Below are 125,924 nucleotides of genomic sequence, written 5' to 3'. Positions count from 1 at the left end.
TCTCATGGAGTATGAACTAGAATATAAATAGTACTTGTTATGTGCATAGTATAGTAATTGTTAAAAAATATAGCAATGCTTTTTTTTAGCATTTCTTGTACATAGTAATATGTATATATATGAAATAATATAATATATATATTTTTTTTTAATGGCAGTATGTTGTTGTATTCATATTGGGAATCTCTCTGTCAATATAGAATATAGAATATCCTTCTTAATTTGTCTTACAATTAAAGAATTGAAGTGTCTGGAGATAAAGAGAATGTAATTGTAAAGCAACAAAATGATTCTCTAAGGTATGGCAATTACAAACGCCAGTTTTTTATTGTACATATATACATATATTGACTTTTGAAAATTAATTTAATGAGGTTATAACGCACCATTATACACAGGTAGCTATGGTGATAACGAATTATGAAAAGCCAAATCATTGCAGTTTCTCTTGGAATATTCACTTCTCATGGAATATGAACTAGAATATAAATGGTACTTGTTATGTCAATAGTATAATACTTGTTAAAAAATATAGCAATAATTTCTTTTAACATTTCTTGTATATAATAATATGTACATATATGAAATAATATAATATATATATATTTTATTTTTAATGGCATGCTGTTTAAATGGCAGTATGTGGTTGCATTCATATTGGGAATCTCTCTATCAATATAGAATATAAAATATCCTTCTTAATCTGTCTTACAATTCAAGAATTGAAGTGTCTGGAAATAAAGAAAATGTAATTGTAAAGCAACAAAATGATTCTCTAAGGTATGACAATTAGAAACTCCAATTTTATTATTGTACATATGTACATATATTGACTTTTGAAAATTAATTTAATCGGGTTATAACGTACCATTGTACACAGGTAGCTACAGTGATAACGAATTATAAAAAATCAAATCATTGTAGCTTGATTTCACTGTAGTTTTTGTAATTAAAGTTAATTTTGGATCAAGTTAATGTTTCTGCACGTAAGAATAGTTTGACAAATGTTTTCTAGAACATCTATAAAATTTCAATTATTTGGAAATCATTCTTTCAGAGAAATATTCTTTTTTCTTCCGATTAATAATTTTGTGGTTTCTTTTTCGTAACCATCCGTTAAAAGTCGTACAGTGCGCATTTTACGGCGTGCGATTTAAAGCAGAAAATACCTTAAAGATGGTGATCCCTTTGAAATAGAACGAGTTTCGTTCGAAGCAACTCAAATGCGAAATTTGAATGTAACGCAATCTTTTTTCGCGTTTAAATAAAAGAAACGATTAAGAGGAATAGAAAATTTGGAATTGGAATATGCAATTAATACGATGAATTAGTTGTTATATTTTTTTTAATAATATACGATAAGAAAATAATTTCTCATCAATAGATAAATAAATCGCCACGTATTTATAGTATATACAAGAATAGAATCTTCAAAAATAAGATTTCTATTTTTTACGGTTTAACCATTTGCACCCAGGATGACAGTTGCGCTGTTATAAATATAATTTTCATAAACGTATCCGATTTACAAAATTATTGGAGAAAGATGCTTTTTCCCTTCTTAAAAACATTCTAAACTGATCAAAAATATTCACGCACATTTTTTAGCATCTACATATATATATTTAGAAAAGAACCCAACATTGAACGTATGTACATATTACGTGTACTATACTTGGCTCACTTTTGCCCCAATGAAAATGAAAACAATCGAATAGGCGGTTTTAGAGAATTTTAGAGCACCTTTAGAGCATCGTCAAAGCATTCGGATGTTCGGTTTCCAATTCGCCGGGCATTCGTTATTTGTGCTGCTTGGCTCGTTTACACTCTTGTTTCTAAGTTTTTTAAAGCTGATAAAGGACAAGCGTTCGCTCATTTGGTCTAAACGCGCTACATGTTTTGTCAATACCACCTATTGACAAAATCCGCAACCACTTAGTTGCCAACCCAATAGTAGATATTATTGACACTTTTCGTTCGTATCTTCCATAGCCTGCGAAGGTTCTTGTGTGTGTGGCATTTTTATACTGCAATATTTTTATCTATACGGTAGCAAGTCGAAATTTAAACATCGACTTACCACGAACCGATTACATACAAATTTTTCCAGGCGAATGTCTCGTCAACAATTTCCTGGCTAATATCTCGCCAGCGTAGATATCTGTTTCATGTTTTTCCCCCTCACGCCGGTTTTTACTCTCTGTCTGAGTTTTCGTTTTCCCTCGAACGTATGCATCGATCGCCTGTACACTCTTGCTGATCCTCGTTCACCATATCCGCATAATTGCCGCGATGTAATCGATGGTTATAAACAATAGAAAAATGAGAAGAAGAAAAGAGAGCAGAAAGAGAAATGAAGAGACGAGTTTCAATGAAATACAGTAGCTCACGAAAGTATTCGATCACTTAGCACAGAACATTTTTATGGATATACTAAGATGTGCATTATACGAAACTGTTTGACATTTCGTTAACGCTATAGCGATGTTCGTGACTGTAACATTGTAAACACTGTAAAATTTGAAATCAGTCTGAAAATGTTGTTATTTCTGTATTCAGAGGTAGGATCACAATAGCTATTATTTTATTCTTTGGATAAATCTATCACACCGTTCTGAGCCGAAAAACCTTTATCGCACTTTCTTACATGGACTAGGGATAAAAACAAAAGAACATCTTAAACCTATCGATTAAATCTATCGATTGTATCTAGAATTATCTTCTAGTTACTATTTATTGTAACTAGCGCATCTGCATTAGGATGGCGAACGCGAACTCACGTTGTCATTTTTAACAGAAAATGTATATAGAGGTTATGTGACATTTATTGAAAACATACGCTTACTATTAGTGAAAAATTAGTACACAGCATGAATTGCAGCCTTGAACATACGATTAATCCCAAAGATGATTTCACTGCATGTAGTAGCTTATTAACATAATAAATAATTAACTGTTCAAATAGTTGTGTGATCTTCAAAGTCTCAAAGTTTACCAATATAATCACGACAATCGTACCTCTTCACAGTGCTAACGCGATTTTAAAATGTTTCTTTCCTGTTTCTTCTTCTCCAATTTTTTTCTTTTTTTTTTTTTTTTTTGTTAAGTCAATTATAGTTCCTTCGTCAGATATCGCTGTCACGAATCCCAATATAACTATTAAACATTTCAGATGCTCGGTTCAATTTCTACGGACGTTCCATTCGTTCGCGTTCATCGTGAAGGCGCAGAGCACTTTTACTGTTAAAGCATTCGGATTTTCGATCTCCGATTCGGCGAGCAATCGCTGAATGGCGAACGAATACTCGTTTATGCTTTTTAGTTACGAAATTTTGTCAGAATGGAGAAACGTGCGTTCACACGTTTGGTGTAGTCTAAACGCATCAAGGACACATGACGCGAGAGGAATGATCAAAAAGAAAATTAATTAGTAGTGGAAAGGGGTTATACGACAATAATACAATTCATGAGGTTAAGTAAAAGGTAAAATGCCAAAGAATTGTTAACGCCTTTTATATATTTGTAAGATAATAATAATAAATTACGATATATAGTGGATTCCATTTATTTGAGCCACAGCAATTAATCGAGGTAACAGTTTATTTGGAACACGATTTAAAAAATAAAAAGTCCTAATCGAATAAATAGTCCTAGTTTTCTTCACTTTAATTGGGACAGTGTGCTGCTTATTTGAGACAGATGACTGCAGTTTGCAGTACTCTATACGAGAATGAGAAGATAGCAAACGGGACAACACAAGGACAAGAGTGGACTACTCCTCTCCTTCACTCTCCATCACGCTTCGCTATATGGTCTTGTTTGTAACGTAACGCTTTTGGACAAAACGAGTGTTTATCTGCATGATCGTATTGAGTCTATTAGAGCCCCCGCGCACTAATGTCAGTCTATTTTGTCGCTGTCGCTCACATAATGCAGCAAAACAGTTCTGTTGCTGTTTTCGCCATGTACTTTGAAAAAACTGCAATAATTTGTACTTTTCTCCAGCGAACGATTGTTGAAACGAAAGTATTACACGCTATACTGTGCGATGATCCAAGAGCTTGTCCTATCAAATTTTTCGCTTATTTTCGAATCTATATAGACAGTTTTGATGAACTGTTATTATCAATAAAGCCACTACTTACACACATATGTGTGTATAAAAATACAACGTTTCGATTGGTTATACCCCCGGAAAAAAGTTCTTCTTCCGGCGTCATACGTATACATATAGAAATGCTATTTGAGAGACAGTCTTATCGCTAGTACGCGTAGTTGATCAATTTTATGAGACCAACGATAACAGGAAAACAGATCAGTCCAGTTGGTAAGTCTCGAGAATAAAATAGTCATCATACAGTTGCGTCCTCAAATACGCACACATCTGTACGCGGTCCATATAAAAAGATATAAAGTAATATAAACGAATGCCCTTTTCGTAAACGATCAAAGTGGTTCTCACCATTGTATTAACAATATATGTATGTATGTATAGAGTCTAAAGGTCTGTTACGTAGGATAATGTTGAGGACCCTGAGTATTGATGATAACATTCATAATAATGTTAATCGTCTGAACGCTCCTTTAGAAATAACCAATCAGACCCGCGTTTCTTTGCCTTGCCATTTTTTTTCGTAAACACAACATAGAGCGTTGCTTATGTGTTGTATTTCACGTTTGTTTCCACTTGCTCTAACTTTGTCCTTGTTTCAGAACTGTCTTCAACTAGTTTGTTTATTTTATAACATTTTACGTATACACCTACATACACACACGTAGTAGGTATATATGTATATATGTATGTATTTATATATATGATACGCTAGTCCCGATGTATTCCAAATAACCGGAATTCACTGGACATATTTAAACTTTAAAGTCAAAATTTATATCTTATAATTTATAAGACATTGGATAAATAATCTATATTGTATAGATTTATTAGGATTTTACATGAGAAACAGATCTGTGTCAATACTTCCGTTTATTATTGCAACTTATTACTGATAAATCGAAGTTACGATGCTGATAACATTGAGTCAATCACGTACTTACGGTACAATTTCAAATAGCTGAATATGCGGCTAACGCTAGGATCTAAAGCAATTTATGCAAGTAATTAATGCAAAATAATTAACCTTCTGCTGCCGTTTAACAACGTAATCATTTACATCGCTGCTATGTGATTACTTTCGACAATTTATATTAGCGATACATGTATATGTTGCTAATGTACAATGACATGCGTATGTTGCTAAACTATATGAATTAATAGTTAACTAATAATCAAAAACAATATTTCTTATCCCCTTGTGAAACCAACAGATATACAAGGGGCTACAAAAAGTATTTATACGTACCCTTATTCTCCAATGAAGCGCCTTTTTATTAGGTTCTGCATATCATTTCCATCAAAGTATTAAATTCTTGCGGTCATATGAAAGTACATACTATTAAATGATGTAAAATTTATTGTAGTCAAATCAAATTAGATGCAATAAGAAATACAATGGTGTACAAATACCTTTTGTAGCACCTACACATATACCACATGAAATTTAAATTGTTTATTTTAAACCTTGTTAATGGTATGTGAAATTAAATATACGATTCGTCCAAGTGTTAATCGATTTTAAATGCCATTGATAGAATTAATCACAATAGTTTCTCTATCAACTTTTAAAAACCCGTCTGTACCTCACCTATTCCAAGAACTGTGTATAACGAACTTCTTAACCCTTTTGAAACAAAAAGTTTCTTTCAATAATAAATACAACGACAATAATGTAATAATATAATCTATGATACAAACGACTCTATGAAAAATATATTAAATATAATTTTTTAAATAAGATATGCAGTTCCATGTACAATGGTATCCTATGTGTACGTCGCAGTTTTTCGAGGGGATAAAACGCCATGTACAATTTGTAATTTGACATTTTATTCATTCCAAGAAACAAAACATACTGTATACATATTACAACGTTAGGCAAATTATCAAAAACCGTCGATCGAAATATATTCTTCCCCCGGAGGAGAAATTTCTTTTTCGTGTATGTTATTTATCGTGGCAAGCAGACGTTTCGTCTTGTAGCGCAGGAATTCGGTGATTATAAAGCAATTGCGCAGCAAGATACCAAGAAATAGGTTAGGTTACTAATATAATATAGATATGGGATTTATTGAAATATCAATCGATACGTTGATACTATACGTCATACGTTATCGCCATATCGTATAAGTACTTAGGTACAATGTGGTTGTGCATTGCAGTTTCATAGAAAATATGCTGTTAGCTTAAATTACGATACTCATGGTATTTTCGTTATTGCCCCGTACCACGTCAGTCCAAGTAGCGATGTCGTGTGTCGCCAATTCGCCAATTCACCAATTCATTGAATCGGCTCCGGTTTAGAGCAGAGTTTGAGAAAATCAGTCACTGCCAGCTCTATTTTCTTCGGCACCCTCCTAAGAACATGACATACGAACGATGCGAAGATGTTCCAGGAAAATGTCGCGTACAGTGTTGTACGTGAGTTTTAGCGATGGCAGTGAATAAAGTGAGCCCTTTTCACGTGACTAACGATAAGAATTTTTACTCTTTGCTCTTGCATCATTCTCCTCATTCCTCATTCCTCAATTCTCTCTCTCTCTCTCTCTCTCTCTCTCTCTCTCTCTCTCCACACACACACACTCAAAGTAGTTCCGTTCCTTTGTCTCCTTCTGGTTCTCGTTTGATTCAACCGAAAATCAACATGTTGCAGATTCTCATAGCTTTTTATACCAGAACAGATAGTGATCTCCCTCGCTGATCTGTAGGTCATCCACACCTAAAAGATTGTTCTAGTTAGAGCATAGTAACGGTGTTGGGATGATTATATGCATGTACATACATATGTCGATATGTCGATATTAGGACGAGGAAGTGACGCATGAAGTACTCTTGGTATTAAGGATATATGTAATATGTTTATAGGGTGTTCCATGTAACTGGGACAAATTATAGCTATAGTAAAAGGTAAAAGATAGAAAAAAATTTCATTAGACAAAATTAAAATCTTTTGAATGATACATGTTCTAGAGTAGGTGACTACTCCGAAGTTGATGACCTTTCGAATATTTTAAGGTCACCTCCATTTTTTCAAATAGATCTATATATCCATTTGTTTATACACCAATCGTTGAATCGTTGTATTCTCTATAAAAAATATATACATATACAATAAAATATATAGATGGAAAATTGCTTAGTTTAAAAAAAATTTTAACATTAATTTTGTAACATTTTATTGTTATCGTATAAAAGACGAAGAAGACGATGCAGCACTTGTATGTTTATGTTTTCCATATCTTCCATAAACTCGATTTAATGAACTTTATATAAAATTGAAATATCCTTTAATTCTATTACTTCTGTATAGTGTATAGAGAATCAAAAGACACAGCGATTGATATGTAGAACCATTTATAAATCTATTTAAAAAGTAGAGATGATCTTAAAATCTTTAAAATCCTATCACTTCCAGAATGGATACGGATATACATACACACCGAACAATGTATTATTCGAAACTATTTAATTTCGTTTAACGAAATTCTTTTCTACCTTTCATCGTTTCAGAACTATGTATAACTTGCCCTAGTTACGTGCGACACCCTGTATATTCGAATCTAAGGAAATTTTAACAAGAGACGCCAATCACCCAAGTCTGACACCTCGAGTTTGATAAAGCTTTGTAAATTCATATGTAATGTGAAAAATATTGTACAAAATATTTTTTCATATTTAGAAAGTCTCAACAGCCATTACAATTGATGTCGAATATTTTTTTGAGATACCTTGGAAATCTCAATTAAAGATAGAGGAATTGTATAAATGGTTGAATTTGATGTTATTCAAGTTAATATTATGACGAGCAATATTTTTCAAATGTTTGAGAGGATGAAAGGTACATTTAGCCTCAAAATAAAATACAAAGACAATTTTCGTAATACCAGCTTGATTGACGATACCTTCTGGTGCATCATAACTGCTTTCCAATGAAAAATAGAAAACGTGACTTATCATGTACTTTCTCTATAGTCTTCGTACAGTGACTAACGAAAGGAAGAAATTTTTTACATATTTTCAAATTACTAATAAATAATAAATAGTTCGTATGTTAATGGAATAAGCAACACGACATTTGAATCCTCCCCTTTTGTACAAACCAAAACATACAAATGTAGTGCCATATTGAAATATTGAAAAATTAATAAGTAATCATATAAATATACATTATAGTACAATACAAACATTAGAAATAGTATTATGAATATTATTTTACTTTTATCTTGATTATCTATGACAGTAAATAAAAAATAACAAGTTGATAATATAGTGGTCCCTTGATTGTACTGAGCAGTGTATTTTTCCGCTTTTACATACCCCCAGGTGCAACCAGTTGATTACCCGGTGGCGAGGCTGGATCTGGCGGAGAAGTGAGTCGATATAACAACCAATAATGATAGGACATTGGTTCCTCTTTGTAACCTGCTATCGTGTGAACATAATGCCCATTCGGCCATTCGGATGCAACAAATTGGAAATGCGGTGACATATCTGCGGCTAGAAGCATCACTTCGTAAAATGTTTCATTTTTAGATGCGGTCACTATCAAACTGTATGTCTCGTTTACGTTGCTGCCAACCCATAGAGTGTAAGAGACGTTCACCATAATCGGTGTTGCAGCGGTAACGATCATACCATCGGTATTGCTCGTGTTGAGCGTGTTTACTGCATTATTGCCATTATTCCCGTTATTCCCATTGTTTCCATTAGTTTCGATATTCCCAACGGTAACATTACCCGCGATACTGCCTCCAGAAATTACAGATATCGATACACTGTCGTTGCGATTGCCTGGAATCGCCGCTGGCTCTGCGGCATTGCATTGAAATATTTGTAAAATTGTAACTGTAGCATACAGGTAGCAACTATACCGTAGATCGGGCTTGAAAAATAGCAATTTCACTTTGGAATATAATGCTATAAAAAAACTATCGACGCTACAAGAAATAGACTGTTTGTATCCCAATGCCTTATACAGGGTGCTTCAGAAAGTTGCTATCAAACTTCAGATGCATGTAATGTAGTACTCATCAAAACGAGCAAAAGGCGGCCCACGAAAATATTGTTAATTATCGGTACCGTTCGCTTCGCCGATATCGATGACTTTTCAATATGTTATAGAAATCAATATTTTGAGCACCTTTTTCCTATACGTGTAACCACCGCTCGATCTTAGTATTCGAGATATTTGCAAAAACTGTCAATATTACTACTGTGAATTCTGCTTATAATTGCGCGTCCCTTACAGTGTCAGCGTTATTATTGATGGGATTATTGATGGGCCTAACCAAAACCTGTATAAATTACAAACAAAAGATATGAATTAGGTTAGGCGTTACAATATATGCGACCACCGCATCGAGGCGAGACTTAAGGTTAGTTAATGCAGACATATGTATACGCTGTCACGCATGCGCAATTGAAAATTCGCTGTGAAGGAATTCACTGTTGTGATACCGATAATTTTTTGCCAATGTCTCGGAAACTAAGGCCGAGCGACGGTTTATATGTACATATAGGAAAAGTTGTTTAGAATCATATCCCGATAATACATTCAAAAATCATTCAAATCGATCAGATGGATAAGGTATCGATAATTACCGGAACTTTTTATGCGTATACATATATAGGATGATAAAAAAGGGAGGTTCGTTACTCGTAGGGTTAGGTTTTGAAAAGTTATTCAAAATGTAATATGCTGCCCCGTCATATACATACATACGTATAGAAGGGAGGTAACGACGCGTATATATGCGCGTCTCAATGTCTATGTGTCAATACAAAATGCCAGTGAGACAATTAGAATTCCACGTCTAAGAATTTTAGGAAGAATATGGAATTCTCTGATATGAAGGTGTCAAGCGCATGTAGAAATGGAAGGAGGACATGGAGAGAATCTTTTGTAACCAGGAAAAAAGTGACGTCAGTCGGTTTAATCGAAACAAAGTTGTTCGCAATTTTAATAACATTGATTTTTCGACCCACGTTTATTAGAACTTTTTTCATCGTTTGGCGAGTACTATCTGCTTTAAAAATTACGAACCTCTTTTTTCTACCACTCTGTATTATACAAAACACTTTGAAGTCTCATTAACTATGTAAAGAGACACAATAATCGCGATCATATTGATAACATTTAAAACAGATCTGAAAATATACGTACAAATTACGGAATGTCTATTAAAAGCATACACTTCGCGAAGATAACCAAAGCATTTGAACAGTCAATTAGTCGTTATATTAATAAGCCATAATACATATACAGGGTGGTTGGTAACTGGTGGTACAAGCGGAAAGGAGGTGATTCTACGCGAAAAAAGAAGTCGAAAATATAGAATACAAATTTTTTTTTAATTTTTTTTTTAATTTTCCCACCGAAACAACGATCTACAGTGAGATCCGTTATAACAAGACGTGATAAAGTGCACGCGTACCGAGCGAAAATTCAAAGTCGATTTTCTCGAAAACAAAGCCTCAAACGAAAAATTTTTATTCTATATTTTCGACTTCTCTTTTCGCGTAGAATCACTCCCTTTCTACTTGTACCACCAGTTACCAACCACCCTGTATATGTAGTGAGTCTTTAGTTATTAGTACAAGTATTAGTCTTTACCACTAATTGTACTATTATTCATGTTGTATACTAATTTTTCAATAAATTTTGCAATAAATGTCTTGTAGGTTGTAGACATATACATTTTCACATTGCTTTCAAATTCAACTATTATGATCGCGAACATCGATATAACGCTAGCAAAATTTCAAAGAGTTTCGCATAATGCACATAATATACCCATAAAAAAGGTTCCGTAGTAAGTGTTCGTGGGCCAAATAATTGAATGTATTGTATTTGACTAAATTATTCTATGCTCATACGCGATAAGTTACTACATTACTCGACGAACGATTACTGGACGTGCCTGTATGAGCCTTTATGTGTATGAAGAGGAAGAAAAGAGGAATGACGAGTGGGAAAAGTACTTACCATTACCACTTGTAGTGAATTTCGGTAATGAAGTTTCGCTAGGTCCTTGTCCGCAATCAAGCGTTCTGATACTCGCTAAACCACGTGGTGTCACTCCTAGAAGTGCTTCAGCGGTCGCGCGAACATCACCAGCGAAAGAACCATCGGCTCGTTGCTGATTGGTTAACCATGCTAAAGCAGCTGATCTATTCCAATTATCAGCAGGCTCATTTTCTGCTTCCTCGAGGGCTTGCATTACTAAGGCCGTTGTACGAACGTCTCCGAAACTACCATCGAGTCTTTGCTGTTGTGCTAAACCAATCGATGGTTTGCGCACAAAATGATGGAGATTTCGATGTCTGTGGTCCTGAACGATGCACCTTAAGGCTAAGATTACCATTGCGACGGTATCTAAGATCAGAAAGAGAAATTATGAGATGAAGGAAAGTGATTGTTTTGAGAAACCAATTCGGAAATAGTCTAACAATAAGAGCTCTTTCATATGGGGCTATAAAAAGTAATCGCACGTTATCGTATTTATTATAGCACTTACATACTTGTTAGAGGCAATGCATTTTCTTCACGACGTTGTAGCAGATAGCTCGCCGCTATCTAGCCTTACCGTAATTTGTGACTGGGCCGAGGGCTCGGGTAAGGACCTTGGCAAGACGCTTGAGTGCATGTTTGAAAAGTCGATAGCCGGCGCGATCCCATGGCGTTGAACTATGAAACGAAGCGTCGATGATACGACTGTTTAGAGTTTATAGAGCTTATAAAGAGGATGCGTAAGGTAGTTGACTGACGCGACGCAAGGTTGCATTGCCAAATAATAAAGACTTTGTCTAAATCTAAAGTCTAAAGAATTTGGCCAGATGAGTAGGGAAGGCAATGATACCTTTTTTGTAAGCGGACTGTGACTGTCAAGGACCGCGCGATACTTATCTCTCCAGAATCTTGAAGGAATAAACCTATCCTGACAAATTTCTAGCTTACTAATTAATTAGATACAGGTATATACTTTCATATGTCTGCAAAAATTTGATACTGAGAGAACGAAATGTGTGTAGAGCCTGATAGAAGAAACGCTTCATTGGAAAATAAGGATGTTTGCCAATACTTTAGCCAATGTATATACGTATATCATAATACGTGTGTGAGATATACTTTCGAGACTAAAATATGGGAAATACTCGTGTGATACAATATCCATTTAATTCTGTAACAGGATGTCGACCATTTGCTCTTGAGTGATACTTCATTTCAAGCAGTCAATTATCCATTATATTAATAAAGCGGTAATAATATTCAGTGAGATCATAGTTAACACTTATTATGTGCTTAGATATACGTTTGCAATAAATATTTCGTAATTTCTCTGTACAATAGTGTTCGCTTTGGTGTTCGGATTTGCCAGTTCTTGGAAATAGAATCTCGATGTGCAGATCCCTCTCTGTACACGTTATAACATGTTGCGACGTACGTGTCGACGCCTAGGTTTCATGAAATTTACATCAGCATCAGTTCACCTCGATATTACCAGTTCTTCTCCATTTGTGATTATGCGTGATACCGACGTTGAACAAGTGTTTCGAAATGTCTACTTATTTTCCATATATTCCAGTGTTATTATGTTGATTACAAAAATTAAAAAATTAAAAGTCTGAAAGAAATGGGCATAACGATGGTTAATGGAGACAAAGAGATTTTTTAATTCAAAGGATTGATAAACAAAATTCAACGATAAGAATCTACTGTAAATTATCTTCGGCTACCTTCAATGGTATGCTTGGTATGCTACCCTCTAGCTCTACGCGTTGAAACTTGCATCCAAATCGGGCTTTGCTCTCCACTTAAGATCGGATTCTGATTTTTGCATCCATACAAGTTGCTTTTGATACCGATTCGCTGATATCGAACTACATGAATCGTAACATGTATCGTGAAATCTAAGTATCGATGCATCGCAACATGTCTCAACGTGTACAGGAGCCTTTACGTTGCTGTCTCATTGTCTCACTGGAGGCCGCGTGCTCCCGTGCCCGATATCAATATCTCACTCACATTCGTTCTTTCGTCTTCCCTCGCGATCAGGTAAATTTTCAGAAGTCACCAAGCCAGATATGCACGCAGATTTACCTCAGACTGTGAAAGCTAAAGCGAACAATACTGTGAATTTTCCGATTGGTTTCATATTGCGATACATATAATTATGATACTCGTGTCTTATTGCGTTACTAACGAAATTTTAAGAAGCTTTGTATAACACGCGTCATCTGTATATTCATAGAAACCAATGTTCGAACACAAATGTTTGTAAATACTTTCATGAGCCTGCGTATCCCCATATAAAAAAACTCTTAACAACTCCGACGCAATCAGAAGAATATCGGGAAACTCTGAAGGCACTCACCCACATTGTGATCCTGAGCAGCGTTCGCAATGTCAAGCAATCGACGTATCTGTCTTTTCCTTACATGAGCTTGTGCGTTGCACGCAGCTAGCGTTGTAAGGGCGAATTCATAATCGGTCGGTGGTTCGTGATGTTGAAGCGTTCCAATCAAGTCGTGACCGTGAAACTGTCTTGGATCCGTGCACATGGCGTTTAAGGCAAGAGTGTAGCGTGCTAGTCGAACCGGTGAAAAACCAACTTCTCTGTGTCTATAGAAAAATACTGTCATTATTTTTTCAATGAATAATAACAAATCTGCGGATTTTTACGCATTCATGCGAAACTTAAGGATACAAAGATATACGGAACGCATACAAAATACAAAACTGTTTAAAATATATTCAAAATGGAGTATTCGCTATAATTTTCAATAGGTAAAACGCATGTTTGCTTAAATTCTACTTCATTAATTGGCTGTATGAAAACATAAATTTGCAAAAAAGAATTATCTAAGTAATTATCGATATCTCATCCACCTCATTTCGATAACTTTTAAATATGATGAAGAAATCAACATACTTGATTATACTTACAATACCTGCAAAATACTGTCGTTACCACTATACTGAATTCTGTCTACAATTGTGCGTTCGTGACAGCGTATATTGTCAGTATTAGTTGCCAACCGTTTCACAACGGCGCGGTATATGGATAAAACAAAACAATTTTTGTCCTTTGTTTAACGTTCATATAGGTTTGGATTCGACCCCATTTTAGGGGACCGATGTGAGGTGACCAATACTGATACATAGGCGCACGATTATAAGCAGAAGTCACAGTAACGACACACCGACAGTTTTTTACGAATATTTTGGAAACTAAATCCTAACGACGATTGCATGTATAGAAAACAGTTGTTCAGAATCATGCCCCCGACGACATATTCAAAAGTGATCGAAATCGGTGAGCTGAGCGAGATATCGATAATTACCAAGATCTATGGCCGAATAGTGATTAAAGAATTTTAGATTTTAAACTTTCACGGTGTTTACTAGATGACAAATATTTTTTGACAGACGTATTTGTGATTCTTCGGGTTTCGATCCTGCATCTAACAATACATTGCGCTTTATTTTATTCAGACGTTCCTCTTCGGAGTTCCTTTTCACTTTTCTGTCTATTAAAAGATACGTTCGAAACTCGATGAACTGCAAACATGTCATGATGTTTTGACTTCCTAGAGAAAGACGAACATGAATAAGGATTGTTTTTGCTATAATTATAAGTCACTCAATTGTGAATGTCATCCAACTACGTATAGAACCTTGTTCTTATCTGTACTACCGATTGTGAAACTATTAAAAAACGAGTATTTTTTACCTCCATAATAGCAAGACTATTTCTAGCTCCATTTGTTTGCTACTAAGTTGCAGTTCGAGGGGAGCGGCAGGTGCAACATTATCCTCTCGCGAGAGATTGCTTAGTCGGAGGACCAGCAACACTCGATGAGTGTCGTTTCCCCAACCAGCATTTTTATTTCGTTGACTCCATAACCATGTAGTTGCTCGTTCCAAAATGTTTTCCGCATCAGTATCGCTTGAACTGGACTCTGTGATGCTTCCCACTATAAATTTAATTAATTGTCTGTTAACTTTCTTTTATTCTTATTATGTATCATGTACAATGACTCATAAACGTATTTGGACACTTATACAGGGTGGTTGGTAACTGGTGGTACAAGCGGAAAGGGGGTGATTCTACGCGAAAAAAGAAGTCGAAAATACAGAATAAAAATTTTTCGTTTGAAGCTTCGTTTTCGAGAAAATCGACTTTGAATTTTCGCACGGTACGCGTGCACTTTGTTGTATCGATGGAAAAATTAAAAAAAAAAATTGTTATTCTATATTTTCGACTTCTTTTTTCGCGTAGAATCACCCCCTTTCCGCTTATACCACCAGTTACCAACCACCCTGTATATAATAATTTCTTGTAGAAGTATTATCTGCGTGTGGTGTACGAAACATTTTGAAATTTCATTGGCACTGCAATGATCCGATAATCGTGAATGTATTGGTGAAGTTTGAAACAAATACTCTTTTATAAAATACTCTTTTCATTGTTTTAACGTTTAAAATCAGGCTTACAAGTAACCTCCCACATTTTCGAGTAGTTTCTATCGTAGATTGTAATATATAAGTCGGATGAAGAAGATTCTTCTTTTATTAACAGAAATGCCATCGACATTACTCCAAGCAGTGAATAAACATAATTTAATTGTAAATGAAATGTAAAGAAAATATACATTATATATCATCGTTCATTTTTTTAATAGAATTCAACAAATATATAATTTATTGAGTTTACAAGAAGATAGTAAGTATTGTTCCTAATGATTAATTTGATAGTTTAAAAATTATGTAGAGACTACAATGTGTTTAGAAAAAGAAGATCTTTCTTCGTAAAGAAACTTCTTTCCGTAATTACCTTTCTCATTTCTTCGAATAATTTATTATTGATTATTAATTATTTATACTAATAAATTAAAAAGTTGAAAGTACATATTTTTCTAATAATATACCAAAAATGTAAAAAATATGCAAAAGATCGAAACAACAAAAAAATTGTAGTCATTTTATAAATCATTCTGAATTCTTCGTCTCGTCACTGTATTACACTATCAAAAGGTTTATATCCAAATCGATGTGAACAGATGAGTCACGAGTATAAAGGGTTAGAACTGCAAAGAAAAACTATACCTTTGGCATAGGCCACATTCAACGTGCACAAACACGTTAGAAACAGGACCATTACAGCTGCCATACTTGCTCTTCCCCACATTTTCACCGACGATCGCACGATATTACCTGAAAGACAACAAATATTAACAATAATTAAAACGTTCCATTACTTTTCTTCGCCTGATTTCATCTAACGGCTGTACACTGCGTTTCATAACTATGAAACCACCCTAAAATTTTCAATTTGAGGCTGAAATATTCTGTAGAGAATATCTTCAGATTTGTTTCAAATTTTACCAATATAATACCTACACAATCAATACAAATATCATATATATATATATATATAATCCAGTCTCATTACTATATTATACTGTGGATTTTGAAACGTTTAAAAAAAATCTCAAACTAATTTAAGAATTCGCATGATATCCAAAAATACAGAAAATTTCCAGAAAACAGAGTGTTCGTTACAGTGTTTGACATTTTGAATTTGTAAAACAATGTTCTATAAAGCTTTCATTTTTTTCATTCTATCGATAAAAATACGAACGAATATCGCAAGTCAACCCGTTACAGTGCCAATGAAATTGCAAAATATTCCGTATACTTAGCCACAATATACCCACAAAAAGCATCTACAAGTTCATTCAATATTTATACACATTCAAACATTTTCACAAGCCATCTGAGTTCTCTAGCATTTTTGTTCTTTCCAGACAATACGTGTAACCTGTCCTTTTCTAAGGAAAAGTATCGTGCAGCTTGTTTTTGGGGAAAAAGAGAGAAATGACGAATCGATTGAAGATTCTTGAATGATTTTACAGTCATGAAACGCAGTCTATGGCGTTATTAAATATTACTTCGTATTCACACTATTACTTTCAGCCAACTATTCTTATATTTTTCGGGATCTTGAAAATCGCTCGATCATTCGTTTCCTTAATCGGGACCCGATTGCCGATACGAGTGTTCAATGGTCAAGGCCAATGATTGTATTCGCCTATATCAGCAATGATATGTATAAATGTGCAGAAAGTTGACAAGTAACGGTCACACCGGCAAAAAAGACACTATCACCACCGCGGCCACGTTCGACGTCGCTACGCCCGCGGAAATGCTACTGGGAACAACGCGTGGGAATATTGCGTGGGATCGATATCGCGGCATTCGCCATCCTTCCAGCCGATGTACATATATACACGCTACTCTCTGACTGTATAGGTAAATACATGTGCCTGTGTTCTCCTTTTCTCTGCTGGGGCCTAGTTGTTCGCCTCTTCCTTTTCATGTCACTGTCTCTTACCCGCACCTACTTGCCAACACCACTGTATTCTCTTCGCACCCTCTGTCCCACCTTTGCCACAATTATTATCATTTCACTCCCTTCTGCTATTCTTATCGGCTTATCAACTCGATGTATGGGCATAGTGTATAAAATTCGATTGCTTATGTAATAACTTAAAGAATAAACAAATTTTTGTACAAGTATCTATTCTTGAGTTTGTTTCAACGTCTAGAATCCAAACGTGTCCCACTGCAAAAATGGTTTTCGACGCTGTGTGTATGGATCCGACTTTTTTGAAATTTCATTGGTTTTTTTCATTTTTCAGGCAATCACGGCGAAGGCTACGAAATCTGTTATCGATGAAGGAACCATGTGTTTATACGTTCGTGATTTTAGATTTGCAGTAACTGAACTACAACGACAAGGAAATTTGTAACAGGCTTGATAATTATAACTCACATTTCCTTCCTTTTCTTTCGATTTGTCGAATTTGTACGGTTTTGTACGATTTTGTACTCGAAATAGAAAAAAAGTTACATAAAGTTTGGACAAGCACGAAAAGAAAAGAATAATTCCCTCTGCTTTCTACGCAGATCGCTTTCGCGTTCGATTCTTTTCCTTCTTTCAAACCCATTTTTTTATTTATTCGTTCGTTTGATTCGACGTAAAAACTGACAACATTTAGATACGACACAAAAGCTGTCATTGATTTTATTCAAGAACTACCTTAGTATTAATACTAGATAAAGAAAGGATAACAAATATAGTAACATTCATACTGAATTTTGTCCTTTACCATTTGATCTCGTCTCATCGTGTCAACTACTAAAATATTAAAAAACGAAATCGAAACAATTCTATCCTCTAACAGATTCAGCTCAACGGTCAAGTATTATACAATCAACGTATTTCAAACAAACATAAAATACCAAAATTTTGCAAATACACATGCACATTGTGCATAATATACAATTTACTTACCTTATCGAAAACGTGCTAGTTAAAACACACGTCTTTGAACGCACGTTCACTTAAATGTTTAGGATATTTTTCGGTATTAATATTGCCTAAGAATACGAGGGTTGGAGTGAGGCACGTTGAATCGAACAACTACTGTTAAGAGCGATGCAATGAGAGCGCATAAGGGGTGCAAAGGGTTTCAAGATCGCCCTCTTTCTCGCCCGTTATTGCAGCACACAGATTGGCGCGCCATGTTTAAGATCGCGCTAAAGATACGAAATAAAAATAACATTTATTTCGTGATCCATGAAAGTATTTAGACACTCACCATGAAAGAAACTTTTATATATTATATTATATATTTTACATAAATTACGTTAAATCTGTAATGAGATATGATTATCATGATTAGATATATGATAAAATTTGAAATCAATACAAGAATGTATATACATGCAAGTAGAGAAGTTACAAAACTTTATATCCAACATATGTTTGTAGTAATGTATTTAGTTAACTATTAATATACAGCGCATGAATAGACATCTTAAACATAACAGATCCAATGTTGATCCTTATTAATATGTATAATTGATAGTTGATTGTTTCAATTTGTGATTTCCGACAAATATAGTGACTATAAAAAATATTTGTACTTACATAACCTTATCTTCCGATGTAGCGTTCTTCTAGCTAGTCTTGCATTTCATTTCCACAGTTTCTTTGTAGTTATATGAAAGTACTACTAATGATAAATGACATGAACTTTAATATGTAATTAACATGAAATTAAATACTATTAATTTACTATTGTACTTAAACCTAACTAATTATTATATAAGTAAATGTCATAACAAATACAATAGTATACAAATACTTCTTTTAGTCATTAATCAAGCTTAACGTAATCAATATCACAATATCAGATGCCTCACCCTGTACGTGTCAGACAAAGACAATCATGAAATGTACGAGTATAACAAATGAAAGATAGATAAAGTAAACATTCGTAGATACGAACAAATAGTCAATGCACACTTTTTCTGTATAGACAGAAAAAATTTGCTAGTTAATCAAAGATATAAAATTTGCTCTGGAAGAAACGATAAAAAGGATAGAGAAATATGGCGACGAGATCAACTGCGCAAGAAGAAATGTTATCAACACAAGAAAAGTTAATCCTCACTGGACAATTTATCAAGCTATACTGGAAAATATTGTTTGCTATAACCTGGGGTTTGATACTGATCCCACCTCTGCTCGTTCATAATTATCCGGTATCAGACTTGATAATATCTAAATTAGTAATATAGTTTACACACACACACACGCGCGCGCGCGCACGCCGACACTCGTTTCAAATATGACACAATTAATTATTAATTATATATTACATGTACAATTAAAAATGAAAAAAAGAAAAAAACACTTGAGCATACAACTATTTTATGATCATTAGTTTACTTATTCTATAAATTTGTTTAACAAAATATTGTCATTATGTTTAAAACGCTTCAAAACAAAATAGTTAAAATATTGCTTAAAAATGTTTCTGTTGAAAAATTAAGATCTTCGAGTTGCGTGATACATATGAAGCAAGCGTGCGATTTTTATGTATCTACAACAGAATATGATGATAGAATATTCGTTTCATCATATTTGTAGGAAACTAGATGCGCCTACGCTGTATTAGTGATGGCTGGATATTGGATCACTGAATGTTTCCCCATGGCAGTTACCTCGTTGATTCCACTGGTGTTATTCCCAATATTTGGAATATTAAGCACAGCAGATACTTGTGCTTGTTACATGAACGACACTATAATGGTGTTCATAGGAGGTTTGGTTCTTGCTGTCGCAATTGAACACAGTAAACTACATCTACGAATCGCCCTTGGGGTGATGAGAACAGTTGGCTGTACTCATGGAAAATTACTTGGCGGTCTTTGTGTTGTAACTACTTTCATATCCATGTGGGTTTCAAATACTGCAGCAACTGCCATGATGGTGCCGATCATATTTGCGGTTTTGAATGAATTAGAACAGGTGCGATATCTAATTTTGTTCTCTTCTCTTTTTAATTCTCTTCTTGTGTTACTTATCATGTTCTTTTCAGGCTGGACTCTGCCACGTCTTCGAGGAGATACCGGTTCCTCCAGGATCAACGGACCCACCGTAAGATATGGAACGAAATAATATGAAAGATAAACAAAACATGAGTAAGGAGGGAATTAGAGAATGAATAAGCATTAGAGACGGGAGCAAGGGAGGGAAGAAGGAAAGAACAAAAAAGGAAAAAGGAAAGAAAGAAAGAAAGAAAGAAAGAAAGAAAGAAAGCAAAGAAGGAGATAACAATTTTCTGATTCTAACATTACACATCGTAGGGAACGGAAACCGACCAAGGTAACGAAAGCTTACTTAATGGCCGCAGCGTACTGTGCAACTTTCGGAGGTACAGGAACGCTCGTAGGCACCGGAACTAATCTCACTTTCAAGGGTATTTTTGAAAGCACATTTCCTGAATCCGAGGGCATTAGTTTCACGCAGTGGATGATAGCACAAATGCCACAAATGATTATTAATGTCTTTTTAACGTGGATTTACCTTCAGCTAATGTTCATGGGTTTATTTAGACCCCATAGCAAAGATGCACAGATAGCGAATATTGGAACCGAAGGAGAAACGGTTACTAATCAAGTAATACGAATAGTTGTAAATTCCTTACACGATTTACTTTCATTCATTTATTGAATCTGTTTAAAACCTGTTTAAAGGTGATACAGGAAAGATACAAAGAACTAGGTGGCATTACGTTTCACGAGGCAGCAGTTGCCGTCCTTTTTATTACCTGTATATTTTTATGGTTATTCCGAAAACCAGGCTTCGTACGAGGATGGTCTGAAGCAATAACAGAAATGTTAAATATTTGTTTACATACGGTTCATTCATCTCTCATAATGAAAAAAGAATTCGCGCACGTATAAATACATATTCACTATGCACCTTTACTCATCTATGAATTTCATTGACAGAGATGTTCGAGATTCAACGCCTGTCATATTCATATCTATCATGATGTTTTTCATTCCGAAAGATTTGGATTTTCTTCGTAGCTACAACAAAGACCGTGAGTATAAAAGAGGCAATTATGTATAGGCAATAGTTCTTCTGTATAATACAACTTATCTGTTTATCTATACATTATTTTTGCTTTCGTAGCCGGTGAGAGACCCGTCAAATCTTCAGAAGGTTTGGTCACATGGGACGTGATCCAAAGAAAGATGCCTTGGAGTTTAATGTTCCTTTTGGGCGGTGGATTCGCGATATCCAGAGGCAGCATTGCTTCCGGTTTGGCAAGGAAGGTCGGTGAGACATTGGTGCCGCTACGATACTTTCCCCCTGTATTGATCATGCTGTTTGTTTGTTTGTTTATTGGCACTATTACGGAGTTCACTTCCAATGTCGGTATCGCAAACATTACTTTACCAGTCGTTGCACAAATGGTAAAAAATTACATGGACATTATAATGCTATTCAATAATCTATCCTCAGCTTGTTAATAATCACTTTATTGTACAGTGTGTTGCAATGGAGATACATCCCATATATTTAATGATACCAGCAGCTATATCGTGTTCTTACTCTTTTCGATTACCAGTTGGTACACCCCCAAATGCAATCATAGCAGCCGTCGGGCACATTCCAACCAACTGGCTAATGATAGGAGGTTGCGGTCCTTCTATATTCTCTCTCATAGTAAATGTTGCTTGCTTTGCTATATGGGGTACTATAATTTATGATGTCAAAGAATTTCCCGACTGGGCTAAAAGCAATCACCCAGCCAAAGGAAACCCATGAAATCGTATATTTCATTCTTTCCTTTTTTTGTTCTGTCTTTTCTTTCAGTTCTCCTATGCTTGTAACATATATCGTGTTTCGTTCATTTCTCTGTTAAATAAATGTACACTGATTAACTGTGTCTAATTGCCAAATTAAAATATTATTCATAATTGAACGTAATAGACTCTGTGTGAAATATGACACAGTATATACGTGAATGTTTATATAATTAAATAATAATCGCCCAAAATACAATCACAGATCTATATAATTTCGATTAGTAAACCAATTAGATTTTGACTACTATTCATGTATCAAAATTTAATATAAACTTTATTATAAATATAATTTATAAATATATATATATATAACATTTATACCGCAATGCATCAATGTAACGATTATGTTGGCTGCGTCTTTAACACGGATGATTATTACGTTGGCTGCATCTTTGATACGGATGATTCAATCTTTTTTGGACTCGAATTAATTTCTTGCTGTTCTAATCTACGATGTCGTAACATAGTTGATAGTACACCGTTAAAACTTGCAGTCTTCTTCTTAGCACTTCCTTTTGGAGTGCTTTCTCCAGTTCTACGAACCGGTAATCTCGGCGACGACATCTCATCCATGAAATCAAAGTCTGACTTTTCTTCGGTCCTAAACAAAAATACAAATGGAATTGATACAATAGAACGAAAATAAGCTATGATATGACAAGCTGTGTACTAGAATTATATGACAAACAGTGACTCGTGAAAGTATTCGAGTACAGAAACTTTTTACAAATATATTACGCACAGTATATGAAACATTTTGACATTTCATTAGCACTGTAACAAGAAACAAGTACCATAATTATATTGATAAAATTTGTAATCAATCTGAAAATGTAATAGAAATTATAAATTATGAATGTATACTGTGAAAAGATCTAAAATAGTCAATTATTTTTAGTATAATCAAGAGACAATCTCGTATCTCATATTATGGCTAAACTTCATTATCTCCTTAAGTGTTGAAATACTTTTGTGAGACACGGTGCATCAATCTCAACATTTAAAGTTAAAATGTGGGATAGTAGATACTTGTACTCCTGCGAGCCATTATCTTGCTGCCGATTGCTTGAAGGAACAGGTGATGGACCTCTTCTACCTGGACACTTCCAGTCGAGTTCCAAAGCTCTGTTATTGGCTTCGAGGGCCTCGATCAATGTTAATATATCGTCAGGTTTCAAAGTCCATTCGTTCTAAATGAGCACGAAGGTAAAAGGAAAAGGGAGAGAGCTGAACGAACTGGATAAACAACAATCTATTAGTCCTTCCTCCATCTTTTACTCACTTTTCCATCCATTTCGTATTTCTCATCGTCTGAACATTCTATCGACCAATCTTCTTCGTTGCGCTCCATCTTTTATCACCTCCAAGTTATATAAAAACCTCAATGAAGTAATTAATATAAATTGAAGTAAAACATGTAGGTTCGGGTTAAGAAAAATTCAAAAACTATTCGGCTAACATCAGTAGCCATACCACTCGTAATAACAAAATTTAGTTACCGATAACGTCGCTAGTTGTCGCTATTGATCAACGTGTAAATTCAAAATTTCGTATGCGTAATTGCAAAAATGAAATCAAATCAACATAGTCGTCGTATATATACGTATACAAAATATATGATATTATAAATAGACAATAAGTATACTACTTTCTATTTGAAATAACCAATTAACTCCAATTCGTCCTTTCAAAGCTCCAGAACTTAACAATGGTTAATTTTGATACATTTCATGTTTGTCTAAATAATGTAGACATTTGTGAAAGGATAAGAAATATGACATGATTAAACGATAGAGAAGTAGATTGACAAATACGATACGGCGAAAGACCGAGTATTGAATATTATGGCACGAATGTTCTTTCCCACGATTTTCATATCATGCTAAATCATGTCACAATACCATGATACGAATGTTTGTTTAGCGCAACATGCTACCTTTATTCATGTAAAGAAAGGAATATGTATGTACTTTGATGAAATGAAACTTCCACCGAATTTGTTTATTCCAGGTGATCTTATTTTCTTTTCGGCTATTCGTATTACATGATCCTTTATCACATGCCTTCTTCATACTATAAAAACGACTGTTCCTCCCGTTTGTTCATACATGTTTATCAATTTTCGATTGATTAAATTTAATAAAAATGATCATATACGCAAAACATATAGCAAACTTAAAACTTTAATTAAAAAGTCTCTCTTTCTCCCTCTCTCCTTCTTTCTCAGTGTGCTCGCGCAAACTGTCCAATAACTAAATATGTATATGTTATGTCTATAAACATCTGTTGGTTGCGGACGCTCGCGCCCAACAATACCATTAAGCGCTCAACGAAGAAACGTGTTATTTCTCGGCAAAGTCAATATCGAAATATGAACGATAACTACCTGCCAACAATTTGACAAGAATGAATGAACAGTCGAGACTAGTACTTGATATAATCCCCTTTAAACGATTGTAAAAATCTGAGAAATAGAGAGATTGTGCCGCATTAAATAGTAATAAAGTGCTATTTTCTTCTTTACTCGCAACATGTTTAAAACCATTTGGCATTTGTTTGACACGAGAAAGGTGTAGTGTAACCTAGCTGCTGTGCCGTGCTGTGCTGCTTTTTTTTTTATCTCTGATTGATATTTGTCCTTTCTAATAATTCTAATATTCAAGCAGCTAAACAGAAATATGTGTATAATAGAACAGCAATATTTATTATTTCATTTTGTTGATAGAAAATAATTTCAGTGAATCGATGTTGAAACATGTGTGATATTGAAATGTAAGGAAGAAGACCAAAAGCTTGTTTCTGCATTTGATCGATTACGCATGGAAAGGACAACGGAATAAAAATAGATCGAATCTTTTCTTCAAATACAATACAGCTAAATTAGAAAATCGATCGAAAAATTTGAAGATGGAGTTAAAGCGGATAGAGAAAAAACGAAAAGCTTCGTACGATGGCAATCTTCGTCGAGCGATGTTTCCCATATATTATCTTGGTAAATTGTGTGGTGTGGTTCCAGTAAGATTTTACGTGCACGCTTCTGAAGGATGTCAGGCTCGTTTAAATATCATAGACCTCGTCTATAGGTAAAAAAGAACGATGAATGAAATAAATGAATATAACAAAAAATCATAGTTTACAGGACCTTTTTGATTCAGAATAATCCATTAATATATATACTGATAAAGTTATTCGATTCCCTCCTGATGTACTCTGTAGAAATTGAGAAATTCTTTGATAACATGAAAACGTTTGTTTCTACTGGGAATATTTGAATAGAATTAAGTAACAATGCACGTTGTGCGTTTCGTAGTTTGTGCGTACTGATACTACTGCTCGGCGCGGAAATTTGGGGCCTATGGCGAGATCTGAAAGACGGCTGGGAGCATAGTACCAGACTGAAATCTCGGACAGCGGTGATCGCGACATGCAGCGATGTGCTTGGAGTAATGAGCTTAACGGTCGTTTGTATCGTTGGCTCCCCTTTCCGATGGAAATCCCTGCAACTTGTGATAAACAAATTAATCGAGGTGAAGAGTCGTTTTACAAATTTTTTTACCATTCCATCAACGGTCGAAATGATAGTAAAGCGTTTTCGCATTTTCATTTCAGGTAGATAAAAAAATCGGTGTATCGTCTACAAAGAAAGCTCGAAGGTTCACGATTTGTTTAACGATATGTAGCCTCGTCTATCTCTGGTTCAATTCGAGTTTAGACTTTTATTCATGGAGTCGCAAAGCAAAAAGCCAAACATTTGCTGACAAAGGTCCTATTAACTATGCACCTCTATACGTAATGTATACCGTGATCATTTCGGCAGAAATCCAGTATAGCGTGGCAACGTATAATATAGGACAAAGATTAGTTCGCTTGAACAGTAGCCTGAAAAGTATGTTGGATACAAATAATACAAATAATAGTAACAACGACGATGCGATCGGCTATTTTCGAAAATTTTCCGAAACAGGTAAATAAAATAAGTCGGAAACGTAGAATAATATTTTTTCATATAAGCCTTTCGTTTTCGAAAATGTAAATATTTGAACGAATATTTACAAAGTTTCCTGTATGTACTTTCCCCTAATAACCTATGCTGAATCTTTAATCTTTCATTTTGTCACCAATACAACCGGAACTATATATGTATTTGCTTAACCTAAGCAGCTAACGACATTGGAGGCAAGAAAGGATGGAACATTACACCAAAACGGCAACTCGTATTAGGCAGCTATAGATTGTCACGGAAGATGGATGGTAAGTTTGCTAACTAATTAATGAAAACTGATCGGTAGAAGAATACGTTAATTCGACCTCACCTATTGTGATTATTTACAGAAAGCAAAACCTACGTAAACAGTATATCTGAATTGATAATGGTTCATTCTTTACTTTGCGACACAGTATCCCTCATAAATACTGCTTTCGGTGTCGTACTACTAGCCGTCACTATATCCTGTCTATTACATCTAATCATCACGCCGTATTTCTTGATCGTGCAAGCTAATGAAAAACACGAATGGATATTTCTAGTCGTACAAGCTGGATGGTGTATCATTCACATAAGCAGAATGCTGATAATCGTTCAACCTAGCTATTCCACAGTCGCGGAGGTAAAAGATGAGAGAAAGCAAAGTGGAGAGGGAAGAAGGGAAAAACGATAGCTTAAAACTATTTCGGTTCCAGGGAAAAAGAACGGCAACTCTCGTTAGTCAGTTACTTTCTTGTTGTTTTGAAGCAGACGTCCGACGAGAATTGGAAATATTTTCGCTTCAATTGTTGCATCGACCTTTGGAGTTCTCAGCATGCGGACTCTTTTCCTTGGACAGAAACTTAATAACGTCGGTAAGAATTCTTGATTACTCGTATGAAAAGCAAATGCATTTAAGCAATACGTAAAACATATATTATTATATTTATATTGATTGTGTGCATGTACGCACATATGATTTAGATCGCGGGAGTTATAACAACGTATCTCGTTATCCTGGTACAATACTGAGCAAGAGAGGAAGAGTGATAGAGAGACAATCGCATATTACGATAATGACATTTAATATACCAATTCTCGTAAACAGCGGTAATATACAAATACAAGTTACTCGTATCATAATCCAACTACTAATAATAACGAGTTGTTCCATCGATCGAACGATCGACGTTTAATTAAGAGCGCACCTCGTACGGTGTCTAGAACTAGACGTCAGTCACAGCCTATCCAAAATATTCCTCGGCCTCGTCTTGCTGTATCTCTGAGAAGGGAATAAGATCGCCTAAAAACGGGAAACTTGAATAGTCTCGTTTGAAGAAGCCAGGTATCTCCTCGTTGAATCAACTTATACGCCTATGTATACATACGATTGTATAAGACAAATACAACCTATCGTATACTGACTCATTTTCTCTCACTTTGTCCGATGCACTCTATGCACTCTTTTTCGTACAAATTACTCTAGCAATAAATATTGGATCGTTCCAAATATCTAACTGTGTGATGGTTGGCTATCGGCTCGCGCGCGACCTATACGTCTGCTTGTAACACACATTGTACAGACATAAATGATAAACGTGTGAACGTGTATCGCAGCTGACTTATCGTATTATGGATACACTTTCTGCATTGTTGAAAACCAAACAGTAACCGGATTGCTGCGAATGTTACTTCCTCGAGGTTCCTCGCTCGCGCGAGAGTGTTCAATTTACCGTGGCTGCTGTAACCGGAGGTTGCGCTTTCTGATGCGCAGCCTGCAGCAAATTATCGCAGCAACTATCTTTCGTCAGGTTCAAACCTTTCGATCTTTGACAAGTCATCAAGTTCTCAGAATTTAACTCCGCATCGTTTTCTCCTTTGTTTTGATGACGAGCATTACACTGACATGGACTTGTGTGCCGATGAAGTCGAGAGAAACACTCGCTACAAACTCTCACGGGATTATACAGTTGTTCGCTGGGTAGTGGTGTCGAATTCTCGGAACAATCCGCACAGAAGATCTTACCGCAGCATCTGCGATAGATGAGCAAATAACTCATTGTAAAATTATATTCTTGTATTCATTCTACATTGAACTGTATTATATAACTAGTTTATCCAAAGATATTACTAAACAGTGATTACGACATTACAAATGCCACTGCCCTGTGTGCCGCGTACCTGCAATGATGCTTACGTCGTCCCAGCCAAAATTCCGTATCGCATCCCATGCATCGACTTACCGCGTGATCGGGTACCCAGAGAATAGGAGCAGGACCCAATTCTTCCACTGCTTCCCAAGACATGTCTGAAGGTAATGATTCTCCATGGTCGCCGGTACTTCCAACTGAATCTGGTAACGATCCCTGAAACAAAAAATCATATTCAATCGACTTCCTTTAATTATACTTCTGATATTTTCTTTCTTCTTTTTTTTCTATCTTTCTTCTTTCTTTTATTTTGATTACTTTGTATGGAATAATTTGTAATCAACTCACAATATCATCAACACGATCGATCTCTGCATTATGATTACAAACTTGCTTGATCAGAGCCATTCTCGTCGTATGTAACTCCTTCCTTAACGCTTCCTCTTTCAACTGAAAAATAATAAAAAAAAGAAAGAAAGAAAAGAAAAAGAAGGAAAATAACATCATAATCTTCCAGTTCCAAATATCTCTTCCTTATTATTATGCCCAATTGATCGAAATTAGTACCTTATGTTCCACTATAATCTGTTGTACACGCATCTGAACGTCACAATGTATAAGGGGAAGACCATCGACATCATCCAATCTATCAGGGTTATCTGGTACCGTATCTTGATAAGTTGGAGAAGCTGGACAAACGCTACTAGGTGTTCTCGATATCTGCGGTATGCTGGTATCACTAACGTCACTACCCTCGTTATGGTTGTGATTGTAATTTCGACTGCAAGAGCAACCGATTCGACTGGTCGCGCTGCTCTCGATCCATGGAGATACGATGTCCGGTGACGAATTTTTCTCCACTTTGCTGCTTGAAAAAAAAAAAAGAAAGTTGTGTTGTTTCGTTCGATCCGAATTCAAATTATCGACTCTATTTTTACATTTTGAATTTCGGACTCAAACTCGGGATTAAGTAAATATGTATAACAGTTAACTTATCCGTTATCTAGTTAATTAGCTTATTACGTTTGCATTTAATTCCTTGTACCGTAGTATGTACGACAATATGTAATGGTACTTACGTTTCTTTATCAATCGCCTCGAGTACAGAATCGTTACTCGGTATTAGTGTGTCCGTTGAACTGTCTACCGATGGATTTACTGGCGAGTCGTTCAAAGTTTGCGTCGTCGTTGTGTAACTTTTCGCTTTGTCCTGATTCTCTGTTATATTTTTCTCTATTGTGTCACTAATAATACAATTCTCCGTGCAATTGTGTTTTCCTTTCTCGCTTGTTTCCGTGTCGAGCGTTAACGAGTCAAATTTCCTGTCATTATATACAATAAATGATATAACATTTTTTTGGTTTTCGATTCATGAATACAAAGTATTCACGAATAACACAAACAAAATGACGTACTAAACTTATTTTCACATTGGACTTGTTTTATCAAAGATTAAATTGAAATAATTACTTCTCTACTGAGGCGCTTGGATCGCTGAGTCGACGGTGAAGATAGGCCGCATGATCGGGAGTGTGCATAAGATCACCGTATGAGCGAGTTTTAGTCATTTGTCCCTGTGGTTCTTCGTTCTCACCACCTTCGATATCTATCATCGTTATTCTTTGTTTATCGTCTCTGATACCGAGAGGAGATTCCATAGAACCTAAATATACTTCGGACCATAAAACAAGGTCGCGTACGTTACAACTTGGCCATAATACCTAAAATATACAAAAATTATTCTAAACATACTAAATGGTTGAAATGAAAAGCAATATGTTGCTTATTATATAATAAAACTTATGCGAGAACAACGTATAGCATATGCTGTACAGGACTAGTGACGACTTTATTACGGCTGGTATATATGATAAAAAATATCTTACTTGATTCTTTAACGGAGAATACAAATGATTTATGAAAGAGCTGGAATTGAGGAAACGCCAAACTGAAAATGTACGCTCCCGTATTCTTAACTGAAACCTTTCTTGCCTCGTGTTGCAGAGAAATGTGCCAAAAAGTTGTGAATATGTATGCTGTGCAAGTTTCACCTAAAATCAATCAAAAGTGTGCCAGCTTTAGTAAATTAGCCTTCCGATAATCGGCCAACTCAATCTACTTGATTTTTTCAAAATAGATACGTATGAATTTCTAACTACTTACAAGGTACGCAGGAGACATTTGAAAACTGCATTTGAATTGTAAAATTAACTGATGTACACAGTCAAGCCATTGCAAAAATACTGGGCATCGCTCGTTCGGATCTTCGCAGCCAACAGTTTGCCCACAACGATCCGCGAATTTGTGTCCAAAGTCTAACCATTCTCTCTCACATAAAACTTGGAATCCCTAGCAACGATCAAGTGGAATAACGAAACGATTATCAATTGCAAATAACAAACAAGAAACGAGAAAAGTACCTTTGGCATACCTCCATAGTTCGATAATAAGGATCGAGAAGAATCTGCGCTAAAGCGACTATCTGTGGTGTTCTATCCCAGCCGTCGCTACAATGCACCAATACTGGCCGGCCGTCTCTTTCTATCGCCGACGCTACAGTCACCGCAGCACGTAATAATCCAGACATATGTTGTAACCATCGTGTCCCTTCCAGAAGACTGAGCCAACTGTATATTATGAAAGATTAGAAAAGTTTTAGATCTTCCAATCGTAATAATAGCATAATAATATTGGTTCAATATGAAAAAATGAAGAAAACAAATAGAATATTTACTTAGGTTGATCCGCATCCGAGGCACAGAGTTGTCTCACCGCATGAAAACTCTTTCGTATCGAGTGAATATTTGGTAAATTCATAAATTGTATGTCACAACTAGGATAATATTCGGGACACTCACATCCACCACCACGAGCTCTATTCGCCACAGCGGTTGTATATGATCTAGCATCCACGATTAAGACTTTCTGCAAACAACATATGCTAATTCGTTAAGGATCACCGGTTTCAAACATTTATATAATTGGGACCTTTTTTGATTCGATGCTCACTTTTGTTCTATTTGACGTGACGTTATCATCGGTAGTATCGGGATAGATGATAGATGAATCCATCATCGTCGATTCACCTTTATCATAGGAACATGCATCTGAGAGGGCCTTTAAAAGATGTTCGTCATCTGGACTTCGCCATCCGAGCCATCCAACTTCTGGCTGACTGCTTCGTGCTATTACTGCGCCATTATTCACGTGCCTTCGAAATTATGAAAGACGAGAATGTGACATACTATAATAAGATGCATAATAGGGATGCTTCTCGTTTTATATATCAACATAAATACTTCTTTCCTTCTTATTTCTTTTTTTTTATACCTCCAAACAACAGCAGGGATTCGTCGAAAACTCCTAAATTTTGCCACAATCTCAAGTCTGTCATCAGGAATGCAAGAAGGAACCAGAAGCAATGGTGGATAGGATGGGCATATGCGATAATCTTTATTGATTTGACTTATGCGCCATGTACCATGCAAATTAAATTTTAGTCGTTCCACCTAAGAAAAAAAAGTAAAGAAATTAAATTATATTTAAATTGTGTCTTATCTACATGTATTTACTTACAAGTTACTTACTTCTGAATTAAAGGTAGCATTATACGATATGTTATCTTTCCCTAATTTGGTATTATCTTTGCCTTCCTCGATAGACCAAGCATAATATGCAAAAGCAAATATATCTTCTATACTCTTTCGTGGGTAAGTCACCTTATGTAATCGTTTAAACCATTCCAAACAATGTTCGTTTGTGGCAAAGACACAACTGAAATCATTAAGTTGTTTTCAATATCAAAATGATAGGAATGCTATAAGTTTCAACAAAGTACAAAAATTTCATACCTCAGTGAACGAGCATCCTTGCAACCAATATGCAGGAAAAAAATCTCTTTAACTTCTAGCTGTTCTATTAAACCCAGTGGAATATTGTAACATGCTTGACTTAATTGTAAATAGAGTCTATAATTAGAAAGAGCCAACACTCCATCCGACGTACGTCCAAGTGCTACAATGGATTCCCCGCTCAAAGGTGTAAATGGAACTGTAAGTGTTTGATCCTCGCATTCGAAATGCGTATGCTTTGGAAATAATTCCGAAGCATGTAAATGACAGATGGATTGCAAACTTGTTGGCTCTTCAGAACTCTCCATCTCCTCTCTATGTGACACATCATATACAAACTTCAGTCTCCTTCTTGAACATGAAAAGTTCTAATTGCGGGCTATATCTTTCTCACATAGTTTATAGACATAATGTGGAATTGAATTACTCCAATTTGTCACAGATATATACTAGTTCTAGTTATTTACTAGCATATATTAAAATATGCGCTTGGCCTATTTGTTTCAATACGTTCAAGTAATCACAAATATACGTTATCGAAAATTTATAAACAGTCGCAATATCATTATAACGATTGAGAAGTATATGATCGTTTAAGCTATGGATAAACAGAAAATTCGTTAAACTTATTTGAAATAACGCGATGCATCTATAAATGAAACATCGACGTAACATAAGCGATAGGATTTTCGTTTATTATCGCTTATCGATTTGTGTAATTTTGGGACATTACCATATGCAGAAATATCTTGATAAAAATATCTTGGAACAAATATATACAAATTACAAAAAAAGTGTTCCATCTTCATGAGATGAAAATGTTAATTTGTATTTACCTAGATATCAAGAAATTTATATGATAAATATAAAAAATCTATCGAGACAGTAAAATCGTTTAAATCGACATATGCATATTCGTCAACTGTCGAAGGTTGATAACACTATACAACCGATTCAATTGCATACAATTACCAAACTAAATAAATTTGTATCTATAAGAAGGTGCTAAGAAAACGTTGAAGGATAAGAGAAACAATTTCAACTAAAACGGTCGAAAATTGTTCGTGTTGTTTTTTCTAGAGAGCCGTAATAAACGAAAGGTGACGAAAAGTTTACAACAACAACGATGTCTCACCTTGAATTGCGAAGTTTCTCCGCGATGGACGATATCCAACCGTTCTGATACTTCATACAAAATCCATGAACAGTCGTTTACACAAGGAGTACAATGTGGACATTACTCAATTAAGAGAGAGCGAGAAAGAGAAAGAGATAGAAAAAGAACATTTCCCCGTGTAGGAAAAAATATAACGATTTCGACGTCAAACTTGGAAGTATCTAAGTATTTCAGATTTGTTTTTAGCAGGTACGTAGATAGCTTACGGTATAAACGATTCCGCTAGATTTATGCCAGCTCAATCCAAACGCGATCACTTTTCGTTACGGCAATTCAGGGGAATGGCCAGCATCACAGGGAGCGATCTCCATTAATTGGATTGTTTGCTTCTCTTCCCTTTTTTCCTTTTCTTCTTTCTCTTTTTTTTTTTTTTTATTTCTTAATTAAATTAAACTTGTAATGTTACGAAGGATTCGATTTTAGATTATCCTTTCTGAAAAATACTCGTTCTACTCAATGTGAAAGTTACATTGACAGATTAGTCCATATACAAATCAAGCCGTTTTTCCATTGTTCGATACGCTTCTTAGTGTCCATTTTCAACGAAGCTGTGTTTTTTCAAAGCCGTTACATCATTGGTCGAAACGGCGTGAGAAAATATTTTCCACTTTTCAAGATCAATAACATATTGGTAATATCAATATTAGGAAAGAATAAATTCGAAATTCGTTGATAATTTAAATGTTATTCAGATAATTGATATATTCAAAAGAATTTTATTATTTAAATGTATATTGATAACCCTCAATTTTAAATGAATGAAGAGTAGAAAAAGCATCATGGTGCGAAATTGTTGATAATCATTCGTTGCTTTTCTCACGTAACATAATACTCTAGCTTTAGAATCATTCATGGATAACCCTAAACTTCATGAACAAAATGGAAGTTGACGCATGCGTTATTCCCTTATATCGCTTTCATCATAGATTAGATTCGAGGATTCTTTTCTTCTGTTTCTTATCATATTATTAGAAATTAAAAGTATTTACATGTTTACGTTTTGCTAATACGATGTTTATAAAATGCAGAACGATCGAAATAAATGTAATACAATAGCAATCTGCTCTTCCATAACCAAATTAGAGAGCATATACTTGATAGTAAAAATAAAAACAATAAAAATAATAAAAACACAATGAATTTATGCTAAACACTTACAGATAACAAATTTTGCGTTTTCGGATAAGGTACGTGGCAGCGTCATAATTATTCTTGTTATTATCATCATATTGTTCTTCAGTGAAAATATAAAAAATTTGAATTCATGCGTATAACGCATCGTTGCTCAGTATTATATCATACTTTGCGAACACAAGCACGAGTGCTGAGAAATGACGCATCACTATACAAAATGGAAACGAACTATTGAGAGTCAGTCACTTTCTCATCATGCTTTCCAGAAGTTTGGATTTTGTTGTAACCTCCTCTCAAAAGTTTCGTACCACCCTTGAATAGCAGATAGCGGTACAAAGTTTTCTGTTGGGTTTGGTGTCATTTGTGCTTGTGTCACAGAAAAACTCGAAACATAATTCAAAAAACTTGTAAGCATCTTCTGAACAAATTCTAAAAAGGAGTTTGACGTGGCTTGTGTTACTGTAGCTGCTTGTTGTTCTATAGCTCCAATGGGTTCCACCGAAACCCCTATTTGTGCTACATGAGAAATCTTTCCTACTCCAAAAATTCCTAAATTACTATTTTCGAATTCATGATTCTTCTTCAGAGTGGATATCTTGAATATGGCAGATGGCTTGACGTTTGAAATATACCCGAGAAACTGCCAATTAGGCGGAGCAGTTGGATCTGGCCAACTGAAATACACTGTAAAGACCAAGGGTCAATAAGAATATGCAGGTGAATTTGTTTAATTGTTATTGTAGCACATACCTGCACCACCTGTACCATCAGGTAACGGTATAGCACCAGTGAGAAAAACCACAATATGGTTTATATTATCCGCATCAGGTACTGTTATTAAAAACTGGTTCTCTCCTATCTGTTGAAAATCCGTTTGGACCTACGAAAGATGTTACATTTACAATTACATATCGTTTGTATATGTTTGGAAATTGTGGTTTACTATTTGAAACTTGAAAAAATCTAGATTCGTCGACATGATATTTACATATTCGATTAAATGCAAAGACGCTCGTGACAAGTTGGCGACGGGGTGGGGTGAAATGTGAGCATTACTGAGAGGTAACAGAAACAAGATACGAAACAAAACGACGCAAGCATAGGACATTAGCGAAAATCAGGAAAAGAGAAGTATGTTACGTAGAAACACTGATACGTTTGTGACAAACGATACATTTACATTTAATTGATAATTTAGCATCGAAAATGAAATACAATGTTGGTACTTGCATAGCAAAGCATTGATACTTACGAGTCGACCAGATACAATTATACCAAGCATCTTTATGTCGAATCTAGATCATTCTATCGCTTTCTACTTATCACGCTACACCAGTAAATGTTCGGCAAGTATATAATAGATATATAATAGGTTGTCACACCATCCAAACATTTACAATCGGTTGAATGATGTTTATCACGATTCATGTGGCTATATAGAGAGTGGAAACTAAAGTAATACTAGTTACTAATATCTAAGGTAGTATCCTCATGTGTACACACGAAGCTTAATATGAATAATTTTTCTCCATGCTTTTACTTTCGAAACCAAAATAAAAAGATTCAACATTCAAAATGTTCTTTTTGTATGATATAATTTCCATAATTTGCTACTTTGCTGAGTTACCTATCATCGTCTTTTATTATATGTCTTTATATGATAATTCGAGATAAACACAGGACAAAGACAAAATACTAATTCAACTATGCTATAACAATACCACCTGTTAGTGATTCTAATCTATATACTTTATGTATCCAATTTGTTTCTTTTCTTTACACATATATATTTTATGTATTGAAGAATTATATTTGAAAAATTTAGAATTTTACATTTTACGCACAATTCATAATTACTATATATTATATTGAACTACTCTTTTGTATTATGTATGTTCAATTTACAGATTCAAATAGACAATGATCTTAGTTTCGTAAAAATAGGTATGATTAAGTTTGAAACAATTTGAGAGTACTTTTTTTCATTTCCATTAAATCATTTTTAACTGTAATGTTCTTTTCGTACACAGTAGCAAAGAATATCAGTTCTTGTCCTCGATATTAAGGTGGTATGAATAAGTGTTCTGGATGAACTATCTATAAACAGCGTCGAGTAGCGTTAAAGTTAAAAGGAAGATAAAGACACACTTATATCGTGTTTACAGTAAAGATGTCATCTCTGTCGGAAAAAACGGAAGATCAAATACACGTATCTAACGAAAATGAAATGTTTGTTCAACATGTGTAGCATAAATCAATGACGTCAGTAATTTCCTAATGATTCCCTTAATCTTACGGCAGATGACAAACCATTGAGAAAAGCTTGCTTTTCGTTATTATTCGATCGTTACATAGAAATAGAATGTGAGAAAAGGAAGGATTTATATAGAGAGCAGATTTGTAATGACGGTTGGAAAAATTGAAATATCGTGAGTTAAAGGCGGAATAAGATAATCGGTGAATCGAAAGTCCCTGGGTGGATGGTGATGGCGATGACGATGGCGACGGTGAGAGCAAACCTCTACGAAGTTCGATGTGTGTGACATCACTCTTCATTGTTGGAGGTTTACGTCATTCTCGAGACTGGTCTTAAGTCGGTGCGCGCGATCTACAGTAGTGTAGACACGCGTACAGACTAGTGGCGGGAAGTGATAGAGACGAAAGAGGCGAAAAACAGGCGAATTACCGTCGCGACTGCGCGAAACATGTTGGACGTGTCGTTTTTCATCAAAACGAAATTATTGTTCGTCCGGTAGTGCGAGTTTTCCCTTTAAACCGAAACTAATGGCGAATTAATTGGATATAAGTAAGAAAAGGAGAAAGGATACCGTGTCAATGCGAACCGAGGAGTGAGGGTAACTAAGAAGGATAGAGAGGAGAGGGTGAAAGAAAAAAAGAGAGAAGGCTCGAAAGATAGAAAAGGAGAAGGATACGAAGCGCGACGTTTAACAGTAGTAGCGCTGATTTGTGATTTCATCGACGGTTACTGATTTCGAGGGAGCTCGATATGAATCGAGTCTAGTGAGTTTTCGAACTGTAGAGTACTTTTTCGCGCGGCAATAATATCGCGTGCGGTGTCACCGATAATATCGAAAAGAATGTTCACGAGCATGTAATTTATTTGTGATACATCCAAGCAGTCAGTGCCTCTTTGACGACGACGCGTTCTTACATTTTAAATATAACGGTGTATAAATAAGTATGAGCAATAGCGGGAGTGCACAATCAGAGATCTCTCATCGTTCATTTTTCCAAAGAATCTGAATTTCATTGTCGCGTGTTTTTTTTATTCGTCGTTGAGACTCGTCAACGAATGCACGTGAAATGCAGTCGGAATCAATGCGTTTCCCTTTGAAGTTTACCACATATGTTTTTCGTGCGTGGGCATGCAGCACCGAACTATCGTCAAGGTTAGTGTGCCTGACAGGCTCTCCATCGCCTTGCGAACTTACGCTAGTTCTCAATGGGTAGCAGTGAGTAGCTGCAGTAGGTAATTAAATAGTACACTTTCATGTGTATGTCTGTTAGTAGTAACGCTACATCTCAACCATTCCGAATATATATCTTACGTACACGATAACCACAATTTTCTTTCTATATTCTTACATTTCTACTTAAAAAATGAAAATTTAAAATAAATTCGAATGATCTTCATGTTTACTGTGTAATTTCTGTAATTATACGCACAGAATGTATTGAACAAAATAAAGAAATAAGGCGAATGATAATAATAATGATGATATCATTTTCTTCCCAAATAGGAAAATTCAAAATTCTCCTCTGTTGGATGATTAAGAGATAAATATATTGAATGGGCATTAATCTCTTGCCTAATCACACATCAGTTTGAACAATGAAGTCTTCCTATATATCTGTTCAAGTTTATGTCAACGGATATCGACAAAGTCTATGTAAGTACAATTTTTGCAGAATACAGATTATTACAAACACATTCCTTATCCATCTTGAGCTAATAAATATCTTCAATCTATGAGTGATTTTGTTTCAGGGAAAAGAAACATACGTAATGTTGTCATTTGCATACTGGGTGCATATACACAAAGAGTGGCGACTTACTAAAAATTATTTGATTATTGGTCCTCCTGCTTATATAATGCTCCAAGAAAATTATATTTTTGTCACTGAATTGGCACATTTGTGCAGAGAAAGGTAATGCAAATATTGATCTCCTTTCAACTATTGCTACTTTTCTTCAACAATTCGACAAAAGGGAAATGTGTATGTTGCAGGCTTAAAGTATCGAACAATTGGTTGCGTCATTAATCAAAGCAGAAATAGTTTTTCAACGATGCAGCGTAGCATGCTTTTCCTTGTTGCAAAAGGATTTGATATTTGGAAGTATGTTTACTACTACAGATTTACATACATTAAGTTAATTGATAATAAGATGATTCTAGCATTACCACACTCCAACCGAAATTGATTCAACTTTTATCTATACTATTTTACAATCAGTTGAAAATAAAATTAAGAAAAAAATATTGAATGTATATATATCGAATCCTCTTGCAAACCGGATAAAGATTGACATTTTTCTAATTCGAGTGTGATAATACTGTTTCAAGTTATAAATAGTTTGTTTCATCAAATTATGGTTAATTCGTATATATTTTATTCCAGAACAGCCGCTTCTATGAGTACCATTCGTCTGTTGCACTGTGATGGAAAAGATACTAACAACAAAAGCGCTTCAAGTGAGTATATCATACATAGATTTCAGATATATAGAATTTTGCGTGTATTGACACGCATCGCATGTTTATAGCGTTTATTTCTACAGATAGAATGGCATATGAGGTATTTCTGGGTGGATCCTGTAATCCAACCACATGGAGGTCAGAAATAGCGATACCGACTCTACAGAGACTCGGGATCACTTACTACAATCCCGTACGTGACCATTTGTATTCATTCTAGCCTGATCTACCTATTGATTAGTCGTTGGTACAATTGTAAAAATAAATAAATATTTCAGCAAGTGTCGCAGTGGGGACCGGAATTAATAGCTCAAGAATACGAAGCGAAACAAACAGCGAAAGTATTACTCTTCGTAATTGATAATCAAACACGCAATAGCGCAGGCATCATTGAAGCAGCTCAGTTGGCAGCTACGCGCCGCGAGTCTTTAATTCTTGTTATTTATCCGTATCGTCAGGGTCAAACGATACTTGGCGAAACTGTATCTCTACAGTAAGTGCCTTGTTTTCACTTTCTCTATTTTTTGTTGATATAGATTACTCTCATTTTTAGTATTTGTATCATAAATGTTAATTCTTATTTAGGGAATATTGTGACCTGATGAATGGATTGCTAGTACTTCAGTATCTGATGGAGAGACAGAGGATACCAATATTTGAAAGTGTATCAGTTGCTCTGAATTGTACATCCAAGGTATAAATAGATAAATCACTGAATAAAATACGTAACAATAGATGATTGTTGTGGTACATATTTTGTAAATTACATTGAGCGAAATAAATTTAATTGTTTATACTAAAAAGCTACTGATCTACGTTTCTCCATAGATGTTACGTGAGGAAATTAACGTGGAAGATCTGCATGCCGATGATGGTATTAGGCCGATTAAAATATCATTCGGTCAAAATGGAATGGATCTGGTGTAAGGATTTTTCGCTGAAACTGTACATACATATTTATGTAAGTGTGATTGTGTCGAATATTCGATTTTAACCTACTCTCTTGCAGTATGCTCAGGGAGATTTTCAAGTCTATGGATATGAACGATAATGGGGCCGTCAGCTTGGAAGAAGTAAGTTTCACTAGCGTCTATTTGCCACATGTTTGTAGAAAAACACATATTGCTTGTGAAAAGCAAATTATAACATATTCTTGTTACAATTGTTACAATTATAACATATTCTTGTTACATTTGCTTTGCACTCTTGATTTTGTAGGCTTGGATAGCATTACAATCGAGTGTCAAGTGCAACGTACCATCGATGTCAGAGCTTCTTAGTGTCGTGAACAAGTCGGGTAATAAATATTATACTTTCCGCATAATGAAAATCGCACGTGTACATCTAACGCGTTGACAATGCCATATATGGTAATAACAGTGTGTAGGCGTTCGGTTATAGCTCAACTATATTTTCTCTACTGTCTGCGTTTATATGTGCTTTCAGAAGCGTATAGGACGTTGATAGACGATGGATTTCCAGCGAAGAGGGATCCAACGGAATTACGGATAAACTTCGAACAATTTTGTGCCTTAGCTACCGAATCAGCGTGGAGGACGAAGAGCAACGGCGTCTCTTGTGAAAGTGAGATACCTTCAGTTTGGAGTATTTTATGTAGGAAGGCGTCGAAATTTCTTCGCAGAGCTATCGTGCAACCTTTTAACCGTTTCCTAGGTATTTCTTATTCTCAAAAATTTGCCACGACCTGTAGTAGCGTGTGTATCGTTAGCGTGTATCAACTAGCAAACAGGTCGTTACGAGACGTTCGTGCCTCGATTAATTGTTCACGAAAACGTCCGAGCAGTCGAGTGTACGATTCGTTCGACCGTTCAACTTTTTAGATTGGACCAATTTCTTCGTGCCAGAATCCGAGAAGAGAGACTTGTACGTTGGAGTAATCGGTAAAGATCAGTTTTGGTTAGAAACGACCGCCATACCCTCGATCGAGTGAGCATTCGAGATGTAACGTTCTTTCGATTCTCTCCACTACGACAATGTCGTTGTAAGTTTACACGTAAATTGTTTCTCGTTTTAGATCTATTGGATTATCCTTCTATCGATCAAGCCTGAACGAGTACAACGTAAAGGTGTTGCCACAAGAATTGCAGAGGATGAAAAATTCACGGTTAATATTATTGATCGTACCGCAACATTCGCGTGGTGTCACTATAATGGCATTGGCAGCTCACCTGATTGGATTACGCGCAAAATTAGTCCTATGCGTTCAAGCGCTTCCCGAAGACTGCGTAGTTTCTGGTGAAAAGGTAAGCGTTTTTGTGTATGTCTTCTATAAATAATATACACTTCTATAGATATTATTATACACAAGTATAAATATACGTCTCATTTTGTTCCTATAGCTTCTATATTCTTTCTTCTGTATTTCTTTTTTCCTTTTCTCATCTCTTCGTCTTTCTATTATACTTATCTTATAATCTCCTGTTTTTCCATTGAACCAAATTTTACATATATTTATATAGAAGGTAACATTTTCTTTCAGCTAACTGAACAAGCCATAAAAGACTACAATCGGGGAAGAATGTACCTGTCGGACTACGCGACGCGCGAAGGTGTACCTGTTTTTCAGAATATCGCAGATGCTTTGCAACATGCGATACAGCTAGTTCAGCATCTCTGTTAATTTTCTTCTTTTTTTTTTACATCCCTCCTTTTTACTCCTCCCTTTTTTTCTTTTAATTTTCCTCAACCCCTTCCGTCCCTCTCCCGCTCCTACTCTTCTTCTTTTTCCTGTTTATATTTTTATCTTTTTCTTTTTCTTTTTTTTTTTCATACAAGTAAACTTTTCAATTCACCAATTAATTTATTTTTATTATTAGCGATAATGTTCAACTACTAATCGAACAAACAAAAACAAATTTGAGCTTGTCCTGATTAAGTAAAGAATCCATCCAATCAACAGTAGCTGTGAGATTTACGATAAATCTTGACAGTATATTAGCGAAAAAAATAATAGCGTTATCTCGATTTGTTAAAATTGGGAAATATTTACATTTCGAACACGCAACGGATTTCATTTTCATGAAGTTGCTCGTATCGAGTCAGCTACATTAAACTAACTTGAATTTGAAATTTTCTCGCGGTAGTTGAACATACATTTTATAGTGATTCAACTCAATAATTTTGTAACCATTTGATAACTGGTTGAGGATTGATATACGTGTATTGTACATAGATTATTAGCTGTTTCTAACGATCTAATGATAATTAATTTGAAATTTGTTAAAACGGATGTATGAGCATGCGTGGGAGACGTTTGATAGTATTAAATTTGTGTGCGTAAATGTGGACAAAAGACGCGTACCTGTGTACAAACAGAAACCTTTATCTAGCGCTACTTTATACTATATTGTATGCTGTGACGCATAACGCGGATCCGTATTTCGTCCGTGGGTAACAGAAATTACGAGGAAGTTGTAATTCTAGAATTCTATCTATGTACGAGAAATATGCAGGACAAACAAAAGTGAAATTTAACTGTATGTAAAATATCTTAAACTCATTCGATATTGGTTGAAATAATTTAAACAGTTCAGCGCATTCTCTGCCGCTTCCCGTCCCTCTTCACTTTTCGTCTTTGCCTGTCTTTCCTAATTTTTCACTCACTCAGTCCTCTCCCTATCTTTTTCATTCACTCACTGACTCATCCCACACTTTCTGCTGTTTTTATAACTTGATGAACATTTTCTTTGTACAATAAAAAAATATTGTTTTTATTTGCGACGTTTGTTTCATCGACTTTTTATCTAGATAAAACAGCATGATGTATAGAAATGACTCGACAGTAGGATACAATGAAAATGTGATGTGAAATGAGAAAAGACAATGTGAAGTAAAAACTTGGCAAATGGTTCAAGACGTTATCGTGAAACACTTGCTGCTCTCATTTATTTTGGCCTGGTGCAGTTTCCTTCAATGGATTATTGACTCTTCGATGGAAATAATAGCGATAAATATTTTTTAAGGAAAGCAAGACTGGTACCATGGCTGGTAAGAAGAGAGGTGTGTATACAGCGTATCTGAAATCAAAGAAAGTACAATAAGATGAGAAAGACTTGGTATAGATAAGGATGAATGATAGCAAATATGTCTTACTTTTGATCTTCGGGAAAATATAACAAAGCAAAGAGCGTTGGATCGGAGAATGCTGCTTCCGCAGTAACAAATGCTTCTTTACTCAGCAGAAAACCTACAGCTAGATCGCCACGCGTTAATCGTTGAGCCGAATCTTCTACCAAACGTAAGGCTGTTTTAATTCTGTTTCCTACAATATCTGTAATCACAATGTTACCAATTTCTTGAAGAAGTTGTGCAATCGATTGCAGAGTCAATTTTGCCGATGTTAATTGCTCGATCGTGCGTACACGCAGCAATGCATCGATTTCCCAATCACGCAGTTTCAATCCTGGCAAAGAAACAGCGGTAACACCATTTAAGAATTTCTGGAAAAAATAGATGCATCGTGGAGACACTTTTCATCGTATCAATGAGTGGATAGTAGAATGGAAAATAAAAGAAACACGTAGAGCTAGAGTAAACGAATAAGAAAGATAATGATTTGATTACCGGTTCAGGAATGCCTAAAAGAAGTTTCAATTGGGTAAGAAAGGTTCCAACAATGGTAGTCTGTTCAGGCACAATGGTAACAGGTTGATCGAGTTTCGCAGCCATGCAAGCTTCAACGGGTGGATTGATCAAAACTACACCACCCCATCTATACCAAGAAATAGAAAAGACAACGTAAATATATCTTAACTGGAGATGACTCGAAATTAGGAGCATTACCTTGGAGAAAGAAACGCTTCGACGTTAGCGTTAATTTTCGATCGATGTCCAGAACGCGTGTAAATATGTAACGGAGCGCTGTCACAAGGAACAGCATAAATAACGAAATTGATAGTTGGATGGAGACTAACCTGTGAGGCTAAAATAAATAGTGATAATGTTAGAGTTACAGATTTTATTTCGTTCTTCGTAAGGGGGTGAAAATACGAATAACATACCTAGTTTTTTCTCCAATGGTGTAATTAATTGAGGTAAAACGTCCTCTGATAATGCAAAATGTCTACCTAATGGGCCACTATCAGGCACTCGTTTCGGGCTGACATCCAATGGCAGTAAATACAACCACTGTGATTTGACAGAGAAGTTACTCAGAATCGAAAGCTCAGAGAGAAATGGTTCGACGTATTCTATAAGCAAAAAATATATGTAGATATTCAATAAAGATACACATAACTGTACTAATATCACAGATTTTGTATGAAACCTTTTCTATTATCATTAATGTCAAGGTATACATGAAATAAACACATTTTGGTCAATTAGAGCTAATAACATAAGCAATTTGTAACAATTGATTCATTTAGTTTCGCGCAATATTTTTCACGATAAAATTTGCCAGTTCTAACCTAGTTGAGTAGCATTTATTCTATGAGGTATTATTTAGCTTTTAGGGTGATTTTAATGCGTTTTGGCATAGTTTGTACAAGATTTTGGCAATACTCAAGATGAATTCTATTCCATTGTTTTGCGATTCTCTTCAGCAATTCAAGAATCGATATAGATGAAGATTTACAATTTTTTCTTTGTCTTTTTCATCTTTAAAATTTTCGCATCGATTCTCAATGGGTTCTGGATCGGAACTCTGTGCGAATCATTTCAGCTCGGAAAATTTTCGTGTTCTGTGGTAATTTTATATACTTCTTACTGCTTAGGATCACATTAATGTTGAAACATAATCATTTTATACGTACAGTGGAACTCCATTTATCTGAATTTGTCAGGGGTCAACGTTTCAAGAAATGGAGTTTTACTTAGTGTATACTAACTCGTTATACGATCCATTCGATGCAATCGACTAACCTTATGGCAATGTTAATGGTAATAAAAAATGATTCAGTTATGAAACCTGTAATTATGCTGTTCATTGTGGATATGACGGTAAAGGCAGAGCTATTAGAAAAATGAGATTTTCTTTCTTACCCACCCTCGGCCATCACGCGGAGATCCCAAGCAACTTTCAGTTTTTCTGGATCTGGATTGACCACAGTGATGAGTACATCGTAAGCCGGGCTAGCCGGGAACCTTCTCCTGTTTTCCTCATCTAGGCTGTAAAGAGTTGGTTCGGTGAGTGCATTTCTCGTTAAAGTCAGTGACTTTTCAAGCAACACCCATTCCGATAATACTTGAATCAAAGTGGAGGCAGCTGAAACGAAAATGAACAGTTGCAAGAGGACGGTGAAATTTTCAGCGATTGTCGATCTTGATCGTAAGATTGCTGCTTACTGGTTTCTGTAGAAAAGTAAATGGTTCTTTTCGAGCCGACGAGAACTGCATCGTTTAAGTTGTTTGTTTCCAAAAGTAGAATTTGTCCGACGTCCAGGTCGAAAGTCGATGCTATTTTCTCTAGTTCATGATGCGTAAACGCAGAAGTTACTAGATTACTGGATATCACATGGTAAATAACTTCTATCCGACAGATACCTGTAACACATAAAGCTTCTATATACATATGTGTGTGTGTGTAAGGTGTCCTATAACATATGGACTATATTTCAGCACTCGATACGGTATCTACAAAAAATGTAAAAGGTTTATATCAACATATGTTCTACTTGACTTTGTTCACTGGATATAATGAGCTTTCCCTAACAAAAAATGTTTATATAATATATGCATTTATAATAAAAAAAATTTAATCTCTTTCCCATTAAATTCTATTAAATTATAAACGAAATATGTCTAACATTCTTCAAATTTGCTCAAGTTCTTGTTCAATTTTGTACCGAAGCACATATAACATTTTCAACAAATTTTGCGCAAACATTTCAACAACAAATGATTTCGAGTATTCTCGCAAATAAAAATCTAACGGATTAATTAAAAGGATCGCGAAAATATTTTATACTTGATATTTAATAATACTTTATTAACGCCTGATATTTCATACTTTAGTGTAAAATTTCTATCATCGATATTATATTTAATCCATAACTTATTGAAGTTCAATGAGGAAAAAGAAGAGGGATTAAAATTGTTTGTTATAGAAATATATTATATAAAAATTTCGCTGTAAAAAGCTCGCTGTGTCTGGTAAACAAGACCAAATAGGACATGCGTTTGTACGATGTACATTGTTCCTGGATGCTGAATTAGTTCTTCAAATGTATTATATCTACATGTTACCGTGTATGAAAAAAATATGTAGAGAAAAAGGAGGATGTAATTTTCATTTGCTCACTGGAATTTTTAAAAGCGTCCGTTATGTGGTGCACCAAGGATTCAGCTCGATCTTGAGACAGAGCTACGACGACAATTTTCGTTTTAATATTGATGTCTAGGTCGGAGAGTGCTTCGATTCCAGCGTAAGGAAGCGATACACGCGGAACTGCAGTAGTGTGCCACCAAAGTGGAACTCCGACACCCAACAATAGCACAGCAAAGGAGATACTCGCGTAAACACTGTACTTCTCTGAAAAATATTATTTTGAGTAAACGATTATTTCCGGAAAACACATAAATCGGATATTTGCCTATTTTTGGCAAAATGCAATTTAGTATACAAAAATTATGCATTGACAAATAATGACTTCAGTCTATCTATATCATCATTTTATTATTGCTATCTATATTATTATTTTATTATTACATATTATTATTATTATTATTATAAAATATCCATTTGGGTAAATAATAGATACGCAATGCAGAAATATTGGTATCTACGAGAATGCAACTGATTAGGTAAGACTTATCTTATTGATCGGACAAAGATTTTTCTAAACTTATACCGTAATTAATTCAAACATATTTTTAACCTAAGTATATTTAGAACTATACATCGATGAAAAGCGTTTCAAACTTAAAAATACACTGTTAATCAATCTTTAAACGAATAATTAAAAATTCATTGACTCTATAAGAAAATGATAAGTATTGCTTCTAGCTATTATTTCCTTACTACAGTGACTACAAAAAGGTATTGGCATATTGCTAAATACTAATTGATCAAGTCAAAGTATACGAAATTTCGTGTCGTACGAGAATTTGATACCATGTAGATGAAATGTAAAACCCGATAAAAAGAACGCTACAAAATTAAGGTTATGTGCCGATACATTTTGTAGCCTCTGTAATTGAATTCAATATATATATAAAAGTAAGTCACGTATTAAGTGTTAATCTACGTGGCAAAAAATGAGAAATATCTTAGCTAATCGACTTAATTTTTACAAACAAAAAAAGCGATTTATTAAATATTTGTTATTCGCGTGTTCGTTGCATATGTCTGTATATGTTCGTTGCATATGCGTGTATAGCTCGATTCGCTTCAATTGGATCAATGATCTCAGGTAAGAAATGGCTGCAATGTAACCTTGAAAATAAAATTGGACCGAGTCCAAGGATACACGAGTTCATTCCCTTGGTTGTGACCGTTGAAACGCATCGAACTCGACGACCCACCCACTCATAGTACGCACGGTCAATGGTAATCGAACGTTCGCCGTTTCTGCTAGCTATTCTGGCGCCAAATTACATCACCGCATGTACACGGTGTTCCATTTAAATGCGACGCATGATTTTTCAGCCATTTGTGGGCAGTAGTAGGTAAAAAAACAGATATAAGGAAAAAATATGTAGATCACTTAATTCTTTTAAGAATTCCAATAATACATTACTATCTTGAACATTATCTCAGTTTACTTGAACGTGAAATAGTTTTTCTCTAGATTATTTCATTATTCGATCTCTATTAAACGAAATGAATAACCTTTGTTTCATTATCTATTTTGTATTTGGATAAATTTTCACATAAATAATTTCTTAAATATTTCTAATACATGTTTCTTCGGTCCAGCAATTAACGTGTTCATCATTCGATGACAGCGGAGATATCACTTTGTAACAGAGTTATCGATTGCGAGACACCCTACAGAGATACGATCGTTGAGTGCGATTGGTGGTACGTACACATTTAGTTATGTGGCCGTAATTTAATTGTGATTATAGAGGATTTAACTGTAATTTTGTAATCAGCAATACGGTCGTCCTTCGTCTTATGCACGTAATTTTCACTTGCCATTGTCAGTCGTCCAAAGTCGTTTCTTCTAACAGACATGTTCGTATCCACGTGTTGAATTTAAGATATTTGCCCTTCCAACATGTCTTCCTTTTTCCTTTCCTTTTTTTTTTTTTTTTAGAAAGCAGCAGTTTTTGTGTTAGCAGTATGCGTTATCAATTAATCTTATGTTTTTCTCACGATTGAGTTTTTAATCTTATGTCAGTCTGCTCATCGTTAAAAAAATATTGCTTGTCACAATATCAAAACGTTGAACGATATTCAATTATACCTTTATTTATCAAGTATTATCAAGTATTATTTGTTTCAACAATTATACCTTCGGCTGTTTTAATTATTCTATATGAAAATATTCTTTTCAGTTATAAACCGACAAACAAAACAGAAAGGTCAATAAAAATGTATTTGTTTTCTCTCGTTATCTTCATCGATATCAAAAGAGGAGAGAATGACTGTAATTATAATTTTATTGTCCGAACACATTTTTCGAAAGCTAATATGTAATTAAAGGAACTGACGGTTATAAACATTGCCTCCTTTGTAGATTCTTTCAGTTTGTAAATTATACATTAACTGTTTGTTAATGCAAACTGTTGTATTTAGATAGCGAACAGCAAATACATGTATGGGGCAAAGGGCAAAAGTAGTAGCCTCCAGTACACAACAAACTGAGTAATTTAGTGTTTAAAATAGACGCAAGTTATGATCATGATTTCGCTATATTATGTAGGTCAGTACGGCATAGATAGGGTAGACGGCTGGATATGTGATGTGAGGAGAAATAGAAGAAATAAGTATAGAAGCAGGAAGCAGAGTACTAAAGTATCAAGACAGAATAAAAAAAGAAACAGAGAACGTGATACTGAAAAAATACAGAAGTGAGGTAAATAGAAGAGAATAGGAGGAAATAGATTTGAGGTAAATTAGCACTAAACTACCGATAGTTAAGACAAAGCTATTTCTACCACAACCAGTCAAAATGATCGATCTTTAAAGAATTCGTAATAATAGAATATCTTTATATTTATTGATTTATTACTTTCTTACAAAAAGAATTCCATGTTATGTAGTACATTTTTAGTATTATTAATCCATCTGGGACCATGATCTATAAATGAGGGTTGGAACATTTATAAAATTGTAAAACCAGTCATTTTGACTGGTGTGATAGTTTCAGTGCCAATGAAGAGATCGTATCATAAAGGAGGTGGAACAAACCTTCCCTGGCAAAGGGAAGACAAGGGAAAGAGCAGAATAGATGAGTGGATTAACAAGTAGTATAGGGGAAAGAAAGTAAGAGGATGGAGGAACAAAATAAAGTCGAGGATCAACCTCGGCAAAGAAATACAAAAGGAGTACGAATGGAATACAAAAATTGAATGACAGCAGAAAGAGCAAATTATATTAGACAACCTGGGTAGACCCTGGACACAAAGGAAAGGGCATAAAACTAAAACCGTTATAGTAAGATTTACATGCTGCAACGAATGGAGAGGCAACAGATATAGGGAAGAAAGTAACAAAAAGATATGTAGAATCTGTGAAGAAAAAGAACAGACATAATAACATATGAGAGGAAAGAATATAAAATAACAAGAACAATAAATTATAAAGAAGAAGGAAAATAAGGGAAGAAAAGGAGAAAGAGAGAGAGGAAAGAAAGAAATAAATTAAATAGAATTGTAAATGTTGCATATATGTAATAAGTAAAAAGTAAAACCATGTACTCCAAGAAGGGAATCATTGTCTTAAGCGAGAAGAAAAGAGAAGATTTTGCAATCTTTTTTTACATTCTTATTTAAAGAGATTTCAATGCCAATGCAACACTTTTAAGTGTAACGTTAAACAGTGTACGGATGGTGCAATGAATACTAATGCTAATATATTTTTGTATACCCTACATAAAGCTATAAAAGTACTTGGGTCGCTTTTACGTTTGTTTGCTATGTATGTTCTTCTTGTTACACGTACCATAAGTTTGACAATATTAAAATTGAAATATCTTTTAAACTAATCATTTTTCGACCCAAGTAACTTCACACCTCTTTTTTGTAGAGAATTAAAAGATGCATCGAATGGTGTATAAAAAAAATGTATAATTCCATTTAAAAAAGCTATATTGACATTGACCTCTCTTTAAATAAAAATGTAAAAAGAAATCGGAATATATTATTAAGTTTCAATAATTAAGGAGATAACAGCGTGTACAGGAACAAATTGAACATACGTATATGTCGGAGAAGAAAAGACAGCGGGATTTCCCGTCCAGAATGTTGGGAAAAACCCCAATACACTAGTCCAGACTTTTACTATAGCCGCCCTTAAGTAATAAAAATAAGAAATAGTCTTAATGTTCCAATCTGACTTTATGAGGATGGGTTTGGGCTCGAAGTGACATGGCAGGTCACCGGACGTAGCCACGGTCACGGGAGGGACATGTACCTGACAGAGGTATGAAATAATTATATGGCTCTCCTTAAAACAAAGATTAACCCGAAAAGCGGGGACAGGAGTATATAAGGGCAGCCTCTTTTGGATTGACAGAGTTAGAGTGAGAGTTAGAGTTAGTCAGTTGGTGAGTGAGTTGTAGGACGAATGGCCGATTGAGTTACCCGAATCGAGTAGCACGTTGATACTAGTCCTCCCGTGGACCTGAATTCGCTGTCATCTCGACCATCCTATTACCATTACTCGTAGCCTCTGGTAGCGTCCACATTCGTACTGATAGAGATTGGCTACATTCGCGACGATAAAGTAAGTAGAGGTTCGTCGAACGCCCCAAAATGCCAACCTGCCTCCGACACATATATATATATAATGAACAGTATATTTATTCGAAATTTATTGGAAATGAAAATAGCGAATGAAAAAATATAAATAATTGCGTCAAATAAAATAGCAAACGTGTTTACTTGAAAATAAAATTCTTTGTAAATAGCGTAAATGCCAGGCTTACTAATTTGAAATAAATTAATATTACAATTTCTAAATAATTTCTTTTCTAAATACTCGATCGTTACAAATGATAGTGAAAACTAAAGGATAACAAATAATTATCTTTCGCGTATAAGAAATATATTTACCTATTTACCTCGCGTGAAATATTCGTTTTAGAAAGAACTCGAACTACTGAAACGTTTTATCAGATTGGAAAGTGTGAAAAGAAATATGTAAGAAATACATACATAGACGCACACATCAGGATTTTTTCGTAGAGATTCCAAATTCTACCATAGATAAACATTTGTATATTTGCTTTCTGATTAAGTCAAGAAACAAATACGAAATATACATGAAATGAAACAACAGATATTCAAATAACTTACGTTTTCAAATAGATTTAACTACTCGACTAGTTTGCTTTAAGATATTAGGTGAAGTAAAAAGTTCTGAGCGCTTTTTCGCTTTATTTCGACGATGAAATTAACATAGTCAAGATTATTCGATTTAGATTAAATATGCGCCGTTTTGTTCGATTACTTTTGTCCATTTTGAAGGCAATTTCATAATTCCGCGGTTGAAGAAGTCCTCGTCCCTATTGGTAAAAAACTTGACCAGCTCATTTTCACAAGCCTCTCTTGAGGCCAGTTTTGTACCATCAAGAAAATTTTGCAAAAACTTAAAAAGGTGATAATCGCTTGGTGCCAGGTCTGGACTGTACGGCGGATGCGATAGAACCTCCCAGCCAAGCTCTCGGAGCTTCTGACGCGTCGTTAAAGATGTGTGCGGCCTGGCGTTGTCTTGATGGAACACAACACCTTTCCTATTGGCCAATTCTGGCCGCTTCTGGTCGATCGCCTGCTTCAGTCTGGTCAGTTGTTGACAATAGAGGTCCGAATTAAGTGTTTGCCCCGATGGGAGCAGCTCATAATGGATGATTCCCTTCCAATCCCACCAAACACACAATAAAACCTTCTTGGCCGTTAATCCACGCTTGGCGATCGTTTGGGCCGGCCCACCGCGATTGGACCACGATCTTTTTCGGCTGTTGTTCTCGTATGTGACCCATTTTTCATCGCCAGTCACCATCCGCTTCAAAAATGGGTCGATTTCGTTACGTCTCAACAAAGAATCGCAGGCATCAATTCGGTCCAAAAGGTTCTTTTGCGTCAATTCATGTGGCACCCATACGTCGAGCTTCTTCTTGAGACCAGCCTTATGCAAATGGTTCCAAACGGTTTTCTGGCTAATCTTCAGTTCCTGGGCAATGGAATAAGTGCTCACATGCCGGTCCGACTCGACGATTTCCATGATTTTATCCACATTTTCGACGATTGGCCTACCAGAGCGTGCCTCATCTTCGACGTCCATATTACCAGAACGGAATCGTTGGAACCACCGCTTTGCTGTTGCATTCGATACTGTACTGGGTCCATAAACAGCACAAATTTTTTTGGCCGCCTGCTCCGCCTTTTCACCTTGGTCGTAGTGGTACTGAAGAATGTATCGAATTTTCTCTTTTTTTATCTCCATTTTCGAACGCTGTAACACACAACTGGCTTCACCGAACACAAAACTGACAAAGAACCTTTTTGATGCGTAATATCACCTTGAAATCGGTGTATACTATGACTCGATGCGATGTGCACATCGTGAGATATGGCTCACTAAAGACATCTAGCGAAAAACGCTCAGAACTTTTTACTTAACCTAATAATTCTTTATTTCTATGATATTGAGTTCTGTCCAAAACTACCTCGGTGTTCCAACGGTACTATTAAATAAATGACAATTAATATTTTTGAAACTTGAAAGAGACTCGAAGGAAATCTGATAACATCGGGTAACAACGCTCTCGTATTTTTAGCCATAATTTATTCTGCCAGCTTCTATCGATACGCGTCAAGATATAGGAGACCTAGATTAGCTAAAGGCTAGAGACTAACAAAAAATAGGGGGTGGTGTATCTCATGATATGCATCAAGTTCTAGAAGGGAAATGGAGACACAAGATCGGTATATACCATACGATGTTCGTAAATCTGGACACATGAGTCAGAGAGATTATGTGACTGGAAATAAGAGAGAAACGAAGAATGGTATAAAATTACGTAGGAAACTTTGTTTTCGAAAAAGTCTAGATTAAAGCTCGTCAAAGTATACGTGTATTTGGCTAACTGTATCTAATAAATAACGAAAGTAATCGAACGACATGGTAGAAAGTAATACATCATGTAAAAGTTGTACAATGGATGGGGATTTATTAAAACAAATTGCACTTTACTAGCATATACAATTACAGTGTTACGTTCAGTGCAACGCGTCTCGCTATTTATCTGCCATTTGCGGTTGTGTAGCAGAAAATGTTTTACACCGTAGTTTAATGGTGTCGAGCGTACTATGGATGAAGATAAAAAAAATTCCGAAAATACTTTGTTTTCACAACAAAACCAAGGTCACATTGAAAAACACAAATCTTCCATGACATTATAGAACACTTTATGACAAATTCAAAAGGCATATTACACGATACTGTTATTAACTCAATACCAGGTTTTCAGTACACTTTAGTTTAATGCCCGTTCAAATTACATACTATCTTCTGCAATACAAAATTTTGCATCTTTGCAGAAGTTGGAATAACCTGCTATTTATTACTACAGTGGCTACATGTGCAACTCCGCATGCCGTATTTAGTAATTCTATCTTTCTGAAATGTAGATTGGATAATTTAAATGAAATATTATTTCCACTACGACGAACCTAGTATCAAGTTAATAAAAATATCATGCTTTTTGAATTTGTTGTAAAGTCTTATTTACAACGTCATGAAAAAAGCAAGCTGCATTCCCCATTTATTTTACCGGAGGTAACAGTGGTTTCGTTATGAATATAAAGTATTTTCGAAACTTTTTTACTCGTAGACATTCGTAGTACGCTCGACAGCGTTGAACCAAGGTTCAAAATATGTTCTGCTACATCGTGGCAAACGGTGGAAAAATCGCGTTAAAATCGAGTCGTGTTTCGTTCACTAAACTAATTACACAAGGCTAAAGAAAAATACAAGAACATGCAAATAAATTGCACAAAATAAATTGACTGTTGCAACTAATTGTATGTAAATAGGAATACGTAAATATAAATAATTTTGTGACAATGTACGTTTTTAGTTTGTTTGGCAAGTGAGATGAGACAACAAGTTCCTGACTGACTGTGTCTGTACAGTTCGCTCGGTCTTATTTGGCGAATTTTTTCGACACGTTCCAAGTTTGCATTTTCTCTAACTACGTTCAGCGGCCTGTTTGAACCATGGGATGCGTCACGTAATAAACACGAGGACGAACGATAGCGTGAGCGGGATTAATTACTAGCGGGATTAAATTGATTTAAACGCCGCCGTGCGTACTTTATTCTCCTTTATTGAAATGTATACTTACTTAAAAAAATTCCAATTAATCTTACTAAATAAATAACAGTCAAGAATATATCCATTAGCTCGTTATCGCAAACGACAGACAAACTTTATTATGTACGTGAGAAAAGTAAGAAGAACTTGAAAATTGTTGAAAATGTAATTTCGTTCTTTGACACGTTTACGCGATTCTCGCGATCTCACACCCTGAAACTCTGAGCTATGATCGAATTCTTCTTTTCTCTTTTCGTGCGTTTCCCGAGTATCGCCAAAAGCAAAAAACAAAGGTAGCAAAAAGCGATTGATCACGTCGAAATACGAATTCCACGTGGGTGATTGGTAGATTACGTTCACGGGTAAACTTGCATTAAGAACATCGACGTATCAAGGTCGAGAGACGGGGAATGATACGTTTGTCACGAGTCGCTGCTTCGTTGAGTTCACTTACCAGTCGTTGGAGAACCAACTAAGCAGGCAGAGGACGAACCACAAAGTAGGGGTAAGTAACAAAAAACAAGAGAAAACGAGTAGGAAGAAGGAGAAGCGGAAGAAGAAGAAGAAGAAGAAGAAAAAGTGGTGGTAGAGTATTAGCAGAGTGGTAGTTAGAAAGAAAAGAAGGAGCAAGAGGCGGGAGGAACAACTGAACAAGAGAAAGAGAAGTAAAAGAGAAGGGTGATAGTTCAAACGACAGTGGGTTCGATTCTTCAAACGAAACGAGGCAGTGGTAGAGAAAAGTGTGCACGACGATCAAAGAAAACGGTCGATTTTTAAGCGAATCGAACGACTCGATTCTATCTTGGTGAGATCGGTTCGCGGGAAAGTGAACGAGAATACGCGGCAAATACAATAATAATCATCCGACGATATACCGTACGAGCTGTATTACGGTGATTGAAGAATCAACGGTGATTAGAGATCCCGTTCATGTTCGAATGTACGCGTTCATTGTCCGGCCACGCGATATCCAATCGAACGATTTCAATTCGTATACGTACGATATATCGATCTTCAATGTCTCAAATCTTTGCCCACTTATTCATATTCGTTATCATGAATATTAAAAATCAATATACATATATATATATTGTGTCACGTTTTAACAAAACGTGTCTTAACGTACCAATAAAATTCGTAGAGCCAACGTGTGTACTATAATACTTTATATTTAAGGGTTGTATGCAGACATAACTATGAAGCCAGCTAAAAACTTTTCATTTTTGTCATTTGTGTTACATATTTTTATACGATATGAGTATGTTTATACATTTGTTATTTATGGAAAATTGATGATCGACGGTTGCACAAGTGCATAGAAAGCGTTTAATATAAAAAAATGTTTGTATAATAATATTCGTTATAACATTTAATAAGTGAAACCAACGTCTTTCTGTTTCTTTAGTTGTGTTGATAAAAATATAAATCTGCGTGTAAACATCTGAAATTCTAGTGATAAGGAACCAAGCATGACACGTTTAAAATTGTATTAAGATTTTTTCAAAAGCTTCTGTCGATCAAATATCTTTCTCCCAATTAATATTTTGCTTATCATCCCTTATCTTTGATATTGTGCACTCCGCTTTTGAGAGACAACAATGAGCTACAGAAATGACTCACATTGTCATTAAAATATGCGTATTATATGTGTTGTATGAAATATTTGGAAATTTTATTAATACTACATAATGAGACACGACTGTCGTCATTATACGCTGCAACATCCCATAACCATAGAACAAGTCAGAAGCTTCTAATTTTTATATTGGGTGATATATATTTTAATACAGTGGCTATGAAAAAGTACTCGCATACCATTGTAGTTATAATAGCATTTACGTACTAATTAATTAGAACCAAGTATATTAAGTTATACATCACTCGGTAGCATTTTCACGTGATTACAAAAGTTTGGTACGATGGAAATGTAATATGAGATATGATAGAGAAAAATCTATTAAAAAATTAGCATACGTGAAAATGCTTTTTGTAGATACTCTATGTTAACGCGATAAGAAAGTATTGAGATACTATTTATACTTTTCATTCTCAAAACATATAGAATATACGTTCGCTCTCCAGAAGAAACATATGATGGAAAACTATCATTGTTATATGCGTGTGCGTGTGATTATCATGATTACTTTAAATAAGGTAATGTTCGAAACAAATTTGAATACGTACTACATTATAGAAGCTGCAGGATATTCAGTACAAGTATGCATTTTCCAAAGATCACAAAACCATTTAAACAATCAATTGTCCACTATAATAAAAAGTCTTGATATATTTAAGATTACTATTAACATACAACTCACGTCGTGTGCTAATTTTTTCATAAATATATGTTTGCAGTAAATGTCTCGTAATTTCCACTATACTATACTACTATATATATAGTAAATAGTATAGTATCTATATATAATATACTATATGTAGTATATTATATTTTTAAGATATCATATATTTTATATATGTGTGCTAATTTTTTCTTAAATATATGTTTGCAGTAAATGTCTCGTAACACTTCAACTATATTATACTACTATCTATATTACTATAGAAATTACGAGGCATCTACTGCAAACATATATTTATGAAAAAATTAGCACACAATGTGAATCTAGAATATACAGGGTGGTTGGTAACTGGTGGTACAAGCGGAAAGGGAGTGATTCTACGCGAAAAAAGAAGTCGAAAATATAGAATAACAATTTTTCGTTCGAGGCTTTGTTTTCGAGAAAATCGACTTTGAATTTTCGCTCGGTACGCGTGCGGTACGTTATAACGGATCTCACTGTAGATCGTTGTCTCGATGGAAAAATTTAAAGAAAAAAAAAAATTTTTATTCTATATTTTCGACTTCTTTTTTCGCGTAGAATCACCCCCTTTCCGCTTGTACCACCAATTACCAACCACCCTGTATATATAGTATATTTCCAGATTACTTTCAGATTTTACCGATGTAATCATAACGATCGTCTTGTTCGTGTCTCGTCACAGCGCTAGTGAAATTTCAAAATATTTTATCTGACGGATATAAAATATACACGGAAGTTTTCGATGGTAAATATTCAAATATTTTGACGAAGAACCATTCATAGCTTATTGTGTGCATTCCATGCATTTTTGCCCCTTAAAATCTTCTTCGACGAATACATAAAAATTCACGTTGTAATAGTGATTTTGCTTGCAATGATACTCGACTCAGGATCTTATTTTGTCTTTGGTTCCCGATTTCTCACGGCCATGCGATTTCGCGATGTCGGTGCAATGCTATAAGCTATTATAAAGTATAAGCTCAGTATGTTGACTCTTCTGGAATTCATGGCTTGTTGCCGTTTCGGTACCAGTCAAGAGGCAAACTTTGAGATAAAAGAACCGATAAAAAGGCATTCTTAAACATTCTGCACTGGTAAAAGTAAGAAAAAATCGATCCAAGTGAACACACACGAACAACATCGCTGCTCATTGAATTACTTCTTCTTCTTCGTTAGAAACTTCTTAGACATAATAATTTGCTATTGTTTATTTCTACTGAAAGTAAATTCTACAATTTAAAGGTTCTCCGGGTTTCGATCATGTTTTTAACACTCTGCGGATTCCACACTTCATGCAGTATCCTATAGAAATGTTAAATACTGTTAAATAAAACAGTAAGAAAAGCAATGGATGCTATAAACGAGATATTATGAAAGTGTTTTTACATTACATACTTGAATAATACTATAATAATAATATTATATACTATAATGAAATATTAAATGCTATAATAATAATAGTAATTATTGCTCGCTTTGAATTTTATTCGATCGCTTCAAAAACACCCGGGAATTCAGGCTATATGCTTGTCAGAGCAGCCGTCCTCAGAGTGTTTAATAGTAAATACACGATTGTCCATAAGTATGTGGATATTTTGGTCAACTGACCTTGATTGCAGCTAAGAATATACGAATTAACGACAGACTAATCAAAAGTAATACTTATTGTTAGTATCTTCTTGTGGAATTAGGAATATCATGTGCATTATACAAAACTTAAATTGTCTATCTAAAACCTTGCCAATGGTACATTCAAATTAAATAAATCATTTGCATCTTACGATCTGTTTTAAATACACGACGCCTATATAATGATGTCAAGTATAATGAACTCCTTCAATAAGAAAAAACTGGCTGATTGATATTTATAAATGCCGGTCTTCTTCGTCGTGTTTAAATTTTCTATGAATGCATAAATATCCACAGTCTAGTCGTTATTGACATTTACTTTCAAAAGCATAGGTATTTTTGTTCTACGGATGATTCGGTTAAAAGGTTAATGGAACGTGGTTTAATTGCAAACGCTTCGAAACCGTACAGACTCGATATAACTGGTTAATTGCTGCACAATTGTAAACACGAATCTTTATTTTTGTCTCGACTGTCTTTTTAATGCAACGATGCCAACAACCGATTCGAACAATTGAAAGGAAAGGCGCAAAACGTGCAGTTGTGCGCTGCATCGATACTGTGTAGTACAGTATTTTTCAATTTTTCAAATGGCGATCGAACGATATTTTAACTTGGCTAAAACAACATAATAACTAGACCGTGAATATTTATGCAAACGCATATTTTTATAAACACAACTAAAGAAGTAGAACATACACGAACATCTGTTACAACATTTGTTCTTCTACATCTTTAAACTTCTAAAGCCAATTTCAGGATCGCATGAATACGGATCAGTACAAGTATTTTCTTTGTTGATATACATTTTTTTACATGCGAACTAGGAACGGGACAATATGTTGATTGTAGTTCCGTTGAAATAGCATAATACCACGGAATTGAATCCATTTGAAGACGCGAATACGCAATAGCGTAGAAAAAGCAACTTGAACGGCGAACACCGTAAAATGGACGACATGGTTAGGATAACCCATCGTGCGAGACCTTTCAGGTCAATCTCGTTCGGTGCCGCTTGTTAGTGAAATTACTTAGCCCGTAATCCGAGCATGCGGTATAAAAGAAGGGAGCACAGAGAAGCACTGAGGTAGTGACAGAAGAATGACCAATTGCGGAACTACTTGTATCGTTTCGACATTGTATTAACAATCATAAGAAAACGATGCACTACAATACGCTCGTCTTGAATTTTGCAATCTCCCATGTTAACTCAATATAGTGAATTAATTCATAAAGCGAGCGCTTCGAGTGATCCGCGATAAGTCTTTCGACACCTTCTCCTTTTCTTTCCTCGATTATATAGAAAAAACGCTTCATAAACGTAACTGTATTTGGATTTCTTCTCTGGCTAGGTACATGGCTTTCGACTGGACAAAGAACGATGGCGTCACAGACCGATGATGCGTATCCGGAAATCATCGATTCCACCAACAGAAGGTACGCATCGGATCGACAATCGATCATAGTTTATCGTTTATTACGTAAGAAGCAGAAAAAGGGGTGAAGTATGTTCGTGGTAAAATAATGAAATCATCGTATTATTTCTAACAGTAGGTCTTCGACCAAATATGATAGCATCTAAATATCACTAGAGCAACTAAAAGTCACTATTTTCTTTCTGACTAATCTGGATAATAAATTGAAGATCTTGTTTGTTTTGTTATCTCTTCTTTTTCGTATCAAATCATCATTCAGACCGATTGAACTTTTCCGTATATTTTATATCAACATATAGAATCGTTCACGATTTAAATATTTTAACTGATTTTAACGGTTTAAACAATGGTTTAAACAACAATTTATCAATGCGAGAAGGCTTCAAAAGTACCTTTGTATTTCTTAAGTAGGATTATACATGTACATATAATATTTTTCTTATCACATTCTTAATCTGTAAAAGAAAACAGATTTCTGAACATTACTAAAAATAATAATAAATTTAAAAAATACAAAATAACACTGTTCTTATGGGAACTTGTTCAAGTCTCTTTTCATATCGACAAAAATTGTTTATTTAAGGAACTGTTGTTTAAACTATTAGATCCAGCTCAAACTTCTTGAGCCGTAGATTATAAATAAAAAGTACATGGGAAGCTTAAATCGATTTGATATGATACAAATACAAAAAAGAGATTCGATCAAGATCTTCACTTCTCATATCCTTCTTATATTCTATATTATATATATAGAAAATAATAACTTTTAATTACCGTAGTACCATATTGCTTTTAGCTAAACTTGTTATCAGCTGTAGTAATGTTCTTTTTCAATCTTCTTTTCCCATTCTCATTACTATTCATCTCTTCAGTCATTTGTGTTATCCTTTCAGAAAGACAGACGGATTTGCAAGATTGTTGATACAATTCCTTTCAATCTACTGGAGATCGTTCGTGATCGTACTATGGCCACTGATTCTGTTTCCTATCGTTATGGTAGAGACTACCGAGGTTCGTCCCAAGATAGTTTTCCTTTACATTAGTTATATAATTGTTTTATCATTATTGTAACTTTCTCCTGTTTTTGTCTTACTGTTTTCTCCTCTTTAATCTTATAACTTATTCTCGTGTAACTCTTTGTCATTTATTTTTTACCCCCATTCTGATTCTTAATAATTCAAAGCTATCATAATATCCTATATATCGCATATAAATATCTTTAAAATCGTTAGATCATAAACGTGCAAATACATAATATAAGAATTCCACACATACGTAATTCATAACACCATCTTTTTTCAATTTTCAAAAAGTGACTCTTTACAGTCCTTTCAGAACGTTAATGATCGGTTTGTCCACTGATGCATTATGAAATCGAAATTGTGACAAACATCTAACGTTAAAACATATTGCAATATGTTGTCTTGTTAACGCCGTCCCTTTTATATTGAAAATTAAATAATAGCACACAATTCTTAATTCGTGTCTTTAGTTTTTGTGTAATCAGTGTTCAGTAGTCTTTTTTTTTATACTATCTTCTTTCCCATAGTTTAGAATTTTACTTTCTTCTACCGCTCTATTATTATCTTTTACACTTTTTCTTATTATTGTTTTATTATGTTCCATCTTTCACTTCCTTTTCCTATTTCAATAAGAGTACTTTATGCATCATTGAAAATACAAAAAGCCTGCTATTACTATACTGACAAAGAGCAAATACATTTCAATTGTACATTTCCCAACTCAAGAAGATCTGACCGTTAAAGTGTTAATTTTTCTTTACTTTATCCACTTTATCCATTTCCACCTTTACTCTTTCTATTTTATATTCCCTATTTTCTACCTTTTTCTTTCTAGTTTTCTTATGTTCATACGTAAAGAATTACGTGTCAATTGAACGCAGGTAATAGCGATGCGATGTCTATACGTGGTTGGTCTGATGGCAATGTTTTGGATGACCGAGGTGCTTCCCTTACCAATCACAGGTTTAATTCCTGTCGTTCTCTATCCACTGATGGGTATAATGAATACCGGCGATACCTGTACCTGCTATATGAACGATACCACGATGATGTTTATCGGTAGCATGGTGATTGCGATCGTTATTGAAAACTCTGGCCTGCATATGCGCATCGCGCTATTGATCATTAAAATGATCGGCTGCAGTCATCGAAGGTAATTCAGGATGCCAAAAAGCATTTAATAGTCTTTCGTTTACTCACCATCTTCTGCTTCCTTATCGGTAGCGGATGGAATTTCTTTTTACATTCCACTTCTTTGATTCTATCAATCTACTCATCATTTTTTATATCATGTAACGACTCTGAATTTTCTAAATTCCTCTCAATGAAATTTATATCGAAGTACTCGAAATGACAATATACATGGCAGACAATTTTTACGACAAAATTTACGATTAAATTGTTTCGCATGATTATATAATTTTACATAATTCTCAATTCTACTATCTTGCATAAGTACATAATTCCGAATAATCAATAATAATTCCCCTCATTAACTCGATTATCACGTTTTACATGAAACCAACAGATAGGGTTGTAATACATATCTATGAACAAAAGCGTATGTTCATGCCATAAAATATGCATATTATGCAATCTACAGATTAACACTGGGCTTGTTCTGTGTAACCATGTTTCTGTCGATGTGGATTTCAAATACCGCTGCCACGACCATGATGTTACCCATTATCGAAACTGTTCTATTAGAACTTGAAGCAGTAAGCAATTAAATATACTTAATCCATTGTCAACAAGCATCTTCTACATTGAACTTTATCCTTTTTTCTTTGAATTTTCAGCAAGGTTTGGGTAACATGTTTATTCAAGAAGAAAATAACTATGGAGGTGAAGAGGGTGTGGAACCGTACGTAGTCGCAAACTCATCAATTGATAAGTTTCCTTAATAGAATCAATAAGACTAAATCAAATAACCATGTCAACTGCACTTTATCGAATATTTGTTGCATATTCTTACTCGGGTGGAGAATAATGTGCTCCAGTGATAGCTGTATACTATTGTTACTCATTGATTGTTGACAATTGTTTGCCTAAATAGTGGTTAATAATAAAGATGAATGCAAAGACATTTCTGAAAAAAAGAATTATATCTCTTCTGAGGAAGAAAAAATTAAATTTCATTAATAGTAAAAGTGTTAATGCATTTAAACAAGAAAAAAGAAGAAAGATAGGGAGGAAAAGAATGAATGACAAAAGAACAACAAACTTCTTCGCTATTGATATTCAACGCTTATTACTGTAACTTTTCTCTGTATTAATTGTAGGACAAAGAAACCGACTCATATCACGATGGTTTACTATCTCATAACGTCATACGCTTCCAGTCTCGGAGGCATTGGCACGCTGGTTGGAACAGGCACCAACTTGACGTTAAAAGGATTCTTCGAAAAGTAAGCGCTCTCGATGAACGACCCACTTTCAAACCATCCACCAAATTGTCTATTCATCTATCAACCGACCATTCTTAAACTATGAAATGATTAACTGTAATGAGAAAGAAAGAGAAACAATCGTTCGCTTATGTTGCAGACGATTCCCAAACAGTTCAGGTATTAGTCTAACATCTTGGATGCTTTATTCTGTTCCACCGATGCTTCTGATGGGCTTCCTCACATGGCTTTGGCTTCAAGTTATGTACATGGGAATGTTCAGACCAAATAGCAAAGATGCACAAGATATTGATATCGGTTCGCAAGGAGAGAAGGTTGCAGCGACCGTGATCGAGAAAAAATACAAAGAACTCGGCCCAATTACGTGGCACGAATCCGCTGTTGGTATCCTTTTCTTTGCAGTTGTACTCCTGTGGTTCTTCAGAAATCCTGGATTCGTACGGGGTTGGCCAAGTTACCTTACTGATTTGTAGGTATCTTTTTTTTTATTCATTGATAATTATTGTTACTGCTTCGATCCTTTTCTACCTCTTTTGCTTCCCCTTTCTCCTCATATTTCCCTTGCTCGAATAAAAGCTTGTCTTAACAAAATGTACTCAGCAAACGTAGTTCTTTGCAGAAACGTGAAAGACTCAACAACAGCTGCTTGCGTTACCATTCTCTTCTTCATATTACCATCCAAACTTGATTTCCTTCGATCGTTTGATCCGGATCCGGTTAATCGTCCGACCAAACCATCGCCAAGCATGATTAGTTGGAAAATGATAAATCAGAAGATGCATTGGAGTTTGATCTTAGTTTTGGGTGGTGGATTCGCTATCTCGGCTGGAAGCACCAGTTCCAAGCTTTCCTCCATTCTAGGAAATGCTCTTATAGCTTTACAATCGATACATCCATTTGCAATATTGGTTATTGTATGTATGTTTGTGGAAATGGTGACAGAACTGACTTCTAATGTTGCCGTTGCAAACATTATTTTGCCTGTTTTGGCAGAAATGGTAAGGAATTCTAAACGATGCCTAAATGATATCTTCTTTTTCCGCTTGCCAATTTATTTTCACATTTTTGTTTAATATGCATTTACTGTTTACTATGTATTTATATACTGCTTCTTTCAGTGTGTCGCTTTACGAATACATCCACTATACTTGATGATGCCAGCCTCTCTATGTTGCTCTTTCTCGTTTCACTTACCAGTAGGTACACCGCCAAATGCAATTGCTACTGCAGCTGGTCATATTAAAACCAGAGATATCGCGCTGGCTGGAATAGGACCTAGTATTATAACACTTCTCGTTACAACATTTGCATTTTCCACTTGGGGCACATACATCTTTAATCTGTCCGAGTTCCCTGACTGGGCAACTTAACACAAAATTTGAGCACTTTATTGTGGCGTTTACTTCATGTTTACTCGCTTGTACAAATGTTAAACACGAGTAATCGGTAGTCACGAACGTTATAAATAACATTTCACAAAAATATCGAATCTACCAAAGCGACGAAAAACAATGCTCACATAACAGTCGATTGTCCGACTGAATGTGTCAACTGTTTAATTTTTGTAACCATAAAGGACGAGAGTTACAACGAAAAAATAAACATGAAAGTCAAACAGATAAATAAACTAACTTACCATCTACGGCTGTATCATAACCTATAGTAACCGATACTTCACTCCCACTCATGTTGTACTCACTTTCCTTCTTGTTATCAACACTTATCACTAAAAGGAGGCAAATTGCTTTAATACATGTACAAAATTTTGCAATTAAACAATATTGAGAAACTTAACCAACCAGAAATAACATACAGCGTATATTTTCCTATACGAGAAGCAGAGTTTTCTTTACTCGTTTAGTGCAAACACATTTTTACGATAAATGACAAACACCCATATAATCGTACATCCACAACTGAATGGAGAAAAAAAATATCGGTCAATTGATAATAATTCGTTCTCTTTTTGACAAATTCATTGTACTTGCATTAGCAGTAGTTACTTTCATGAAAACCTACCATTCGCCGTCAATGATATACTGTCTATGAATTGATGTATACATATATATGTGGGTATGACCATTTACCCGTAATTGCGGTAGTGCTTAAAATTCCCTGCGGGAATTATACTGCCTCCATAACGCAAAGTTAAAAAACCAAAGCTTCAAGCACTTGATAATCGAGACAAAGATATTACTTAGTAGAAACATTTTTAAATAAATGAAATATAGTTATTATGTAAAAAATAAATAGTACAAAATCAAATCTTTTAAAGGAATGAATAAAATTAAAGTAATTTCACAAAATCGGCATTGAATTTCCGAAATAGATTGCGTTAATAAAAAAGGTTTCTTGCTGCTTAATATGATACAGGATCATTTAACCAAATCATGAAAATAAAATTTGACTTAAATTAAGCAATGACAACGTTTTTCCACTTATTTATTATATATTTTATTAAATACCGCATTACAATGGCTGTTTAATTAAAGATATAAGAAAAATTTCTGTTATAAAAATAAATCTTTCTTACCTTTAATAAAATATTATCTATGCAATTGTGAGAAAAGATATGTAGGACAAAAAACCTGTTGTACAATAAATTATACAATCAACAATCTCTATTTTAAAATAGGCATGATCAGTCGCTAGAATTACATTATCTATATAATATAACGGATAACTGTGTACATCGAGTTTTTTTTTTAATAATAATTTTGCTGAGTAAGAAGTCATGTAAACTTTTCAAGACTTTAGTAGCTATCAGGATTTTTGGTGTATCTTCTTCGTTCTTCATGTAATTGTTGCTTAGGTTCTAAAATATGATAAACTTACAATATTTCATAAAAGGAAAGAAAAGCTGAGCAACAATGGTGATCATCGTAACCGGCAGCTTGGCGTATAATATCCACAAATTTCTGTAAATTACAAGGTTCAATATTATTTTTTGCTGGTATGAGTGAACTATAACTTTTTAATAAAATCTTATATTTCTTCTTCAATAGGCTTTTACGTACATTCCACTAAATCGAAACGTTTATTAATTACAATTATAGTTATACTAGGAAGTTATTTATATAAATGAGTAAATATTTACCTCTAAATTAGATGCACAGATTTATTGTAAAACTTAAGGGAAAGTCATAAATTGTGAGCAAGTCCAAGTTAAAAATTCATCATCTTTTATTTTGTTATCTATATCGCCTTACTTCCAATTATTTAACCATTTCAATGAAGATTACGTAATACCTATCAAATAAACAGATATTGTGCAAATTATGAAAATTGTAAACTATTATACCGGGATGATATATATTTTCAAAAAATTATAATTTTTTATATAAATTCTTTTTCACCTGTTTTCAATGATCTATACGTCTTTGCATAATTATTCTTTCTAATTTCTTGCAATAATCACATTTTTTGTATTTTGTTAATAAAATACATTTACTATGATGCCAGTGGTTCAATATGTTCTCACACGAATCATTTTGTCGAAGTAAATTTGAATCTATCGGACCCAGTCCTTCGCAAATATGCATTTTCTCAAACTTTGTCATTGCATCTACTAGCATTCTTGTATTAATAATTTTTAAATTAAACTGCGGTATATTTTCATTATTAATTTCCTTTTCGCGTATGAAGTAACGCGCTGTTCCATCAGAGCAATTCAGAATTATGTATTTTTCTAGCACTTGGACGTCAACGTTATTTTTTATTTCTGTAATCGTATGTGTAAATAATAAATATCTTGTAAATCTTTTAACTTTCTCAGAAACACCCCAACCTTTTGGTACTTTCGTTTTAGTATTATCGATAGCTAAAAGAAGGATTCATATAGCATTCAACTTGTAAATATACCTTTTAAAATTTAAATTTGAAAAAAAGCAAAAAAGCTTACCAACTTCACTAGCATATTCTATAGAAACATTCGAAGAATCAGTTAAGGCATTTGTGTTTGCAATAGAAGATCTATTGTGACAATTGGCAGATAACAAGAGCGAATCTGGAAATAAAAAACAACGATGATAGAATATAGCTCTGTTATGCATTTTTTTTACTTTTATGTCGTAGTAACTGTAAACAACATAGCCTATTTGATATGATTAAATCTTATAGTTACAATTTATGATATGTAAAAGAATATACAAGAGTTTAAGTAAAATATAAAATTACATTTTAACATTGTTCTTGTAGTATAAATAATTTTGCTAAATATGTATCAAATACATCTCTTAATCCCTCTTAACCCCAACCTCTATCTTACCTGTGCAAGCATTATCGACCGTTTTTGAAAAATTATTTAATGCATAATTATGTTCTATGAAATGTCCATCATTAGAATTTATAATTAGGATTAAGCTGTCCTTATCGTGTGTGAATTCATCATTCACATATTTTTCATCAACTGTAAAAAATAATGAGGACTTAATATCAATAAATATTAGTTATCATAGCTCATTATCATGTTTCATAATTTAATGTATTATTTAAATAAGTTATTATTAACAAATTGTTGTTATTACCTAACATTTCTGAATCATCCTTGCTACTGATTTCCATTAAATCAGTATCGCTAATACTAACTACAATTTCATTACTAACTGTAAAAAATATATACACATAAAATATTATAAAATAGTATAAAATATTAATATAAATTACTCCCACAATTATTTACCTTTGGGATATAGTTCTTCTTCAAGAGCATTTATACTTGAACTTGAAGGTAATTTATGTTCTTTTTCTTCAATAATTGAAGATGCATTTGAATTACTGAAAATTGTTGGAACCGCGCCCTTTCGTAAATAAGGTCGGCGCATTATCTTTAATATCAATTATACAATATAATATTTTAACTGTCGCTCAGTAATTAAATAAAAATATTTCTATATATACATTCAACATTTCGTATTTATTACAATAACAATATAAACTATACACAAAGTAATACCAATTACCTCAGAAATGATGTTTCCACAATAATCTCTTTGAACGAAATTTTTTATTATATATTCATCTATAAAATGTTTTTCACATATCAGTTGCCATTGTTTTAATTCTGTTATTCCAGGAATGGCCTCCTCCCATTTCTTTCTTAATTCCAGATTTTTGGGTGTTTTAAATAATGAATACTTTTTGCGGCAGTTAGAGCCACTTTTGCAATCCGGCACAGCGCACACGGGAGACATTTTTCTCATAATTTTTTTCATAATCGCAAATCACAATCGTATGTATACATATTTTTCTCTCTATTTCTAGTCGTCTCTCTTTTCTCTCCCTACTTCTTGCATGACTCTAATGATTGATAAGTGATGAGCGACTGCAAATGCGCACGCTTGGTTCTTTTTTGCGCTTCTAGCTTTTTTTGCATTCGCAGCTGATTGAACGAGGATCGAAGTAGAATGATTGGGGCAGTGAGGCACGTGACTAAAGTAGAAAATTTGAGAATGACAGACCGACTAGATGTGCGTAAAAGTTACACAAAAACAAATAAGCTTTCTATGATTTAACCCTCACAGGTGGTTGTTAAACCGATAACACCGCTATGCGGCCAGTACGAAAATTTTAGTCTTAAAATGAGAACATCCTCTACCACACGAAACACGCACGAAGCTATATGTATATACATGTGTATAAGCAGAAAGGAAATGAAATGCTCACCATAGAGATACAATAAAGACAGTCATATGTTACCATGTATCTAAGTAGATGCGATATGAGAATAAGAAGATACACAGAGACTCCTCTTGTATACCTATATATATATATATTACCGCCTACTTATATATTTGTATTGTATGAATCATGTCATGTGTTATTAGTTATTAGACAAAGACACAAAGAGTCTCTATGTAGCGTTCTCTTTCTATTTCTATATCATTTTCTCGCTCACGCATTCTATCTCTATACAGCTCGCACTCATGTCCACGACATAAAGAGATCTCGACATTCGCTAGGGAAAACTGTTCGAAAATTGTGTCGTGAAAAATCAACATGGAAAACAACAGAGTCTTCGTTCTTGTGAGACAGACAGAGAGAAGTAGAGTGTCTCCGTCTCTATTTGAGACATTCGTAGCATGCGCATGCGTAGCATGTCTTCCATATTGTTTTTTCACGACTCAATTTTCGGACATTTTTTATGTTTTCGGTATATAAGTATTAAGACCGTGGCCTGTTGTATATTTATATATGTATATGTATGTCTATGGCTGTTGGCTACAGATTAAAGTTAAAAGGCTTGCCTTTTTAAAACAAGAGTTTATGATAAGAAGACTGCTTCCAAATTTCATTTTGATTCATTGAGTCAAATTTCTTTTTTATTATTTTCCCTGTACTCATATTTGTTTTGATATGAATGAATAAATATGCAAACTTGTGTAATATAAAACTGTAAAAATACAAAAAATGAAATATATTTATATCAAAATCGTGAACAGATTTACGTTAACACATAAACATGTTTACTGGTGTTCTGTTTAAAAATTCCGATTGTATTGACGCTCGTGAATACATTGAATAGATAAGATAGACAGAATAACACGTAAGTAACATTAATTTCTTCTTTTTACATAAATAATATTTTTCATTTTTCGGAATATTTGTTCTTTTGAATATTTAAAAAACAAATTATGTTATGCAATATTGTCTGAGAATGGTAATGCGTAACAGGGATTAGACATTGTCCAGAAAGAATTGTTGGAATGTGAGGTTAGAATTCGTAGTTCGGAGAGCAACTGCGTAAAATTTGGTCTGTTCTCACACTCTGTAGCCCAACAAGAATGCATTAATTTGTAAATGTTCGAAGAAACATTGTCTGGTTGCTCTAAACGACCGTTCTCGTGAACAATATAACGAAATAGGCGATCATCTTGTACATTTGCATAAGGAAACGCACCTAATGTACTAATTTCCCAAAGTACCACTCCATAAGACCATACATCACTTTTTGAAGAGAAGGCTAAGTTATGCAAAGCTTCTGGAGACATCCATCTAATTGGAAGATGACGTATTTTTTTCTCGGTATTTTTTATCACGTATGCACTATTGCGAGAAAGCCCAAAGTCGGAAATCTAGATATTGTTATTAACTGTTGTTAAAATTGTATGCATATCAAGGAAATTAAGAATATTATAAAATTTAGATTAAATACCTTGGCAGTGAAATCTGCGCTAAGAAGAATATTTCTTGCTGCAAGATCTCTATGAGTAATTCCTTTAGCTTCCAAGTGCTCCATGCCCATAGCAATTTCTGTGGCAAATTTTAGAAATTGACGTTCTTTTATTCTACCAATCCAATTTTCTTTTCTATATTTTGTTTCTTCTTTACAATTGTTGATAATATTCATATATTGCCCAGATTTGTAACTATTCATTGTGTTCCGTATCGTAGAACACATAGAATACAAAGCTGAAAATTAAGATTATATCAAGCATTTTAAGCTCTCGAAGCTACAATAAGCCAATAAACTACTTACTTTCTGAAACATCAATTTCTTCTCTACAATTATTGGTAATATTTGTATATTGTCCAGGTTTGTAATTATTTGTTTCATTCTCTATAGCAGAATACATAATATCATACAAAACTGAGAATTAAGATAATTATTATATATTAAGCTTATTAATTGTAAGTGAAGTTATAATAAGCTAATAATGAAGTTTTTCTCACTTTGTTGCTTTCTTTGATCATGCAAGTAAGTTAATAGATCTCCACCTTGCATATATTCAAGCAGGATACATGTTGGTTGTGTAGGTTTAATACAGTAACCTATGAGGCTTACTAAATGAGGATGATTTCCAGCCATTCTCATTATTTCAATTTCTTTTATAAATTCCTGCTGGGTTTCAGAATTATTGGATATATCTATTTGTTGAGACATTTTTACAGCAACTGAAGTATTGTTTTTATCATCTAACTGACCAAGATATACTTTTCCAAACTGTCCAGTACCCAGCTCACGTATTAATTTTACATTTTTGAATGCCACTTTCAAATTATCTGTCCCTTCCATATATTCTTCCTACGAAAATTATTTTAGCTAATAATAGAAGAGTTGCATGTTGCGCACATAAAATTATCTTCCTACCTCTGATTCGTATTTAATATACAAAATGTTGAACTTCTGTAGTATTGCTTTTGTCCATTTACATTTACATTCAGAAATTGTGCATATTCCAGACTTATTGCTGTTATGTATCATAAAGAAATTATAGTTACGATACAGTAAGAAACTTACAATTCCAAATAGAATACAACTGGTTAGTATTCCAATTAGTATAAACCACTAAAAAATAATACTTGAAAGATATAAACAAAGAAAAACACAAATTAATGTTTTCTTATACTCCCATTAATGTTCGGGCACTCTTTAACACTAGGTTTACAGGCGTTTCGTATATACCTATCTCTACGAGATAGAGACCCGTCAAATTGACGGGTAAACGAAAATACACATTTTTCTTTAAAAAATCGACTTATTCAAATTAAGTCTGAAAGGAACAATATTAGGCCTCGCGTTTAAATAAATTATTAATAAATAAAAAGTCTTTTTTTAATTATCACTAAAAAAAATAAGGATAACATTAACACTGGGTTTACGGGACCCGCCAATTTGACAGATTTCGAACTTCGAAATGAAATATCTCAAAAACCACAGCATTAATTTTAACCATTTTGCATTTTCCGAAATATGGAACAGGTTTATAAGTAATAGCCAGGCTTGTTATAGGCCATATGAAAATATTTCAATAGATGAGCAATTATTTCCAACGAAAGTCCGGTGCAGATTTACGCAATATATGCCGAATAAGCCCCATAAATTTGGCATTAAGTTTTGGTTAGCAGTTGACGTCCAAACGAAATATATTTTGAATGGTTTCCCTTATATGGGGAAAGATGAAACTCGATGCTCAATACCGTTGAGCGAGTTTGTAACACTAAAATTAGACGAACCATATTTACAACGAGACAGAAATGTAACGACAGACGATTTCTTTACAAGCATCCCGCTAGCAAAAAATTGCTAGCACAAAAAACAACTTTGGTTGGGACCATCCGGTCGAATAAAAGAGAACTGCGAAAACCAGCGAAGGAAAAAAGGACAAGATGACTTTGTTTTCCTCAGATTTATATAAATCAGAAAACTGCACACTTACTGTGTATAAAAGTAAACCTAAAGTAAAAGTCCTCCTTCTAAGCACCAAACATACAGGTGTACGAATAGAAGATAATTATAAACGTGTTCCAGAAACCATTGCTTTTTACGATAAAACAAAGTTTGGTGTGGACGTCGTTGATCAAATGACGCGCAAATATAGTGTGAAAGCAGGGAGTTTCCGATGGCCCCTTCAAGTCTTTTTTCAATATTTTGGATTTTGCAGCGATAAACGCGTGGATATTATATAAAGAGTGCATCGGATCGAAAATATCCAGAAAGGAATTCATATTTTGTTTAGCCGAGGAATTATCTAGAGAAAACAAGAACATCTGCCAAAGATCAGACGCTTCATTTCTGTCACCTTCAACATCAGAAGTGCGAAAAAGTTGCCAAGTGGGCTATTGCAAAAAAAAATAGAAGTAATAATTATTGTATATATTGCAAAAAGATCGTATGCGGAAAATGCGCAAACAACATTCAGTATATTTGCAAAAAATGTGCTCAATAGATATGATTACCCTGAACCGTTAATGTCATTGTTATTTTTTTAGTGATAATTTAAAACAAAGACTTTTTATTTATTAATAATTTATTTAAACGTGAAGCCTAATATTGTTCCTTTCAAACTTAATTTGAATAAATCGATTTTTTTAAAGAAAGATGCGTATTTTCGTTTACCCGTCAATTTGACGGGTCCCGTAGAGATAGGTGTACTACATACAGATTTGAAAAATCAGAAAGCCTAGGAAAAAATAATTTTGTGTATAAATTCTTTAGATGAAATGATTAATTTACGATGCAAAATGGTTAAAATTGGTGCTATGGTTTTTGAGATATTTCATTTCGAAGTTCGAAATCCGTCAAATTGACGGGTCCCGTAAACCTAGTGTTAAAATAGACTAACTTTTTTAAAATTGGACCAAATAACTTGAGAATTTTTTACAAAATATAAGGAATAGTTTACTAGTTGATATATAAAAAAATTTTTGAAAAAGTTGCAATTAGTTGAAATTGCGAAGAAAAAGGTAAAGGTCACATTTTGTAACTTGTTTATCTAGGACTGTAATGAAAATTTAAATAACACATTTTAAAGGTTTATATCAGTTATATACATGCTAAGAATAGTACTTCTTCAGACTTTCAGCTTGAAATCTGAAAATCCTTACATCTTTCGATGCCTGTCGCTTGTTCCTGCATCATCCGATCTTTATAGAATCTTCAGAATGCATATAATTGACACAAACCTTCAAAAGGTGTTATTTAAATTTTCATTATGGGCCTAGACAAAAAAGTTATAAAAAGTGATTTTTACCTTTTCCTTCGCGATTCCAACTAATTGCAATTTTTTCGAAATTATATGTCGGAGATGAAAGGACACCAGAGCCTTCGCTCTGGAACTTCGGGAAAATCCGTAAAATTGTAATTAAAGTTTACAGTCGTAATTAAACAATCTGCCGTCATCCTGCCCAATTGTACTTGTTTGCGATTTGTGATAATAAACTTGGGCTCAAGGCCAGTCGCCGAACGTAGCCGCGGCCAACGGGACGGGCGCTTCGCCTAACAAAGGTGCGGAGTTATAGTATGACTCTCATTAAAGGAAATACCCATAGAGGTACTTGACAGTAAAACCTGCGTTTTTCTGGTAATTAAGATTTTCCAAACGGACAGGCAACCTTTGTCCCAAATTGACCAATTGACGAATCCGATGACCTCGTGTCCTTAGACACACCCCATCATAGTTTTCCTCTGTGGCATCATTGGGACGAAGATTCTTTCCATCTTGAGATCTCACCGACGAAGGGAGCAGCGCCTGACGATCAGTGAGTTTGAGTTAGAGCAAGTATATCTTTCATTCCGTTGACCGTGGATTCGTCATCGAACCTAAGACCAACGTCACTAACATCGCAAGTGCCCAACCACCGCTGTTGATTGTCGAATCGGTAGTGTCCATACTCGTAGCATCAGGCCGTATCTTCGTTATTACACAACAATGGCCAACTCCAAGGGAGGTCTATCAAACGCCCACAACCCTGTTTCTGACTCTTCTCCGACATATATATCAACTAGTAAACTAATTCTTTTATCTTTTCAAAAATGCTCAAGTCATTTGGTCCAGTCTTAAAAAAGTTATTCTCTTTGAATATTAATAGGAGAATATTAATATTGTGTATATTACTTTGAGTAGTTCAATTTTGAATAGTGACTTACTATATTGCGATTAGCTGATGATATGAAATGTATAATAATATCTCCCTCTAGTCCAGAGCATCCATGATGATTAACAGCATTAACTGCTATTTTATAACCATCTTTAATTTCTATATACTGATTATTGACTTTTAAATCCCATGAAAATACAGTTTTATCTACAGGTACTTGTACTAGTTTTGTCATATTATAAACAGGCAGTCCTTTCTTTGATATAAAGATTGGTACACCAATGCTACAAAATACATATTTAGACAAATCTAACCATATATAATTATACATCAAGTTTTGTCATATATGTACCTAATTGTATAATACTGAATATTGGATGTGTTAGAAGTTGCGCTCCAAGTTACGACAATTTCATTTTCTTTTTGAGAAATGTTTACTTTTGGAATCGGCAGTGTTTTTTTGGCATTAACACAACTGCATAAATGATCTATACATTCAGGAACTGTATAAAGAACCTGTAAAATTTATGTAACCTTCTTGTTAGTTTTGCATAAATAACTTACATCTATTGTATATTCTTGTATGATCTGTAAATAACTTACTTCAGGTGTATTTACTATATATTTTGACCTTGGATTTGCCAGGACTTGCACCTTGTAAGAACAATTGAGTTGTATATACAGATCTGCAATATCAAATAAATCGTTGTATTCAGGGAGCACTACATTATGTTTGGTACTGTCTTTCAATATAAAGAAAAGTGATCCTTGTGGACATTCTGTGATACTTGTTCTCTCCCTTATTGGTATGCCTGTGACTATAACACTATCATATAAAAGTATGAAAATTGATATTAAAAATTAATAACGCAGTAACAAAGTCAATCTTTTATTTTCATTGGTAAATGTTTACCTGTAAGAGGAAGGCTGCCTAGCGCTGTCTGGTGGTAACCAAGATATATTCAATCTTAAATATTTATATGCATTTTGCTTTCCTACATATTTCGGATCTTGTAAAACTGTCACACTCAAGTTTCGCACACTACCAACAAATTCGCTCGTATCTCCCGCATAGCTTCCATTACATAAATAAAATGAAACAAGCGTACTATATATTAACAACGATTGCATTCCTACCGACATTTCATTTTCGAATGAATTTGATCACGAGTAATTAAATTATCGCACTATACATAATCGTGGAATCAAATACCGGACAGTATATTATAAAAGTTATCTTCTTTTACAGAATGAACATAGTATTATCATTAAACAATTTATCTGATAATCTCTCTTGTAGCAAGAAGTACATACAATTTTCAAGTATGCGATATAACGATACGCCTCGTGATAAATAAAAAGATATGGTGATACGTGCGTATTAAAAGTTTGGGTGATTTAAAGTGTATATATTTTAAAATAGTACCGAAATTTCTGAAAGCGCATCAGGTATATCAGGACAAAAAATAAAAGATTATAGACAACGCTGATAATTGGTACATAATCTTTATTTTTATTTTCTTTTTCATTTATTGCCTGGTATATAATTGTTCAGAATAATTTAAGAAACCAACGGATGTATGTATGTACTGCAACGATATTTATTATCTATAACAAATTCAATAAATCGACAAGAAAGTTGGATAAGTGATAAACGAAAAGTAACAATTATAAATCCATGATCTATAGATATTTATTAAAAAACGGATTAATTTTTTATTTGAACATTGCAGAAAACAAGGAGAAATGGCCTCGGCTGCTACATCACCGACGGAAGACGATGAATTAACATTACCGCGTGCATCGATCAACAAGATAATCAAAGAAATTTTACCACATGTACGCGTAGCAAACGAATCCCGGGAATTGATATTAAATTGTTGCACAGAATTTATTCATTTAGTTTCTTCCGAGGCGAATGAAATTTGTAATCAACAACAGAAGAAAACCATTAACGCTGAACATATTCTTCAAGCACTTGAAAAACTTGGATTTGGAGATTATAGCGTAGAAGCTGAGGCGGTTCTACGAGATTGCAAAGCTGTCGCTGCTAAACGAAGACGTCAGAGCACTAGATTAGAAAATTTGGGAATTCCGGAAGAAGAACTCCTTAGACAACAACAAGAATTATTTGCAAAAGCAAGAGAAGAACAAGCGGTTGCTGAACAACAACAGTGGCAACAATTACAAGCAGTTGCAAAAATGGCCTCGATACTACAGTCTGATAGTGAACAAGAAGATTACTCGTAAACGAAGCTTACTTTATTCGATTTGTCAATGTATTTCGTAGAGATCGATTGAAAACGAATAAAAAGTGATTTCTAAGCAGTGTAGCAAATTTGGGATAATTACAATAATGTATATTGCTCTAATCTTTCTTTGATTTATTCAACTTTTACATATTATTATGTATATATAACTTGGGAAAAGTTAGGAGATCATTGCTTTCCTGCTTCTGCGATTGTGTTATAAATAAATACAAAAAATGATGACCCTTTTATATAGTTCTGCGCACATTGCTTCATGCACAACTCATTCGCTGCATATGTACCATACTTGAAGATTATGGCATTAATCTCCCATATTCGGAGGAAAGGTGACTTTTTTTAATTGCTTCCATCACTCTTGAAACATAGTGGTACCTAAGTAATTTATAAAATGATTATAAAATGATTATTATAAAATGTAATGAGAATAAATTACTTTTATTTCTTATATTTACCAATCTTTTTCTGTTAAGGTAGATGGTGTCATTGGATTCCTGGTGACACCATGTATCTTTGTTTTTAGTTTTTCTATTAGCTTTTTCTCGTTCTGGCGTATTGTAACTTCTTCTAAGATTAAAAAATAAAGATTTAATTAACACAAACTTTAGAATGGTTGTGATTATTGAGTGATGTCAAACACTGTACCTTCGTTTACAATACGAGGTATAAAAAACAAATTTAAACCTGCCTCCATAGAATGATTACTCATATCCAAACCACTATGGATTTGTAATCTAGAACTGGAGAATAATTTGCCATAAAATTCCTGGAAGTGCATATATAGTTAGACTGTATTGTAACATTTCCAAGTTATCAGTAATTTGTTATGCTTTTAACACAATATATATGTATATACATGTATATTACTTTCACATTTTCCATACTGTGAGGCGTGAGATCTTGTAATTCAGCTTTATTGTGTAAGAATACAATATGAGGATAGTATTCAACATAATCTTGATCCATATTGCTAGTCGAGGATGGTTTTAACATTTCTGCAGTTTGTAAAAACCTATAAATTATATTATAATTTGTAATAGTTTGTGGTACAATAAAAATATTACTATACTTACCTAACTAAATTTGGATCAACAAACCAATCTTGTACAAATATGATAATGTGACAAACTGAAAAGAGAAATGCTGCAAATTGTAAAGATTGCAGCTCTAAATTAGTTTCTGTATTTATAAAATCTGTCGTAGATTTTTTTTGATCATAACATGTAGAGTAATCTATAGTAGATCCTGAGAGTATGGGTTGTGTATCCAGATATATTACTCGATTTTTTGTTACAAAAAAGTCAATACCAATAGTGCAATTTGCACCACTTTCATGATGCATTGTATCTTGAGTTGGAAATATGCCAGACCTATATTAATAAAATGCACATTATAACAGCAAAAAAAAAGGAAAAAAGAGAAGCAAATGTTTTTAATAAAATTTCATAATTGTACAGTTAAAGCTTCTAAATTATACTAACGCAATATTAGATGTTAAAAAGGACATTATAGTTGATTTTCCAACACCTTGAGCCCCTAAGCATCCTACAACTAAAAAATCTTGTTGATCATATAGGAATTCAAGAGGGCTCTCACAAAGTTGCATATTTTCATCCATAAATTTTACACAACTTGTCATTTCAGGACACGTAGACAGTACAGTACGAATTGCTAAAGAAAACATATCTATTAAGTTTATTATTGTATTACAAATCCAGATTTAAAGTTTAGAAGAGAGTAAAGAACATACGATCCTGTATCTTTGATGAAGCGTTGGAAGATGTATCACCCTGTTTCCTGCAATTTAATAAAATATCTAATAATGATTAAAAATTTAAACATAGCTTTACATACATTTTTAAACAAGGAACTATTCATACTTGTTACCACCATTGCGTTGATTTGGTGACACAGCTCTGTTCTCGCCTTCTCTCGTTTTCAATATGAATGTTGGACGGTCTATAACTTTAATTGTGCCTCTGCTATCACCATCCTTAGTTTCTAAATCTTTTGTTGCAATTGGTAGCATTTTTTGTATATTCATTGTTTCCAAATACTATTTTATTATCACACCATTAAAATTAAAAACTGTATTTATAAAGTACATGCCTTTCTATTAATTATTTATGAAAAATTCCTTTCAAATTAAATTTACATGTTCTCAGTGTGAATAAAATTGATATAGGTTATACAGTTTTTTAACATGCAGATTTAAAATAATAAATATATAGTTAAATATAATTATAAACAAATGAAACTCATTTGCTGTTTTGTTAATATTTGTTATAATACTTTTCCATATAACAATGTGAGTCGTCACCTATCTGTTAGAATGTGCATGCATTACCGTTGCTTTGTTTTTGCAAACATGACAGTTTTTATCTCTAGAAATTAACATTTTGATTTTTATTCATTTTACATAAATAGAAAACTAAAATCTTTTATAGCTCTAAATAAAAATGAAAGATGACATTAATTGTACCAAAAATTCATTAAAACATTTTTATATGTCAGAAATCTTTAAATCCTGAATGTTTGAATGGGTTTAAAATAAGAGTATTTGAAAGGATATTTTGTTTATCACATAACAATTTTTATGTGATAAACATAAAATAAATAATATGATAAGATATAGTGATGATTTAAAACATTCCGTTCTAAAAACATCGACAGATTTTCTTCATCTAGTAAATATTACTAAACAAAATTTTAAGACTAGGAAATAAAATTTACGTACATATGCAATGGTATTGCCTGATATTGCGAGTAATGCAATCTTGACAGACACTCTGTCTTACTCTGTGAGACGTTATAAAAGTACTTACTTAGTTGTGTGCAATTTCAGATAGGCACGAGTAAATGTATTTAAATGTTTACAAGTGTATTGGGAGTACTCGTGTGGATGATGCGAACAAAAGTAATAAGAGATCGGACGTGATGAAAATTTGATTTTTAATTCTTCTAACTGAAGATAAATGAAAGATATTTGTTTAGAACGTGGCGGATATTTTTTTACTATGGCTAACAGTCTAGCAAAAGTCTTCGCCATCGAAGATTTTAATCCCGAAAAATGTAGGTAAACATGTACAATCACTCTTTGGATTTGAAAAATATAAGTAAAACATGGCACAACATTTGTCTTTTTCACAGTTGTGAAAGAACTTAGCGCTCAATGCGTTGGAGCAGATGAATTAAGACAACAAAGAGCTAAAATTCAAGATTTAGCAAATAATACTTCTGCACAATTAAAGCGTAATGTTTATCAGAATTATATGCAGTTTATAGAAACTGCTAAGGAAATTTCACATTTGGAAAGTGAAATGTATCAGTTGTCTCAACTACTCAGTGAACAACGTTCGTTATTAAGTACATTAGGATCCACTAGGACTACTGGCGTTACTTTTGAAGATTTATCTGAATCCCAGTTAGAAGATGTTAACGATTCCACTGCCAAAGAAGAAGAACATAAACAAAAATTGGTACAATTACTTGAAAATGTAGAAGGTGCTATGGTAAGTTATGGAAATATCATTTGTAAATTTACAGGCCTATAATAATAAGGATTTCTTGGTTTGATTTAATAGAGTTTAGCAGAAACACCTGGGCGCATATGTTTACATGAAGGTTCTCTACTGGAATTAGATCCATTGGAAGGAACACCACTAAAAAGAGTTCATGCATATTTATTTAATGATATTTTAATGATTGCTTCTTGGTTAGCAAATGGTAGTAGAAGAGGACCACCAAAATATAAGATGCAAGCTGTTTATAATCTTGAAAGTTTGGCAATTGTTAATGTTAGGGACCTTGGAACGGTCAAATTGGCATTCAAACTTTTGGCATTTTCTGATACAAGAGTATTCCAGTGTGCAACTGCAACAAGTAAAGTTAGTGTATTAGAGAGAAAATATTTATAAAAATCATGAGAGCAAACTTTGAATTGGCGTTTATTTTATAGAAAGAGTGGTTAGATAAATGCGAACAAGCAAAGAGAATGAAGTTGATTGAAGATAATCCAAATGAAGCATCTGAAAATGATAAACGATCAAAAGAGGAAAAGACGGTACCTTCTAGATCTATGTCACTCGATTCTAATACCCTCGGTATGTACAATAATTTGGTGAAGTTTGTATAATTAAATTAGATGAAACTAGATTAAATTGGATTAAATTTTTCAGTTGTTCTTTTATAGGTGTAGATGATGAAGATACAGAATATCATGAACCTCCACCAGAATGGATGCTAGAAGTGGCAGAAGATTTGGATTCTTGTATAGCGCAACGTCACTTTGAGGAAGCTTATAGTCTTTTGGAGAAAGCGAAAGACTATTTAAAAGATGCACAAATAACACCACTTTTGTTTGAAATTCAATCAAAAGTAAATGATAGAGGGAGATCATTGGTCGATGTTTTAACAAAAGAACTTGAATTAAGTGCGGAAGCAAAATCATTACAGGGTGGAGGTTTGAGAAGTGCGCGGCGCGTGGTCAAATTATTGATACAATTAAGCAGAAGTGCTCAGGCCTGCCAGCTATATCTGCGGCTATGTAGTGCTGTGCTAAAGGCACGTTTAAAACGAGTTAAAGGCGAAGGAGCTACCGCACCCTATGTAAAGCAGCTTAGCGCAATTGCTTTTAGTAATATCGTTGAGATTACGAAAGAATTCTTAAAAATTTTTCCCCAATCGACAAATTGTACGTCTGGTAAGTTGAAAATATTATGAATGGATAATATTATATGTGGATAATATATACATCAAATTGTCATTTCTTCTAATTTCTCCTATTTTGTGTATGTAATTTAGGTTTGGTTGTTTGGTGTAGTCAAGAAGTAAAATACTTAACAACACATTTAACTAAACAGCTTTTTATTCCACAAGTGTCTTTAAACACGTTAGTAGAATGTATAGTTTGTGTTCGAAGTCACTGCGATCAGGTATGGCATTCCTCAGCGTTGATACTATCTTTATATATACTATTATAATATTACAGAATATAATTTTATGCTATATGTACGATTTACAGTTAACGCAATTAGGGATGGATTTTCGTTATCAATTAGATGGTCAGCTCAGAACCCCATTAGCAAAAGCTATACAAGATACTGGCGAGAAGTATGTTGAGATTGTAAAAAAGCATATAGCCGAAGACATGTGGCGGCCGACTAATTTAGAAACTTGCAAAAATGTTCAAAAATTGCTATCAGAATTTGATGGCCTTGGAATAACCGTTCCACAATCTTATTTAAAAAATGACTATTGGATAGAATTGACTAATAATACTTTAACTTTTTCAAGAATTTATGTAAGTTTATTGGAAGATTGCCTCAGTGTTGCTACACCAGAATTAATGGCTATAATAGACACGGTTTTAATATCCGTGATGCGAACTCAAGTACAACACATAATAGTGTCGCTTACGAACCCTAAATTAAAACAGGAGGTAATCGATCTTCTTCTTTCTTTCATTTATATGTATATCGTTTGTTTGTCACGATATCTAACATTTGAATGTTCTTTCAATGTATCTTTAGAAACAATTGGTGCATAATAATGCGTCGTATATTCGAGATGTCGTAATCATGCGAGGACTAGAATTATACAAATCGACGACAAATCAAATTTTTAAGAAATTGTTGGCTCTAAAGGAACAAATCGTATTCGATACATCATCTCCGATTAAACCAAAATCTATTCCTAAAACTGCAATACCTAAATATTCTGCCACAGAATATATTTAATTATAAAGCAAAATATAAGTGTATACATAGAAGTGTAGGAAATAATTTACAAAGAAAATAATAGACAGTGTATGTGCTCTCTGTATTATATTGTACATATAAGTTAATTTGAATTTTTTGGTAAATACATATATTGAATTTCAATATTTTTCCTTGTTTCTATCGCAGGTACATAAAATAATACTCATACATAAAATAAGTGAAATTATGTAAGTTACAATCAGGAAAGTGCAAATAGTTTTGCGATGAAATGTTGATTTCCTATCACACAATATAAAATATTTACAGGTCAGAAATTAAACGAATATTAAATATATTATACGGTTCCATTTGGATTTTTATCTATATTTTTATCTACATTCTCTGGCTCCTTAACAGTCATTTCCAGTTTTCTTTTCTTAGCTCGAATGTCTGCTAATGTTTGCTCTATACTTCTTTGATCTTTCTTATTTTCACTAGGAACTGAAATAAACATTCAAATTAACGAGAAAACATGTTTGAGTAGACGTACAATGAATGTTTACCTACCACAGCCATAACTACTATTAGCTTCTGTTTTTCTAGCTGCTTCTAATGCAGCTTCCTTTCCAATTAAATGTTGATACTTATCCTTGTAATAACTATTTGGTACAAAATTGTCTTTTCGTTTTCTAGGTTTAGCAGCAGCTTCTTGCTCTTCTTTGGCTCGTCTTTCTCTCTCCTCCGCTAATCTCTTTGCTATTTCTTCATTCCATTCTTCTCCTCTACGTAATGCGTTTAAATGATCTTCAGATGGTGCGTATTCCCTCTTAAAAATAACAATATGACGATCAACACCTTCTTCACCAAATGAATATGCCCATATGTTTGCCACTTCAGCAACGTCATGTCTAGAATATGATAAAAGGTATTAAGATATTATTTTATTAATAATTTGAATAATTATCTTTCTTTTATATACATTATACTCCTATAGATTTGATCCATTGGGGGAAATTTGTATTCCTTTGCATCGTCATCTTGAAGAAATTTATTAATTTTTCCTTCTACCTGAACCAACATAAAAGAAACGATACTGCACGCGTAATAACCTTATTTAATAAAACAATCAGGATATTGATGGAAAATTATACCTTCTCACGAAAAAGCTTTAATCTTTCAGCTTCTGCTTTTTGACGCTTCTGATACTCCTCTTTTTGCTCTACATAGTAAAAGTTATTTTATAAATATTGAGTTAATTGCTTGGACACTTATAACATAGGTTAACTTTTAACTAACTTTTCATTAACGCTTTTTGTTTATCACTGATCGAAGGAGGTTTATCCATTGAGTTTAAGATAGATCCCAGCAAATCCATGATCTTATTTACAATAAACTCGACAAGCTTGCACGTACGAGAGAAGAGAATTTCGGGATGTGTATATTCTTTGTTATCGTGCGTAACTTTGTCAAATGCACGACGACGCAACGATATATCGCAAATCCACGATATTTCAACCAATGACAATTGATTTCATAGAAATATGCTGATCTATTGGCCTGATAAGAAAGAATAAATATAAGATAGTTGCGAATCATTTAATGAATTTTTTATTAAATACAAATAATCCAAAAAAATCCATTAAATACAAGGTGGCCCAGCTAAATCGGATCACCTAAATATCTGCCTTATCTAATGTTGTACAAAAAAATTTCTCAACACAAAGTTACACTATCTCTAGGACTATATTATTGCAATGGTGGAGATCATGTTTCTTCGTGCCCACTTCTTTTTTTTCTTTTACAAGATCTCAATATTTTTTTAAATAGAATCATTTACTTATTTTTCGAACTTTACTTTACTCGAACTATCATTTACTTACTTGTCTATCAAAAAAAGAAATTTAGCGATCTTAATAACTATATCGGTCACATTATTTAATCTCAAGATATTTGCATGTGAAATATATATATGTAATATCAGAGATGAGTACCAGTCAGTAACTTACCGAGATGAATAGCGGGAAGTCAGTGGTACTACCAAAAAGTAAAATTTCTGACTGATAGAAGGCACTATCGTGTTTAAGATAGGACACTTTACACTAATTGCATATAATTAATTAATTACGATAAAAATCAGAATAGCATTATACAGAGATGATTCCTAAGAGTTATGGCTTTAATTTAATTCCTAAATAGTTCAAAATTCATCTTATAAACCGAGAAATTTCATTTTTTAATTTTCCCATAAGGAGATTAATTCTACTGTTTCACCGCTAAGTGGCTATAATGTTTCGTTGTCTGTGCATTGGACGATTTTTAAAACTTGCTTATAATTAAGAAACGGGAAAAATATCTTTATAAAACTAATCTTAATTAATTTCTTGCGTTTTCATTTGAACCTTCGAAAGTTAAAAGATTCTACCTAGAAGTTGAGGAATTTGAATTATTTCTTTTTGCCACCTGTCGATTGAATACGATTAAATATTACATATATATATGTCGGAGAAGGGTCAGGACTATCGTTGCGTTATAGCGAAGACTCGGTTGGTACTACGTGAACGAACACTCCCGACGCGACAATCAACGGCTGTGGTGGAGCACTTGCAATGCTAATGACGTTGGTCTTAGGTCCGGTAACGAATTCACAGTCAACGGGATGAGAGATATACTTGCTCTAACTCAAACGTGTACTACTCACGGATCGTAAGGCGCTAGTCCCTTCGTCGATGAGATCTCCAGAAAGAATGAATTTTCGTTCCAATGATGCCACAGAGGAAAACTATCATGGGGTGTGTCTAAGGACACGAGGTCATCGGATTCGTCAATTGGTCAATTTGGGACAAAGGTTGCCTGTCCGTTTGGAAAATCTTAATTACCAGAAAAACGCAGGTTTTACTGTCAAGTACCTCTATGGGTATTTCCTTTAATGAGGGTCATACTATAACTCCGCACCTTTGTTAGGCGAAGCGCCCGTCCCGTTGACCGCGGCTACGTTCGGCGACGGATGGTCGCCTTGAGCCCAAGTTTTATTATCGCAGTTAGCAAACAGGTACAATTGGGTAGAATGACGACAAATTGTTTAATTATAACTGTAAACTTTAATTACAAGTTTATGGGGTTTTCCGAGGTTCCAGAGGGAAGGCTCCGGTGTCCTTTCATCTCCGACATATACTTATACATTTCAGATCAAATATATCAAAATTAAGCGAGGGGAACGGTATGATTATTAAGATCGTTAAATTTATTTTTTCATGATGTACAAGAATATAAAAAAAAAAACTATATGATTTCATTTGAAAAAATGACGATGACCTTGAAAAAACCTTTGCAATAACATTTGCAATAATATGATCCTTGAAATAATGTAGCTTTATTGTGAAAAGTTTCTCATATAACAATGTAGAATTTAGGATTTCCTATATTTAGGTTGCGTGCAGCTGTAGCAAAGATTGTAATTAGTAACAATATGTATGTATTTGCAATGTGCGATAAGATGTGGCCATCATAAAATTAATAGAGATGTATGTTTTTTTTTTTATTATTCATTTATTTAAATTTTACAATTTGTCCAGTAGGACATTTGGTAAAATATTATAGCGGTATACTAATATAACATGTGGGTGGCTACCCCCAGCGGGGTACCATCATCGTGTTTGTTAGGTTATGTCCTTTGTGAGATCTGTTGGGTGTTTCCTTTTTAATCTTCTTTTTATGCTTGATGTGTTGATCGTTTCCGCTGCCAGCCGGTTTGGGTGCGTTGCTATTTTTTCTCTGTACCTTCTTGCACTAGAGATGTATGTGTACATATTTGATTAACGTATTTTGTAAAGAAATTTCGATCTTTTTACAGTTCCCCCAAACAGGTGTAAAATTACATCTGAATAAATTTAATTCATTGAAAAAGCAAGATTATATTAACGTAACTCTTTAATATCACTAGATATTACCAAATATTACAATGAGTTAACCGCTTGCATAAAGTCACTGATCCTTCACATCGTCTGTTTTGGGTTAAGATTCTCCCTCTATTTAGTATAATGGCTCCTAAACCGAAGCGCACGGACAAGTTAGGTATATTAAAAAATTATTAATAACTCGTAAAATTTTAGTTGAAAAATTTGAAAAATGTTTTTCAAACCTGTAAAGCATGACTAATATAAATTTATAAAATTAGTGATGTAAGAAGTTTAATTCAACACACGTTCAGTTTTAACCTTAACCATGTGGTTTGTTGCCCGTTTTATCTCTGTTAAAAAAACTATCGATATGAATATGGTTATATTACTTTCCTACATCTCGAAAGATTACTTAACAAGATCATTTTTGATCAAGGTTTTGTATATGCTTTGTATAAATTAGAAATTATGCATAATTAAGAACTTGGTGTTACAAATATTTTGCTAATATAAAATCTAGATAGTATGTATAATATTTTGATCATTTATTATGTTTTTTTCAGCCAGTAAACCGGCTGAGAATAAGATAGAAAAGAAAATTGATAATGGGTAGAAGTCAATTAATGCAGCATCTAGATTTAAGTCACAAAGCCAGCTGTGAAAACATCCACCACTGCAAAGAAAGCAGCAGCTGCTAAATCAACAAGTGCTATGAACTTTGCCTGCAGTGAAACCTATACTTGCAAAATTTAAGAAAATGTTCAATCTGTGAAAAGATACAGGAAGGTGGAAAATCAGCTGTGCCACTTCAGAAGGCATTTAAAGTCCAGAAAACGGTCAATATACATAATTTTAACAAAAAAATTTTGGTTCACACATATAATATGATTTATCTGAATCTGCATTTATTTACAGATATTGAAAGGTGTTCATGGATCAAGAGCAAGGAAAGTAAGGGCATCTGTATATTTCTATTGGCCAAAAACATTTAAGCCACCAAGAAACTCCAAATATGCGAGAAAATCTGTCCCAAATAGAAACCAGTAAGCATTAAATATTGGTGTTATTTTTATGTATCTACTTATTTATATAAATTTAATTTTTCATATTCTATAATATACATTAATCATATAAAATTAATTGTAGGTAAAAAATATCCAAAATGATTATATTTATTTCAGTTTGGATGCATTTAATACCATAAAATTTCCACTGACCACTGAAGCTGCCATGAAAAAGATTGAAGACAACAACACATAAGTTTTTATTGCACATACTCCTGTGAATAAATATCATATCAAAGCTTCCATTAAGAAACTGTACTACGTTAATGTGGCTAAAGTTAATACTTTAACCTTTTGGCTGCGGAGCGCTCAGAAACGAATTGCACTCTGGGCAGCCAGTGTGACAGTGGGAGATAGGCCGCGCTAGTGGCATGATGTGCGAGTTGTTCTTAACATGAAGCGCGGAGCCGATTTTGCTGGGCTTTTCCTTGAGGCAAACGATAATATTAATAATAATAATAATTTTAATAATCTTTAATAATCTTTTTTCGTATGATATAGTTCAAAACAGGGTTCAATGCATAATCCAACGTTACAGTCTTTACATTGGAATCGTGTTTCGGCTCGCATTTTGTGTTTGCTACAAACCACACATTTCCGCCGACCGTTCTGCCGCGTTCCTGTTGGATTGGTGTATTTTGATGGAAAGTGTCTTGAAACCAGTCGTAAGAGGTTATCTTTGGATGCAGTTTGGCCTCCAGACTTATTGCTACATATATTTTCATTTGGATATTTTAGTAGAATTTCTTGAATCAGGCATAAATAAAACTTCGCAAATGTTATATTCTTTTTGGACGTAATTTTATAGAGTATGTAAGTATTATAGATCGAAAGGTCAAGCATGTGGAAAAAGAATTTCTTATACCATTTCAGAGTTTTCTCAACGATATTAATGGAATTTAGAATCATATCAGTTTTATCAACTGCTCCCATAATGCGATTATAGTCTACTATGACACTTGGTTTCAGTATTGGTGCTCCCGTTTTAACATCTCTTTTCTTTGTTCCTACATACTCAGCAGAATGACAGCTTGATAATACCAGTACTTCTCTTTTGTCCATCCATTTTAGTGCTAACAGTTTATCCGTAGACTGAAACGCAACTTCGCCTTTACATAATTTATTAGATATATTAGGCATTCCACGTCTGGTTTTCCTTACTGTTCCAAATGCATTTGTCTTATTTTGGTATAGTAGGGAAAATAAAGCTGGGCTTGAGTACCAGCTATCGGTGATCAAAACATGACCTTTATTCAGATACGGTTCCATCAGCGTCATGACAATATTCCCTGATTTGCCAATTTCTGCTAAATGATTATTGTTAGTTATATTTTTACGTGCTTCACAATAGACAATAAAATCTTCAATATATCCGGTATGACAGTCATAAACAACAAACGACTTAATCTCAAATTTTCTTCGTTTTAAAGGAATAAAATGCTTGGAAAAACATCGCCCTTTGAAAAGCAGCAAACTTTCGTCGATGCATAAATGCTGATATGGGTAAAATGATCGTGAAAAGGAATTTCGCAGTCTATCAATGATGCTCCGTATCTTTATTAGCGCATCTTGATTTGTTGTCTCACTGTTATCGTGAAAGTACAGCATTTGTAAGAGAGATATATATCTTTCTTTTTTCATGATTCTTGGAAAATGTTCTGTTCGTAGCAATTCGTCGGTTGACCAATATTCATCTATTGATAATTTCCTTACTCTTGAGATTAACATCGACAGAGCAAAAAATCGATACATTTCGCTTACTGTTGTATTTTTCCATGCAATCAATCGTGAGCACTTACTGTGTGAAGTTTTCGTGGTATAATAATTGTTAGTTTTTTCCACAATATGTTCAAGCATATTTTTGGAAAAGAAAAGTTGAAAGATTTCTAATATTGACGATTTATCATCAATATTTGCTTTAATTCCGGGTAGATTTTCATCAAAATTAAAAACTTTTGGAATCAAATTTTGTGCATTCCAAAGAAATTGACGTGGATTAATTCCGGAATTAGATTCCGAGCTACTTGACAGTAGGCGTCTTTTGTGATATGTATTTTTATTTTTACCTGTGTATCCAATTTCTCCAAAAATTTCAGAATTGTCAGAATCTGCTGACAGTTCCATATCATCGCAGGCCATATTCATCAATTTGTCTATGATGGAGGCACAATTTATGGATATTATATTTGATTTTTGTGAAAAAAACTCTGAATAAGATACGTATGCTGCCAGTGTGTCGGAAGAAAACGATTGAATGTGCATTATTGGGAAGTTGTTGATAATAAATGAACGCAGCGCCTAAAGGCGCTGTTCGCTCGGAGAAGACGTCTCTGGCTAAGCACCTATAGGCGCTGTTCGCTTACAGGCAGCGACTATGGCTAAGCGTCTATAGGCGCTATTCACTCAGAGGCAGTAACTATGGCTAAACGCCTATAAGCGCTCTTCGCAGGCAAAGGGTTAATTAGGCCAGATGGTAAAAAGAAAGCATATATACGCTTAACTCGTGATTATGATGCAGTTAATGTTGCTAATAAGGTTGGAATAATATAAATATATCTATATGTGATTGATATGGAAGGAGAAGTGTATATAGATGTATTTATATGTCGGAGAAGGGTCAGGAATAAGGTTGTGGGCGCTCGATGAATCTTCATTGGAATCGGCCATCGTCGTGTTATAACGAAGGTACGATCTGTTAATACGAGTATGGATACTACCGACTCGAAAATCAACCGCGGCGGTTGGACACTCGCGATACTAGTGATGTTGGTCTTAGGTTCAATAACGAATCCGCGGTCAACGGGATGATAGATGTACGTGCTCACAAAAATCTAAGTCGGACTCTTTGCGAAAACGTGGTATATCCACCGAGCGTACAGACACTAAGTAACTCGCTAATACGACCTCACGAGAGAATGATTCTCCGTCGCGATGATGCTGCAGAGGAAAACTATGATGGGGTGTGTCTGAGGACACGAGATCATCGGATTCGTCGAGGATACCCTTCGTTCAGAAGGTGAGGGAATTCAGAGGGCGTTGCTGCTAATTGGTCAATCTCCATATCGGTGGTTAGAAAAAGATGCTAGCCGCCCTCGAGGGAAAGTTGCTAGTGGGAGACGCCGTTCGTTGAAAAATAGGTCTCTCCTATCTTCCCGTAGTTGGGACAAAGACTGTTTGTCTGTTTGAAGGACTTTAGTTAACTAAACCTTAAGATTTATAACGGGCCCTCGGGCTAGCCGAACATGTACTGCGGAGACGCATCGATATCTGGCAATCATCTTACTCGAAGAATAGGGTCTGCGTGTGGCGAGCCACGGGACAGAAACCGTTGGAATGTTTACTGTCGCGTGCCGCCACAAATATTTCTTTTAAGGAGAGCTATAGAATTACTCGATACCTTTGTTAGACAAAGCGTTCATCCCGTGACCGCGGCTACGTTCGGCGACTGGCTGTCGCCTCGAGTCCAAGCTCATTATCACAACTCGCGAACAATTACAATCGGATTGAATAACTACAATTGTTTAATTACAGCTATAGTAGACTCTAGATTACAATGTTGCGGGATTATCCAAAATTCCAAAGGCTCCGGTGTTCTTTCATCTCCGACATATATGTAATTGATATGGACAGAAAAGTGTATCTGTGCAATAAAGCATGTTGATATAAAAAATCTTGTTACTGTATTTCTTTAGAAATTTTATTCAGTAAATTCCTTTTATTGATTAAATGACGAAGGTAAGGCATTTCTGAAATTTCAAACTTTAAGTTCTTTTCAGATAAAATAAATGTTTACAAAATCAAGAAATTAGTATTTTTCATCGACTATATAATACTTAGTTACTATCACTATTTCACCGCTAGATAATTATGTACAATGTTTGTATGCCCATCACAGGCCTACATATATACATACATATGTACATGCATTGTTCATCAATTGACCAGATTTTCAACAGTAAAAAAACACGATTAAGTTCTCTTTTTGTTTCTCTGTCGAAAATACTAAATAAGCATTTAGGAAAGCAGCATACATTTGTGATTAGCTTATGCATTTATGATTTAACTGACTTTATCAGTTAAGGGTACACAAATGTACATAATATGCAAACATGTACAAAATATCGACAGTAAAGTATTCGTCCTATTTTGTGGTTGAAATGAAGAAATTAGTTTCTATTTAAGTTTTATTTATTTAGTTATACTCAAAAAAATGCGCATTTCCATAAACATCAGCGATCAACTTATTGTTTTAACACGAAGAATGAATTGCACATCATAGTTTAGGTTAGGTTTTCTGTGTTGAATAACATCAGAATAGTAACTTCCTAATCTAGAAATCTCTTTATGGGCTGAAATTAAAACGATACTACTTATTTACTATACTTCAACACGAAGAACAAGTCAATATGAAGTTCCGGAATTTTATTATACATATACCTATAATATATGTATACTTAAATTAAATGGTACTTGTAGTAGTCATGTGAGCAAACTATGCGCAGAATTAGGAAAAATCTGTATCGTAAATGAGCGCCAAATGTTTATAAATCATATATCATTTGAGAGCCAGGAATATTAAAAGAATAATTCGTGGCTGAGAAGGGAATCTTAATGGTGCAACGGAAGTGCCAGGCGACCGGAAGATTAGTTTGCTCAGTCTGCCGCGAATCTTCGCTGGTAGTGGATGTATTTTTGATGGCTCTGTGAAAATTAAGGTATTTTCAAATGTATTTTAATTAATGCAGCTTCGTGTACTTAATGTTTTGCAATAAATATTTATTGAAAATGTTTAGTCTCACTAATTATTACTTCTATGTTGTATGTTTTTTATTCGGATAGTTATAAGATAATAAATTTATATCTTAATTACCTATTACTTCTTATTTGAGATCTTTCAGAATATGTATTTGATATTATTTCTACGTACTTTAACATAATAAAATAGTAGTTTTAAATTAATTTTACTAACAATTATACTTTTAATGATTTAAGTATTTAGGTAGTTGTATGATAGTATTGTATGTATTATTAATTAGTTAGCTAAGAATTTGAAATTTGTTAAAGTATTATTGATCATTATTATTACATATTTTATATTATAACATTATAAGATAGTAGTCCAACTATTGTTTAATTTATTAACTAACAATTTACGATTATAATTGAAGTATTGGATATCATTATTATGTATTTCTATAGTGTTTGAAGGTAATTTTGATTCAACTCTAAATACTAACAATTTATTTTAATTGATTATCGAGTAGCTGTTCCATCGTTGTTATTTAATGATTTGCATTCAATTAAATACAATTATCTGCGATATGTTACTTTTTTAAATCAGAAATTATTTGAAAGTTTAATTAAATACTAAAAATAAATTGATATCTTTGTATTGATTACAGCAGAATACCGTTGCAAATGTAACAACAATCTCTTGACAAACGATTGTATATTATATAATGGAATTATTTATTGTAAATTGTTCCATAAAATATACTCGGAAAAAGCTTAAATAAATCAAACCACAATAGCAGAAATAATTAAGAACACATGAGTTCGAGTGATAGAAAAATCGAATAGAAAAATTTCGAAAAAAAGTAAACTCCAATTCCTCAGCGCCTTTCTACTCTTTAGTTTTCTTAAAGAAAGAATTTATAATTATTAAGAATTTATAATCACCAATTTATAACGATATAACTATAAAATTTGATAAAATAAAATGTTTATTTTACTAAAATCGACTGAATAATAATGAAAAGAATAACAAATTTACAGCAGACCATCCTCCTATACAAGTACAAAAGAGAAGATGGTAAATTAAAAAGGATAACATCAAATGGAGGTGATGCGTTTGCCTGTGAAAACTGTAGCGCGTGGTAAACTCAATAAACTGGGTAAACTCGTTGTCTGCGGTAAGCGCCGATGATTTCCCACGAAGATGATATCAAGAGCACTCGGTTAGTCGATCGGTTAGTCGTCAAGCTTGAGAACGTCTAAGCGAGAGCGATCGATCGGTTCTAGTATGCAGAAGATGAGGACTTCAGAGCATCAGGGGTTCTGTTGATGGATCTGTTCTGACATGGGTAGAAAGGAGAGGATTCGCAAATAGCTCAACTCGCGATCTCTTTGACGTTGCTCGGCGGTAGTTTGAACAAGGAGAATTGGCCCCGTATAGCTAATCAAACTGGCTCCGATCGGCGATAGACATAAAATGGTAACCACGGATACTTTCACGATGTCCATAGCCATTTGGAGTTCCTCAGATTCCTCTCCGTTCCGCAAGTGTTCGTACGCCATCGGTCCCAAAGCTGCCTTAAAATTCAAGGAATCGATGAATCTCGCTTTCGCGCAATCCAGATTACACACACCTAACCTCAAAGTATAAGCGAAGTCAAGGAGATTCTATATGTATATGTATATATATAGTACTTTTTTATTTCGTAAGGCTACCTGCTTGTAACTATTGAATCGTTGTCTCTTATTGTTTGGAAAATCGATCATTGGTTTATTAATTCGATTATTAGTTTAATTCACTGATTATTTGTTAATTCAATGTTATTTGGCTAATCTAAAAAATATCCGATATGTTTAAATGTTTAAAATAGGGACACACCTCATCGATTTCGATGACCTTGAAATATGTTGCCAAAGTCAATTCTAACAATAAGAGAGTAAGTAGCTTTTTCCTACGCTATAATCGCTGCTGCCAATAATAATAATAATATTACGAAATATATAAACTAAATATTATAGACATATAAACAGAAACTGTTTTAACGGCTCTAACTAAAGTTATAACGAAAGAACTAGCATAGCCAGGGCTGCATAATTTTCTCTTACTACATGTATTCTTCATGGCATACCTGTATGGTACCCTTCGGTAACCAACAAACCACTACGAACAATCGTTCTTTCCACGTCAATGGAGTACGCCAGGTCGCCAAATAGGTGGCGCAACTTCTTCCCTGTGTTCGTCGTGTATAACGAAGGAGACGTATATAACAAAGAAAGAAACGAGTTGAGATTAATTTGCAATTTTTGGTAATACATATACAGTGATTCTCGAAAATATTTCAACATTTATCGTAGAAAACTTTCATGTATGTATACAGGATATTTTTCAGTATTGACGATATAACAGAGAAGGGGAGTGATTCTACATGAAAACAACAAATCGAAAATGTCAGATAAATTGTTTCCATTAGAGGTTTTGTTTTTGAGAAAATCGACTTTGGAAATTCGTTTTGTATGTGAATTTGGCTAGCTATCGACTACTAGGTGATTGATTATTCTATGAACACGCAAAGATGTGTAAAATAACGTGGAATAAAATTTTTGCATTCAAGGTCTCATTTTCAAGAAAATAAAGTTTTAACATATTTAATTAAAAATTTACCATCAATCCGATTAGAATACATGATATATAGAGCCCGAATCTGGATACAGACCAATTCACGAATTCAATGTCAGCACCAATGACTCCGACCAAAATCGGTTGAACCAGCTGCCAAAGTGTATGCGTCACTCGTCGAAAGGACGTCGTCTAAATTCATACGAACGTGTTTTCATACGATCAGTCACAAAGTCTACGTCCATATTTACTAATTTTTATTTATAACCAATATGATTAAAAGTTACAGTATAAGAATTAGTAGATTAGTTTAACTGATTTTAATTACGAATAACTGTTATAGATCATCAAAATGTTTTCAGTTATCGATAACCGTTATCGATGAAAAATTTTCCTTTGGTTACCGATAACTCATTATAGATAAGAGAATTGTTTGCCTATAATTATTATGTACGAGAGAAATGTTGTTATTATCGTCGATAAACATTATTCGTGACAGAATTCTTTTTTGCTTATTGATAAACATTTTTCACGACGGAATTTTTGACAGTACATTTTCTTTTGTTACCAATAACTACTACAGGTTAATACCTTCTTATAGAGAGTGTCGAAATAGATCTATTAATCTATATAAATATATCTAAAAGAAATTTCATCTACCATATAAATAGTACAACTTTCTTGACCTTTAGAGTTTTTCCACACGACTATTAATAAAATATATTTAGATGTTCCGATTTAAATGTCTCTCCCCTTGTATAACAAACGAATAGAAGTGACTTTCGTCTAAGTCTAGATAGTACTGATCATTATTAGAGTAATGTTAAAATCAAAATTAACGATGACTGAAAATAACCAAAGAAAAATTTCATCACCAAGAATGGTTATTGGTAACCAGAAATGTTCGACCGTTTCACGGGGAGCATCTCCGTTCACAGTATAACGCGTTAAAGAGAGTCGTAAATTGTCGTCTTGATGCGATAATCGACGTCACAAATCAGTCGATCCCCTATTTTGGTTAAGATAATAGGGCTGGTTTGAATGATAGTAACACTGAGTTAACGGTTTAAATATAACTTCTATTTCCAACAACTTTTGAAGAATATAAGTGTCTGCGAATGGTGCGTGCGAGAGACGTCGAAGTGTTTTCAGCGATGTGTCTTCTGATCGAAGAGTTAATAGCAAGTGATTTTCTTTGACAGTGATGTCTAGAAGGAAAATTAGTGATGGGTGCTGACCACCCCCCACCAACGCCGCTCGCGGTAGAAATGGCCTTCGAACATCGTACATGAGAAAACTCGCTTATCCCATGTTTTACCGCAATGAGCAATAGCCCCACGGAACGTTTCGACTTGAAGGACGTATTGTGGCAGTTAAGAGTCTCTACAGTAAAGGAAAATATGCGAAATCGTATGATGGCAATTAACGGTTCCTTGGGATTATTGCGAGTTTGTTTACACAGCTGCCGATCATCTTGTGCGAAGGATGGACGAGAACATGTAGTTGGATCGCAGGACGTAACAAGAAAAAAGTTCTGTCATCGATGATGGTTATCGGTAACAAAAAACATTTTGATCCTTTATCACGTTTATTTGTAACCAGAATGTTTAAAAATCATCTTTTCTTAATCATTTAGTTTTTTGAAGAGTTTGGTCGAGGATTTAGCGATCACTGTCTTCTGTTTAAATGAAAATTACTTTTTTGTTAATGACATTTCTCACAAAAATTTCAAGAATAACTACAATTTTTGGTTCGTGCATGTTTCATCGAAGAAACTAAATACTTATCTTACTCTACTTATGATCTATGAGGAGACGAGTGTAATGAAAAAAAGACGGAACACTTACGTCAAAAGAAACGGTCAAAATTCTCCAACCAACCATGCTGACGAACGACATGACTAAACTGGCGAGGTATCCTCCACCAGAGATGGTCATTTTAGCAGTTGCTGTTGTGCACATCAAAGAGCCAAGCACCAAGCAGATTATTCGATACCAGTTGGCGTTTTTCTAATTCGTTGAACGCCGATAGAGGAAACAGGGAGAGGGCAAGGAAAGTGGAAGAAAGGATACTCACGTGGCTACGATGAGGGATAAATACGAAGCAGATACCCAGAAAAGTTCCTGCCATAATGCCCAATATCGAATCGCGAATACCGATGGATAATATGTAATACCACCATTTGCTTCTATCCTCGTCTGAAAAACAATTATAATTATCGATCATTTATTGCAGACGAAAATTCGCCTAAATAACAGATGTGAATGTTACAATTAATGAAGATGGTGATCAAAAGACGCGAAAAATGTATGTACGTAAAAAAGAAGAGAATTTCATTGCGTATATCGAGTTAATGATTGTTATTATCATACATAATTGAATATATGGATCCTTTAAAGTCTAACGTTTCTTCGAATGTTACAAAGATAATTCTTAAATTATACGATCGTACCGTTGGCGAAGACGAATGAGTAGCAAATCGTGAACAGGGAGATAACATGCACGACGTCGATACAGGCAGCAGTGGAAAGAATCGTAGCGAGTCCATGGTCTTCGCCATAACCATGCTCAGCCAAAGCCAGGATAGAGTTCATGATTAACACTGGCGACATACAGCCGAGTATTGTTCTTTGCACCAATATAAGTTGATAATAAAAACGAAAAATAGTCAGTAATCTAAAAGTAAACGAGCGCGAAGAGGAAAAAAGGGCATATTCCTAGCAGAACCGTATTTGGTAGAATATAACATACTTTGTAATATTGTATTTCAATTAAGGGAGATTTTCTGCAATGAGAATGCAGTCCCACTTTACAGTAATTTGTGTAAACCAATAAAAAAACCAACTCAAAATCATTTTGCATATCCGAGCATGCTATAAATTCATAGTGAACTAATTTAATTTGGGACAAGATTTTGTTTAATTACTCTGTTGTGACATGCATATACAATTCTTACTATGCGCACATCACTATACATTGACACTGACATCGATCGTGTTCATCAATATTTGTATGTATTAATAAACTTTTGCGCTTTTGAATATAAGCATCAGAAAATTGATGCTATATGTGCGAGTCTTTATTATATACATAACAAAACACACACACGGTTAATTGTTCATTTTCTGTTTAATAGAAATAGGATATGAAAATTAACGATGTATAAATATATCGTATTTTGTAAAACATGGCTTTGCCAGGTATCTGCCAAAAAAGAAAAAGATATTGTCTTGTTTTAGACTGGTCACTCACCCAGCCATAAAAGACCAGTCCCAGTGATACGACAGAATGTATCTGCAGCATATCGAGAGAACGAGAACTTCGATCGAGGAAGGAACGATGGCCAGCATCATTATGAATATAGTATGTTTTCCCAGACTGGTAGTTGACAGCTGAAGTCCAGCGCGTATCATGATAAAGGTTAGGCAAAATGTTCTGATCTTAGAGGTTGTCACTGCACCGAGTTCCTCGTGAATATTGTAAAGTCCAGAATTGCGAACTATTATACCGGCGACTAGCATGCCGAACACCGGTGGAATCCTTAAGTAAGGAATTGATGACAAGCACCAGCCGAGCCAGGCTGAGAATAACGCGAGAATGTATAAACCAAAACCGTCGTTTGTCGGTAACATCGTATCGCCCAATATAAAATATAAAACCGCCCAACCCATCCACATTATAAACACGATAGTCATTAAATGGAATAATTTTGCCCAGGTGATAAATTTGTATCCGAAACACTGTGAAATAGGCTTCGTTACGATTGCGTTGCGTATCAGAGGAGGAAATATGGTTATTCGATGACAAAACGTGATATCCTCATATTCGTCTTGTAGCTCGTTATCCATTTTTTACAATCTTCGTTTCTATTTTCTTCAAATTTTAGTCCTTTAATTTACTGATATTATCGCAATCTTTCTAGCTTCGGTCGATCGAATCCTGATTCAGTCGATTAATATAGGAACTGATTATTCTTTCCACGTATAGTAATCGTGACACTGTGACATCGAGGTTAAGCTTTTCTTCGATTGTTTTCTTCCGCTTTGAACGGTACTGATCGATACTTGCTTGCATCGAGTGTCGATAACCATAGTCGATTTGTGCTTTCTAAGTTATTATTAGTATCAATACAGTTTACTTACATTAATATTCGGATACAGCGCTATCTCTGTATTTGTTAGAAAAAAGTGATTTGATTTTGATCGATTGTGTGCTGGTTTTTATTGGTTTACCTAAATTACCGGAAAATGGTCTCTTGTTGTAGAATGATAAAAAATAGTTTAAAACCTTTAATATATTATTTGTAAATTCACTAATATTTGTAGTCAGTAAACTATTGTATAGGAAAACTCTGCCAATCAAAAAGTCGACTCGCAATGAAATTCGATCGGTTTTCACGGAAAATGGTAGTTGCATCAGCGCTTCCTTTTTTCGTCGGTTTAGTTCGGCAAGAAGGACGCGTTCTCTTGGCTTTTCTTGCAAAATCTTCCTCGGCTTCTGTTGGTCGGTCCCACTTGGCCTCCCTCCTCTTTCCTTTTGTCCCACTTACCTCGACCTGAGTTCGCGCCTGAGTTGCGACACAAGTTCCATCTTCCTTTTCTTCCCTTTGCCTTCCAAAATATACCGCCAACTGTGCAATCGTCACGTCTGAAATTTTTCCTTAAAAGCTCGTACAGCAGACACATTCAATGATGTACGTAACTGTGTGTCAAATTATTTATTATTTTAACTTATCGCGTGTGGACGCTGAAACTTTCCTCATCACTCACTACGATAAAAGCAAACACAATATCCATCAAAACTAAACTAACAAACATGCTATAAATTCGTAATAACTATAATTCGTAGTAATAAAATTCCTAGTAATCTTCCAGTAAATACAATTTTTAAATGTTGAAACTACCTCCTTATTGTTGCATTAATAAGAATTAATTTGTAATTGTTACAGATTACAACGCATATTTTTTAAAGAAGCCGCAAGAAACAGCTTTTCGTTGACATCGCACAGCTCTGAAAGAATAACTTATGTAAGGGTAATTTTATTTATCCAAAAATGTATTCAATTAATTACAGTTGCTCGCGAAAGTATTCATGTAGAACGTTTATAGAAGCCTTCTATAAATATGAAATATGTATCTTGCAATTTGTACATACATACATTTTTTCACATTGCTTTTTAAATTTTACCAATATAGTCACGTTAGTCGATTCGTATTAAAGCGCCAATGACATTTCAAAACTTTTCATACAAGTGCACAATATATTCATAAAAATTCTTTATTAGATGTTCAAATACTTTCATGAGCCACCGTTTATATTTCAACACTCGAAATGTATAAACTTTAGCTCCCCGATGATTTTATGATCTAGCTATACGTATAGTTTCCAGCTATAATACGGTAGAACGAACGGAACGAACCCCCCATTTCCTCGCTTCTACTACTTCCTTTCCCTGTCTTTCGTCCGCAGTTATACGTATCAAAGCGGCTTTAATTATCGTTTGGATAATTTTTAATACGATTTCGGCGAAAAGTCGCGAGTCATTCGAGCATGTATTTTCCCCAGGTCTTTGACCCGAGCTAACCACTTAAATCACCGGTATTGGATTTGTGTCTGGCTGGGAAAATAGCACTCTTGGAAAATGAATATCTATTTTGGTTGTTGAAACGACGCAGTCGTTCGTACCAATAGGTAGTCGGACGTCAAGTGGATTTCAGGTTATTGAACCTGCTCATTGATCCTTTTCCGTACACCGACGCGCGTTTGCCATCGAGTTACCGCGAGCAGCGCCTACCACCAACACCTTTAACCCCGGATGCGATTTCGCCGACATCGGCATGGCACCAGCACGGCACACCTCGTCTCTCACCCTTTCCATACTTTATCCCTTCTTTCGATCTTCCACCAATTCGACTCGCATGAAAATTTAACCAAACGCGGCAAACATTCCACCTACCAACGATCGATAACACTTAACGATCGATGATTATCGACGGCCAAGAATTCCGAGCTTCTTGGCTTCCATATTTGTTCCTACAATACCACATATCTGCTGAATCGTCAACTCTTGATACGCACGTGTGCACACAGTTCTCTGTATATCAATGCTATGTATATTCTTTATCATAGGTGTTAGGGCATTTGGAAAAAGTTAAGTAAATTTGGGTAATGGAAAAATGGAAATATTTTTTTATTTTCCTTATTTACATATCTATTTATATTGTATCGAGGCTTAGGACTGTAAAACTTTTTATTTATATGTAGAAAGATCAATTTTCATTTCTTCCATCTATATTTGCCGATATTGGCCGTCGTATAAGCCTATCTTTCTTCTGAGAATACTTTTGTTAAAAAATTACAGTTTTTGTCGTATCATTCTATAGTCTACAATCCCATGTAAGATTGGCAGCAATGTTAGGATAGGTATTAAATATATAAACCGATGGTAAACGTAACAGAAAGGAAAGAGAAATTTGTGTACGTTATTCCTGGACGATTTACATATACACATATATCAGCTAGCTAGTTCTCGACAAACTGTCGCAATGCGCCGCGCCACTCGATTCACCGTGTATTCGCATTGCGAGACGGCCATCAAATAATGACCGAGCGCAAACATCGACACGCTAATGGTAAACTATTTTATACGATCATCTACTTTTCGTTAATTATACATTCATCGTCGTTGTGTGATTCCACGTTTTTGTCAATCCTTTTTTTCCTCCGATTTTTGTGAGGAAGATCGACGGTCGTGATAATTATTCTTAAGACAAAGTCTTAAGCTGCACCTTCACTGAAGCAATAACAAGCAACTTTTTGTTGCCTGCCGTTGCTGCATGTTCCAAACACGTATCTACCCAACAAGTCAACATTGCAGAAACATTGCGTCCACACCGACATTGCCGAAGTTGATATTTATTCCTAGCAATAAAAACACATTGAAGTGCCATGTATTGCCATGATTTTTTCATTTCTATTAGATTTTTATTTTATTTTATTTTTCTTTGCTTTCGTTCGCTCCAAACGGAAATAGGCAATAAGCTGCAACTTTTGTCACTGGATAGAGTTACTACATAGAAATGTGAAGAAAAATGAAGGAACATTAAATAACAATCAGGACAACATTTTCAGGAAACGTGAAATATCAACAGGAAGTTCCTCGTTGTTGCTTCAGTAAGGACGTAGCTTCACGATCTCGTGGAACATACATGGGACGCTTGCTAGTCTTCGTATCGCTTTACATATCGCGTCTCTCGCGTTCCGTGTTCGTCCATTTGCTCGTCCATCCCTTGCTGTACATCAGTGTGCGTCGTCGCGCGTCTGTTTGTCCGTTCGTCTCTATCCCATCCCTCTCTTCCTTTGTCTGTCCGTTAACGAAAGATCCTCTTTGTGCGCTTCAACTAGTTACCGGTACAACGTGCTTCGGTGAACATTGTTTCTCATTTTGCTAACGACATACCTATGCTTCCCTGACATTTTACGTCCGCGAAGATTCGATCTCTGCGCCTCTGTGTTCTCAAACATGCAGAGAAGAGAGAGAGAGAGAGAGAGAGAGAGAACGAGAGAGAAAGATAAACCGATTCGTCTTTGTTTCGAACGATCTGAACTCGCCTTGAAAAAGTTTGCAACTTTTTCGAACCGATCCTCGCCAACGTTTCGCCGTCGGTGTTCGTTCGCTAATGCTTTTCCACTCGTCGACTACGTCTCAACGACGACGAGCATTCGCTTAGTTTATTAGCGACGATTTTAATCTCTCTACAAAAGAGAGGATAACGAGGAGGGAATAGAGCAGAAATCAAAGAAAGAGACCAAGTTAGAAAGCAGAGAACCATGCGAAAGAGGCTTTTCTTCTTTTGATGCTCCTACTTAGCGTACACGGGTCCGTGTTTCGTGTCGTACGCGTGGAAAGAGTACCCTCGAAACTGGCCGTAACGACCGGTAACCCCATCCTAAACGAAGCCTTAAAGAGGGAAGGGCAGGGTAACCGTGTAACAAGAGGCTGTGCAAAGGGGTTGAAGAGTCGCGAAACCATGGAGGGGAAGCACGAACGACGTCTACGGGCACGGCGTGACGTGGCTGTATTGTAACTCAAGACTTTTCTTGCACTCGTCTTTCTCTTATCCGTCGCGCTCCGCTCCTCTCTACATTTGCGCATAAAACTGTTTTCTACGTCTCGTTTTGCCTCCTTGTCCTCTCTCCCTTTCTTTCAACCTTTGCTCCTTCTCCTTTACCTTTAGCTCATCTCCTTTACCTCATTCTCATTGCGACGTTTTCTCACGCCTCTCTTCGCTAAAAACATGGTTTCTCTTCTTTATAGTTAGTTTCTCTATCCCTCTCTCGTTGTCCTCTTATCCCAGATTAAGCGCACACTACAAGCACAGTAAAATCGTTGCGAAGTGTTTCACCCATGTTCGGGTTTCATTTTATCGAGTCACCTATTCGTGCAATCTTCTCGGGGAAATTTCCTTTCCTAATTCCATTGGAGTGAAGATTCCAGCACCGAGACGAGTTAAAGGCAATGTTTAAGTTGCGCGCCCCTGGTCTAGACTATGCGGGAACATACACAGGGAAAATTTTGTTGACGTATCAAAGTTGCAGTCACGTATGAGTCCTTGAAGAAGAGGAACTAAAGAAGGGAGGAAAGTAGGGACAGGGCGACAGGGGATGAACCCTGCACGAAACCAGACAGTCGAGTTATGGCGATTAGAATTCTCTGCATGGATCATTTCGAGCTTATTGAGACGTGCATCTTCGGTGCAGGGTGTAGTAACTACTTACGTACTTAATGTATGCAAATCGCGCGATTTCACATTTCGTGAACATATGTTGTATAGAAAAAACATATTCAGCCGAAACTCGATTATACGGAACACGTTTGGACCGCTGTGCAAGCGTAGGCAGATGGAGGAAACGTTGGACTATGTCCAACCGGATGATAGTCTAGGTTTGATTAACTGCTCGACTATCAACTGTATCCGTCGTTTTCATATAATACAGATTTATGTGCTATCAGAAATTTATATATCGTGAATTTATATATATATATGTATATTTATATATCGTGGGTGAAAATTCTTATTGTTAGCGTAGTTTATACTTTCTAAGCAACGGTAATGTTCATTAGCAATCGGTGTTAACGTTTTCGATTGAACTTTACCTTTAATCTAAAGTAAGTACTTGCGTTGATATTGGTATAATCAAGTAAATGCAAGTTTGGTATAAACGTGCTTAGCTATACCTCAACTAGCTTCTTTTGGAGATAAAATTCATGTGAATTCATAATTTTATAATCTGTCTTTCCTAATCTTTGTAGATACATATATACTCCCTTCATAAGTATTAGGACACTTAGGGAAACTGAGATAAAGCTCAGAAATTATTTGGATATCATTAAAAACTTGAAGATTATTACTATTCGGCTTGAAACATTAGATGAAGATAAACAGAAGCTCCGGATTTTATCTGAATAAAATATTCTCGTATATGTACACGATGACAATAAAAATCTCGTTATTGTATCGGATAAAATTAAATTTCTCTCATTTACATCTTCCACGTCTATTATCATTGCTAGTTCAATTGCCAATCGCAGTGTTCACGTATATATTAATTCGTTTATTATATTTCGTGTTATTTGATTCCAAATTCCCAATCAAATTTTGATTGAATTTCTCTGCATGCTGCATTCACTGTCTTCAACGTTTTTCAATGAAATTTGGAGACTATGATGACCAACATACGATTGTTAATTCATAATGCCTTTTGTAACTCCTACAAATAATGTTTGCAAATTCTTGAATGTTCACTTTATATGAATGCAAAGTTTTGATTGACCAATCATTTCCTTGAATTAGCTATCACATCTTAGATGTTCCAATATTTACCAACGTGTATATTAATTATGATATATGTATTTCTATGTAATATATTGTGCTTTCAGATCGGTTTCAAATTTGATCAATACAATCATGACAGCCGTGTTCCATTACAGTGTTAAATAAATTTCAAAGTGCTGCATGTGACGCATATATATATAACACAAGATTATCATAATACCAAAGAAAAGAAGGTGACGACAAAACGAAAAGGTGACGCTTCTTTCATAACACACTGTAATAAGAATAAAAGAGTAAAAAGAGAACGATTCGAATTGAGCGTCACTGCAACTTCGATGAACGACGTCGGGAGTCGAGAGAGGCAGCGCCTCTCTTCGGGTCGCTACATACTCGGTTTAGCGTTCGGGCGTATTCGGTTTTCCCTGGTCTGGCACCAAGTTGCCAATGAGTGCCGCGAGTCGCGACGTAGCATGTAGCTTCGCGTTGCCAGTCACCGACGGAGCTTGATCGTCTACGTGCCTCTCGAAAGCAGCGAGTTTACAGTTCTGTGATCGAAAGAACAGTTTCTTCCAATCACAACTTGTATTATCTTCGACACACTCTGCGTATTGATCCGAGAATGATATTCTAACAGATGTGTCATGTAAATTTTGCCTACGTTTCCAGTAGCAACATCAAATATGTCTAAAATTGCTCCGAAAACTATATCGATCCGACGTTCGGGTGAAGTGAATACGAACGTGTAGCGTGTAGCTGTGTAGAGTTGTGTAGCGTCGTCGCGTCATTCCGCGCCACTCGCCGATTTGTTTTGACATGTGTGTGTTCTGCCATATTGGATTAACACGTCGTATTTTAAGAGCTAAATAGGCGCGAGTTTCGCGCTAAGAAGGTATGTTTATTCACTCTTTCGATGCGCATTGTCGTTCGTGTAAAGCCTTGTCAATATAAACGACCGTGTTTTCACGACGCGTCTAATTGAACAAAAACGTTGCCCAGGATAAACCTGGGTTATTGTTTCGACTTAATATAATTCCACGGTGATACCTCTCTTGGTGTCGATTATTGTGTATATGTCAGAAAATTTATATCGCGAGGTCGAAAAATGGCCGTCGCGTCCTTTCCATTTCATTTGTGCGGACCAACTATATGTATATACGGGAAATATTGGAAAAGAAATGGGAACTAGAATTATAAGTTATATGTTTATTAATGAAACTACACCTGTTTATATACAATATGTATATATATATACATATGTGTACACATATACAGTGTTTATATAGTGTACACATTCACAGTGTGTATCTGTTTCGAAGCAGAAACAATCCATCTATCAATATAATTACAGAATGTTAATTCGTGGTCAGCTTCAAGAACATATTTACTAATAATTTCGAGTTTGCATGGACAACTGGAATGAAGACATGTTCTTTAATTAATATACTTGCGTATTCTGTCTGAAGTCGAGGAAAAATTGATCAGCCACTTTCGCGGTTCTCCGATCGATCGAGGTTCGCATAGTCGTCGCGAATCTCCTTCTCGACGAAATGACGCCAACGATATTTACTTTCGTTTGCCTTTCTAAGGTTTGAGGCTTGGCTAATTCGTACATCGATTTGTCATGTGTTGAGACAGATTTGATAGGATCAAAAACGGTAAGCGTTACCAGATTAGATAGTCAATGATAGGGTAGGAGTTCTTCTTTTAATAGCTGTCATCATTGTGATTGCGTTGTTCGCTGTCATCGATGGGTGCGATTCTTTCAGCGTATGTAGTAGCTTACTTACGTAATCCAACTGTTAGTACGTTGGGCCGCTTGCTCATGGTGATTCATCTTTTGTATCGTCTGAGATTTTTGCGATTTTCTTTATTCCTTTCAAGTTCACGCTGCATTGGCACTATGAATGAAATGGCTCGTTGTAACACACATCGTGTAATACACATATGTTAGGATTTCGGATACGCCACGAAATTCACTGCAACGCAATATTTCATAGACACTCATAGACATAGGGACGAGATGATACAATCAAAGAGTGAGGAGCAAGGAGGATTGTTTAAAGTGGCATTACCGCGTGCCTCTCCTGCGAAAAAAAGAACACGCAAACATTGAACGTGACCTGGTTTACCTAGGCTATTCTTAGGTATAGCCATTCGTTTGAAACTCTGTGTGCATATGTGTGCGTGCGCGCGCGCACGTATAAACGAATCGCAGAGAATAAAAAATAATATCAGCTGTTTCTGCATTTTCCAGTTTTTGATACAAGATCGTTGGTAATTATAGTGTTGTTAATTCGCCGTTGATTAAAAACTCGCGTTTAGTCTTGCGTTTAATCTTACATTTAATCTACACTTTGCGTCTCGACATCGAATACTCGAAGAACTCGTACATGAAACGAGTTTCTTCTTAATTAGTCAATTACTAACGGGAAAATGTCAGTACATCTTGTAAGATTAAATAATTCCGGTTGATTTGTCTTGAAAATTAAACTAGTTTTTGTTTCGACAAGATAGTCGATTGAGGTTAGGGAAAATTTCTTTGATGTTTCGTGATTCATGACGAAGAACGGTATATAGAAATGATTCTACGTCATTGATTTACCTTGAAATTTAAACGAATGCCTTTGTTTTTCACGACATAGTCGATTGAGGTTAGGAAGGATATTCATTGATCTCTCGCAACGAAGAATGGTATAAAGAGATGATTCATATATTGAAATTAATCGCTGACGGAATACTACGTTCACTTTTCTTTAACGAAATCATGTTCGAACAAGGTTTAACCGTAGTATTTCATTTACGTTCCAGAGCAATACGTTTTCGGGACAACGATGGATCGTGCAACGAGAATCGCGTGGATCATTTAAGGTACGAAATCGATATCATAGGAAGAAGTTAAAGTTAGCGGCAGAGCTAGTCACCGCTGGACCAGGCTAACTTCCGTTTGCTCGCACGCACATTTTTGTATACTAGGTGTATCATTAGGTTATTAGATCACCTGGCAACCAATTGAATACAGTGTTGTCTAAGAGCGTTATGCTTGTCATAATGTATTTTAAGTAGAAAATTATGGATAAATTGAACTGCAGTGTTTTTATTCTTTATAACTGTCATAGTTATATATAATAGGATATTACGATGCGATTAAATGAATTTTTAAAAGTCAGCATGTTATTTAATTTTTGCATTATAGATTAAGTCAAAAATATTCTTTAAAAATAACAGAAAAGCTTAGAACGCTAATGCAATAATAAATCTATATAGTAACATATATAGTAAAGAATAAAATAAATAGTATTGTTACATCTTTTAGTAGGTAATTTAATCCTTTCGTTTAATTGCGTTCTTTGAATCATTTCCGGTCCAATCGTGTCTTTCTATTCTTATCAAAGAAAATTATGACAGAATCATCTTTAATATCCATAGTGTCTAGCTTGAATTTTACGTTGAAAATTTTCTTAAAACATTGAAAGTTGCTTTGCTTCTGGCTTACTCGAACGAAAGTGAGGTTAGAAAAAAAGAATTAAGGTTAAGTTTATAGTTGGCTGAATTTATAGAAAGGCTATAACGAGCGCTGCTTCTGATTATTAATTCATCATTAATTTGTACACCTTGTGTTAATCGAAATGCCGATAGTATACATCGACGAAAGTATCCAAATATTTATAAACGGTAGCGTTGTGTGTCACAGATCACAGGACGAAAATTTCAAACACGAGATATTATTAGAATTAGCTTCCTCTTGTTGAAAGTTTGTTGCTCGTGCTTCCACTTCCTCTATTTCGTTTTATATTTCGAATACAACCTGCTGATATAGAATTCAATTTTAGTTCAATTCCTCAACTATAAATACGATACGTTTCGCTTATTATTCGACATTCGTAAACTTAAAATTCGGACAACGAACATGGACCGAATTTTTGTCAGGATAATTATCCAAATTAGCGATTGTCAACTATGGGCTTACGGACACTGATGAAATACTAGAAGTACTTGATACTAGTTGGATGCTGCTTGTGTGATATGCACTGCAAAAATTTACTGCGTATGTTTAAATTCTTACATGCGAAACATATTTTTTGTTATTACTGAAGTTTAAATCATACTTTACTTGTACTCACTCACGTCAACATTTTTTAATGTTCTAGATTCTAGCTTATCAAAAAGAATCGTAAAAGATTCTGGAATTTATTAGTCTACTACACTATAAATTCAGTTTTTAAGTGAAACGTTTGAAAGGTTTCCTGGAAAAAATAAACGTTTTGCTTCGTAGAAATTCACAAGTGATTGATCCACAGAGAAATTCATTTTGATCTTAATCCTACATATGTATGAAAAGCACGACGTTGGAGACTCCCAACATACATATGTCACAGATCGTTAAATAATCCTTAAAAAATTCTCTAGCTTTAGTGTTACTTCCGTTCGAGCATCATCGAAATGGAATTGGCAGAATGCGTTGCTAGCTTGTCAACAATTCCTTAACGATGCATACTCGCGAGATACCTACGATAAAATTTCAAGATCTTTTGCATGTTACATACATAAAAAGTTTTTACAAGTATTCAAATACTTTCGATATATATATATATATATCGAATATACATGGAGACGTATACACGCAGAGTTTATTCATCAAATGTACAAACATCTGTGCAATATATACATATATATATATATGTCTGTCAAAGTAATACGTGCCGATGGAAACGCTGTCTGTTTTGGTGCACCACAAACAAACGTCATAGATACACGCATCGAATCACGGTTCGAGCGTGCAGTCTGCAGGAATCTTCGGTACCCGCAGCGATAAACAAGCCAGGATACATGGAATCGAGTTCTGCTTACATTTAAATAAACCCGAGTGTGTATTTCCGCAGGCTAGCGTGTTAAGTTGACAAAAACTTAGGGATTGAGGGAAAGTTAATCTCATTTCATGTCCTAAAATGTTTCGAACGATTGCAAAAATTGCCGCTTCAACGATTTCTTCGATCGTATCGTTATTTGTTCGACGGAGAAACGGATCATAATGACACAAGATGGCCGGAGAAGAAAACAGTAACAGCCTCGTTTAGATTAGTCAAGTTGCTGCAGTTCGGATAACTTTGTTCTTCGATTCTCTTCAGCAATTCGAAAATCGATTTCACCAAGGTCCATAAAAGTTTTGCAGAGTAGTATTCGTTTAAAAATTTCGTGCTAGGTTTTCAATGGGATTGAAATATGGCCGACTCTGCGCGGACTACTCCGACGAGGAAAATTTTCGCATCGAAATTCAAGCAATCGAAGCGATTAAAACATTGTAAATCTTTTGTCTTTGCCAAAATGCGGGGAAGATAGAAATATAAAAATTCGAGAATCTCGATAGCATTCAACGTACAACGTGGCGCTGATCGACAAAACAGTGAAACGCGGATGTAACGCCCCCCCCCCCTCTTTCTTCTATATAGATGTACAACATACATATACACCAACTTGGATGTAATAGAATATACAAGATGTGGGAACGCTGTGTCCTGCATTTCACACAGTCCCCCACCCTTTTATTCTATCCTCAAACGAAGTTACCATTTTTCGACAAACATTTTAGTTTATGGAAATGAGAACCTTCCTGGAAATGTTAATCACCACGGGTTCATTTGTATTATAGATTGTTCTTCGGTTGTAGATTTTCTATCTCTGTTGAATCTTACGTCAGTGACGATTTTAGCGTGCATGGATAATCATCGAAGAGCTACAACTAGGCAATAAAAAAGATAATACGAGCTTGGGCGGTACATTCCCACTCTGCATGCGATGAAGCAAGGTATGGGCGTAGACCAGCTGATTTTGCAAATTTCCATATGAATTTCCAAAACCACGATCTTTTGTTCGACTCTTTTGTCAGGTATATATAGGTAGTGATGGTGGAGAACGGTTATGACACAGATTTCTTAGAACAGTTATGAAACTTCATTCTGGATAACTCTTGCAAGGAATCGAAGTTTCTGTTTTCAACGGAATAGTATTTAAGTTTCAATTCATTAGGTGTGTCTATGAAGATATGAGTTTGCACAAACATAAACACGCACAGTGTCTACCGATGAATTTAAATACACACTAAATATGTGATGCTACAGAGGTTTGGTCTTGAATAAGCAAACATGTTGTATATGTATACAATGACGTGATAAACTTGAATTTGTCCGATGATCCCTACTGTTTTTTGCCTGGAGGATTAACTCTGCTCCTTTCGTTGCCAGAGTTTGCCTTCGTACTTTCTCTATCGGTGCCTCTTACATAACGTTACGCTTCACCTATCTCACCGGTGCGGTGAGAGAATTAGCTGTAGCCTAAGCCATAAATAGAGAGCAGAATCTCGTTTGCAACGAACTTTGTAGAAAGTGATGGAATCGAATATTTTTTCCCACTCTACGTTGCTTTATCATTAAGCTGTGCACGTTTATACGAATTCAAATTTTTCTCATCATAGCTTACAAAAAAGTGGAACCTAAGCAGCAATTTGTTTTATTATAGTATAGCAAATGTAATGAAATATATAGAAATGTAAGGAAATACGTGGTGAAAAGGAGAACAGACATAAGACAAAGAAAGAATTACGCAAAGAAATCAGCTGTGATACGAGAGCAAGAGACAGTGTCAAAAATAGATATACAGGGTGGTTAGTAACTGGTGGTACAAGCGAAAAGGGGGTGATTCTACGCGAAAAAGAAGTCGAAAATATAGAATAAAAAATTTTTTTTTTAATTTTTCCATCGAGACAACGATCTACAGTGAGATCCGTTATAACGAGACGTGACAAAGTGCACGCGTACCGAGCGAAAATTCAAAGTCGATTTTCTCGAAAACAAAGCCTCGAACGAAAAATTGTTATTCTATATTTTCGACTTCTTTTTTCGCGTAGAATCACCCCCCTTCCGCTTGTATCGCCAGTTACCAACCACCCTGTATATATGTATGTATTTAGTAACAAGAAACAGGCAGATTCAGTTGTACTTTGTATCTTAATTCTCAGAATTGTGTATGCATATTTACTACTATATACATAGGTTATTTCTTTTTAGCTCTAACAATACTAATTTCATACTAGGTTTTAAGTTTACATGTGTGTTTGATACATTTATGCTAACGAGTAGAGAAACGTAGAGGAATAAGAATGTAAAAATCAAAAATCACCTCAAGGACCGAATGAGCAAATGAGGTATCGATAAATAAATACTTTGAATATTTCATATATTTTTGCATATTACGTGCATTCAAAATTGAATAGAAATATCAAGCTTTGATCTGATTACACCACGCGTCTAGATATTCATACACGGTAATGGTACATGTGAACGCCTGCGTAAACATTTCGCTTTCCTATAGTTTACATTTAACGTTGCATGCGTTGATTGTGTAAGGTTCTCGTAATTACACCAGATTCGCTTCTGTCTTGAAGCATCGTAAAATTCCTCGTACGAAAAGCAATTATTCACGGTGGTTGGATACAGGCAGATAGATTTCCGATTCTTTTATCGAAATTATAAAATAGAAACCACTATACATATGTATGAACATAGTTGTAAGGTAGTATATATACACATACAGTATAGAATAGTAAAGTCGATATAGTCGCGTTATTCTCTTCTTCTAAATAATAAGACCATTTTATTTGCGTATTTAAAAGAAAACAACAATGCTTCAGTTTAATAGATAAATACGCTAGTAACAATAATTTAATGGATAAACGTATTAGTCGAGTGAAATAATATTGAAATTTATTTGTCATTATATAATCCTATTAATATTATATATTAATAAAAAAATGGCCATTCGTAATTTTTTATAATAATATTACAGTAGAATGTTTTAGTACCTCTACGTCTATTGTATTTCCATATCGATTATTCGAATAAACAAAGTTTCTGCGCAACGATATTACTATCGTACGAAATCGTCTGATTTCTGGTTGTCATGGGTGCAGCAGAGAAATGGAATCTGAATTCGATCGTGACACGGATCTCAGGGCATTGGAATCGAAACATCTTTGACACCTCTGATACATGTTTCAGAAGTACGAAGCGAGTTCAGCTAAGATAGTTATGCCTATAGCTATACCCTATGGCTATACCTATGGCTATGCATATAGGGCGAACGGTGCCATCTCGTTGCCGCTTCCACGCTGATAAAATCGATTTACGTACACAGGTACACGGGCGCCGATATTATATAATCTGTGTGTAACTACAATGTGTACGTTGGAAGGAAAGGTAGAAGGAATCGGTTGCATCGCAGAACGAGAAGCGCTCGTTCCAGGCAGATATCGATTTCCGACAGCGGCGGCTTCTCTGGTCAGAGAATTTGAACCGTTTCTCTCGGTTATTCGGTCCGCCGATTTAGCATGCAAAACGTGTTTTCGCGTGACAGCCTCCACTGGATTACCATCGGATATAGGGCGACGATATCGAGAGATTTTATTCGTTTGCCGCTTCTACAGCCACTGGTTATCGCGTGTTGCCATATTCGTCACGCTTCCATAATCAGTTACTTTTATATATTGATATACCTACCGATCTTCCAAAAGGATAATATGGAACATTAATGTTGTGTTTTCTGTTTTTTACAACGCTACTCGATAAACATTTGGAATGGATGGTTGCTTGTAAACTAATTGACAGCAGTACACTTTATTAAGAGCAGTATAACGAATAAAGAGAGAATGACACTAATTTGAGAAACATCCATTGCAACAACAATGGAGGCATATCACGAGGATTAAGTTCTCACTTTTCCTTTGTTCTAATCGCCGCTAATCTAATTCTCGTTTATTTCAATTTTCCATCTTCTCTTGGTGTCTTTCTTTCGGTTTTAAAATTTCATTAAATCCATATAGTTACGTAATGTGTTTCAGATACAGAGAAACCGATTAGGATCGAATGGAAAAGAAAATATCCATTTTGATATTAGGATGAAGCATACAGTAGGGTTTTTATGCGAAGCAGAAATAAGATAGTATCGCAGTCGAGAAGGGAGAGAACAATCCATTAAGCGTGTCGTGTCATATTATTCACATTATTCATATTACTCGCATTATTCGGTGAAAATCTGCGTACCCTAATTACGGTATTTATGAGACCGCTGTGAAAGCTTTATTATGAGTTACTCCAAGAAACAACTACCCAAGCGTTGTGCTTTCAAGTAAAAACGATCTAATTCGTTGTTTACGGCCGTAGAAAGCGTCGAAGAAATTTACATTTACCTGTTATTACTCTATCAAAATTATGTAAACGACTGTATTTTCTAGTAAGTAAATTTAATTATCACAGGGTTAACAAATTTATCGTTACAATCAGTAAGTCGAATAATACATTTTAAAATGTGAAAAGAAAGAAGATAACTGTAGATAAAGTGTCCATCTAAATTAAGTTGTATGTATTTATTGTTTGATTTATAGTAGACATCTTATTATCTTGTACAGAAATTTTCAATGACTTTCATCTCTTAGTTTATGAGCTGTCGAATATACATGTACGCGGAGGAACGACTTTATGCACTTGCATCTTATTGGCATGGACAATTTTGTCTGATCCGACAATAATCCCATCCGGTGAAATCGAAAATTGATTGAAAGCTGCGATTGATGTAAGCAGCCAATTGAATTCTTCCCCTGCGTGATTTGCCCTGGCAAAACATTTTGAACGCGTCGCTTAGCAAGAGGCTTAGTTCAGCGAACGTGCCTGGGAGAACTTGGCTGTACTACCAGCGTTCCTAACGTGTGATCAAAACAAACACGTCGAAAAGAACAAGCTGATCTCGCTATCGTGTTTATCTACGATTTGTTGATTTAACGCCTCCTGGACGAGCTAATCAGCGTGTAAAAGCAGGGCGCATGATTTGCATTGTAAATTTCCGCTACAAATAACGATATCTCTGTAAAGGTTAATCACGACACAAAGCATTAGAAAGAGGGAATGCGCGAAGGGGTTAAACGTTGGCGATGCGACGAAAAGTGCAAGGTTAGGTTGTGTCGACGAACAGACGGATACACACGCGGCTGGATGGACGGATAGATGGATGGGTAGGGACGAGCATACTGCTTCGAGGTTGGTCTCGTGAAATATGCAAGCTGCAATCACGTCTCTTGAATAGAAAAGGTCAGGAACAAGAGAGAAGGAGAAGGAGTAGTCGAGCAAGGGATGGATGGAGGAACTGGAGGAAGGGAGCAGACAGAACAGAGGGGAAGTGGAGGGTGCAGGGCGGAGAAGGAGAGAAAGAGAGAAGTTGCGAAGTGAAACGCTCAAAGGGTGGTGGGGAGAAGTGGGAAGAATGGCGGAGGGAGGCCGGGGATGGATGATAGCAACGTCGAGAGTAGAAGTAGAATCGTGGGCCGAGACAGATACTACTGGCAGGAAGAAAAGGGTCCTGAGAGAGGAGACGAAAGAGAGAAGGAGACCACAGGCCGAAAAAGAGAAGAGGAAAAAGCTGTGCCTACCCTCCGCGCGTTTTGAAGAGCACCACCGGTCGTAATACTGCTGAAACTGCGAGACCCTCTTGCACTCGTTCTGCCGCGTTTGCAAAAAATTTTCATAACTAACCGATCTATCGTTCCGAATCTCTGCTTCCCCTTTCGTTCTTTTCGCCATTGTATAGGATATTTGTATATCATAATATACGGTTACTGCCATTAACGTTCCAATTAACGTCCGATTAGCGACACTACGTATCATCCCCCTGTTTGTTGTTTTGCGTATAAGGGTGCCCTCGTGTAATCGATAATATCGTCGATATTTCAAGATTTTCAATGTTGACGATATTGTAGGAGAGAGTACACGTTGATCACTTTAGTCGAGAACCTTGGAATATTGACGATGTACGTGGGATGCCAGCTTTATCCGGTCTAACGTCGTCATTTATATTTTGTAAGAGAAGATAAGGGAAAAAGTGTATAATAAACGTACGCCATTGACGGAGTAGATTAAACAGATGTTTAATTTATAACATGCAGAATCTCACTTTCTCGTCTCTGTACATAACCGGTAAAATACGGAACTGTAATTTCTAGGAACAATCGTGTCTTATCTGGCTTCCGTTTCTTTCGCTCGAAACTACACGAGATCGACGAAAATTCACAGAACTGTTGTTTGTTCCAGGTCGGGGGCGATCAATGCCCGATGGCGTGGACTGGAACGCAACGCTGGAGAAATCCTGCTCCAGAGTAAGTAGAACTCTTTGTAAGACAAATGGCCGGGAATAAGGATGAAAACTTGTTTCGTGCGGCTTTTACTTTCCTTCATATTCGATAAATCAATCGCGATATTCGGATCGCCATAACTCGAGCCTTTGTAATAATAATTTGAGAAAGCCTTCGTCTATCCAGCCTTTATTCTTCTTTCTTTAAGGTATACAGGGTGTCTCAGCTAAACGAGATCATCCAAATATCCGCCTTATCTACAAAGTTGTTAAAACACTGATGTTTGAAAATCGATGCGAAGAAACATTTCGTTTTATTTTTTCAAGAAAAATGTAATCTCCGCCTGGAATAAAAGTAATGTCCAAAATGCAGTACGGCATAATGCGAAGTTGTCGTTCTCTGTATTTCCGAATTGTTCGCGCGCTGGCGTGCGCCCGTAGAAAGTACACACAGCCAAGAAATTTCTTTCCGGAGAGAGAATCTCGGATACGCGCGAGGAATATGACTTTTCGAATCTCAGAGTGTTTTACTTTTACCAGATATCATCGTCACGGTGCAGATACCTTAAAAAAATCAATGATTTTAAACGAGGCACGTGTAGGACAAATTTCAAACTATTAATCGTCGTACAAAGTTTTTTAAGTGGTTTTTGTTCGTTAAATTTCTTACTCGAGAAGTTCGAGGAAGCAGTCACATTTTAGCTTTTCCCGTGAGATTCCAGTTACTGAAGTTGCCCTCTGTCGTTTCACGTTGTCAATCGAGTCGAAGAAAAAGAGTGGAAGAAAAAGAGGAAAGGAGTCAAAGTATCGGCTTGACATCGACATTGGCCTTCGATCGATTCGAAACGCGGAAAGAAATCTGGATGGCAAAGCGGCACGAGCAGTAATAGGCGAGTTCTTTCGACTGCGAAATCGATATGTATACTCGGTACTCTCGGCCACTCTACCTTTCAGACTCGATGAACAAGGCAGAAGATTTCAGCCTTGTCAGACTTCGAGCTCGAGCATCTTTTATCAGAGACAGTCTCGATTGGATGCTCCGTCGTGATTCTAATTATGAATAATCGAGAAGCGCGCCTAGGGAAATTTACGTCGTAAGCGTTATTTTGCCTCGCAATTAATTGGCAACTTGTCACGTTATTGATTTTCTAAGAAACAAAAAATAACGAAATTTCGTTTTTCATCCAGCTTATTCTTACTGCATCGATTATCTGGCCTCTATTATCGCTAGACCGTGCATGTTTACGCAATCAGACGCAGGAAATGTAAAGATGCAGGAATATATGGCAGAAGATATGCAAAGTAAATAATTCACTATAATTGACTTCTCCATGGGTAAAACAGATCCCTACTTTGATTCTTTTTATCTACGTTTTCGAATCTATGAGATCGCGATAATTATGATGGAGGAACGCGATGCTTCTGCGTGAACTAAACTAAAAGGAAAGGAACTGCCAAGATTTCACTTCCAGTGACACGTATAAGGAGAATAAAAGGCGAAACAGGAAATAATAGTAACAAGCGATCCCATTCACGCAAATCATACATACGTAGGAAAGAACTGCTTGTTAATCTCTGAACAGATTACATCGTAATGCATTTTTCAGGGAAAAGAAATTTAACGTAAGAAAAGAAAGTGGAGAGAAGAAACGGGAGGAGAATCTCGTTAGTTTCACGGAATGTTAGATTACAGCGTATTTCGAGGGAAAAAGGTTTTAACCTAGAAGAGAGGAAGGAGAATAACGTGGTGGAAGAGTGGAGGGTGTGTTTGTCTTTTCGCAATTCTATTGATAGACGGCGCCACCGCGCGGATTAATTATCAGTTATTGCTGCTGGCGCTGGTTGCGGAGAAGAAGCGAAAATGAGAATGGAAACGGGATGGAGAATAGCAAGCGAGTACGAGGAACAGAGTGAAGGAGAGTAGCTGTATCGGCAGCAGACCAATTAACTACTTATAGGGCAGCTTTCATCGACTCGACAATCGGCCGGATCGATTCGGGGTGAATAACTTTTCTAGTCGCGTTCTACGTACTGATATTGCGTAGCATCTATGACCGAGATGGATACGTATCCGCTCGTTAGGCTCCTTTCATAGCCGGTCAGTTACCGTTGTAAGTCGGTCTTGCAAATCGGCTCTGCCATTTATCGATCCGCGAAAGGTATTCTCCAGCTCGGTGAATAAATAGACAAACAACAAGGAGAAAGGAAGGGCGCAGGCAGAGGAGAAGATGATAATACGATGAGAAAACGAGCGAAGAAGATGCCAGAGGTTAAAAAAAAAAAAAAAAAGAGTAGTCTTTGATTCGAAACCGAACGGGGAAATTCTATCTATCGACTGGAACGAATGTATTCTCGTAAAGAAAACAAAACAAAAAAAAAAAAGAAAAGAAAGAAGAAAAAAGAACGATGCTTCGGTATTGATATCATTTGCTTTGTTCTTATATTATAATAGGTAACGGTGGATAATTGCACTCTCGAATCGAATCGTTTAAGAATACAGACAGCGAGATATAATATCTCGGATCAATGAAAGATCTCGAATTCCTTAATACATCACATTATATTGAGTATTGAATGTTATTTTTAAATCGAAACCACTTATCTCGCAGGTTTTATTAACTGAATCCGTAGGAAATAGAAGGCAGCGTGTACAGAGCGTGCAACGACCTTTCCAAGTGTATGTGTATATGTACTTACGTTAGGTAGAGCCGATGTCACTTTATTCGATAATTGACAGCACTGAAAATCCTGTCAGACACCAGCAATTGCATTATCTTGGAAAGCTTCACAGTTAATGTTACGTCCATCCTCGGAACTCGTATATCCTTCTCACCACCGTATACGGTAATTATAGGCATAGACGGCGGCTCTCCGAGGACCAGCGAACCCGCGACGTTTCGTCTTTGAAATTAATAGCATCAACATAAGAACGGTTCTATAGGTTTCAACGTCACATCTCTATAATCTATAATCAATCTACAATTTACAATCTTATATACAGGAAGCCGAATTAATATTCGGTCATTTCATGAGATTTCACGTGATTATTTAGCTTTATCTTTAGGAAAGAATTTAACTTTATCGCGTATTTATTATTTTGGAAAAACATGTACGTTAGGCTAAAGATCAGAATAAGATACAATGTTATTCGATTATACAAATGGCATGAAATATGATTGAGTGTTCGGCAATTTAACATATTCCATGACAAAAAAGGTATAAGCGTAAGGAAAAGGTAATCTTCGAGACGAACCACAGGATAATCCGATGGAGAGTTTCACCAGTTAGGTCTGAATGCGATTAAGTCATTAGCCGACGCGTTAACGTCGTTTGCTTGGTTGCCGGAAGGGCTGCTTACGATCTTATTACATCCGACGAATTAATTGAAAGTTATTTCGCCCGAGAAATATCGATCTCGATCCTGCATACATATATTGGGTTGGCAACTAAGTGATTGCGGATTTTGTCATTAGGTGGTTCTTGAAATATGTATAATTTTCTGTGCTGGACTGGGTTAAATGCGTAGTGGAGATACTTGTATGTGAATATCAGTGTGTGGAAGTATGTGTGTCCGCAGCGTCTCGAAAACAAAGGAATGTAAACTGTTCAGTCGGTTAACAGTCGGATATGGAAGAAAGTGCTGAGACGCGTGCAAGTGTGTATCGATGAATATATAAGGAATCGTTCATGAAATAAATATATCATTATTTTAATATTAATCCTCGGTATAAATTTAGTGTTCCTATAACATTATTTCGGCTTCAAAGATCCACAATTTTCAACAGTAGTAATGGCAAATCCGCAATCGCTTAGTTGCCAACCCAATATTTAGCAGGTCAACTACGATGTAAAATTATCTTAAAGCATCGAGGTTCGATCAAGGATTTCGGTCGAGTCGATATTATACTTTGTTCCTCATCAAAACGTTTCACCATTGAGCCACGGGCAACTATCGTACAACACGATTTATGTGGTGCTTTGTTCCACTCTACCGCGTTTATATCGGGTGTCCTAGTAATCATGGTACAATTGTGAAATTGACTCTACGTGAGAAAGTAGATGGAAAGTATGGAAGAAAAATTGTAGTAATCTAATTTTAGTAATCTACTTCTAGTAATGGTAATTCGACAATGGAGCGATTTCGTTTTAAGAGAGGCGGAGAGTGAATCGAAAATACAGGTTACGATTTTTTCAAACGAAGCCAGGTTTCTGGAAAAGTTCAGTTTGAAAATTTGCCAAGTGTGCTAGTGCAAATTGGATACTAGTAGACAATAAACAGGGAGTTTTCTAGGTGCAAAAATAAGTGGACAATGTAAAATAAATATTTCCCCTTGAAGGTTTCGTTTCCGGTTTTCGTTAAGAAAATAGAACGAATGTTTAGTCAAGAATTATTTCTTTAAACTGAATTTACTCGAACGCAAGGCTTCAAAGCAAAAGATACGTTATTCTATATTTCCCTATAATCCTTTTCGGATACCCGTTATATACAATTGCGATTACGAGCTATGACTATCTAGTCCCCGAGACAATACAGTAAATCAAATGTGTTGGTAATAGTAAGTAACCGACGCACATAACGGGCTAACGATTAATAATAAACCGAAGTATGACCGACACACCCATACCCCACCCATGCTTCTATACTCGCGAAGAACCGCACATCCATCGCGCATCCTTTTAATCGATCGATATGGCGATTTAGGTCGATGAACCCGATTCGCACTATCGTTCTACTCTATTAGTTTTCCGTCGGGTAGATTAAACTCGCGTCGGTATTGGTGACAAAACTCTGTGTATCGAGTTCACCTTGATAAATGAGAAGTTCAGTTTCCCCTAGATTCGATGTTTCTGTAGTGGCAACATTTGTAGTCGTACACAGGCTGACGAAAGTACTGGAACAGCTGTATGTGCAGACGCATTGTGTAACTATATTATCTGTGTTTTGAAATTTGAAACGTTTTGAAATTTCACGAGCACTGTTATGACACTCGACTATCGTGATTATATTGGTAAAGTTTGAAGCACATCTGAATATGTATACGTATAGAAGTTACAATATATTTAGTACAAGTATATATTTCGCAGCGATTACAATAGTATCCTGTGTTATTAAACTTGAATATTCAGTTTCAGCGAGTCCATATTTAACACTTACAACGTATAATACGCTTGAAATAACTTGGCCAAGTTATGCAGAAAATTACCAACCCTCGATTATCTGAAATTGAGCTTTGCTTCAGTTCGAAGATTTTAATTTAAGAAAGTAAGCTTCGTTTCTGTCGAGTATATTTCGTTTCTTATTTCTCTTGTTTTCTAATGTTTCCTTTTTTAACTTATTTAACTTAGCGAGCTTATTCGATAGTGATAACCAACACGACCAACGTCAAAGTGATTTGGAAGTGGTTTCTCCAAAATAATTGTGAACTCCTAAAATAGAATTATGGTTTGCTAATTTGGTAATTATATAACGTAAGAGTTGTTTTATGGGTTAGTTGTTATAGGGTCCATGATTAAATGTGTGTAACTAACATTTTGTCATTTTGACGATTGGTATGTTTCTTCTACATCTTCAGATGGGTTTCAGACATAAGAGAATCACGGTCGTCGTGTCTCGTTACGGAACTAATGAATTTTCCAAATCGTACGATTTATCTAATATATACATAGGAATATAAAAATCTTCTATGGTAAATATCCAAATGCTTTCGTTAGCCAATATACGTATATTCCTATTATTATATATTATATATTAATATATATGCTAATCTTTGATGCAGGAATAAAGGGATACATCAGGCTGATGCTAACGTGTTTTAACTACATGTACAGTGGCTCACGAAAGTATTCGAACGCTTGCACTTACAAATTTCAGTTAATAAAATGAGATGCACTAAACTAATTTGTTAAAACAATTTGGTATCTATAGTGATGGGAAAGTCTCAAGATTACACGAGTAAAATTTGAAAACGATTGAATAATATAGACAGGAGTTAGGATACGTTTATTAGAAACATTCATGACAAGTGTCTCACAAAAGTATTCTAACGCTGTAACACTGTTGATAGGTTTTCATCTTCCTTTGCACCGAATGTAAACATCATTGCTAAATGAAAATATTGGTACGTTCGCTTGATCTTAGGATATCGTTCCAGTAACAGTAACGTAAAAGTGTGCACAGTAGTGTTTAAAATGAATATCAAAAAGTCTGGAAGAAAAGTGCGGAAGAGAAATAATATTCCGATTACATGTGGATGGCAAATCATATAACGAGATTGCCGGAATTGTGAACAGAAGTAAGTGAACGATACATTACAACATAAAAAAGTCAAAGAACGAGGGAACACTTGCAAACAAAGCTCGATAGGTCGACCAAAGAAATTGACTGGAAGAGAGGAGAAAGTTATCATTGGCGAATTAAAAAAAATCCTAGTACATCCGCTCCTCAACTCGCAAGTATGGTAGCTGATATGTTTTATAAAGAAGTTCACCCGGAATTATGTCGACGAATCTTACGAAACAGTGATTTTCATGGAGAGTACCGTGGAAGAAGCCATATGTTAATGCGGTAAATCATAAAAAAAGATTGACTTCTGCAAAAACCTATATTAATAAAGATAATTTTTTTTGGAACGGTCATCTTTTCGGACGAGTCAAAATTTAACATTTTTGGCTCGGGTGGTCAAAATTATGTGTGGAGAAAACCAAATACGGAATTGGAAATTCGTCATTTACATCAAACAGTGAAACACGAAGGTGGATCGGTCATTGTGTGGGGTGCATGGCTGCCGGTGGCACTGGAAATTTGATATTTATTGATGGAACACTTGATAAATATCAATATTTTAATATTTTAAAAAATAACCTTGAAGAAATTGCCCGTAAATTAGGATTATTGGAAGATTTCCACTTCCAACAAGATAATGATCCTAAACATACTGCTAGAAATGTGAAAGAATGGATCGTATATAACACACCACACGTGTTAATTACTTCACCGCAAAGTCCAGACGTAAATCCTATTGAAAATTTATGGGCTGAAATCGGAAGAAGATGAAATAAATTTCAGATAATCTGAAAGCAAGTATTGAAAGATAAAATTATAAAAATATGGAACTCCGTTGAGTGTAGTTTTTGCAAAATCATTGGTTTACAGTATGGTACGTCGATTGAGACACACTATTGCTGCTAAAGTTGGTCCAACAAAATATCGATATCAAATAATTGAATAATATATGTAGCGTTCAAATACTTTTGTCAGTCACTTACAATCCTTTTCAAATTTTACTGATATAATCTTAAGACTTCCATCTTCCTACTGACATCTGCTTGTCTAAGCAAATTACTTTAATGTACATTATTTCGGCCGTTCAAGTGTGCATATGCAAGCGTTCGAATACTTTCGTGAGCCACTATATATAGGTTAATCTTTGATGCAGGAATAAAGGGATACATCAGGCTTATTCTACGTGTTTTGATTACATGTATCCGTACATATATTGTTTAGCTTTGTCACGCGTGTCGTTAAGGCGGTTAGGTAACACGATACGTGCTTATCAAGTAATCATCCGTATCGTAAGTACACGTGTATCTACATACGTACGTGCGTAGGTACAGTGTGATTCAGAAATACGCGGACGTTTGCTTATTTGCGATAGAATGTACAGTAGAATTTATTGCAACGGAATTTTGCTTAAACTGCATGATTAAACCGAAATTGGGTTAGCAAAAGAAGAAATTTCCAGTCATACTGAAGGATCTCGCGATTTCGTCTCCTTCGGTCAACCGTGAAGTTTTTTTTTTATTTTTTTTTATTTAATATTTCACATTCACAATTTGTCTAATTTGGACATTTGGTAGAATTTTTTAGCTGTTTGATTATCATGTGGGTGGCTACCCCCAATGGGGTACCATCTTCGTGTTTGTTAGGATATATCCTTTGTGAGATCTACTGGGTGTTTCCTTTTTAGTCTTCTTTCTATGGTTGTGTTGATCGTTTCCGCTGCCAGCCGGTTCGGGTGCGTTGCTATTTTTTCTCTGTACCTTCTTGAGAATCTGCTAATCTCTTCCTTGACCGATGGTATTCCAAGGTCTTTCCGTATGTCCTCGTTTCTAACGTACCATGGGGCGTTTACAATTGATCTAAGAATTTTAGCTTGGATTGTCTCTATTTTGCTTATATGGCTCATTGCTGCTGTTCCCCAAAGTGGTATTCCGTACGTCCAAATTGGTTTTATGATCGTTTTGTATATTTTTAGTTTGTTTTCTATGCTTAGTTTGGATTTTCGACTTGTTAACCAATACATTTGTCTCCTTGCTATCTGTATTTTGTCTATTATAGATTTAATATGCTGTTTCCATGTGAATCGCGTATCTAAGTGGAGTCCTAGGTATTTGACTTGCCTTGTTTGTATTATGTGCGTGCCGTTCAATGCAATGTTTGGTGGTATCTGTTTTCGCAGTGTGAATGTAATGTGGTTGCATTTATCGGGGTTTGCCTTAATTTGTTTAACTCGAAGCCACTTTTCTATATTTGTGATATGTTCTTGTAGTAATGTGACTGCTGTTGCAGGGTCAGTGTGCCTGACTAGTACAGCTGTGTCATCCGCGAATGTCAGTATTTTGCTATTAGTAGTTGTTGGTATGTTGGCCGTGTATAGTGTGTATAGAATTGGTCCTAAGACGCTTCCTTGCGGAACCCCTGCCTTGATGTCTTTAACTTCAGAGTATGTGTCTTTAATTTTTACCACGAAGGTTCTGCTGCTTAAATAAGATTTAATTAAATGGTATATCTGCTCCGGGAATTGTTTTCTGATTGATTGAGGTAGACTTTCGTGGTTTATTTTGTCAAATGCTTTCTCGATGTCCATAAACCGTGAAGTTAACGCGTTAATTCGTCGTTATGATATGGTTGCTAAAAAATTAACCAAAATATCCAAATACTTTTGAACGCTCCTGTTCCCTATATATATAGCACATACGTACGTACTCTATGGACGTCCATACTGCGTAGATAGGTGCGCGACACAGGACATGCGTATCGACCACTGACCCATATTCGAAAACGGCTGCGCGCCACTCGATACTCATCGATTCGCTGAATTACCTAAATGAAACAACACGCGGCGGAACAACCGACTCTCCGTTTCCTCTCCGCTTGCTTCTCCTTCCACTTCGTCGTCCCTTTCTGTTCATAATCGTAGCATTAGAACGCTTTCAAATTATTGCAAATATACAGTGTCTGGCGAAAGCATCCGAACACATGCGAACTAGCGTCCTTTGGTCAGATTAAGCGGTTGTGGCAACTATGCCAAATACGCATACGCAAATACAGAAGTTCAAACGGGAACCGACTTCACAAGACAAAGTTACACTGAGCGGAAATAAAAGAGAAGCGTCTCTTATAATGAACCTGATATATACGTAAAAAAATTCTCTTCCAAATGTCTCGATACTTTACTGAAGAACTGCGTGCGCGATACTATGTAACAACCTCCGTACACGATAAAAGCAATATCCTTTATCGTTTCTCGGAGCGATAAGCAGAGGAGGAAGATGATGAAAGACGTTTTGCAAGCAGAAACTCTGGTCGGTGACAGTCAGATTTCTCTGTGTACTCCTTCTGTTCGTTTCAGTCCCTCGGTTCGCGTTGCCTCGTGCAATTTCCACAAGCCATTCGAGCCGCACGCGTAGCAACAAGCGGAAAAGGTAAAATAATT

At 35.0% G+C, this 125,924-nt stretch overlaps 17 protein-coding genes and 1 pseudogene across 44 annotated transcripts in view; 8 read left to right on the top strand and 10 right to left on the bottom strand.

Moving 5' to 3' along the window:
- Nucleotides 1-5,922: 5,922 nt before the first annotated feature.
- Nucleotides 5,923-19,466, bottom strand: LOC117216898 (uncharacterized protein CG3556). 5 transcript variants are annotated; one of them, XM_033464060.1, is made up of 7 exons: nt 19,357-19,466; nt 16,224-16,331; nt 14,848-15,091; nt 13,489-13,736; nt 11,100-11,489; nt 8,432-8,923; nt 5,923-6,833 (listed from the first exon to the last, which is right to left on the bottom strand). In XM_033464060.1, the coding sequence occupies exons 2-7, from the start codon at nt 16,303-16,305 to the stop codon at nt 6,772-6,774; spliced, it is 1,518 nt and encodes a 505-aa protein (XP_033319951.1). In that variant the 5' UTR covers nt 16,306-16,331; nt 19,357-19,466; the 3' UTR covers nt 5,923-6,771. The 5 variants fall into 5 exon arrangements, with proteins under 5 accessions (XP_033319951.1, XP_033319947.1, XP_033319948.1 ...); XM_033464056.1 differs by lacking the exon at nt 19,357-19,466 and adding an exon at nt 18,475-18,669; XM_033464057.1 differs by lacking the exon at nt 19,357-19,466 and adding an exon at nt 17,069-17,672.
- An 82-nt stretch (nt 19,467-19,548) lies between these two features.
- On the top strand, nt 19,549-25,881 carry LOC117216951 (protein I'm not dead yet-like). The gene is made up of 9 exons (XM_033464134.1): nt 19,549-19,730; nt 20,119-20,499; nt 20,570-20,628; nt 20,805-21,150; nt 21,228-21,370; nt 21,486-21,580; nt 21,673-21,956; nt 22,033-22,209; nt 25,663-25,881. The coding sequence occupies exons 1-9, from the start codon at nt 19,578-19,580 to the stop codon at nt 25,738-25,740; spliced, it is 1,716 nt and encodes a 571-aa protein (XP_033320025.1). The 5' UTR covers nt 19,549-19,577; the 3' UTR covers nt 25,741-25,881.
- LOC117216907 (PAXIP1-associated glutamate-rich protein 1) lies at nt 22,263-23,986 on the bottom strand. The gene is made up of 4 exons (XM_033464074.1): nt 23,635-23,986; nt 23,382-23,542; nt 22,674-22,953; nt 22,263-22,401 (listed from the first exon to the last, which is right to left on the bottom strand). The coding sequence occupies exons 1-3, from the start codon at nt 23,701-23,703 to the stop codon at nt 22,728-22,730; spliced, it is 456 nt and encodes a 151-aa protein (XP_033319965.1). The 5' UTR covers nt 23,704-23,986; the 3' UTR covers nt 22,263-22,401; nt 22,674-22,727.
- Nucleotides 25,332-27,740, top strand: LOC117216902 (gustatory receptor for sugar taste 43a-like). Its single transcript, XM_033464066.1, has 5 exons — nt 25,332-25,879; nt 25,962-26,316; nt 26,514-26,603; nt 26,685-26,959; nt 27,033-27,740. The coding sequence occupies exons 1-5, from the start codon at nt 25,799-25,801 to the stop codon at nt 27,243-27,245; spliced, it is 1,014 nt and encodes a 337-aa protein (XP_033319957.1). The 5' UTR covers nt 25,332-25,798; the 3' UTR covers nt 27,246-27,740.
- LOC117216890 (myotubularin-related protein 3) lies at nt 27,383-34,137 on the bottom strand. The gene is made up of 15 exons (XM_033464035.1): nt 33,453-34,137; nt 32,318-32,668; nt 32,054-32,240; nt 31,797-31,975; nt 31,476-31,677; nt 31,201-31,391; nt 30,898-31,093; nt 30,630-30,815; nt 30,353-30,517; nt 29,937-30,187; nt 29,546-29,788; nt 29,034-29,334; nt 28,815-28,916; nt 28,498-28,682; nt 27,383-28,350 (listed from the first exon to the last, which is right to left on the bottom strand). The coding sequence occupies exons 1-15, from the start codon at nt 33,506-33,508 to the stop codon at nt 28,041-28,043; spliced, it is 3,105 nt and encodes a 1,034-aa protein (XP_033319926.1). The 5' UTR covers nt 33,509-34,137; the 3' UTR covers nt 27,383-28,040.
- A 289-nt stretch (nt 34,138-34,426) lies between these two features.
- On the bottom strand, nt 34,427-36,065 carry LOC117216905 (protein OPI10 homolog). Of its 2 annotated transcripts, none has more exons than XM_033464070.1 (3): nt 35,881-36,065; nt 35,379-35,508; nt 34,427-35,312 (listed from the first exon to the last, which is right to left on the bottom strand). In XM_033464070.1, exons 1-3 carry the CDS (start codon nt 35,908-35,910, stop codon nt 34,882-34,884), a joined length of 591 nt encoding a protein of 196 aa, XP_033319961.1. In that variant the 5' UTR covers nt 35,911-36,065; the 3' UTR covers nt 34,427-34,881. The 2 variants fall into 2 exon arrangements, with proteins under 2 accessions (XP_033319961.1, XP_033319960.1); XM_033464069.1 differs by lacking the exon at nt 35,881-36,065 and adding an exon at nt 35,617-35,753.
- Nucleotides 36,066-36,746: 681 nt separating this feature from the next.
- LOC117216896 lies at nt 36,747-43,167 on the top strand. Of its 10 annotated transcripts, none has more exons than XM_033464046.1 (14): nt 36,747-38,038; nt 38,390-38,539; nt 38,638-38,798; nt 39,270-39,343; nt 39,415-39,539; nt 39,625-39,839; nt 39,932-40,040; nt 40,175-40,269; nt 40,356-40,419; nt 40,565-40,643; nt 40,793-41,020; nt 41,188-41,293; nt 41,382-41,610; nt 41,847-43,167. In XM_033464046.1, exons 2-14 carry the CDS (start codon nt 38,513-38,515, stop codon nt 41,985-41,987), a joined length of 1,653 nt encoding a protein of 550 aa, XP_033319937.1. In that variant the 5' UTR covers nt 36,747-38,038; nt 38,390-38,512; the 3' UTR covers nt 41,988-43,167. The 10 variants fall into 10 exon arrangements, with proteins under 10 accessions (XP_033319937.1, XP_033319938.1, XP_033319940.1 ...); XM_033464047.1 differs by having other exon boundaries at nt 36,747-38,114; XM_033464049.1 differs by having other exon boundaries at nt 36,747-38,118; nt 40,793-40,930.
- A 25-nt stretch (nt 43,168-43,192) lies between these two features.
- On the bottom strand, nt 43,193-65,601 carry LOC117216895 (GPI transamidase component PIG-S). 2 transcript variants are annotated; one of them, XM_033464043.1, is made up of 10 exons: nt 65,407-65,601; nt 65,244-65,333; nt 46,608-46,838; nt 45,653-45,850; nt 45,354-45,572; nt 44,368-44,556; nt 44,150-44,288; nt 43,931-44,078; nt 43,460-43,806; nt 43,193-43,383 (listed from the first exon to the last, which is right to left on the bottom strand). In XM_033464043.1, the coding sequence occupies exons 2-10, from the start codon at nt 65,293-65,295 to the stop codon at nt 43,248-43,250; spliced, it is 1,659 nt and encodes a 552-aa protein (XP_033319934.1). In that variant the 5' UTR covers nt 65,296-65,333; nt 65,407-65,601; the 3' UTR covers nt 43,193-43,247. The 2 variants fall into 2 exon arrangements, with proteins under 2 accessions (XP_033319934.1, XP_033319935.1); XM_033464044.1 differs by having other exon boundaries at nt 65,421-65,601.
- Nucleotides 55,167-65,197, top strand: LOC117216894 (protein I'm not dead yet). Of its 4 annotated transcripts, none has more exons than XM_033464038.1 (10): nt 55,167-55,296; nt 60,094-60,178; nt 61,071-61,188; nt 62,081-62,352; nt 62,803-62,917; nt 62,999-63,063; nt 63,482-63,607; nt 63,747-64,076; nt 64,227-64,605; nt 64,726-64,986. In XM_033464038.1, exons 2-10 carry the CDS (start codon nt 60,123-60,125, stop codon nt 64,975-64,977), a joined length of 1,713 nt encoding a protein of 570 aa, XP_033319929.1. In that variant the 5' UTR covers nt 55,167-55,296; nt 60,094-60,122; the 3' UTR covers nt 64,978-64,986. The 4 variants fall into 4 exon arrangements, with proteins under 4 accessions (XP_033319929.1, XP_033319933.1, XP_033319930.1 ...); XM_033464042.1 differs by lacking the exon at nt 55,167-55,296 and adding an exon at nt 55,428-55,702 and having other exon boundaries at nt 64,726-65,197; XM_033464039.1 differs by lacking the exon at nt 55,167-55,296 and adding an exon at nt 55,428-55,596.
- A 1,164-nt stretch (nt 65,602-66,765) lies between the features above and the next one.
- LOC117216899 lies at nt 66,766-68,837 on the bottom strand. Its single transcript, XM_033464061.1, has 7 exons — nt 68,569-68,837; nt 68,289-68,433; nt 68,134-68,211; nt 67,875-68,015; nt 67,509-67,613; nt 66,964-67,427; nt 66,766-66,856 (listed from the first exon to the last, which is right to left on the bottom strand). The coding sequence occupies exons 1-6, from the start codon at nt 68,818-68,820 to the stop codon at nt 66,970-66,972; spliced, it is 1,179 nt and encodes a 392-aa protein (XP_033319952.1). The 5' UTR covers nt 68,821-68,837; the 3' UTR covers nt 66,766-66,856; nt 66,964-66,969.
- On the top strand, nt 68,819-77,641 carry LOC117216906 (protein Dr1). Of its 3 annotated transcripts, none has more exons than XM_033464073.1 (2): nt 68,819-68,837; nt 76,661-77,641. In XM_033464073.1, exon 2 carries the CDS (start codon nt 76,673-76,675, stop codon nt 77,174-77,176), a length of 504 nt encoding a protein of 167 aa, XP_033319964.1. In that variant the 5' UTR covers nt 68,819-68,837; nt 76,661-76,672; the 3' UTR covers nt 77,177-77,641. The 3 variants fall into 3 exon arrangements, with proteins under 3 accessions (XP_033319964.1, XP_033319963.1, XP_033319962.1); XM_033464072.1 differs by lacking the exon at nt 68,819-68,837 and adding an exon at nt 70,003-70,151 and having other exon boundaries at nt 76,660-77,641; XM_033464071.1 differs by lacking the exon at nt 68,819-68,837 and adding an exon at nt 76,492-76,586 and having other exon boundaries at nt 76,660-77,641.
- LOC117216891 (receptor-type tyrosine-protein kinase FLT3-like) lies at nt 70,158-76,069 on the bottom strand. The gene is made up of 9 exons (XM_033464036.1): nt 75,840-76,069; nt 75,530-75,752; nt 75,279-75,442; nt 74,976-75,210; nt 71,697-71,894; nt 71,279-71,630; nt 71,085-71,165; nt 70,761-71,017; nt 70,158-70,680 (listed from the first exon to the last, which is right to left on the bottom strand). Exons 1-9 carry the CDS (start codon nt 76,067-76,069, stop codon nt 70,243-70,245), a joined length of 2,178 nt encoding a protein of 725 aa, XP_033319927.1. The 3' UTR covers nt 70,158-70,242.
- LOC117216900 (protein SMG9) lies at nt 77,296-80,148 on the bottom strand. Of its 4 annotated transcripts, none has more exons than XM_033464063.1 (9): nt 80,019-80,148; nt 79,074-79,249; nt 78,944-78,990; nt 78,675-78,864; nt 78,267-78,563; nt 78,061-78,205; nt 77,839-77,959; nt 77,649-77,760; nt 77,296-77,568 (listed from the first exon to the last, which is right to left on the bottom strand). In XM_033464063.1, exons 2-9 carry the CDS (start codon nt 79,235-79,237, stop codon nt 77,490-77,492), a joined length of 1,155 nt encoding a protein of 384 aa, XP_033319954.1. In that variant the 5' UTR covers nt 79,238-79,249; nt 80,019-80,148; the 3' UTR covers nt 77,296-77,489. The 4 variants fall into 4 exon arrangements, with proteins under 4 accessions (XP_033319954.1, XP_033319953.1, XP_033319955.1 ...); XM_033464062.1 differs by lacking the exon at nt 80,019-80,148 and adding an exon at nt 79,931-79,985; XM_033464064.1 differs by lacking the exon at nt 80,019-80,148 and adding an exon at nt 79,486-79,788.
- On the top strand, nt 80,043-83,189 carry LOC117216893 (exocyst complex component 8). Its single transcript, XM_033464037.1, has 9 exons — nt 80,043-80,265; nt 80,344-80,705; nt 80,778-81,080; nt 81,152-81,296; nt 81,386-81,895; nt 81,997-82,127; nt 82,217-82,633; nt 82,725-83,000; nt 83,100-83,189. Exons 1-8 carry the CDS (start codon nt 80,169-80,171, stop codon nt 82,929-82,931), a joined length of 2,172 nt encoding a protein of 723 aa, XP_033319928.1. The 5' UTR covers nt 80,043-80,168; the 3' UTR covers nt 82,932-83,000; nt 83,100-83,189.
- A 24-nt stretch (nt 83,190-83,213) lies between these two features.
- On the bottom strand, nt 83,214-84,381 carry LOC117216903 (sperm-associated antigen 7 homolog). Its single transcript, XM_033464067.1, has 5 exons — nt 84,189-84,381; nt 84,044-84,111; nt 83,872-83,960; nt 83,460-83,800; nt 83,214-83,393 (listed from the first exon to the last, which is right to left on the bottom strand). The coding sequence occupies exons 1-5, from the start codon at nt 84,265-84,267 to the stop codon at nt 83,248-83,250; spliced, it is 723 nt and encodes a 240-aa protein (XP_033319958.1). The 5' UTR covers nt 84,268-84,381; the 3' UTR covers nt 83,214-83,247.
- A 2,548-nt stretch (nt 84,382-86,929) lies between these two features.
- LOC117216904 lies at nt 86,930-90,694 on the top strand (annotated as a pseudogene).
- A 2,862-nt stretch (nt 90,695-93,556) lies between these two features.
- Nucleotides 93,557-99,267, bottom strand: LOC117217083 (sodium/hydrogen exchanger 9B1-like). Its single transcript, XM_033464388.1, has 7 exons — nt 98,456-99,267; nt 97,656-97,831; nt 97,280-97,401; nt 97,051-97,212; nt 95,249-95,395; nt 94,716-94,817; nt 93,557-94,164 (listed from the first exon to the last, which is right to left on the bottom strand). The coding sequence occupies exons 1-7, from the start codon at nt 99,049-99,051 to the stop codon at nt 93,901-93,903; spliced, it is 1,569 nt and encodes a 522-aa protein (XP_033320279.1). The 5' UTR covers nt 99,052-99,267; the 3' UTR covers nt 93,557-93,900.
- Nucleotides 99,268-105,473: 6,206 nt separating this feature from the next.
- Nucleotides 105,474-125,924, top strand: part of LOC117217122 — a 55,137-nt gene continuing 34,686 nt past the window's right edge. For 3 of the 5 annotated variants that reach the window (XM_033464472.1, XM_033464473.1, XM_033464471.1), the window contains exons 1-3: nt 107,712-107,730; nt 107,848-107,907; nt 116,169-116,233. In XM_033464472.1, the coding sequence (XP_033320363.1) occupies nt 107,728-107,730; nt 107,848-107,907; nt 116,169-116,233 (128 nt within the window). In that variant the 5' untranslated portion in view covers nt 107,712-107,727. Of the gene's footprint in view, nt 105,929-107,711; nt 107,731-107,847; nt 107,908-116,168; nt 116,234-125,924 lie in introns of those variants that run through there. The other 2 variants (XM_033464474.1, XM_033464475.1) reach the window with 2 other exon arrangements.

The sequence above is a fragment of the Bombus bifarius genome, unplaced genomic scaffold (genome assembly GCF_011952205.1).
Source record: "Bombus bifarius isolate JDL3187 unplaced genomic scaffold, Bbif_JDL3187 scf7180000007974, whole genome shotgun sequence".
Classification (NCBI taxonomy): domain Eukaryota; kingdom Metazoa; phylum Arthropoda; class Insecta; order Hymenoptera; family Apidae; genus Bombus; species Bombus bifarius.
The sequence above is the reverse complement of the archived record's forward strand: the minus strand, read 5'-3'. Positions and strand labels throughout refer to the sequence as shown.

Excerpts from the sequence above, each read along its gene's own strand:
- LOC117216894 (XM_033464042.1), top strand. The coding sequence starts at position 60,123 with ATGGCGTCACAGACCGATGATGCGTATCCGGAAATCATCGATTCCACC. Across the intron at positions 63,064-63,481 it reads GGTGAAGAGGGTGTGGAACC|GACAAAGAAACCGACTCATA; the intron begins GTACGTAGTCGC and ends TATTAATTGTAG. Across the intron at positions 63,608-63,746 it reads TTAAAAGGATTCTTCGAAAA|ACGATTCCCAAACAGTTCAG; the intron begins GTAAGCGCTCTC and ends CTTATGTTGCAG.
- LOC117216907 (XM_033464074.1), bottom strand. The coding sequence starts at position 23,703 with ATGGAGCGCAACGAAGAAGATTGGTCGATAGAATGTTCAGACGATGAG. Across the intron at positions 23,543-23,634 it reads AATACGAAATGGATGGAAAA|AACGAATGGACTTTGAAACC; the intron begins GTGAGTAAAAGA and ends GTGCTCATTTAG. Across the intron at positions 22,954-23,381 it reads AATGGCTCGCAGGAGTACAA|GACCGAAGAAAAGTCAGACT; the intron begins GTATCTACTATC and ends ATTTTTGTTTAG.
- LOC117216899 (XM_033464061.1), bottom strand. The coding sequence starts at position 68,820 with ATGAAAAAAATTATGAGAAAAATGTCTCCCGTGTGCGCTGTGCCGGAT. Across the intron at positions 68,016-68,133 it reads GGATGATTCAGAAATGTTAG|TTGATGAAAAATATGTGAAT; the intron begins GTAATAACAACA and ends TATTTTTTACAG. Across the intron at positions 67,428-67,508 it reads AGAATATGCTAGTGAAGTTG|CTATCGATAATACTAAAACG; the intron begins GTAAGCTTTTTT and ends TCCTTCTTTTAG.
- LOC117216895 (XM_033464043.1), bottom strand. The coding sequence starts at position 65,295 with ATGAGTGGGAGTGAAGTATCGGTTACTATAGGTTATGATACAGCCGTA. Across the intron at positions 45,851-46,607 it reads GGACGCTTTTAAAAATTCCA|GTATCTGTCGGATAGAAGTT; the intron begins GTGAGCAAATGA and ends TATGTGTTACAG. Across the intron at positions 44,289-44,367 it reads ACCATTGGAGAAAAAACTAG|CCTCACAGGTTAGTCTCCAT; the intron begins GTATGTTATTCG and ends TATTTATTTTAG.
- LOC117216891 (XM_033464036.1), bottom strand. The coding sequence starts at position 76,069 with ATGTCGGTAGGAATGCAATCGTTGTTAATATATAGTACGCTTGTTTCA. Across the intron at positions 75,753-75,839 it reads AGGCAGCCTTCCTCTTACAG|TGTTATAGTCACAGGCATAC; the intron begins GTAAACATTTAC and ends TTTATATGATAG. Across the intron at positions 71,166-71,278 it reads TGATCAAAGAAAGCAACAAA|AGAATGAAACAAATAATTAC; the intron begins GTGAGAAAAACT and ends ATTCTGCTATAG.
- LOC117216898 (XM_033464060.1), bottom strand. The coding sequence starts at position 16,305 with ATGTGGGGAAGAGCAAGTATGGCAGCTGTAATGGTCCTGTTTCTAACG. Across the intron at positions 15,092-16,223 it reads GAATGTGGCCTATGCCAAAG|TGGGAAGCATCACAGAGTCC; the intron begins GTATAGTTTTTC and ends TTAAATTTATAG. Across the intron at positions 13,737-14,847 it reads ATAGTCTTGCTATTATGGAG|ACACAGAGAAGTTGGTTTTT; the intron begins GTAAAAAATACT and ends ATTTTTCTATAG.
- LOC117217083 (XM_033464388.1), bottom strand. The coding sequence starts at position 99,051 with ATGGATAACGAGCTACAAGACGAATATGAGGATATCACGTTTTGTCAT. Across the intron at positions 94,818-95,248 it reads GTATTCTAATCGGATTGATG|GGAAGAAGTTGCGCCACCTA; the intron begins GTAAATTTTTAA and ends CGACGAACACAG. Across the intron at positions 94,165-94,715 it reads TACCGAAGGGTACCATACAG|GCAGCTTTGGGACCGATGGC; the intron begins GTATGCCATGAA and ends TTGAATTTTAAG.
- LOC117216890 (XM_033464035.1), bottom strand. The coding sequence starts at position 33,508 with ATGAAGTATCAGAACGGTTGGATATCGTCCATCGCGGAGAAACTTCGC. Across the intron at positions 31,976-32,053 it reads ATGCTACCTTTAATTCAGAA|GTGGAACGACTAAAATTTAA; the intron begins GTAAGTAACTTG and ends TTTTTTTCTTAG. Across the intron at positions 31,094-31,200 it reads TCGGATGCGGATCAACCTAA|TTGGCTCAGTCTTCTGGAAG; the intron begins GTAAATATTCTA and ends CATAATATACAG.
- LOC117216906 (XM_033464071.1), top strand. The coding sequence starts at position 76,507 with ATGTATGTACTGCAACGATATTTATTATCTATAACAAATTCAATAAAT. Across the intron at positions 76,587-76,659 it reads TGGATAAGTGATAAACGAAA|AAAACAAGGAGAAATGGCCT; the intron begins AGTAACAATTAT and ends TGAACATTGCAG.
- LOC117216902 (XM_033464066.1), top strand. The coding sequence starts at position 25,799 with ATGAGCTTAACGGTCGTTTGTATCGTTGGCTCCCCTTTCCGATGGAAA. Across the intron at positions 26,317-26,513 it reads TCGAAAATTTTCCGAAACAG|CTAACGACATTGGAGGCAAG; the intron begins GTAAATAAAATA and ends TAACCTAAGCAG. Across the intron at positions 26,960-27,032 it reads GCTATTCCACAGTCGCGGAG|GGAAAAAGAACGGCAACTCT; the intron begins GTAAAAGATGAG and ends TTTCGGTTCCAG.
- LOC117216896 (XM_033464046.1), top strand. The coding sequence starts at position 38,513 with ATGTCAACGGATATCGACAAAGTCTAT. Across the intron at positions 38,540-38,637 it reads CGGATATCGACAAAGTCTAT|GGAAAAGAAACATACGTAAT; the intron begins GTAAGTACAATT and ends ATTTTGTTTCAG. Across the intron at positions 39,540-39,624 it reads GGATCACTTACTACAATCCC|CAAGTGTCGCAGTGGGGACC; the intron begins GTACGTGACCAT and ends TAAATATTTCAG.
- LOC117216903 (XM_033464067.1), bottom strand. The coding sequence starts at position 84,267 with ATGGATTTGCTGGGATCTATCTTAAACTCAATGGATAAACCTCCTTCG. Across the intron at positions 84,112-84,188 it reads ACAAAAAGCGTTAATGAAAA|AGCAAAAAGAGGAGTATCAG; the intron begins GTTAGTTAAAAG and ends TTTACTATGTAG. Across the intron at positions 83,961-84,043 it reads TAAAGCTTTTTCGTGAGAAG|GTAGAAGGAAAAATTAATAA; the intron begins GTATAATTTTCC and ends ATGTTGGTTCAG.
- LOC117216951 (XM_033464134.1), top strand. The coding sequence starts at position 19,578 with ATGGCGACGAGATCAACTGCGCAAGAAGAAATGTTATCAACACAAGAA. Across the intron at positions 20,629-20,804 it reads CCAGGATCAACGGACCCACC|ACAATTTTCTGATTCTAACA; the intron begins GTAAGATATGGA and ends AAGAAGGAGATA. Across the intron at positions 21,581-21,672 it reads TCGTAGCTACAACAAAGACC|CCGGTGAGAGACCCGTCAAA; the intron begins GTGAGTATAAAA and ends TTGCTTTCGTAG.
- LOC117216893 (XM_033464037.1), top strand. The coding sequence starts at position 80,169 with ATGAAAGATATTTGTTTAGAACGTGGCGGATATTTTTTTACTATGGCT. Across the intron at positions 80,266-80,343 it reads AGATTTTAATCCCGAAAAAT|TTGTGAAAGAACTTAGCGCT; the intron begins GTAGGTAAACAT and ends TCTTTTTCACAG. Across the intron at positions 81,896-81,996 it reads ATCGACAAATTGTACGTCTG|GTTTGGTTGTTTGGTGTAGT; the intron begins GTAAGTTGAAAA and ends TATGTAATTTAG.
- LOC117216900 (XM_033464063.1), bottom strand. The coding sequence starts at position 79,237 with ATGAATATACAAAAAATGCTACCAATTGCAACAAAAGATTTAGAAACT. Across the intron at positions 78,865-78,943 it reads TTCATCAAAGATACAGGATC|CAATTCGTACTGTACTGTCT; the intron begins GTATGTTCTTTA and ends TGTTTTCTTTAG. Across the intron at positions 77,960-78,060 it reads ACAGTATGGAAAATGTGAAA|GAATTTTATGGCAAATTATT; the intron begins GTAATATACATG and ends ATGCACTTCCAG.
- LOC117216905 (XM_033464069.1), bottom strand. The coding sequence starts at position 35,736 with ATGTCCTATGCTTGCGTCGTTTTGTTTCGTATCTTGTTTCTGTTACCT. Across the intron at positions 35,509-35,616 it reads CTTTGCATTTAATCGAATAT|GTCCAAACGGATTTTCAACA; the intron begins GTAAATATCATG and ends CATCTTTCGTAG. Across the intron at positions 35,313-35,378 it reads TGATGGTACAGGTGGTGCAG|TGTATTTCAGTTGGCCAGAT; the intron begins GTATGTGCTACA and ends TGGTCTTTACAG.